Source organism: Papilio polytes, unplaced genomic scaffold (genome assembly GCF_000836215.1).
Source record: "Papilio polytes unplaced genomic scaffold, Ppol_1.0 DF823868.1, whole genome shotgun sequence".
NCBI lineage: Eukaryota > Metazoa > Arthropoda > Insecta > Lepidoptera > Papilionidae > Papilio > Papilio polytes.
Window position 1 is genome coordinate 279,219 of NW_013525336.1, and position 144,179 is coordinate 423,397.

The following is a 144,179-nucleotide window of genomic DNA, read 5'->3' on the forward strand; positions in this document are numbered from 1 at the left end:
AATGCAAATTCCAAGCTAAGGCAGTGCGGATCTAGTTGGACTACCGAACGGATTATTGAATCGGTTTCCGCACAGATAAAGACCAGCTTATAAAATTCGTTTAACCGAATAGCACTTTTCTACTGCATAAGATTTTAGAAGCTTGGTAAGCTCACATTAAAATAGATTTGAAATATTTAACTAACAACAGTAAAGATACCGAGTACCAAAGAATGTAGACGAAAACAAGAAACATTCTGGAAATGTAACTAAAGGAAATTCTTGTCCATGTTTTAAGGAATTCCGGTTCCTGATTCTTATTGTGTTTATATTTTGTTACTCTTCTGTTTTCCTAAGTACAATACGTTAGAAAATGTTGTCTAAACGAATACAATATTGTTTGTTTACACAAAACTTTGTAAAGGCATTTTAACTTGAAAATCAGTAAATTATTCTTCATACAATATAAAAAATGCAAAAGTTAGAATGTATGGTTTGTTATATACATTTTTCTAAAACGGTTTAACGGATCTTTATGAAATTTGGCAGAGTTATAGTCTAGAAGAACACATAGGCTATGTTTATTTTTATAATTTCTGCCTGTACGAAGTTGCGGGCAAAAGCTAGTATAATAAATCAAGATGAGTAAATTGTGAGAAGTTGTTTTCCGACCATGTAAGTTCGCTAGAAGTTAGTTTGTACATTGTGTTGTGAGCTATAATGCCCTCTGAGTATTCCATAAGATATAAGGTAGTTTCCAAGTCAGTAAGAATATTTCATACTTACCCTATTTGGAAATTGCAGTACTAATTCTAAAGTTTACTCGCGAATCCAGATAATAAACTACATATTTCACGAGGTTTAACCGATTTGTTTGAAGAAAAGTGCCTGTTTCTTGTTTTATTAAGGCAATAAAAGTAGCAAGGTAAAGTTATAGCAAGCGAACATAAAACGAGTCAGATTTAATTAAACGTTAACTCATGTGATTGTTTTAATTTTTGTATTTCTTTTTTATATTGAATTGTAAAAACAAAAGCGAATACATCGAATACGCGAACACTCTTGTTGAAAATGAGTGATCCCTTAAACATCTTTCTTTATTACGTCACCAATTTTGTCCATAAAAGTCCTAATCGACCTAATATAACTCTAAATTTGAGCTTGCGCACTGAACTGTCTTGAACTGTCGCACAACTGTTTGGTCTTGCTTTGATCCCTTTGAGCTTATATGGAGATGCGCACACAACTCGTTTTTTGTTTTGTGCAATGTAGTTGTGCAACTAAACAGTGGAATTGACCGCGAAACAATCGACAATCGCTTAACAATTGTGCGATAGTTTAGTCCAAGGTGCGTCCGCTCTTATTCAACGTTTGACGGCGTGTTAAATTCTTAATACAAAATATCATCGATACTTTACACTTGAGGCGTTTTATTTTCCATTCAATTGCTACAGGGTGTACATGAATCCCTCACACCAAAAGAGGTTCGTCCCAAGCCATGTACGTTCGAGTTTCGAACCCGGTACAGTCGTATGGGCAAGGTTTAACATACAATACTCTGTGGGCGTCTCTCACTAGCTCCGTGACTAGTCTTCGCCAGGGGGTACACTCGCGTCCGGTTTTTTGTTATTCATGTTGATTTTATATCTATTATTATGGTAACACATTTTTTTCTTTACATAACCGATTTTGTGGTGCAGTGTACATATATTAAATAAACGGTAGCTATTAATTTACAACTGAATAGGCTTTTATACAGCTGTCGGTTTTAATTTAATGTTTGACAAATATTTTTAAACTAACAATAATTCAACAAATATTTAAAGCTACTGGTGGTCTGCAGTAAATACAATATGCAGAAGAGTCGGGTTTTTGTTTATTAGCAAACTAGCTGTTCCCCTGCGACTTCATCCGCATAAAATTATGAAAATTGTATTTTATTGTTTACATGTCTCAAATAATTAATTGCAAATGTCAAATAACCAATTACCTTACTATGGCAATTCTGCTTTTTTGAAGTTGGCAGCAACTTATGGTCTCTCTCCCACATTAGGGTTTTTATCCAAAATATTTAGCCTTTAACCTTAATGGCGTGAAAATATATAGCCTAAAGCATGACGTATCTGTAGGGCTTTTTAGTACAAAAAGAATTATTCGAAAATATACTGTAATTGCGGACATCTTAGGAAACAAAGAAGTGTGTGTTTACGCTTTATTATAATATAGATATAGATTAGTATTAGTATAAGTAATAAGTATAGACAACAAAATTGAATTAAAATTTGAATTATAACACACAAATATAATTAAGGAAAATGAATAGGAAACGAGTTTTGATTGTGTAATTGAAACTTTATAATTTCTTTTAAGTCTCAGTTTGTCTTTACTCTAATCTATAACTGTTTAGTTAAGAAAAAAAAGTTACGTGAATTGAGTAAGCAAAAAAATTTGCAAGAAAATACGTACATCGTCATCTACATTGTATGGGAATTTGATTACAAAAATAATAAAATTTTTCCAATGTCTTCCTCACAAATGTTCGTGCTCGGTTCCAATCGCGCCAATTAGTTTAGAATAACTCTAACGTGTGTATTTTATTATCCTTATTAAATCAACGCTTGTTATTGTGTAATCTTTTGTATAATACCGTATTTGTATTGGTTTATTTATTCTCTAAGATATAACTAGTAAACTTAATATGGTAGAGTTACAATCATTGGCCAGTAAGCTGGACTTGTTAGCATTATTTGTATTCACGTTTGAACACCCTTTATGTGTTCCATATATGGCGTGGTATTAAAAACATTTGTTAAAGTGCATAGTATAGCCACTTAAGGTACCTCTTCCTTGAGCAAATGGCAAATAAACGACTAGCTTTGCTGGATTAAAGTCCCCAGTGTAATTCTCAACATTGTATATTCAAAGGAATTTGTAGACGCCGTAGGAAGTGACAATTAATTTGAATCCTTTGGAAATGTTAATTGGAATTGTTGATTTTATCTAAGATAAAAATAATTAATGTTATTTTGATGAAAGTTTTTGTTTATAATTTTGTAATGCATACGAGTATATCATATTAATTTTAAATAGATGAAATTGTTTTATACATCTCGGTATCTGTAGAATTTATGCCACAAAATATTATGTATATATTTTATTAAATTTTAATGCCGAGATCGGGCCTGTGATGGACGAGGCAATATAGGCCAATCCAATATGCATTTATCCCAATTATATTGTGCAGTCCGACTGTTGGATTATTAAATTATACTTAATTTAAAACTCGAGCACTGGCTTGTTGACGCTTTGTACGAAAGGAGAGTAAATGGGTTTAATTTATTTTATTCAGATTGTTAATTTTTTGCCTAATAAGTCCGTCTGTTGCAGTTTGCTGAACAGTATTTAAAATTAATAAAAAAATGTTTTCTTTTTGTTTTTTTAGGTTACATATCTTTTAAATGTATTCTAAAGAACAGTACATTTTAAAAAGCAAGAAAACCTTCCTTGTAAATATATCGTAAGTCGTTTAAGAAATCATAAAGTAGAACGATTCAAACGTATCAAAAAAGTAAACCATTCCCATCAGAGACGAAGGAATTACATTTCAATGGGTTTTTCTTAAATAAATACTGTTTACAAACATTTGTATACATTTGCTTATCTCGCTTATCCCATGCAAAGCCTTCCATTTAGAGCTTCATACAATCGGTAGTCACTTAAATGCTTATAAAATACGGCAAATGATACGTAGGCGTTGCGGGGATATAAAAATCGGATTAACGTCTTTCCTGATATAATCCATGTTAAAGAAACATGTTTCTCCGCATTTTATATGGGATTAGAATTACTTTACATATTGAAATGAAAACTCGCCGTCAAATTATAGAATTGAGAGTGTAAATATTTTAGTTGTTAATGTCTTAATGTTTTGATGATTGAATGGATAATAAAGAGGTTATGAAATGATTTACCAACATAGAAAGATATATCGTAAAAGCTGAGTCCGATACAAAAGTTCATAGTATTTTTAAATTTTCACTGACAAAAATTTTAGAAGTAATAAAATATGATTATCAGTTTTTATTAAAACAGATTGGTTTGAAATTACCACATTATATCCAGCGTTAGTTCAGCCGCTAACATAATTAACATATCCACTGTTTCATCTTAACTGGTTTCCACTTTTGAATTTTCTATTAGTGTTTACAAAGGCAGAGTCAATACGATGTGGTAGCCAGAAATTTTAATATCACATGCCACGTGGATACGCTCTTATTCCAATTGAATAGAGTTATTAATTGAATACCAACATGTCGATTGTGAAACATAAATCCACAAGCTTGTCTATTGTTGAGATTTGTTTACAAAATGTCTGCAGTATTGACTTTGGCGTGAGAATTGGTTTCTAACGTTCGTAACCCTGGTAGGTCCGATCGATCAAACAACTGACATACTACTGTTAAACACTTCTGGCGTCCGGATAACTATGTAAATGAATTGGTAAGCGCACTTTTATTAGGTGATACGACATATACCACTTAGAGTGCACTATTAGTGATAATTTGACAGTGCCGTATGTGTAACAATGTTGCCCATTACGGTAATTGGGTGCTGAAGCAAACACGCCCAATAACTCAATTTACATCATAGAATTATAACACATCATAATTAACGATATACTAGACACACCTATAGATTTAAAGGACAATTTTCCAAGCATTCTTCTTGATCTAGGAATCTCGAATCAGAAGAAAAAAATAGAGAAAAATATTAATAAGAAAATTTGATATGCAGGCAGGTTATTAGTTACAGAAAATATCAACGTTCCTAACTTAATCTTTACGTATTTTCGAATAGTTAGTGGCCTTCAAGAAATCATACACCTTACAGGCCACTAGCGTATCTGCGCGTTGGTCCCTTAGCATCGGGTCAAATAACATTAGTCGATCTGCTGCTCCGTTTTCATATAAAAATCCTGTATTCTGTAAAAAAACGTCACATAAAAACACCCATAGATTTAATACTGTAAGGTAATTTGTACTAGTACTGAAATTTTGAATTACAGACACGAGTGTGTAATCTAGTAAGCATAATGTCTTTACTATTATATGTAATGTGGTCTATTACTCACGTCTAGAGTGTTCAGTCTAAGAGCGGAAGCAAGGGTTAATAGGTACGGCATCGAGTTTTAATTATACCCCAAGTGGAGTTAATTATACGAAGTTACTATCCAAATTTTAATGTGTGTTTTAGTTGAAGTGACGTATGTCATGCCAACTTCCTTTATAGGTAATTAGATATTTGATAATTTTTGGATTTAATTAGTTTGGGTTTAATCACATCAAAACTTTATTAATTGTATCTCTGTATTATGGAAAAGTATTGTATTATATCTGGTTATAATTTACTTAGAATTACGTAACACTGTCATGTCCCATGTTATAAAAAGTAGCGTTTTTTTTTCTTCTAATTTGTCACTTATTTGATATACATTCAAGTATCCTATAAATTAATGCAAGCCGTGTCAGAAGCCCGATGTTGCAATCGAATGACTCGAGCAAACTGAGGTGGAACTTTTCAATACGCTTCGTGACCATGACGACTACGATTGAAAAGTGTTATGCAAAAGGGGATCATGTAAAGCTATGATAAATGTATATTACAAGCATACGTATTTCTTTTGTGTAGTTATCTGAAGGAAACCTTCAAAAATTACTCTATCTATTTCTATTACTTCTTTAAATAATTCCATACTTTGATTTTACTATAAGAGTCCTTTTTCTGAAGCACTTTAATTCTATCGAATGGATCTCTTTAGAATAGTTGTAGTCTTTTATCTTTAGGTGATACGTATTTTGCGTATAACTTTGTCCCGAAAAAAAATGACGCTTTCTTATATTTTTTAGAAGAATTACTTACTGTTAGATATTGCTTGAAAAAAGAAATAGTTAAGTTATTGCGTCCATGTTGCATAACCTCTCCATATCGAAGCTTCTGTAATACGAAACTCGTAAATCGATTCGTTTCAAACCTGCGCCTTCTGAGGAGTTCGGTCACAAAAACCCTCTTTTATTACAATTTCTCAAAATGAAATAGCAAAGTAAAACATTTTTGAAAAAATAATAAGGGATAACTATTTTAACTTTTTACAAAAAATGATTTCTGAATATTTCAATATGCAAAAATTCTTAAATTCCGATACACTTTTGTTAATCAAGAACATCTTTAGTGATTACTATAAAAACCCTAGACAAATCGACGAGGTCAGAATAAAATCTTCGTTTGGATGCGAGTTGGTTCCGTGTCATTACAACGGTCGGAGCAACGAGATTAACGAGATGAGCGTTACGAAATGGCCCAGGAATTTATATTAATTGTTGCTGCAATCGCACGCTTCTACTTAACTCATGTTACACTTGATTAGACCTATCAGGGAATAAATTCTGCGTAACTGATTTACTTATTGCTTTTAATTGTCGTCAACGGTCTTATTTGCAATGTCATGTCTACATGCAAACGTTTAAAACGATACATTGGAATGTCACTAACAAGAGATTAACGAGTCAAGGTACGTAACTATGTATTCGTCATATACTTATGTATGTAAAGTATATGTTCCTAGAGTCTTATATCCTTACAAATAAACGCGATATAAAGTTAAACGTAGGAACAAAATGAGTAAAAGAAAAAATGTACTAATATTTACTTACTAGCTGTTCCCATGCGGCTTCATCCACATGTCTTTATAAAAACTTTATTTTACTGTTTACATTTGTCAAATTCACAATTGCAAATGTCAAAATACCATAATAACCTTGCTTCCTTGATACTGGCAGCAACTAATGTTCTCTTTCCGAGATTAGGGTTTTTATCTAAAATATTTACCCCCTAAGTTTAATGGCGTTAAAATATATAGCCTAAAGCGTGTTGTAAGTGTAGGGCTTTTTATAAAAAAAATGATTATTCAAAAATATGCTGTAATTGCTGATATCGTAGGCAACAAAGAAATGTGTGTTTACGCTTTGTTATAATAGTATATATTCTTATTTTATTCCTAAGTTTAACTTTTTTTACTGCGTTATTTGTCAGTCTGTTAGAGATCGAAGTGTTTAAACCATTTGATATGCTATTTAAGTAATATTCTTTTGTTTGTTGTAATAGAACTAGAGTTATCCAGCTATATTGATGTTTTAAATTAACAACTACGAGTAAAAGACTTTGGGGAATAAAAGACTTATTATAATGTTATGACTTTATTGAAAATTATACAAAATATTCAATGAATACAGCACTTCGATAGGAAAAAATGTATATAAATTAATTAGTAACAATGCTGAAGGGTAATTAAATTATATCTAGGTATGTGAGTGCGTTATTTACAGGGAGATATACGCGTATGTGCGTCGGCGGCAGAATCAAACAAATAAACGGTTTAATAAATGTTTTTGGTAACCATAAACTCGAAATAATGACTTAATAAAATTTAAAATTTAAAAACTTAGTATTAAGTTATAAATTAATACTTTAATATCATAGGTTTTCTCTATGTGAAATATATAACTTTTAATTACATTACATTGATTATGTATGTTGAGCATTGTTTGTTCAACTGTTCATTTAAATTAAGCGTCAATAGCGTAATGGTTTAGGGTACAGACTACCGATCTTGCGGTCGAGGGTTTGTTTCACGCCATTCGACTATTGTCTTCGACCGTATCAAAGCACAAGCCTAGAGCTTATTTGGATTGGATAAAGAATATTGTTAAATTAACAAAAAAACTATTATTATTTAAAAAATATGTTTTTTTTTTAATTAATTCGATTATGCCGACCGACAAACTAAGTAATAAGATTATAAGAATGCGAGTATGTTAGTGGTAGTTATTAAGTAAACAATGTCTTATCAAGGTATAGATTAATAAATAAGATATAACAAGGGAAATGCTGTGAATTACATTTCGAAAAAAGTTAAACTTTAGCATGTTGATATTTTATTAGCTTATTTATTTTTACAGTCTCCAACGATTTGTTTAAACGTCCTTTAAATGACAATTTTTATCGTATGAAAAACAATGTTCCCAAAAGCAACAATACTTAACCTATTTTATTATTTACATGATAAATTTAATATTTTTACAGTAAAATTGGAATCGTGTGTCTTGAAACCTGGTATGAAGGATTATAAAAATAATTCTTATTAATTACCTTAATTATACAATCTATACGTATAGGTAAGAGAATGATTTCCAAGAAATTCTTAGTACGGACGTTGATGTTAAACTAAAAATCACAGCGAATCGATTACCTAACTAGCTATACAATTAAATCTATCCATTGACTTTAGTAATAACAAAGAGTGGTGTCATGTCTTACAATATTACAATTATATATTCTTAAGAAAATTCGATTAGACAATAGGATAAGATAAGTAACTGTTAGAACATTAAAATGATATTAGATTAAGAACTTTTAAATCGACCATTAAATACTAAATTTACATACATTTATAACACCGGAGTTTTTTGGAATCAGAAACATAACAGTCTAACTACATTGCTTAAATAATTTTCGTTATAATACTGTGTTAATAAATGTAAACAGTTGACTAGAGTACAGAATAAAAGGTGAGTTGACATAGACAAGGGTATTATTAATGTTTTATCCGAGTAATTGTTAAAAACTACTGACATTTATATAAATTTTATTCATTAACTTTTTCTATCGATATCCGATAGTAGGATGAACATTTCTGTAGTTCAATTTCGTTTGATAAAACGTTATACGTACAAACTTCTCCCATAAATGACGCAATATTCCTTGTACGTCATAAATATTAATTTTTGGGTAACTACACGAAAGTTTCTCGCTCTCTTCGGGACCGAAGTATGCAGGAATATCAAGGAATTTATGAGAAAATTTTCTTTACTCCCTAAAGATTCTTAGACAGGATGAGGTTTAATTTTTAATGTAATTTATTGAAATACAAATATTAGGGGATTTAGGCTTTAAATTACAGGAAAATGATAACTATAACCTAAATATAAAATTTAGATTTATCATCAACTTGAGATACAAGATAACGTATAACACTTAATCTATACAATGAGATACAAAACAATATTTACAATCATTAGCAAAAACGATTTTATAAATTATATTTACGTAGTAAAGTCGATGTACCTTTCACTTAAAGTAACGCATCACTTGATAGCACTATGTGTCCGTTCAGAGTAACGCTTCTTCGAGTTGATCGAACGTGTCACACCATCAGTCACTTTCGTACACTGTAGAGTTGGAACTCTGGCGGCGGCTGTACGGCGAAGAGAACTCTATCCTGGTATCAGGGAGCCAGGAGTACGCAGTGCGCTCCGAAGATGCACTGGAATACGAAAAAAAATACGTTAGACACATTGACAAATTCTGCGATAAATTATAGTACAGAGAAGGAATTTCATATTTGATTCCTTTGTTTTTCTTATCATACTGTGTTCTCTAGCAATTCTTAGAAGTAAGTCATAAGGAGTAACAACTATTAACCGATTGAAATTTAAAACTAAACAATGTACTTCTCTACTAGTGTAAGAAGTAAAGCTTTTTACTGAATGAATTTTAGATTTTTAGATATGTATTCTTGTAGCCATTATTGTCTATAAAATCAATTACCTTATACAATACCTAATCGATTAACGAGTTATTTTATTGCCCTATATTGCAGTTATCCCATATTGAATTAATTACAGTTCAATGGAAACTGTTAATTATTCTAATCATGATTCAAATTGATGATATAGATAGCCATAATATGTGATTATCGAAATTAAACTGATAATTAATAGCAGTTATTTCTGGTATCGAATTTAACATTGTGTCAGGTTTCAGACGGCGTTGGACAGTAAAATCGTTTTAATTATAAATTAATGTCAGTCTATTTGCAAAAGAACGTTTCGATCGAACCTTTTCTGTGTCATTCAGAATCTGATGCGAGAGGAAGTAATTAATGCATCCAGTAATTACATTCGTTTGGTACTTTAATTTAAAACTACTATTTAAATTAAATATATTTGTAAAGTTACTTTTTTACAACAAATAAACGTACAGAATAAAATACGAAATTACTATTTATTGATACTATTTTTTGTCTTATGAAAGTGTCTTTACATCACTCTTTTGAAAACAGAGATATTTATGTTTAGATATTTCGACTGACGACAAAATTTGAAGTTAAAATTAAGATTCGATTGAGTTGCGAATTTCAAGTTTCCGTTGAATAGTTACACAGCTTCAACCGAATGAGGCAACTTAGCGTCGCCTTGTTTCACGTCCAATTAAAGTTTACAGCATTCAAAGTTTAACTTTCGACATTGCTTTTGTAACGTTCATGCTTTTAATGGAAATCGAGAGCAACATTTACATATACACACGTTCTCTAACGTTCGCTACGTGGAATTAACAAAGGCCTTACGCCTAGACAAAGGTAGGTCTTTATAATAATGTTATAGTTTGTTATACTTCCCAAATATAAACCTTAGCTTAGAAGACAATGTGGCTTCCAGTCTGCCCTATTTAAATCTTGTTATTTATCAAATGATAACAATAGCATTTAAACGGTAGTTTAGAATAGAAGTTAGTTTAGCCTTTCTGTTTTCAATTACACATACCACAAATGTGGTAACTTGTATTTTTCTGTTAATGGTTGAATAATTTTGAATATTAAATAAACCTTTAAGTACATTATACTAATGTTTTTATCAGAACAACAGAAGCTAAGACATTCGCGCCCCCGAGTGCCACCTACGTGCATTTGTGTAAACACAGTCGCTGTGTAACTTTGCCTTGTCTATAGTTTGTTATTTTAGTGGGAGCTTCTTCAGAATACAGGTCAACGCTATTGACACGCCTTCTTAATGTGGAGAGGTAATGTCGAGGTATTGTTATGAGACTTCTTTTATTTTTTTATAGCCACTGTTGGAATTTATGGTGTAATTGCTTTCACAAATAATGCTTTTACGTAATAAGATAATATTGTTTGAAGTAAAGATGAAAGAAAGATTTGTTTGTATAATTGATTATTTTACGAAACGATAAGTTATGATGTTAGATAACATCGTCCGTAATTTAAGTAAAGAATAAATTATTTTCAAAGATTTAGTTTTGAGATTTTGGCGAAGAAAAGGAGTCTCATCTCTCTCAGGAGTCCATATGAATGAAAATACGAAAACAAAATTTCATAGTGTCTAAAAATGTTGATCCAGAAACATTTAGTTTGAGACTAAATAACAACAATGCTGTCTATTGATCGTCAGTATAGCATAACGTACTCGCATTGACCTCTCCCGTGGACCGCACGGGAGGTCGCTTGTGACACTATTAAAAGGAAATGAAGACGGCGTCAGAGGCGGCGCGAGCGAAATCCAATTTGAAATAAGTGCCTTCTGAATTAATCCGACCACTTTGAGCGGACCGGATGAAATTTCTGGTATTTTTCACGTCCAGCAATAAAAACGAGCCCTCGACGCGGAAAAGATGAGTAATAGCTCGCCCCGAGTTCTCACGGGCTGTAAGGAATAATAATGTTATGCTCACACGATGGAAACCTTTCTAATGTTGACGCGGGAAGCGGCAGTGAGCACGAGTTGAATAAAAAGAATTAACCGCGAACAAGCGGAATGTGTCTGCGGATGATTTAAGAACTTTTAAGTAAAACGTTTTTCGTTTGAGGGTTGAAATCATTCTAATGTTTTAAAAGTTTTTATGGATGCTTGTAACTACATGTTTCCAAAACAAACGAATCTCAATTAAAATTTGGCCCCGATGTAGAGCACAGTCTTGTAGAACACATAAGTCACTAGGTTTGTTTTTTATTCCCCGCGGTTGAAGTCACGGAAAATTGCTATAGACAAATCCACAAACTATTATTACTATTTAAGAAAGTAAAACCTATTTTACATTTAACATTAGTTACGGCAACAAGCGCGTTCCTTGCGCCATCTGGTTTAGTCGAAGTTCAAACTAGATCAGTTAGCACCCGGTCTTAACGCCTGCGTGAACATTTATGACTTTGAATTATTAAGTTACAGTTCGCTTGTGAAGTTGAATGGGATCATATTTTGTTCTTACGTTACATAACTTGTTTGCGCGTCGACTGAAGTATATAACCGCAGGCTATCTTTAAATAAATTATTTTAAACTGCAACAAACATTAATACATGAGGATATAATCTTCACATACAAAGTGAAGATAAGTTTTAATTATTGCAAAATTCATTGATTGCTTTAGTTATAACCGAAGTTTTTAGTGTTATTAATTAAAAACATATAATATTTCGTACATCGTAAGTTTAACGTGTAAGTATTCATAATTTCATTATATATTTTGCTAAAAATATTTCGTAAAAAGTAAATCGTTTTCTTTTTAATAATGTGCGGACAAAAACATTAATATTACTGAATTCGAGTATAAATAAAGATTACGTCATTGATATTATAAATGAAAACGTGAGATAGAATTTATGAATGGGAACAGTCAATAAACACTGGTTAATCGGGCCCGAATAAATTATGCACAGTCGGATTACAGTCGGTTTTGTGACATCTCTAATGTGTTATTAAATTTTAATAAACAGAGATTCAACCGAAGTAGGGCAAACTTCCTGTGTAATAAATAATAAAATAGATTATTTATGTATACATTTCTGTATATTTGCCTTTGTGAATGCGTTAGTGGCAATATAAACGTTGTTTACATAATGTTGCTATTTACGATTGTATATTAATAAGCAAGATATAGCCACCTTTGATAACGTCAGATTCATAAGTGCGAAATATTAATTCTATGAAATAGGCTTTACTTTAACAGTGTTAGAGCCCGCTTTAACATTTTCGCACGAAAGAGCCGGCTCACCCGGTGTAATACCAAGACCACATAAATGACAGGCGTGTAGTGGGAGCAATTCCGCGTTTCGACTGATGAGTGTGGTGCCGAAGGCCCGGTTTTAGTCCCTTTTTCTAAGAGGAAAGGATGAAATGGAAAACTGGATTTGTTGGTGGAGAAGACGCATAGGAAGGGAAAATGCTCTTTATGTGCGTCTCCTCAGTCGATTTAGGGTAGGCAACGCATCTGCAATTGCGGATGTCTATGGGCAGCGGTCGCTTCGCCATTTCGGTGGATTTAGGTGGCCGCTTGCTCGTTTGCCACCTTATATTATAAAAATAAGAACTTTATTGTTGTTCGTGTTTTCTTTTGTTTTACAATCTTTTTTTATTTAAATTATATTTTCCATTGAATTGTGAGCACTAGGTTACTTCTTTAAACGTGTGATTTTGTCGAAGCAATATAATGATATTATTCAATAAAGATTTCTACGTATAAAATTTACGTAATTATTTTTGTATTACATACGCACGTGTAAAGTTTCACATGTTTTAGTAATTGAGAAATCTCTTGTTACGGTTTTGCGAATCGAAGTTCCAACCCTTAAAGTCTTAACTTACTTTATCGCCCTCATTAAATTTGCATGATACCCTTGTCCCGTTAAATAGATTACGCAGAGGACAAAATGTATTTATTCATGATTCAGAACAAAATACACATTGTTTATTGCTTGAAAAGGGTACGGTAATAATTTTTATATATGAGCATAACATTGTATTTCTTCCAACACCAGTATCGATTTAAAACGTGTAAGTATTAAGTTTTAAAAATTAATAATTTTATTTCTAACTAAAAAGGCGATTTTTATCAAATTAGAACAAGACGTGTTTACCTTCTTTTGAATTATTGTTTTTAGAATTCCGTAAATAATAGTCAATGAGTAATTATTAATTTATTCTAAAAAAATAAATACAAAAGACCCAAAACTCTTTTAAAAAACTAAACCATGACATGGAATTGAATTTTTATATGCTCCTATTCTTGTATTGCATAAAACTATATAAAATCGTAAGCAGTCTACAATAGGTAGTAAGCTATAAAACAAAAGCAACCGGTCTGCGCCACTCTTCGGTGGCATAAGATGAGGCATCGAGAATTGCCTGAACAAACACTTGCAGCGGTCAAAATGGAAGCTCTGTTGTGTCAAAATGTATTCATTTGTACGTCAAACGTAATATTGACCTTAGAGAACTTGTTCCCTCGATGTAAATATTGAGACAGCGCGAGTTAGTGAGATGTAGTCATCTATTCTATGATTGCATTCCTCTAATCTTAATTTTTAAATTCCCATTAAAATATAATAAAAATGACAATAATTTAAAAGTAGTATCTACTGTAAACAACAAACAAATGCATTTTATGCCTAACTTTAGGGAGTAAATTTTTCGCATGAAATTTAAAAAAAAGCTTAAACATTCACTAGCTTTAAATTTTTATAAGCAAATTATGGTCTTCATAATTTAAGTATTATGTTGGTATTATCCCTTTTAATAATACAAGCGCCACAAAATACAAATATCGAATTGGATTTCCTTTAAAACTTTCGATTCAGTTCGTTAGGGATTAATCACGTAGCGTCACTAATCCGTAATAGCTGGATGCACTTAACGTTTTGTTTTGATACTAAATACCATTACTTTTCATTTTAAAGCCCGTAAAATTATAAATTGGTGTAAGGGCCTTTAATAAAAACTAAAATCAGAATGTTATTTTATACTTTTGTGATTAAAAAGACCGGAGATATTATATATCATCAAGCAATTATTGCACAAAAATCAACAAATCATTATTTCCTTATATTATTTTCATCCTAATAAGAATGAAAATAATATAAGGATTTGCGTGGCACGCTTGGACACAATAGTTAATTCAATTTAATTATAAAACAAAAAAATTAAAAACAGATATTACTGTTATCACAGACAATATATAATGTATTATTATTTTGCGTACCCTATTATAGATTCGATTCTCAAATAGCTTAATTATTGTTGTGTGGTTTAGGAAAGATAAGGTTATTGTACATTGGCATTCCTTCCGTAGTATTTCTGTCATCTCATTAGATAACAGATAGGTATAAATTCCATGAAGATTTAAAAACATCAACAAGGTAAGTACATTTTTCGCAACAGCAAAAACCCTATTTGAATTTTAGATGTGTGTTAAAATTCAAGTAAGCTATTTTTTAGTACTCCGTTGCACTTTCTCGCTGTAAGTTTGATAAAAAAGCCAAGAGAAACAGAAACAACGACATGAATAAGAAAGAATGGAGACAATGCATTAGTATTTGCTGTGTCGTTTTAAATACGTCGCATTCAAAGAAGTTTCCTGTTTAAACAAAACCAGTCCAGTTTCCTCATTTTTGTCCAAGATTCTGAAACAATATGAGCTTTAAATTAAAATTGGGTTATAACAAACCGAAATAGATATCACAAAAACTATATTAAAATAATAACAATCAATCTGAAATGGTTTTTATTATTGTTTCTAACGTAGATCAAAAACAAGACGGCTAATTTGACGTCTAATTAGTGATGTTAAAATTATAACGTTTTACAATAAATATCTTTTCTCGTGAATTAATAACGAACTCCTTTGGTGGTCCCGTCTATACTAATTAGCATGCTATGCTCTATACTTTCTCGTATCATGCGTTAAATGTTATACCCCATAAAACGACTCTCGGGATTTTATTACTCATCTGAATCCCACTCCAATCAATTCCACTGTTTTCTGCATTCCTAATCACAATTCGATGTTCTTTATTGACCTTATTATTTATCAGTACATCTTTAATTGACCGCTAATTAATGTTTTTGTAAAATCAAAACTCATTTTATTATATTATCTGTGTACATTTTCATTAGATTTTACGTAACAAGTCAGACTAGAGCCTACGTATGTTTCTTGAAATCCTGTAAAGTCAAAAGTTAAAGAATTAATTAGGGTTTTTACTGATAGACAGGCCAATTTATGTTTTGAATTTGGGAAGTCTGTAATAGCATATTTAAAATGGTAAGACAAAGAATAGGAAAGACATTTGAAAGTAAAAGGTCTTACTCGTAAATTGTTGTTTGAACCATATTTATCTGTCATTATTCCAAAAATTGTTTAAATAATTGTAATAACCCTCAGTACAATAGTTAGGAACAATTTGTTGGTAAAACGTTACATATTAAGTTGGTTGAGATGTTTGTTTAAGCCCTCTAATACGTTCATTGTTAGTAAACCTTGCAGTTGACGTCTGTGTGAACAGTTATTGGTAATAAAAACGTTAAAAAGAGTAATGATATGTTATTAAGCGAGGAGAAATAAATTAAATGTTCAAATAAAGTGTAATCCTCACGCGAACCCTATGCCAACGGATATAACGAGGGAGTGAAATGCATCCCAACGCCATAATGAAACAGCATGGGAACAAAATTATAAACAATTCCCGAAATCTGTATAACAGCCAATTTAGTTTATAGATAAACGGAATCTAAAATCCCCACAGTTGCTGTATCAGCCCCATGCCGGTAATTGTAATATGCAAGAACGGATACGTCGAATAGATGTGGGGATGATAAGGCTATTGTTTGGACGGAAACGATATCTATGGTAACCGAAATTTAACGCAAATTTAAAGCAAATTTTAATAACAAGAAAACTAAATGTTGTATTACGTACTACTTAACCCAATCTTGATGTATTTCGCAAAGTATACGTCTCGTCTATAGTCTTAAAAATCGTTTGATATGACTTTCTGGTCTGTTTTTTTGAATTTAAGATAATGTTCGATACATTAGTTTAACAAATATCGCTTCTATTATCTATGTATTCAAATGTAATTTCATGTAAATTTTACTATTTTATGACATCATAGTTAACAATATTGCATAAGGTAAATCAATTATTGGAATGAGTAACTTTTACATTGAATGAATGTTTTCAAGCTGATAATAACACTATTCTGTGGATTTGATTGAATCCGCAAATAGCTTCCCATGGTTACGCCTCTAGTGATGTAATGATTGTTTTAAATATATCGACAGCGTAGGTGTGGTAGAAACAAAAATCAACATAAGGTTTACCTGAAGGTGGACAAATCAAAATTAAAAAGTTGATTGACATCAGTTAAATTAAGATTCCAATGTAACCTGTCAATCTTCTTTTGTACGTTTTTCTATTTGTATTTCTTAGGTTTACTTTCTTTAAAAAGTAAAACAGTGTTAACATGAGGTTCATCGACAGTGCTGATGATCTCGCTGATAAATTAGTATTCCTTTAAATTATGTTAGTCAAAAAATTATCGATATCGATACAGATTTAATATTGATACCAGTACACAACTAGAGGGGAAATGACACAGTGCGTGATATGCGGAAATGTATTTAATGAAAGGCGAGGGGTGCGCCGCCGCCGCGTGGGTCCGCACTAGCACCCACACATGCCGAGCCATGTAAATACTGCCAGCAAATGGATGTAAGTTAAAATACCAGTATATTAAATAGCATGATTATTTAAAAAAAAAAATTATGCTACAAAAGTAGTATTAGGTGCAATGATTACTTTTTTTTGCAATTAGTATACCATAAATGCATGGCACAAAATTACCTCATAGAATGTGATTGCTGAACTATATTCTATTAAATTTTAAGTACAATACTAAATTTAACTGTATTGAAATTGTCTGGATATTACATTAATTTTTAATAAACTTGGTAAGCAACATAACGTACACATGTAGTTAATAGAAAGGTGAACACAAATAGAATGAGCATAATTTTGAAACATAAATGGTCTCGTTGCATTCTGCATGTCCCGCTGGGAGACCTCCATTCGCATACCATCTGGCGAAAGCGGTTCACAAAACTGTAGCATTATTATATTCATTTGACAATAGACGACATGGCCAATTAACGAATTTAGCAACATTTCACCCAAATAGCTTCGAGGCAAACCGATAATATGGGGCTACAACCCCAGGAGACGATGCCGGCTATTCGAACTATTCGATCGATTCGATTAACATACAACGATTTCTCTTTGTATAGTCTCATAGTAATTTTAGAATAGTAATTTGCACCGGGGCAGCCCAAGCGATTTGAGCTTACATTATTAAGTATTATTAAGTGCAGCCTGTGGCGATAATGTATGATTTTTTTAGTGTGTAAAAATATAAGATCGTCGGTTCATGATAGGTAAACAACTAGATGTGACTTCTGTTAATGCAATAAATATTTTTAAAAAGTGAGTTACAATTAAAACTTTTGGTTTGACAAAAACCTAGCAGTTCTTATTTCTTTGGTCTGAATAAGGTCTTATAAGTGGGTCAAACAATTAAAGCGGTTCTTATTTCTGAACTCAATTAAAATGTGCCGACTGTTACCACAATAAGGTCAGTGAAGGTCATTAATGATGGTTTGTATCATTATGTGATTTACTTCAGTTTGTAGAGCTTAAGATTAGTTGAAGAACTTTAGCATTAGGGCATAGTTCTCGCGACCTATTTACTAAGGTCTACGTTCATTAGAAGTTTGAAGCGAAGTCTATTGTGTCTCTTGATAAGAGTAGTTGCTTCGTACGAGTATTAAACTTTAAAAATCTCATTAACTATAGTTTATAAGTACATTTTATTTTCATAGACAGGAGCAATGGATTGGTTTACAACTGCAAAAATGGAATACACGATGAAAGTTTAAAACATTTTTTGAATTATCAAACGCTGGATTATAAGCTGGACTGGAATAATGTAAACAGGATATTAAGTCAGTTATTGCCAGTATTCGTCCAGTACTTAAAGTGATATTAAAATATTAATATTTAGTACATAACAGTGTGTATGTCTAGATAGATGACAGACGTGAGAAGTGTTCAGGGACCGAGCAAAATGAGAATGCGCAATCATTTCCTACCCCTCTACAAAGAACCAGTTCAGCGCCATAGAGGGTGAGCTAACGTTCTTTATTGCAATTTTTACTCCCAGCATTTGCCTGCTAATGGTAAGTAAAAGGCAATAAAATCTATATAACAGTAAGATATTTTCCAAGAAACTTTTCAATGTGTTTGTGACTAAAAATCTACATTTCTCTCGCACTTTTTTTTCTTCCACTCTGTTCAATTAATTCTTCTCTGCTGAATCTCAGAATATAAGTATACGGTTAATGTCCTGGTTTACCATATATCTAATATTCCAAACACGTATAGAAAAGTGACTCGTGAGAAAAATAAACATACGAAGCTATAATTAATTACAGCCCAGCCGCTACAATGCAATATAATGACCCATTTTTGGTCGTTAATAAAAAGTAATTCATAAAAAATATACGCGCCATAAGCGGTGGACTGCAACAAAATATTGTAGTGTAATAAATAATGGTACACCCCGAATTTAGCGATCGTTGCGCGGGGCACACGCTCGACTAAATTATTGTACAACCCTACGTTTAAACATGACTCTCAATTCATTGTATGACATAAACGTTAGCACCGATGATGCAATACTTATAATTTACAACCACCCCGCATGTTGAATTAAAAAATACAAAGAGACATTCGAGATTATCACATCTTTTCATGTTTAATTGTACACAATGGGTAAACAACAAAAGCTGCGTTCTGCGTGCGTTGTCGCATACGCGTTCTGAAAGATAACATCCATTCGTCGCGGCATCGATTTTGTATGCTCGGTGAAATTTAAATGATAAAAGTTTGAGGATTCCGACTCGTCGCCGGCTGCACGTGAATAAATGAAGATATATTAATCCAGTCCGGGTTAAATTGTTATTAAAACTGTGATTAATGACCGATGTTAATGGGCTACAGATTAAGGAGCGGACAACACGCGAGTAAGATCGAAATCCGGCCCGGACGCGACACAAAGGAAATTTATCTTCATCATTAGCGTGTTACTTTTTCGACTTTAAGTATATGCTTCATAACACACTTTATGATGACTTAACTACGGACATTACTCTGTTTCTTGAATAGTAATGATTTTTTTAATGAAAAAATTAAACGTTCGCATGGTCAAACGCATTTAGGGACTAGACCTGTTGCGATTTATGCTTAATGTATAGCAATAACTAGGTTTTGAACGTTGTGTAAGAATAGAAAGTATACCAATAGAGTTTGTTTTATTCCTGACGAGTCCTTCTTTCAACTTTTTAATAAATTTTCTACTATCAACAACTCCATTAGATTCAAATATTTGTCGAACATTTACTACTTGTTATAAAATACAAGTAAATTACAGGAAATGGTAAATGTAAAACGATGTATAAGAAACAAAATTTTGATTTGATATAGAATTTCCCGAACCTCGAACGCTGTAAAATTTACGATCGTGTTTACTTTACGCCGATATAAGTTTGTTTATCATAGAATCGAAGGGAACCAAACTCCCGGGGCAACGAAAGCGGATAATTCTGTTTGTATACTGACAGTCGGTTATATACGTGAAATGAAATTCTCTTTTACCGTAATGAGTTAATAATACATGGGATATTTCCTTCACTTTGTTTTCTTTAATCGTACTAACTGAATGGTAATGAAGCATATTTATAAACAAATAACCTGATCTTGGATTCAAATAGTTTTTGTTTAATGATAATATAAACATTGTAATATGTGGATGTTTTATAGGAAAAATGTATCAGGTTAATCCTTGCAGCAGAGTGAGGGTCTTATCTTAAGTATTATCCATCGAGAGCGTATGATATAGGTCACGACGCGACGAAGCCTCCACGAGACTTGTGTCTACATTACATCTTTTATATGATTACTCCTTCTCATATTTTACGTTACCTTTACTAAATCTCCAACCTGATTGAGTTAAGGGCATTTTTAAACATCTGTCTAACATCTGTTTTATTATATTATCAAAATGCTAAGAGATCCTAATCTCTACGCGTTTCACATACAAAAACTAAGTTCATGTTAGTTTTATTATAACTGAGTGCAATCGTATGAAACCAATGAAATACCAAAGTGCCTTTATTACTGTCTTTATTGTTATGCAGTATGGCATCGCAAAGGACGCCAAGTTAAAAGCGTCCGTGAACAGTCGTGACGAATGAAATTTCGATAATAAAATTAGCATAATCAATGCATCGAAGCCATTCATGAACCCTCGCGACCGCGACGCAAGCTTTCCGACTCATAACGATGTGTATCGAAGTTTACTGGCAACGTTCCACACAAGTTTACATATGTACTTAATGCACACGGAATTGAAATTAAGCATTATTTCATGCAAACGACCGACTCTAACGACAATTATTGTGATACAATCTATATGGTAGCGTGTACGACTCTTGTTGATTATTGAAACCACACTCATTTCCTACTCGCTACTGTAATTTTCGTTTTTTTTTTCAATTTAGTACCTATGTTATTAGGAAAACTAATTGTAAACAAATTTAACGACAATGAAAATAGTACGTTTTGTTTGTATGAGTCATATAATAAAATAGTTTATTCCTGCGGTTTTGTTCGAAAGAAATTATATGACTTAAATAACTACATAATACAATAAACTACATGAATCTGAAAAGCACTGAAAGGTTACGTTAGTTTTGTTCAAACTACGTTTATCTTATACTTGCTGTTGCTCACGACTTCGCCCGCGTGAAATTTAATATAGCTTATGTTACTGATAATGTAAGATACATTTAATGGTAAAAGAATCGAATCGGATCGAATCGGAATCGGCCAAGTAGTTTTTGAGTTACTTTAATACATACAAATATATAATTATTTCCTCTTTATTATATTAGTGCAGATTATTAATCCTGTGTTATTTGCAAAACGATTTCTGTGTTGATCGGATCCCGTCATACATTCACTTGTGTTGATATCAAAGTCTCTAAGCGGTATATCTGACAACGGCACGTTTAAATTCAATTACGCTGCACTTGCTCGCTTCTAAAGGAAATCTATACATCGATCATATATGATACGACTATTAATTCCCTCAAGTTGTAAAGCGACTTATTTTTACCATAATTCAGAACTTAATACTTCGTTTAGTTTTTTAAACTTTAAATAGTAAATTGAATTCGTGAGATAATTTCATTATCAAATATGATTTATTTTTAAGTTTATTGTCTAACTAGCTGTTGCTCGCGACTTCGCTTGGGTGTTTTAAAAAAAAAATTGTAGCTTATATTACTCACTGATATCGTAGGTTTCTAATGGTGAAAGAATTTTTGTAATCGGCCCAGTAGTTTTTGAGTTATTTCAATACATAAAAAATACAAATCATTCCTCTTTTTAATCTTAGTATTGAAGTAAAGATATATGAATACATGACGTCATAAAGCTATATTTAGTATACCATTTACCAATATAGGTGAAGGATGATCAATTAACATGATTGTAGCCCAATACGTTAGAACATTACTGGCTTATTTGTAATTACAGACTAATACATACATTTCCCTGTCTATGCTTGATTACTATAGATCTGAGCAATTAACTCGTACGTTGTATTGTATATATGTATCAATGTATATTTGTATACATAGAGTTGACAATCAAAGCTTTGTTGAGCCGGCTTAATTCCGGCTCATCGGTGCGAGCCCGTACTCATATATGTTGAAACTTGGCTGTTATTGTACGTGCTGCTGCCGCTACACAATGTTTCGGAATCTGTTAGTTATTTTTTATACTAATCATCTTTTAGTTATTTATTGATACATCAATAGTAACTTAAATGTAGTAATCAATGCAATGTTTTTATTATTAGACAACTTATTTAATTGATACTGTCGCTTTTAACTCAGAGCAATACTTCTCGTCAAGACTTAGGATGCGCGCCAAATCTATCCATACTTCTAGTGACATTTGACAGCTGTCAGCTAGGGACGTGACGTTTATGCCGATAACATATTTTTATATAGTTTATGCCTATAGCACGGTACTAATTTTATTCCTAACATTATGTATCTGTAAAAAATAACGTATTTGTATCTATTAATAGTGTTTTTTTTTTAGATAAATCAAAACTTTTAATACAGTTAAATAATATAAAGCATTTAACGTATTTAATACTATATATGTTTATGTATATTGTATAGACATTCTACGAGTAAGACAATTACGCTATGAGGCATCTAATACAAGTTAACCGAACTAATTAATTTATTGTGCCATAACTAGTTGTATTGGTGAGTTATGTTTAGCATTGTCGTGTCTGTTTCCATTGTTAGCTCCGCAACGACATAATAAAATTACCAGAACTATTAAACTATTTTTGTTCCTTAGATACTAATCAAAATGAAGGATCCTTTATTTTTATATAAATTATTTCAATTAAAAAATACAAAATGTGTTACTCATAGTTTAATTTATATTAGTAGCGTATGTGTTCAATGTGTGTACATAAACAGTAACTTTTAGTAGGTAGAAAGCCTAATTTACTGCATAACGATTCTTCGTAGTTGCTTGTACAAGATAATGGGGAGCAAAAGCATAAGTTCACGAGGTAACTAAACAAGCTCTTATTAGAATTTATGACAATGAACTAACTTTTGCGCGGCGAGAAGTTCGTGACGTTGCGTATAATGGAAACAAACTGAGGTTCCTTACAATTTTGATGATGATTTATGTTATTCTTGCTAAATCAAGCGTACTGTATTCAAAAACAAGATTGGAGTTTCTGTGTGTGTTATTTTTGTCGATGATAAATATGTGTGGTACAATTTTTCAGTGTAATGTTTCTGAATGCTGCTGACAGCTTTGGCACCTTTGGTATGTTAACTAGTAAAAAAAAACATGTCCGTCAATCAAAGTTTGTTGTCTAAAATGTTAACTGAAATTGGATACCAATTACTTGATTTTGTAGATAAATTTTAAATAAGCAAACTTATATTAATCTCTGATGGTTTTAGTTCGAAATATAGTTAAATATAAATGAAGGCAATATAAAAAATGTCTGTTGGAAACATGAATGTCTCTTTAATACGATACAATGAAAGTCACCCCTAACCATTAAACAATGCTCTATAAATAAACAAGAACCATAGAGAGCAGATTAACTACTAACAGTGTGGGGATGTCGTTGCTTTGTATACAGGCCATATAAAAATATTTCCATAGATATAGTTCAACTAGATGTGACATGATATCAAAACTTATAGACACGATGCGGCCAGGCGTCCATAAATCTATGTTATAGTAAACGTTGATAACGATTAACAATAGCGGAACCATAACTTGGCAATGATCCACAAGCCTTCCAGTAAAATTATAACATATGGTCTTTGGCATGCGTGTTACAACGATGCATGTTGCGTAGTTGAATATACGATACTGTGGTGCGAAGTACTTCATAGTACCATAAATCGGGGATCGTAAAGTCATCTCTGACTGCGTTGTATCACTAAAATTAACCGTTTTACGAGAGAATGAGCTACCGATAGTCATTTGTCTGTCAATTACATATGACGTATTCTGATATGAAAAAGTTCAGTATTTACTTATTACATGTGACAGAGTATAGTAGGTGATTGTAAGGCAAATTTGGCAGCGAGGATCGAAACCCACACCAGCGAAGTTCGTGATTCTGTAGTGTGCGGGTTCGAAACTTTTGATCCCCTGACATAAATCTCCATCAGAAAATAGGGAGGGACGTAACCGGCTTAAGCTTAACCGTGACTAGTGGCTCGAACGTTATTTTAAATATATTTATAATAATGATAAAATATACAGGGTAATTTCGATCTTTATTTATTTTGTAGTAAAGTGAGTTTTGACATAACAATCCATTATTTGTTCGGGCCGCGTGCGGGATACTCAAATATTGTTTCATATTTCCTCTCCGATGTCGCAGTTATTTTGGTAAATAGATTTGTATTATCGGAGTTAATAATCCTATTCCTTTAGTCGGATTATACGTTGTGAGTGCTCTAAATATGTGAAACATTATTTGTGTTAGACAGCTAAGAAAAACATAAGATTATTAAAATTATATGCACATAATCTATTTATCGAAATTATCAAATAAAAAAATATACATTTAAGCCAGCAAAGAAAGACGTAAATGGTATTAAATATTCAAGGTTATTTAGGCCTCAATATCTATTGAAATAGTCACAGTCTCCTCTTTTCTGTTGACATAGTTCTTGAGTGCATTATGAAGAATAGCACATAGCATTTTTGTAAACTTATTTATATTTAGTAACTGCTTTTGTTAACGAAATAAAAAAGAAACATTTCCATTATCTTAAGCACTGGCTTTGTTCTTCATTGTCTTCGCTTGCATTTAAACTACTAAGAATGTATGCCGGAGTTGTTATGAAGTTACAGAAGGTCATTATTGTGTATATTCGATAAACAATCTTTAAAAAATACAATGGTAAAAAAACCTTGGTCAATTTTACTTTATAATAAAATAACTAAATACGGTATTAAGGAAGAACAGGAACAATTTAAACATAAATCTAATATTATGTTTCGTACAACAAATAGAGGAAATCTGTTAATGACCACGAAAATTTCTAAATATTGTATAAAAACCTTTTGAAATACAAAATGTATATCGAAAAGAGGAATTTCCATCTCCCCATACACCCGTATCGCATCGCTCGTATCTGTGCCACAATTTTGCGTTAATCATGTCATATTAACACAATACTTTATACGTATTCCAAATGCTCTTGTGGTTTGGCATCATGGACGTGATTTTACGATAGAAAATTATGGATAAGATGCAATTATTAACTACACTATAACTAACAATTTGATTTAAAGTACATATTATTATTTTACTGCAAAAAAACATTACTTATGAATAAATTTACACTTATTCTTCAACGTAACAATTGGAACATTGTAAATAATTTTGTCATATAAGTCATGTAAAGCATATTTAAATTTATTTTGTAAAAAAAACTATTGAATTAATTGAACTTTCGCAAAGTATTCCACTCTAAACTTTCGTCAGCGCCATTCATTGTCATTCCCCTGCGGTATATTGAGTTAATGGTATCATTTGGCTGTACTTCGAACTTCCATAGACGCGTCGTCCTGTCGTTTTTTTTTTATTATTTCTGTCCATTTGACAGATATCAATGCCGCGTACATTGGCCCCAAATGTTCTATGGACAGATTGAGAAAGGCCCCATAAAACGATTTTCATGTTTCTATCCTTGGAGTGTGATTTATTATTATTTTATTTAATTATACCTACATACTTAGATTTTGACTTTATTTATAAGTGAAATATACAATAATCTCTTTCAATTAGTAATTTGTATTTAATCCATCACGTTTAAATTTAGATCTTAAATAAAAATCGCTTTTACGATTACTCTAGAGGACGACCAGAAAATTATATTCTTGGTAACGCATTTTGTACCATATAGCTTTTTTTATTATCTAAAATACAGACATTTTAAATAAGCTAATAATAAAATGATTAACAAGTCATACTTTTCTATTTTCATATTGACATCACTAGCGAATTAGATTTCCAGAAATGAAATTCTAAAATATCCTAAACTAAACATCGTATCATATCAACATTTCCATACAAAACATTATCCAAATAATATATTTCAATATCGATTAATTACACGTTAACTCGACCGTAATATAAATTAATATCTAACATGTTAATTGGGTACGGCGATATATCGGGTCGTAATTATACCGGCAACAATAGAGATACCCGACCACATAATCGCGTAGTCACATGAATATGATCGTCAAAGAGTCATGTAGATGCGATCTACCTTTAGGCAACACATTTAAACCGTACAAATTCGTAGAGTATTTGATAACATCTTTTTGTTGAACAAACAAAGGTATTACTTATGTATCATAAATTATAGAAAACAAATCTAGATACTCGATTTTTTAATTGATAAATACATATAAAAACATAAAATATAAGTTATTAAAATGTTAGTTGTTTTAATGTTTGCTTGGAAATTACAGCTACGCCTAGCTCTACGTAAGTTACGCAAAATAAGCATGATTTTCTTAAAATGCTATTATACATTTGTTTTTAGTTGTAATAGTCTATATTAAATGCGACTTAAAATGTTTAATATTTTTTGTTACCACATTCCCCAACGTCGTTCATACGGTCAGGAATTAAATAATAACCAGTGAGCGTTGAATTTTTCAATGGATTCATTAAAATTTTATTACAGTCGACAATTATCGTTAAAAGTAGCGGCGGTACTATAAAAGGCGCATTGTTCTTAATGTTGCAGCTCTATAAATTGACGCGGTATTTATTATTACACCGATTACAATAAATACAGCTCTCGCATATTGACAAAATAACGCAATAAAATGTCTTTACCTCAGCCTCATTCAATGATTGTGCGTTTAATTTGAGAAGAATTCAACCCTTGCTAAAATAATGATTTTATTGGATGTTCTAAAATAATTTTGAAACAATAAAATAATCATTAAGTAAACCATCTTAAATGTAATCCTCGAACGTTTTAAACAATAGAATAAAATCTTTTACACTTATTCAAACAATTGAAAATTGCGAGATGTTTGTTGAGGGAGGGGGGTTCTTAAATTTTCGCTCGCACAAGCGTCGCGATCTCCCGGGGTGAGCGCGACCAAATCGTATTCAAATTCCTCGATCCCGACACGAGATAAGCAAAATCACGGGCTAGGTTGAAAGGGTTAAGGAAACCTGCGGCGTGCGACCGCATAATTCCGTTTACCGTGGGGTGTCGCCGTTCATAAAGTTCACGAAGATATCGGCTTCGTAGGAAACCTCTTACATGCAAATTTTGTCATATTTCCTACTAAGTATTCGCTGGATAAAAAAGGTTAGATAGCAAATGCTAACCCTTGTACAGCTTCCATTTCTGATATAAAAATAGCGGTTTTATAAGATGTCTGCGTTTCTTCATTGTCCATGGTAACCTACGCGCATTGCGTGCGCGTTTTGTTTTTATATTGCTTAGACACATAATACGTTTCATTTATCCATCCATTTTACTAAAATGGATGCGAAGAGAAATGTAAAAATACAATGTTTTAATAATAATGTATGAAAATTCCTTATAAAATATTCTTATAAACCAATATAAGTTCCTCGAAGACCCACGTATTACAAAAGGTTATTATGCAAATATGTTACGTTGGGTGTCACAGTTTATTTCACGTACAAGGTTTTTTATCCGGGGTCCGACCGTTATTTAGGTGCCCTAATCCACGGCGCTCAAATTCAGCGGCCGGGGGGTGGAATAGGGAAAAAGTAAAGGGTGATTAAAGATAAACAAAGCTGACGTAAGGGTTGCTATGGAGTAATTTGCAACTGTATAATATGGAACGTACATCTGAAGTTGTAAATTGAAGGTAATTTTTGAATGAGATTAAAGTTTCTCTGAATATAGACTCTTGTGCGCCCAAGTCCTTAACGAAGGTCTACAAAGAAATGATTCTCAGAAAATTGTAGCTATCTTTCCGAATCGATTAAAACGATTTGCTTGATAGTTAATTGATTCGCACACATTTCGTCGAATCTGATAATGGATATTCTTTAAATGTTTTCAAAGCTACAATAAAATTCTATTTGGATATGATTCTTGAATGTAAAAAAAACAGTTTAATTATATTATAGAAATTACAGTTGCACAATAAAGCGGTCTAGCGATCTACCGATAACCTTCATTTGTGTATTTAACAAATTAATGAGGTAATTATTACACATAAATTTAGTTAACTGTTAGAAATTCATGTTTTTAGTTTAAATATGTATAGCTACTAAAGCACGCTCGTCGCAATGCGGCATTTTCAAATAATTACTGATTCCAGATAAAGTAAGGGTTAATATTAAACTTGAATACACTTCTACAGGAGCAATGAAGAGAATTACTAATGAGGATAACAGGGAAACTGACCGACATAGCATTGTAAAGCATATCTCTGTGTTCAAGCATTAAATAAACAAACGTACGCGTGTTTAAAGGACAAAGGCAGTTGAAGATGATGAATAAAAAGATGGTAAACGTGTGTTCATCACCACTTACCAACATGTGCAATAACTACAGATAAAAAAAGACGTTCATTACAATTTCCTATTGTTAAATATTTTTCATTTTGCTACGAGTACAATACAGTTATTAGTTATTAAACTACGAGCCACAATAGTCATCTAGATTTATTAACTTTTTCCAATACCAATTGCCTTGAGACTATTTATTGAAGAACATTAATAAATGCAGTTCGTAGCGCAGCTATTGAATAAATTTTAACATTCGCAAACTACCGCTTTTTGTCATTTTGTTTTCCGTGAAAATTAAAAAGGATTTCAGATTGCGTTGTTTATAGATTGTGATTGCATTTTTTGTTCATATCGAATTGTTTTTTTTCTTTTTTTAAAATAAGCTTAATCAATGAATGGGAAGATTTTATTGAAAATCGTTATAGTTAATTTTACTATTTTCTTTTAGTACCTGTTTCATCTATTCTTTTTATTTCTAGGATTTATAAGTTTGTTATATATGTTGTAATAGTATATCTAGTCACCATGGTTTAAAAATATGTGTAATGGATATTGAATTGTTATTCATCATTTCAACAGATAGGTCTGAAAATAATGGGGCAATACAGTCGTTTCATTCGTTTGTTTATTTCAACTGTCATCAGGGCCCATCCATCTAGTTTTAGTTACTATTTTTCACAGTTCAAATACTGGTCACAATAAATTTGGATACACTATGAAAAATATTGTTTTCCGTAGTGCGGAAATAGGCCAATAAAGTGCACTGACGATTGTTGCGAATAAATTTGAAAATAATGTAGATAGGGTTATTTTGTTTTTAATGACAATTAATAAAACCGACATGTATTTAAGCTGTAAATTCTATGTCTTATTCTGACAAGAGCTGGATATAAACAAGAAATGTTTTCCTAAATATGTTGCGTACTTTTCATCACGTCGAGTCGGTATATCTCAAGGGGATAAGCTCTATGAATATTTTTAGGTACACGAATTTGTGTTACAAGATCAACGAAAACTCTATAGTATTTTTTTCGCGCACAAGTACTGTTATATCGAAATTTGTTCAACAATAATGCATAACATTTCTCTAAAGGCGTAGGATTTAGTCGCGTTCCTCTGAGGTTTGTCTTTTGTTCTTGTTAAGAGAGGATTTAGTCAAGTATTAGATTTGAAGATTGGATCCTTAAGATTCCCCTTTTAGGGTGTCATTCCAGTTTGAATATTTTACATCGACAGATAGGGATTGCTTTGTCAGAAGATATTTAGTTTCATTATAGCGGATTAGACATTTCAAAGCTGTAAACATTTTTAATAGGAAAAATTTAAGGACATTTTATTCGTTGAGTACGCGTTTATAAATGATCTCAAGCAATAAAAGGAAAGATTTTTTTGAAACAAAGGCGTATTTTCTTGACATGAACCATGAAAATATTCATTTAAATACAGTGAGTTTCCTTTCGTGGCAATAATTGTATGGTTGTTGTATAGGTTAGTAAGAAATCTCACTATTTTATTGATCGCACAAATATCTTAAATAAATACTATGAAACAAATAAATTATATTTAATCTGTCTGTAGGCGTACGTCAAACTATGTTTACAAGTCATTTATGTGGTACAAGCACAAGCCGTGTCCGGTCAAATTTATATTGTTAAAAATGATTTTTTGATTGGACTTGCGGTAATGGGCGGTTGAAGGAAGTAACCAATATAGAGTTGCGACAACAAAAGTGTGATAAATAAATTTATTTTCACGAAATTAAGAGGCAAAAGAAATAGGAAATATTTATGTCTTTAATTTTAACTTTACTTTTTTCTTAAATCTAATCTAGACATAAGTAAAAAATCATGTCTGGCTCTTATCTCAATTAAACAGTATCCATTGAATCAAAGGTAGTTAAACAAAGTACCTATTAGTAGTTAATATAAAATTAGGGAAGTTAGAGTAAAATTATCTGTATAGGGACTGGAACAAGTTGCGGGCGTCAGTTTTACCGTCCAAAAATAACGTGGAGACTTTCAAAAGAAGAGTAAACAGCTATATATAAAAACAACGTCGTATTTTATTTGTAGTGAGTAGTAGCTCTATGTTATATACTGTGAGGGTGTTGGGTCATCGCTAGCAAGTAGGACGTCCCGCTGACGGTACACTTACACATGTTATTGACCCTGCCCTATTGTAGCCATATGCCAACCGAATTTCTTCAAATAAAGATCATGATTTATTTTTTTACCTAAACACATAACTTTTTTTTATTTTATATGTGATCTTTTTTTCTATTCACGTCACAGATAATTTAGAGGATACACTGATATTTTAATTTAGTTTAGTTTTTACTTATAAATGCAGATTAAACCCTCCAAAACAAAAGATTAATTTTAATATTCTACAAAAAACTCTTCATTAATGTCTTTAAAAATTATCTTCGTAACATTAAAAGAAAACATACAACGTTATAACCTAAACCTTCTACAATTGATTGCTTGTTAAAAAAACGTCCTGCCAATGCCCACTGGAACCCTTATATTATCTTCACATTACGTGTCACCATATGGTAATACAATTTATGTGATGCGTTGAATATAGACACGGCAATCACGCAAAATAACGAACAAAACAAGAACTCAAATTATTATCCCATAGACAAGGGTGGACGTGATAAAAACAGATCTTCTAACACGTAATTACGTAATTGTGCGCCTTGGCCGCCGCGCCCGAGGTAACGATGCCTCACGAATATGGGGCTAACCAGAGTAAAAAAAAACAAAATTGATGTCGATATCAAAGTATGGATACGCAAGTACGGTTTGCGATTTAAATAGTTTTTAAATCCATATTCTTCCTACGTGAACATACATTCATTTGAAAAGCATGATTTTATGATATATCGCATGTTATGTTATAAATCTCCTTTATTAAATGTTACTAAAGCTATTTACTTTTAGTTCAAAATATGAAATTTCCAAATAATTTCTAGCACCTCGTATAAATCCATTCGTATTTTTAAAAAGAGAAATAATTAAGTTAGCAAGTATAGATTTTTTTTTTCAATTTAAATTGTCTTATCCTTATAATGCAAACGGCGATTCGTATACATAGAACAGAAAGGGCCGAAAAACAAGTTTAATAAGAAGGTGGAAGTAAAATATTTTCTGTAGCGGAATTGTTAATAACTGTTAGTTGCGGTCGACCGTCTCCACTGGTCATCGATTCCCTTTTAATTTAAAGCCTGCGCAGGAAAGAGAATGCTAACAAGACGCCGACTAATAACATCTTGCATAAAAACAAATAAGCCTCAAAAAACGATATTCGATTATTTCGACGCCATATGGTAAGCGTCATATATTTTGCGTGGTTGTTAGAAAACTAAATATTTCGTATTAATTTACTGTATTGACATTTAAAAAAATGCATTACTCACTAAAACAGCGAAATTTTAAATAATCTGTGAAAAATATAACTTTTTTAACCTCAACTATCACATATGTTAAAATCGAAGAGGCTTACTTTTAAATAAAGGTATTCAAAAGATTTTTAGACTAGCTGTTGCTCCCGACTTCACCCGGGTGAAATTAAAAAAATAATAGATAGAAACAGCCCATGTTACTCACAGGTAAATTACCTTTCTAATGGTGAGAGAATTTTTGAAATCAGCCCAGTAATTTTTACGTGAATCGAATACATACAAAAAAACAATCTTTTTTCTTTATAATACTAGTATAATTATAATACTTGTAAGATAGGTAAAATTAAAGTATTAATAGTTGTCAGGTTTATTAGTTAATGTGCCTATTGAAGCGATAAGCTAAACATGAAATTATGTCGTGGTAAACATAACAGACACGGTGTAAACCATATTCGATCTAAGACTTTGAATTAGTTACGTAGTTAATATCTGATATTACTCTCCTCCATTGATGGTGAGCTTATAACCGCCATTCTAGCGTTATGCATATTAATGAGTTCGCATGTTATTAGGTGGATATGTTATACGATCTATTTAGTATGCCCTTTAGGAATGATCCTTGCTCCACTGAGCTCGAGTATGATGTGTTATTACTTAATAAATATTCATACGCTCGTATATTTCCGTATAAATTTGTTTACTTTTTTCTCTTTAGCGATCATATACCACCACAATATGAGAATCAAAATGTTTAAAAGAAAATTAAAAGGTTAGGACGAGAGTACTATAGAGGCCAGTGATTTTTATTTCTTCTGCTCTGTACTAGATGGCGGTAGTTGCCTATGAACTTAAAGTTTTACTCGATTTACAATTAAAATGTAACCATTACGGAACTGTGATATATCGGATTTATTTGTTTTTGGTACTAGTTATTAATGAAGATATTGTTTAGTACTCAAGCATGGCGCCCTTGTTAAGTTTAATAGAAGGATGAATTTATGTAAATTATTTATAAGAAACGTCATTATTGTAAAGAAATGTTTCTTAATAGCATAAACTTTAAGCATTATTTTAATCCAATGTATGAATATCTATTCACGACTTTAATTAAAAACAATCGAATACTCATAGTTAGAAGATAAAAATTGATTATTTAATCGACTAACGGTTGTCTGTTCGTGTACACTATCTAATCATATTTCTCAAGTAATTAGCCAGTCAAAACTTTTATCAAACACTTTAATGGGATAAGATCTTTTGACCTTACATTTACGTCAAAGATTATCTATTAACGGGAGTGGCGACGTTTAATTACGTTATCAAATATTACGACTTCAAAATAATGTATATTTCAACGAACTGGTGAGGAACTTGACACTGTACGAATGAAAATAGTACCATCTATTTTCAATGGCCACGGAAGAATTAAATAAATAAATGACATTGAAATTACTTTCCTTTGCAAGGTTTAATATTAAACATACAAAGGTAATAAATCGTTAAATTTCACAAAAGTGATAGTAAGAGTATAATTCTATGATTGCAGCTCTTATATTTATAGACGCAGTTTGTATAATGAAGTTTCTTTTGAACACTGTGAGATGGTTGTAAAAATATCAGGATGATTTCAAACGTTTGAGTAAAATATATCAAGAGACAGGTTTCACGAAATCTTCCAAAAACCCAACAATTTCTTAGAAATGAACGACAATTATGATAATTATCACGCCATCACAACTTTAATCTCCAAAACGGCCATAACAATAATTAAGACCGTATAAAGTGCTATCGTCACGAAACCAGTAAAGTTCAAACAAAAACACTGTCACCGTCGAGTTCTTGATTTCGATTTACGACGTCTAACCGCTGTTCGACACGAATTGTTTTCTTGCAGCCGAATATTACGAGCTTGTCATTAACACTATAGTATTAAAGTTGAAATTTAAATAACATCCATTTGTGTAACGTCCAAAAAAGTAGGCAAGTTAAAACTCGAATCAAAAAGATAAAGTATCAAATTCTCACAGGGCCATTACAGTATCAAAACGAAGACGCAGCAGCGGCTTTCCTCTAAATTTAAATGAATTATAATTATAAACAATTACAGGTTGATTTAATGAATAAAGAGAAACGATGAAAAATGCTATAGATAGAGATAGTTAATCTATCATACAGTGTGTAAGACAAGGAAGTGATATAAAGATCGCCTACGTATCTTCGGATATACGATTCGGCGAGCGATAAAAATCGCCGGTCTTATTCGTCAGTCTTTTTTTAATTACTAAGGGGTCCGACATGTGAACTGAGGTGGCAGCGGCCATTGTGTTGGAATAAATACGGCGGTTATAAATGATCGAGCTTCCGAGATAGACATTGAGAAGGACATACGATAAAATAATTCGGAAAGGAAGGGTAGAACTTTTATATTTAAATGAGTTCGGAAATTCTTTGGATACGATTCCTAAAATATTTTCTTTCAGATGTTAACTGTATAACGGTTAGTTCAGCCATTTCGTTTTATAAATTTGAATTCATTTAATATTTAATAAAACTTAATAAATACAATGGTAATATATAACTAAATTAAATGTACTTTCGTAGAAATGTTTCGTCGAGTATCATTAATAATATATCATTTTGAAATCTGCGTATACGTTCATTCCAAAAACCATACAGTGGTTTCATTTCAACGAATTATAATTTGCATAAATTAGTAAACTTTAAAACTGTATAATTTAACGATCTGAATTTAAGTTGTGGTGTATTAATAACTATGAATTCTAAATTCAGTAATTCATTGTATCGAAACCTTGTTTTACTTGAAATCGTTTGTTTGAAAAGTATGTTGAGTAATCGTTAAAAGTTATGTCTCATTGTCGCTGCTATTTGCTATATAATTTAGCACTTACGATATACCTATGGTCACTAAACTGATTAAATAATAAATAAATTTGCTATTGTTGCTGATTCAATTCTAGCAAGGGTCTGTTGTGGATGTGCAGTTTTGATGGTCTTGACACATTTAACTAAACTACAAGTCCACATTAACTATGAATATTACAAGCGACGTGTACTCTTTTTACACCATTATATTCCAATGTTATTTTGTATCTATTTTAGATCCAGATATGGTTTTATAAAAACACTAGCTATTCCCATGCGACTTCATCCGCATAAAATTATAAAAAAATAATTTTATCCAAAATATTTACCCCTAAGTTTAACGGCGTGAAAATATATATCCTAAAGCATGACGTACGTTAAGGGCTTTTTATTAAAAAAAGAGTTATTTGAAAATATGCTGTGATTGCTGACATCTTAGGCAACAAAGAAGTGTGTGTTTGCGCTTTATTATGATAGTATAGATAATTTGGTTTAATTGAACGCACTGAATAGCTAATAAGACATCAGAATCGTAACATGCTTTTAACTATTTGCATTCTACAAATCATGGTTACTTTGCAGTTTAGCAGAACATCAATAGAAAATAACAGTTACTTCATACCTTAGTGACCTTTGGAACACGGGTTTTTAATAATGTAATTAAAATTACTTGGTGTACATTTACAATACCTAACAGAGATCGAGAAGGAAAGCAGGTGGCAAGCCCATGTGAACTCTTTGCTAAAAAGTGAATTCAAAAAGCAATAGATGCTATGCCATTGTATAAAAAATTACAATAGGGAGGATATGTGACACGCTAAAGGACTCAAGCACAAATGTTTTTAAGAGAATGACAAAAATATCTGATCTCTCATTGTGACTTATTTCGAATGGCATAAGGTTTATTTTAGAAACGATTAAATGTTGAATGCTAGAAATTTTAGAGCAGCACTGAGTTATCGTGAATGACATGTTCAAAAGTGTCTCCGTTGTAGGTTTTTTTGACAATACTCTGTAATTGGTGGGTTGGGTACCTGGGTTGCCCGGCATTGTCGTCCCACAATACATCTGGTTCCATTACAATGAGACCGTGGATGAATTTTAAAGTAATTTGCTCATTGAATACATCGAAAATATAAAAAAACGCAGTGTCTTTAATTAACAATATTGACTGATTTTATTGAATTAATAAAAATGTCATATTTTTATTGTACAAGATGGTATGGATATTACCTTTCCGTTGCGGAAACGCGAGGAAATTTAGAAAAGAAAATAATGTACTAACCTATTTTCCATGTAGAGAGCCCGGAGTAGACATGAAAGAGAAAAACAGACAGTATTAGGTTAATGCTTTTCATAAAAGAAGTTTTATTGTAGTAACATGACGCACTAACAATGACGTAATATTACGTTTTCAAATCAGATAATTTTTAAAAGTTGTATTTTAACTTGTATTATATCTTCTTTATTCGTTGTTACACAATGTATACAATTTATTACAAGAACTCATAATTAAGTTGTTCCTTCTTTCGTATCACATCTTGCACTGTCTTTTGTTTCGCGTCTAAAATCCTGTTTGCTTTTTAATATCTTTTTAATTTGGTGGATTGTTGATGGCCAGTTTTTACAATAAAACTAAAACTTAAATGAATATTAAAAAATAAATAATCATTACTATATCTTTTTATTGTCCTTTTTTATGTTTTAAATAATGAAAATATTACGCAAATGCTGCGCCTAATTTACTAGCGCCATCTAATGACTGATATTAACAGACCAATCAATGTTATCGTCACCAAATTTCAAATATCCATTGATGATTTTATTAATATTGTTAAATTGTAACAAGTACAGTCTATGTTATAATCGTAAATAAATAATATAACAGTATTCGTCTTAAACTTTATGAAGATAAAGCCAGAAATAAAATCTCCAATCCATCAAAAGTAATAAATCTTGAAAAGTAAAATTCAAAGTTACTTTAAAAGTTATCAGACCGCGGCGAGTTTAAAATAACATTTCAGTCCAATAACTGAAATTTGCGAAGAACCCTTAATTCCAAACGGAGCTTTTAGTTACGACGAAATTCGTAAACCACAACATCTGGCGTATACCTTTTATCAGAGTACTCAGAGATTGCATTTGTCTACTTTCCTTGTATTTTATTGTAACAAGGTAAAATCATTCATATTTCAATAGTATTAAGGTACGTATCTCCTTGTCAAAGTAAGCGATATTTTCCGGGTAGTTTGGACGTTTCGTCACAAAATTGCGGGACTTCAATCTGTTGTCTCGTCTGTTCCGGTACTATCGAGCTGTAACAGCTATTCCGTACAGATGAGAATTGTGGGATGAAGAGGCGTAAACTCGATTTCGAGACGAAATGAAAACCCTCGAAATCACTTTAAAATTAACATTATACGCGGACAGACCGGAAAGTATGCTCGTAATTGCCTTTGATGTGGATAATAAAGGAAGAGAGGAAATTTTTTACATATTTTCTTTTAAATTAAGAAAATTAATGTCACAAGGGATTTTTCTATCAGACTTTTATACGAGCAGTTTGCTTAATCTTTTTAATGTGGATTTATCAAGTTTAGATTGAAACTTACAAAGACAAAAAGGACAGGTGAAATGGATTTGACTGAGGAGGAGACGTTTATTAGACAGAAAAGACGATTCTTAATACACATCCCTTCCTCTGTCCACTAAAAGTAGATCAAAATGCTGGGAAATAAATGAACAACCTTTTTTGCAAATGTTTTTCGCTATTTGTTGAAATAGTATGACCTATGCCTATTTGCCATCATCTCGTGTAGAAAAAATTCCTATCAGTCAAGGTATCTAGAAGATAATCCAGGAATCTTGACGCTATTAATAAAATGTTCCAACACTGTAATACCAAATAAAGTTACGTTAAGTATTTTCTGCCGGCGTCCGGATCGAATAAAAAAAGTTTTCATATTTCCCCTTTTTTCCTTTCTTATCGTTTGCAGTTTAGCTTGTCTGTGTTGAAAGTATATTTACGCGGTATATGTTTGAGGAAAATAAGCCATAATGTTTGTTATTTCCTTAACTGTATACGTTCGTACGTTTAGATTATGTTTATTTCATTGAAAGTGTTTTTTAAGATATGTTAGTTTCATAAAAAATGTGACCAACATAATTCGTTTTTACCGCCAATAGTATTCACATTATAAACAATATCTTATAACCTGTAACTTTACCAGACTAACTATACTAAATAAATTAACCAATATCGCATAGAACCTTTGCCGGGTACATTCGAAGCCAGTTACAAACCATTCAGGTTCCTACAAATACTTATACGGTTACACATTTAAACGTACGTACAGAGATAAAACAGGAGACGCTTAATAAATCAAACACATTATATTACAATCGTTCCCTGTCCTTATTGTCTCTCGTGGGGTATTATTTACCCAGACGGTTGGCACAGGCGTAAGTACGTCGTACTTCGAAGAAATACCACGAACGAAATGTCTTGGCACGCTCGAAAACACTTCAATTTCTCAGTCCTAAACAAATATGTTACCGGTGTAGTAATTGCTCGACGTATTTACAGGCTTTTATTGAATATTGCAAAGCAAATATTGTTTCTGTACGACTCACTTGTCTACTGCAGCTGTGCATTGTTACGCATTTTTTTATCTGTCTACTGGAAGTTAATTTGCCATACATTTGATCTTAATTATATTTGCTCTAAGACCCTTGCAAGGCAAAAAATTAGGGATGGTTTAAGTTTCAATGCACAAATGACATCTGTAATTCCAATACTCGGGGAAATATAAAAAAAAATGAAATTATGTCTTCGGAATTCAATTAATCGATCAGTATAGTAACTTATGAAATCAAAACTGAAGAAAGACCTCAGACCTTAAAGGTTAAATTTCGCTGTAGGCTTAAAAAAATCGAAATATAGATTAATTCTGCCGGCTAAAAAGTATACATTACTATATTAGACATTTCACCACATACTTGACTTCGATCCGCCCATAGCAACACCCACTAACAACCTAGTAGCTCCACCACCGTACAAACAAGAAAAAGATCGCGAAAACTGATATGAATAAACGGCACCTATAGTCGGCACTCTAAAGTTACAGAGCTGCTGAGAGACTACCGTGTAATTCGAGATCTTAAAGGAAGCTTAGGCGACAGCCCGTTACAGTCTAAAAAAACACTTTCAATCGAGCGAGAAAGAAATTCAATATGTTAGCGGAACGTGGATTAAATTTGCACAATCTAGTGGCTGAATCGACAGCTGCTGCCTAAATTTTAATACTTGGAACATAAACATTAAGTAAATGGTAACGAAAATACCACATACCGATGCTTTATGATTTCATTAAAACGTTCCATGTAGTTAAATTAAACAACCATCTTCCAAATATTTCCCATAAAATGAAGGAATAAAGGTTTATGGTTATAGGGATGTAAAAAGCGAAGTCCCTTAAAATAATGGAAAAATCGTAAAGATTACGTGGCTTACATAACTCACTTAAGTCTCATAATAAATCTTTACAACAACCCTAAATTCCTTTAACAAGAAATTAAAACGGGAATATTGGTCTATAATTTTTTTTTATTGTCTTATGATCGATTTTAAAGCTTCCTGTGTTCAATTTGGATACTCTCTACGATATAATTTTATTGTTTTCAATGGAAAAGCTACAAAAGAAAAAATAAAAATAAACCATTAATTTTTTTATATACAAATAGCACATTTATTTACATTAGATTTTCCATGGAAGGCAATGAGCTGCAGAGTCTGTAAGCGAGTATTAAAACTAAAAAATTACATTTCATGTTGAAAAACGTCTCCAGAGATACGTAATCCGAGACTGCTCGGACCACTAAAGAGGAAAACATTAGTTGGAGTGTGTAAACAAGTCGAGACGGAACGACAAACAATCAGCCAGTACCCGGTCTTCGATGTGTAATCGGATACAAAACGGTCGTGGTCGCTTCTCAAGAGCTCGTTGCGTCTCCAACAGTAGCGGATTTTGAAAGGAAATTGCACGGAATCACGATATTTTTTCATGATCGGGAATACATTGATAGTACGAGTATTACCTTAATTTGACGCTGTAATTATTGTTAAATAAAATAAATAAATAAAATAATAGACATATGTATTAGATATGTGATAATAAGGAATGCAAGTTCGGTTTTGATCTCCAATTCCCCATCTTCGTCAGTCGTAAGGTATGGTGGTAATGAAGCGGCGGTTGTTTTGGGATAGATTTATTATAAATTATCTGGCGGGTTACGAACCTATATACTTTAAACACGATATATAACATTTTGTAGATCTATACTAAGAATATAAAGAGGAAAGATGTATTTTTGTATTATAATATGTATTGAAATAACTCAAAAACCAGTGCTGATTTTAAAAAATCTTTTACTATTTAAAAGCTACCTTATCAGTGAGTAACATAGGCTATATTTATTTAATTTCATGAGGTCGAAGTGGTGAGATACAGCTGGTCTGTGCATGTATAGCAATTGATAATTTCATCTAACAAATGTGCTTTTTCACGTACAATTGAAACATTTTATCTTTATTTAAGGAATAAAAATGATTCAGCATTCTCTTTATAACGTCAGCTCCACTTGCTCCAAAATTGCCTGAGCTCGGGATTGAAAATGCGTTTTTATACTCATTCGCGTAGAACGTTGAATTTGTAAGGTAGGCAATCTGTAATGATGGATCACTGCGCTGACTCCTTCAATATCGAGCGAATGATTACTCAATCTGACGAGCTTCGATTTATAAGGCCACTTCATCTCGGTAACAATTTTTTTCTCACATTTAAGCCTTTTCTAATAAGTTTATACGTGTATTCATACTTTACGAGGTAACGAAGTTTTATCGTTTATTAAATCTATCGCACAGTATATTCATAGTCTGTAATATTTTTTGTTCTTTTCTCACAATATTTTTTACGGTGTTGGATATTTTAAAAAAGTTCTTTTGCCAAATAAAAAATTACGGTAGACGATTTGGTGACATTTCGAAGATCTTATCCGGGTTAAGCATCTGAACAATGATGGTTAGGAAAAAAGATTGATATGAAAAAAAAACGTTGACTAAAGGGGACAGTTTATAAACCTTTGGTGCGACAAAAAATGTTGTTAATGCCTGCGTATTCATACTAAAGGATTGGAAGTTTGTTGAATAAAAAAAGCTGAAAAGGCGGCAAAGAACGTATTTATTTAAAATGTTTAATAACAGAGCGGCTTATAAAACTAGCTCTGTGTGTAGCATTCTTTCTTTGCTTTTTGTCAATTTGATCTTTAGATATGATATCGCCCTCGGCCGTTGGGCACTCTCGTTAATGGGGTAGCTGAGCCCGCGCCCGCATTATGTGCGCGACGTACACACGCCGGCGACCCTACGTGACAAAACTTCGACCCTCCCCACATTCAAATTTCTGAAGGAGCAATTGAAATCGGAGATCGTAAAAAGAATTAGAGCGGGGCCTTTTCGAGCGCCCGTTTTGTTTTGTGAGCGCTCAAAGCGGGGCTTCCTTTGAATCTCGAACAGCCATCGATGAGGTGGGGGACAACCTTTATTGGGTTTCCCTATGACCTACCAATCGGCCCGTGCGACATCACGTAATCTAATAGCTTATTAATGAGGGGAAGCCTTCGATAGTCCCCTATTCTCTATCCTAGTGAAATTTAAAATAATGGATTCCATCTCGTTCGTTTTATTTGTTCATTGTATCGCCGTCTTGTTCCTGCGGTTCGTATCGCAAAGTGGGAAGGTCGTTCGCGCGGGTGATGGCTCCGCCCATTAAATTTATAATGCGATAAATGAGTGAAGTCGTGGCTCGTTCGAAGAACCGGCCTCGCGGATGACATGTAATGCCAGGGCACCGCGTGAAAACAAACGGCAAAAACTGCGTAAGAGTGATATACGGCCTCTCATTGCGCACCTTTGTGATCTGCGGCCGGCTAATGCTTAGTGCTAGCGATCAGCGGCTACTAAAGAGAGAAATTATTTGAATTGGCACCCACTACAATGTCACATTATAAGTAATCAGCGTTTCTTTATAAGGAACAAATCATTACTACTTTTGTTATTATTTATGTATTTGTGAAAGAAGCGGGTGAGTTTCCTCTTTCAAATCTTAAATATTCTATTCTCGTATCACCTAATCCTATCAATTTATTTGAATTTTAGTAAAACAAGAAATCTATACCAAGATATAGACACATTTTTGAGCAGTTAATACAGCCATATATTCGTAATTCTTGATTTTTTTATTTATTTTGATCGCCACAAAAGGCGCAATTAAAATTCAGAAATCTACAGATATAATAGTTACATTTCTATTTAAGTTCATCAAGTAACTTAAAAACTGTAGAAAACCTGAAAGTCTCTAACTAACCCAGTTCCAACTGTAATCGCATAAAATGAAATCGTATAAAACTTTTAAGTGCAGTTAGTTTTTGTTCCGTAATAAGCATGAAAATAGGAAATGACTTCTTATGCTCAAATGAACGCAGCGTAGCCAGTTGCAGTAAGCGTTAAATCGAAACCAGATTTGTATTTATTAAAAAAACTAATCGATTGTTTAAAACTAAAACGGAAAGACCACCCTTGAACGAGATTTTTTTTTGAGAACTTAAATGCATATGCTATTTGATTTTTTTAATTAACGTAAAATTCAAATATTAGTAATGCTAATAATTACACTTTATGTTCACTAGCTTTCGCCGGCGACTCTGTCCCATTGGAATTTAAAAAAAAACAAAAGTGAATAGCCCATGTGTTATTCCAGACTATCATTTACATCTATACCAAATTTCATAGGGATCCGTTGAGCAGTTTAGGCTACAAACTCTAGCATCCATCCATCCATCTAAACATTCTCATTTACAATATTAGTAAGGAGTAAGATTATTATAAGTACATAAGTATACACTTATTACGAGTATAATGATTTATATGTAGGTTGCAAACTATAGTCGTGTATCGCCACACATGATGTCCTGGGCGGCCTAATGGACTTGTCGTGTCTATTGGAATATGTAACAAGTAGGTGCATCATTTATCATTTTATTACTTTATCAGGGCTATAGCACAGCCATGGAATACTTAATTCCGGTAATACCTTATCGTAAGGCCGAAAATTTTGATTAATGTTAAGGCACGGCTGCTCTAGAACGAGGGAAGTTACGTCAACCGGCGATTCCGGTTCTGATTAAAATGAAAAATATTGTGCTCGTGTGATCTTTGTGATATATGACGTCGTTTACTTTATCGAAATAAAAACAAATGTCCGCACCTTAATAGTCGACTGAGAAATGTGTTATCTTAGTGTTAATGAACTTAAATTTTTCGGTTTATCAGATGAGCTGGAGTAATAAATTTATCGATTTTTATGTTTATGAGCATAACTAATGAGTTAGGTTGGTTAGTATTTACTAAAGTGTAGTTTATCATTTAATTTTTATTGGATTGAAGTATTAATGTCACTTTAGAAGCGTCGTTTTAAAATTACATTTATTTAATGGATTTTTGAAGTGTCAGTACTCTAACTTAAAAATAACGTTTACTTGCATTAGTCATTTCATATTTTACATTTATATTCAAATATTGCAAAGGTTTTGAAGGTTCTTATTTTCATAGCAACAATTTTAAGAAAATATTTCTTAGAGATAATTTAAGCGTAATTAAAGAGTATTCTATATTTAATTTCAATCAACACAAATTATGGCATCGCATCGGAATTTTCGAGAGTTTTTCGAGGAATTGTCGCAGAGCGGTTCCTTCTTCGAATCAGTAATAGACTACAACATCTCTATCTGTATTAAGTAACCATTCTTGTTACATTTACATGGTTCTAAAGACAAAAACGTCTATAGAAAACACAGTATTACAAATAAAACCACATGCAAATCGTTTTAAAACATGAATTGTTACATTTCCATAGACGAAGACGTTAAAAACCATTCCGTGTTCCATTTTTGAATATGTGAACGCATAATTTTTGAATATGGAATGAAAGTTGAGCAAACACAAAAGAAAGGTACCTGTTCCTGCGCCTACTCGCGTTCCATATGACAAATATGTTTCCATTGTCGAATGACAGCAGATATTCTTAAGAAGAAAGGTATGTTACTAAAGAAATATCGTTTTGTAGCTACTTTGTATGGGTAAGGCATATTAAGATAAATAAAAGCTTTCATGTAACATTAAAGGGTAAGTCACAGCTTTGTAAGTTTTAATTCTTATACTTCGTTCTTTACATAAGATTTTTTAACGTCTGACGTAATGTACAGTGAGATTCATAAATATGTATAAATTCACAAAACTTCATAAACTTCTAAAAAAAGCATTTTTCAAGAAAATGTATTCATTACTAGCTGTTGCTCGCGACTTCGTTCGCGTGATATTAAAAATGTAATAAAAAAAGACTATGTTACTCGCAGATAATGTAGCTTTTTAATGGTGAAGGATTTTTTTTAAATCTGCCCAGTAGTTTTTGAGTTATTTCAATACATGCAAAAATACAAAACTTTCCTTTTTATAATAACAGTACAGATGGAAGATGTCTATATATAAAGCATATAGACAAATATTGTTGCGTATTTTTTTCAAGTTTTTTATATCTAAAAACGTTTTTTAGCTGACTGTACATTAAATCTTATTACAAATGGGGTCAAGGAAACTAGTGGTAAGCGAACAATTAAAGAGGTTTTGGCCTCGTTTTGTACTTTACATTTCTCCCCGCAATTACACTGGATGGTGTTTACGACAAACGAGAGAAAGCACCTAAGAAAAATATAAGTATAAAGTTATTCTCATATGCCTCTTGAATTGCGTAAGAAGTAAGACGTAAAATGAATTCTAAAAAAGTATAACCTTGAACTCCCGACTACAACCTCTCTAAACAGATAGCAACAAAATATTCAAAAGTCAACTACTCATCTGTTTGAAATTATAAAAAAAAAGATTTTGCACAAATTTTAATGAAGACCAATGACTTCGTATTGTAATAAATTTCTCTTTTTTTAACGAATTGTTAGTGTTTTAATCTACTACGAAAATTAGATTTAGTATACTAAAGTTATAAAGAGAAAAACTTTGTTTGTTTGATTGTAATAAATAGGCTCAAAAACTACTAGGCTGATTTTAAAAATTCTTTCACCATTGGAAAGGTAATTTATATGTAAGTAACACGGGTTATATTTTTAATTTCTTTTTTATCATTAAATTTCACGCGGACGGAGTCGCAGGCAAAAGCTAACTCTGTTATATACAGATGTAGTTAGTTCAATGTTTTTGATATGAATACATTATGATTCAAAAAACACATATGTAAATAAGAAGCAGTGCATTAAAATGGAGGAGGTATTAACAATGGAAGGCAAACGTCAGTAGTTGTAATTGATTGTTATGTTTATGACCACGGCTGCCAATCACTCTGCGGAATGAAAGTAGCGTGAATTTATGTAGATTAGTAGGAAAATGAAGCTGTCATATGCCATGACTTGTTTATAGAAATAACCTCAAAGTAGCTTTGAAATAGTAGTTATTTCTGTTCAAAATTACGTCAAAATATTAAATAATTTTACTTTCGCATTTAGTTATATTGCAGAATATCGTTTTGCTGACTTTATGTCCTGAGATACGACGCCTGAGATTCAAGTTTCTGTTTACTCACGAGTTAGAAAATAAATAAATTGTAAACTTTAACAAATCATTCAAAATGCAATTTATTAATAACCTATATTTATTTATCTTAACTATTTCTTTTCTTTACTTATTCGAAATAACTCGAAAGGTGTGTTTTAGTTTGATAAATTCTCACTATTACCAGAGTTACTGGTAAGCAAATTCAATTTTCCTACTGTAAAGTAATCTTTTTCCTCACTAACACTTAAACCAATGGATAGAAACCGAAAGACACATTTAAATATTTCAGTTCTGACTTTAAGTATAAATCTTTTTTTAATGGCCAGTAATAGAAATAGGGTGGAGTTAAATACAAATGACTACGAATGAAAGAGTGGAGAGATCGCGCTTGGTGTCCATAATAGCTGTTAACTGTTTACAAAAATAGAGGCACTAACTCCTTATAATCTATGGGATCATCGTTATAGCTGGTCTTGGAATTTCGGGTTAGTTCGTGGTTCAATGTTTATCAATTCATAAAAGAAATATTTTCTGTTATTTTATAACACTCACAAATTTATTGCATTAGCATCAAAGACGTGATATCTTGAACACTAATAAAAATTCACAACCATTAAATGAGATGTTACTAACCGAATCAGTTACAGTTTGAGGTGATTAGATGCTTAGGTACATATTGTAAAAGACGGCCGAAGACTAGTTCATCTGATCAATCATAGTAAATGTTGCCATAATTCTAACCAAAATCGACACATGTCACAACAATTTAACATAAAATCGAAACAAAAATTGTTGTACCACAAAGGAAACTAGGACGAAAAATATAGGCAAGTATTCCCATACTACATACCTCACGTATTTCTTTCGTAATCGGCTATCATTTCAGCAAAGGTTCTGAATACGAAAGTACATTTATTTTTGAAGTTCTCTATCTATTATTTCAGAAGGAATGACAGTAACACGTTCGCACTGTCCTTACAAAGTATGGAACTTATTCTCTCATGATTTTATAAGCATTCGAGAGTAAGATATGGTATGGAATAGACAATGGTATAGACAATTGACAAGGGTTGAGGAGACACGGAGAAACTTCATATGTATTGAAGTGTGAGGAAATTCGTGATGCGTGAGCCGAATTTAACTTAGCTTATTTAACTTTTATAACGGCGTAGATATTACATAACACATAAGAGAAATTGAATAAAAATTGGACTGTCGAAACAACAATCCTTAGAGTAGTAAAAAGTTTTTTGGAAAAAATTTGATAGGCAGAAACACTTTCATTCATACTATAGTCGTGTGGCAAGATAAATTGTCCCTACACACAAATAAACGCGTCCGAGAGGGAAGCGAAGGCAACAAAACCTCACGTAGAGCAGCGTACGTACGTCTTAAAGGATAGGCATCGTAATTTATTATGTTCACCTCGCGCCGATCCATTGACTTTTGTGGTCGTCCAGAAAGCGTCTTTTGTCGCCGTGTCAAGAGACCTAAGCGGCCATGTAATATGAATTAATAAGCACAAAGGATCATTATAATGCGTTTATTTGTCGCCTCGAATTCTTGGGGTTTTGATTTTATTGTCAGTCGAACATCATTGTTGCAGCCTGGAACAAATTTTGTTGCATCGCGCGAGCATCGCTGGCATCGATTACAAAGATTATTGACGACCGTGAATAAATTATATACATTGCTATGTAGATAATTAAGCATTTAGTCTCATAATTTATGTAATGTAGATGTTAATGACGGGTATCTGTGTCTGTTAACATACGCGTGTTTTTATTACGCAATGGCCGATACTATGTGACTATCGAAAAAAGCAATAGAAAAACGTTAAAGATAAGTCCTAAGAGATTGACTTTTAGTGAGGGAAAAGTAAAAATTACTAATAGAATTACAACTCTGAGATGAAATGCAAAACGTATAATTGTAAATGTGTTTAAAATAATAATCGACTTTTAAGTACAGAATAAAAATGATTTATGAAACTATTTGCATCAGAGGCAATTTCAATAAAAATAGTTTCGCATCTTTTTAACATTATCCACATTTTGCAATCACGGTAATGTAGGCGACCCATTTTGCTCGGTGACAGGCCTCGCTACTTTATTTGGTTCGGTTGTCATTTGTTCATTTTAGCCGCTTCTCCCCGCGCCACCCTCATTTATATAATGTTTAATATCAGTTCAACATTGCCTGGATTATTTTAAAACTATTTCCAGCCACTACACGATTTAACGCATAGTTTGACCCAGATTTTATTGATTATGCTGCATATTTTAACGCTTTAATATCGCAATTTATTGCCTTAATATTTTTAAAACGTCAGTTTGTTTGCATCGTAATCGTGCGATATTTTCCAAGTAAAAATATTAACTGCATTTTATATCTAAATTAACATAATTAATAGGTCTTATAAAAGACGAAAGACCTCTTGCCATAGAGTCGAAGTAAATCGAACCCAATTCTTTTACAAAAAATTGCCTTAATTGGAAACTAAACTCAGGTCCGACTAGTGACTACGACAGTATGAAATATACTGCCAGTCTTTGTACAATACTAAACAGTTGGAACGCCAATAACTTTTTTCTTAGTATTGTACTGTACCACCCACAAATTCCATAATAGATTTAAGCTGCCAAACATAAAAAGCTTAAAGAAATCATGTCACAGAGTAAAATAAAAATTGATTCAATTTTATAATGTAACAAAGAACTGAAAGGGATCATGTCAAATGTCTCATCGGATTTATTATAAGATTAAGAAGTTACAATAAAACACTGAACTAAAGGAGCTAAACGTCGCATGTGTTGAAAGATAAAAATAAAGAGAATTAGGGACGTAGTTATAAGTTTTAAAGTTCATAGCTTTTTAATTTTTATTTATAGACACGCTTATATCATACTTAAGGTTTAAATTATGTGAGATAGTTCACCTTGGAAGTTACAATGCAACTTTATCATATATCCTAGTCAAAAGAAACTTCGCGTAAACACAGACGTAAAAATAATGCTGAAATACAAAAGCTACGGCGTTTGCATTCTGCGACACTTACACGTGCTAATTACAAGCATGAGTAAACGTTCACTGGCAAACGTTCACCTATCACATTTCCTTTTGTGGCAGCTACAGGCGTGCTAGATGAGAGACGGTTCGAAGGGGCTACGAAACTATTTCGTGAACTGGTATGTAAGTTTAATTCCCGTCGGTATTTAAAGTAGAATTTTAATTTACAAAAAACATTTAAACTAATACAATAAAGTGGAAAGATTTGTATTTTTGTATGAATTGATATCACGCGGATGTAGTCGTGAGTAATATATAGTATGTTTGTCAAAAAAAAATTGTATCCTGATTTGTTCAAATTTCAAATACTTCACGTACATACATAAAGTAGGTTTATATTGACAAAACTTTCGATATCTCTATTACAAGCCGATCACGTAGAAAAATAGTGGCAAGCTTTACGGCGCGATACGAAAACCTCTGAAGTAGGCTCTATAAATATTTACCGGATTTTACGTCCACTTATCCATAACAATGGCCGAAACAGTATCCTATCAGTACTAGAGCGCACGTAAAATAACTTTCATTCGATATACAGCTACTAAACAGTATTCTTGTAAACAATTTTGTTAGTAATATCGGCATTTTATTTTTAGTGCTAAGTATTGTTTAATAGTGGCTTTTGCCGTCGTCAATAGAAAAATATGTCCCTTTGTGTACATAATTTAGGCCTACAATCAACACGAGATATAGTTAATCTGCTAAAAAATTACTATATCACAAAACATTAAATATATTTGAATCAGTCGTGCCATGATACTATAAGATGTTTTGCCTTTTCTGTGCAAAATTTTTAATGGACACGTAATATTATGTTCTATTATTTCCTTCCTGATAAAATGTTTACAGAGGATATTATTATATTTGTAGATTGTGATGAATTATCTCCCTAAACAAACCCATCAAAAGGGTTTAACTCAGTAATTAGAAGGATATAGCGTATTTATTCAACCATTATGTTATTTAAATTGTAAAATTTTTACGCTTTGATAATATTCCTAAATAAACAAAAGGGAAATAAAGAAAATTATTTTAGTGGGAACATTAAACAATTTTAAAGAGTTTTAGAGCACATTTTATAGCCGATAATAAAACAGTAACACAAATATGTATTAAATTTAAATTTTACACTAAAAGTTTTTTTTCTCTACAATTAACACCATTGTTTTTGATTGAGTTCCAACCTAATTTGTTAAGTATATGCCTGTGGCAGTATATTAAAAATTGTTGTACATGCCATTGTAGACAAAGCATGTATGTATGTGACATGCTTGGCTTACTGCTACGTGATAGGGCGTGGCCCATGTTCCTATATTTGGCGATACACTGGCCAAGTCTTCAAACGCCCCGAGTCAAATCGTGTCCATTGTAAGTAAAGTATGAGATGCTAAGATCGTACTTTGAGACTGCACATTGTCATGACATTTTGCATGGTTCGTGTTGTTTTTACATTCACGACATAAGCCTTTGATTGAATTTGATTAAATTATAGTTTTAATTTGCAGCTAAAAATTACAATATTCGAAAGTTCAGTAGATTTTATCTCATTGACTTTTGACATAATATCTTCTAATATTATAAATGCAAAAGTTTAGATAGTTGGAAGGATTTTTCTTAAAGGCCTAATTTAAGTCCCTTTCTCTTTACCTTTTCTTATAAGGAGAGGATGGGAAGGGGAAGTGGATTTGAGGGTGGAAGAGATGCATAGGAAGGGACAATATCCTCTTTATATGCGTCTCCTCCTCCGTCGGATAAGGGTAGGCAACGCATCTGCAATTGCGGATGTCTATGTGCAGCGGTCGCTTCGCCATTATGGCGGATTCAGATGGCCGCTTACTCGTTTGCTACCTTAAGTTATAAAAAAAAGTCTGTAGCCTAAACGGCTAAACAGATCTCGATTAAAGACGTAGATGTAGGGGGTTGTCTGGAAGAACATATAGGCTATTCATTTTAAAAGGGTCGCGGGCGAAGGCTTGTTTGGTTATAAGTTTGAAGTCATAGTTTTAATTGATATACAAAAATCAAGTTAATCAACTGATATATGTTATGTAAACCTTCATATGAATGTAGAAGTAATCTTATTTATCTTTTATTTGATCCGTTTTTATTATAAAAGTCATGTTTACTGTAAAAGAAATTACATCCGTATCTCATAAAGTAGTCAACGAGAACAGCTGGCATGTTATTGGAATACGCAGTTGATAGTACCAATCTAAATGACAGTATACTAACGGGCCACTATGCTAACGAACCGAAATTTAATTAAAAACGTATCACACAAAGCGGCCGAAGATAACTCGAACGTGTACAACGCGGTTAAAACAGTGTCCCGGTATTACAATAAATTACACACTAATAATGTAAAGGGGAAACATTATTATTAATAATTTAAACGCGACAAAGAAATACAATTACTGAATGAATTTTAAATTAACTGTTGATTAATTCTACGGAATAGTTAATATTAAAGCATAATTAAAATGTAAAAGCGTTATCGTGTTATGTCTATTTTTAACAGTTGAATTAATAATTTACTTTGATATCTTATTTATTTTAAAAAAAATATCGCAAAATTATTTTTACACCGTCCACATAGCAGCCATTTTGATTTGCAACGGTTACGCGAACCCATTTGTTTGCATCCAGGTGTTGGTCTGACAAAACAATCGACCCTTGAACGCTCCGAGAACGAAGGGTCCATTCATAAAAATGTATAAATTCTCCAAAAAGTACGCTCGTGGAGTTACAAAAAATTTATCGTAAGAACGAATCGAGGCGGCAACGTTTCGATAACAGGGTAATATTTCATAATATTAACTATTTAGGTTCGTGAAGAATGGGTGTGTCGCCGAAATTTATAATTGATCACATTGTGTTGTTTTTATTCTTGGGAAGCTTGGGGCCAAAGTTATATTTTTTTATAGAATAAACAGTACTGAAAAACTTATATGTAGGAATCATTTTTCACATGAGTTTATGTAAATTGTTTATGTTAAACAAAGTCAAAAATTTATATGATTCGCTAACAAAAATTAGTAATCTGGATTTTCTACTACTTGAATACTTTGATAATTCTTGTTACGCTTGAAAAACAAGGCCCAAAATGTGAAGACACCTATCATAACATGGACAGTAGCGATGTACTACAATTTCATTTTTTGTAATGTTTTTATTAGCCTCAAGGAGTGTTTACAATAGCCCCAAAAGGTCGAAATCCTCGACGCTCCGTCACACTTCAATACAATAATTAGGTGTATATTTTACAATTTGCCAAAGATACCTTTTGTTATCTTTATGTTATAAGTGGATTTCATCGTGTACAATGGACCTTCCGCATCACACCGCTACCTTTAGCGTCGGTACGTGTGTGAATAATTCTATTATTTAGCGTCGCATCTGTCAGAGAGCTTTGAGTCCGTAATTTTACAGTTTAATCAGCGTTAAATGCACACAAGGAGACCGCGGTGGGTAAGAAAAAATCTGAAAGCTCGCCGCAGACGGTCGCCTCGAGAATTCCGAGTTCATAAATCATCCGGACCTCGATAATCTTTGCAATAAAATACGAGAATACTTCGGTAGGTCGATCTTGCCTATAAACATAAAGCTTCTGCAAAACATTTAGTGCCAAAGGCGATTCCTTTGGTTCCAGAATCAATTTTGCTTATTAAACAGATATAAAAAGATTGATTTTGTGGAAAGAACCTTTAAAATGAAGCCCTGGGAACAAGTATCTAGCAGTTTGACGACAAAAACAGACATTTGTTATTGAGCAAATATGTCTATTTGATCATTTAAAAGTAACATGCGTCTGCAAAACAAAGATTAATCAGTACAAACAGCAAAATTATCTATAGACCAGTTAGGGGCTGTAATGCTAATAGAAAATCATGAGACAAAATTAATTTTGTTGACATTTCAGTCTTCTACAATTATTATGATAGAGCTAGTCGCTTTTGACTTCAAAGGGATGTCAGTTCATTCATGAATCACAAGATGATGCGGTAAGACGAAAATTCGTTCGGAGACACAAAGATATGTCATCTATTAGGTCTCATTGTGCGTGTGCGGTGACCACTTAGCGTGGAGAGGAAATAATTTATTCAGAGTACTTGTGTTCTATCTTGTCTTTATTGGGTTATTTGGATAGTGCTCAGTGAATTTCGTGTATAACATTTACATATATGCAAGTGTAAGGTGGAAAGCAAATTAATAATTATGTTTCACTTGTTTTACTTTTAGTAATGAATTTATGAAATACTTTGAAATGTACACTTGTAATCTTGTAGATGTTAGTACATTACAAAATTATTTTTGTAATCTGATTCCTTTGTACTTAATTAATGTGTCAGATCCTTATTGAAACGTAGTAATTATGAACTGTAATAAATCGGAACGAAGCAATTAACGTTATATTGTACAGTAGCCGTTAATAAGTTGACTTCCCCGTAGTCGCAAAAACACCAGATGCGGGGTCGGCTTGCTATATAAGCTGCATTATTAGTTGCTCAGCAATGTTCTGTTACGTTTTTTTTATTTCTACGCTTTTGCTAACCGCGCGTACTAAAACACCATCTGTGTCGGCCACGGTCCCCAGCAGTAATACACACGGACAATGCGTTTAAACAGTTTATTCGCAGTTCAATTTTTATCTAATAACAATGTAACTTTTAATAGAATAAATGTGTTTCATTCATTGTAAAAATGAAAACGTGATTGGATTAGAGGTAGCAGTAGAGATAAACAACACAAATGTAAGTTACGTCATTAATCTGTGACGTCACCATAACGTCATACGCTTAATGACGTATGGAGTGAAAAACATAGCAACATTGATAAACACAAAACTGTAAATAGTTACTTGGATTGTTTTGTTCACATCGCTGTAGAACATCGGCAATGTGTACGTTACTGAATTTAACATAATTATAACACTTGTCTGCAGCAAGTGACGTCACCTTGTGCGTGTGTGCGTGAAAGGGGGAAGATTTATTGCAATCTCACTGACTCGCTTAGTACGGGTTCAACTTTTTGCTTCAACTCAAAGCTAAATCACTGGATGACGGAGAACTACATTAGATCAGTGTGAAGTTATAATTATAATACTAACGACTATATTAGTTCAGATATACATAATTGTACTACGTGAGTTTTTTTAACTCTTCTGCATCTAGTCTGCTGTACGGAGAAATTAATTTTATTATAATTATGAAGTAATGATATACATAAATGTTTTTAGCATGGTCAGTGTTAGCCTTAAGAACCTAAATACTAACCGGCTGTTTTATCCTATTTGAACTCTCAAAATGTTAGTAATCAAACGTTTCATCATATCATTATAGTTCAAAAATCTATTAAACTATAAAAATAGTGGGCCGACGAAATTTAAACAAGGTGTTTGAAATTTTAATTTTCTATCTTCGACATAAAACAGCCATAAATTCATCCTAATTGATTACTGTTAATTTCACAAAGAAACGACCGCCTCCAGTCTTTTAATTACATTTATGGTGGTTAAAATTTATTTTAGACCGTTCATAAATATTTCTTCACACGATTTAAGAGATAACGTATCTTATTTATTTGTGATAAAATAGAAAGAGTTGCTAACTGTACTCGAGATTAAATGGAAATTAGAACATTTTATTAAAATACAAATAAAACAAGAATTGTTTTTAGACTCTATAACATCAATGTAAAGGAACATCATTCATCATAAAAATAGCTTATTACTAGCTTTCGCTTGCGACTTCGTCCGTGTGGAATTATTGAAAAAAAATAACGTGAGTAGCCAATGTGTTCTTCCACACTATCCTCTACGTCTATGCCAAATTTAGTAGAAAACTGTCGAGCCGTTTAGGATACAAACTCCAACAAACATCCATCGATATCTTTCTAAAGTTTCGCATTTATAATATCAGTAAGATTAGATTTTTAGTAATATAATTTGATTGCTGATTCTATATTCGTAAATAATAAACAAATCGCATATCATCTGTACGTAGTATCATTAAAAAGATCATTATCACATCCATGTACGAGCTCCCAGAACTATTAATAATGAAATCAGAGATCTTAAGACTTAATTCGAACGCTTATGAGGAGTGAATTGAATTGTAACTTCTCTGTAACAGCGTAGTATCTACTAGTTCAATTACAGTCCATGACTTGTATGATGCTTTGATTTTAGATCATTGTTTTCGAACATAATCATAACGGATTTAGGATTTAATAAAATCCGTTAAATATAAATTACTTCTGGCATTAGTACGATGTTGACTAATTGTATTAAAAATCTGTAAATGTGTTCTTATAAATAATATTTGTAATGATGTTTTTGATATGACACAAGCCTAACATAAAGGTAGAACTAATATTGGTTAAGCATTTCCCAACAATAACCCCATTTCGTCTATTTCAGTTTTAAGGAAGCATTAATAAAATTGTGACATTTTTAATTTTAAACGTCATAAAAATTCGAATATCTCTTCTGTATCTCATCTCCATAAAAGAATCGTGTGTCATAAATTATGCCTGTTGACAAAATGGTTCGTAATATCCCTGCAGCGTTCTTACGTCATTTTCCAAAACTCATTTAGGAGCAAATGTTCCTTAAGCATCCTCGTTGTTTTTTAAGGGCAGGTTTTTTCAACGCATCTCCATCATCAATCTGTTCAGCTTGAATACTACTTATTTCCTTGTTACTTCTTTCGTCCTGCTCTTTAGGGTGTATACAGAGGGTAACAAATAGATAATATATTATCTATTTTGTCTTAGCCGTGACAATAATTAATGACTGGATTTAAACGCTTCCTCACGCCCGTGACATTAATATAAATAGAATGATCTTCGTTCGCTTCTTGCAGCCCCTTTGATTCTGGTATTTTTAGCTTAGCTGGCTCAACTTTTGTATAATAATTTGTTGACTGTACGCGCTGCGTTGTACTCAGTACTTTGATGTTTTGTGTTAAGAGGCGTCTGGTGATTTTCAGACTAACAGATTTAAAGCCACGCGCGGTGTTGAATTTGTCAAGTGAATCTGTTTAATTCAATCACCTGCACCAGTTTCAAACGCTAAGAATATGCTTGAGAATGAGTTTATTTTTTAATTTAAACAGAGTGTCTAATTATTTCACAAAAAAAAAAATCATAAATAAATAAATACAGAGCCTGCTCATGTCAAAATAAATATTGTTCGTCTATTTTTACTTTTAAGTGATTTTGCGAAATATTTTCTTTCCATTTGTATATATTTCAATTTAAGTTAGACTTATTTATTCTGATCAAGTACCAGTTCTCACCAAAAGTGTTAAAGTAATTCATACGCTGTATGGATTACGGAAATTAAAAATTCATTTTATTTTGCGCAATCCATATATAAGCATTCAGCATTTATAATTTCGTCGAGACCAACAAACAATACAAAATGATTTGACTGATAAATCTTACCTATTTACGCCTCAGCTCAGTTAAATTCAGAAGACATTCCCTCGGGGGATAAACACGGCAATGAGACAAATTCATTGACGTGGAGTGGGATCATAAAACAGGCGATTAATGCAAACGGCAGTCGCTTGACAAAGAAACAATACAGAAGGTTCGCGACGGCCGCTCTTGTGCGTCTAATGTGCTTTTAATAACGGACTTAACTTGAATTGATTGTTCTAAATTCTAATCAAATAGCAAGTTTAAGAAGTTGTAAGCATTTTACATAGGTTATGTATTATTTAAATATTCTAAATATTTAATACTATCATTCTTAAATGGCCTTATTAAAACATTAATTATAACTCCACTTTTGGGGGCCACTTGTAGGTCCTAGTGTTATTAGCTTCTTTGATCATTTTTACCGTTATAATAAGCCTAATTGTGGTTTACAGAAATTAAAAAAGACTTCCGTTTAAAACTTTTCTTCAAGCACCTTAATTATTCACATTGCGTCTATTGCAAGCAATTTTAAAGCCGATATGTGTCCCTGTAGACATTTTGGAAAGGAAATTTAAATTATCAATTCAGTTAATAGTCCGCTCCGGGCCCTTTAACTCGGCAGTTATGCATACTTTTAATGAATACTAAAACAGATTTGCGGCGATTTTTTCCAATGCCACAACTTTTATTATTAAATTCACGTTGAAAATATAATGTGTTGGGGATTTTTATGCGTCTGTTTACATGATATAGCTTAATTAGATAATACTTCGTTAACAATGTGACACGATATTAAAACTGAAGATTAATATTTAACTTCTTATTTCTAATTGTAATTATGGGCGATGAATTATTTTTGGATTCTGCACGCAATTTTTATAGTGGTTTTCATCATGGTGTACTTTCATAAAGCGGGGGCAGACCTTTGCTTCAACCATTGCACAACTGTTGTGCGTTTGTCAATTGTTTCGCAGCCAATTCAACTGTTTAGTTGCACAACTAAAATTCGAGAAGTGTGCGCTCATATAAGTTAATATCAATCAAAGCGAGACTATACAGTTGTGCGATAGTTTAGTGGTGTGCGTACGCTTTCATAGCTCTTGAAGAATTTCAAAACAACAAGTTATTTACGAATGTCCCAGCTTTGGAAACTCACATTTAGTTATGCATACAAACTTTATAGTCAATCGAGTATTTTAGTTACTTTGGTGTGGCTTTATCATTAAAGACGCAGTTACATATAACATTAAAAAGCCGTTCAAAGTTCATCTGCAAAAAAAAGTTTTAAAGTCGAGTTTATAAAAATATCTACGGAGTAATAAAAATATTACAGATCAAATAACTGGCGCGAACTTTGATGATTCATATAATATGTCAGAATTGAGATATCTTGTCATACAACGTTTTTCTCTCCAAACGTGTTAGACTACGTAATAAAACGTAATTCTTGTAATAGGGACACTTGGCGAGATTTTTATTGATATTCTTAGAATTGTTGCGTCGGACACAAGTGATAGTTGCACTGATTTACGGCATAATGCCTGTGGGTTCGGATCTCCCATGGATATTATTAGTGATTTTTATGGTTACATAGTAAACCTTCTTATTTAGGTGAAAGGTGAAAAGGCAAACTTTCTAGTTCTTATTAAACTTATGAATTTGAAAATGTTTAACTGAGATCCTCCTTCACGGTGAAAAAATAATGATACCATTTTTTAAAACTTTTGATACAGATCTTTTTTTAGAAAAAAAGAATAGAAAAATTCATTAATAATTATACCCTGTTAAATAAGACTTAATTTTAGTAACAAAATTTGTGAAACACATTTGCAACTACAATTTAATAAAACTTTTAATAGAGAAGTAATTGAAAACTTTCTTCGTATTTGCAAGCTCATATTAGAACGAGAGCGCTCCTATATCATAGAAAAGCTGCCTAGGCAAGCTTGTGAACAGTTAATAAATTCAAGCCTCGGGGACGTATTATGCAGCCTATGCATAACTGAACTGTCTTCGGTACGCATATATTCAGAACTGCATAATACTAGGATATTATTAAAAATGCTTACATGTTTTAGAACTGTACAATTTCATTTTTTAATATATTAATATATTTGGCCGGTCTTAACACAGTTAAAGTCTACCTGCTTATGATGAATGCAAGAATTTCCAAGCAGAGAACACAGTCTAATTTCAAACAAGCTAGTCGGGGTTATTTGTTGTGGGTAACATCAAAATTTACTACATTTAATCAAATATTAATTGCGAAAATAAAACTTACGAATCTTATACATGGCAAATAACACTCTTATCTTAAAAAGTCTGCATTTCGCTTGCTCCTCTTATTAACTACAAAATGATTTGATCTACTGATTTTGCTAAAGTTAAAAATGTAGTTGATAATTTGTCTAAATTACCACCATGGGAAAAGATTGGAACATTTGACAATGACATTGTCAAGTTTTTGCTCGGTCTTCATATCTCTACTTATCTTTCGTAATGACGTTGTGTAGTTTTTAAATTACGTGAATCTCGTGTATACGATTTAAAGATATACATAAAGGACATATTACACATGTTAAAAATAAAGCAAAATTTTATACAATGACACATACAATTTTTATGTTGTTTTCGATTTTCGAATTTCATATGTACATAATTTACCCGACGTTCTTACGGTGTAGGAAAACATCGTAATGAAACTTGTACATATCGGTGAAGAAATTAAAAGATATATGTGAAGAACCAACCCGCAGTGGGCCAGCGTAGTTGACTATGGCCTAGCCACCCTTTACTTAGTGTAGGATCCGAGCTCCTTAGTGAGGAGGTATAGTGAGCTATGATTAACTTTCATAATACATTTTTAATTTAGTATTCTGGTATAAGATTTATTGAATTCTCATATAGTTAACCCCTTTTTTCAAAGGTCTATGTTGTATTTCTATATTAAATTTGTTTTTTGCTCAACGATTCTGGGTGTATGAACAGGCTTCTTTAGTCACATAACTAGATCATTGTGAAGTTAACTGATTGTGGTACGAGATATAAAAGATCTCATCTTGTATAATAAGAAAAAACTTAACAAATTACTGCTATTCTACGTGACTATAAAAATTAAACATGTCAATTCTAATCTGCTTGTTACAAGAAATTATATTTTATCACGTAATAAGCATAATTTATTGATGCAGCTAATGATAACAGAAAATAGTAAATCCTATTAAAAAAAATTTGAGAATTTAATCATAATAAAGATTTGAGATCTCTTTGTATCAGATTATTTAATGCTGAACAAAACAAACAAACTTAAATATTGAAGAAAGAACCGGACTTTCTTACTCTTCCATACAGAGAACACACGTATCGGAAATCTAGGGTTATGGTTTATTGTTAGCTGTTCTCGTGCGGCACCATCCGCATGAAATTGTGAAAATTTTATTTTATTGTTTACATTTGTCAAATTCTCAATTGCAAATGTCAAAATACCTTACTATGGCAATCTTGCTTCCTTTATGTTGGCAGCAAGTTATGGTCTCTTTCCCACATTAGGGTTTTTATCCAAAATATTTACACCTAAGTTTAATGGCGTGATATACATGTAGTCTAAAGCTTGACGTAAGATTATCCAAAAATATGCAGGTATATATATGTGTGTGTGCAAAAGAGATATGTGTAATTGCTGACATCTTAAGCAACAAAGAAGTGTGTGTTTACGCTTTATTATAATAGTATAGATGTGAGATTTAAACAATAAAATCCTATATTGTTCTCCAAATTCACACGTTATTCGGCATTTATAAAACGAGTTAAACAATTTCTGTTGGATGTTATACATAAATTCAACGTTCAATTTACATCAACCGCATTAATATTAAAGCGAAATATAGCTTCATAACAAAATTAATTTATGATAATATTCCGTAAGCATTATAAAACGAACACTTAAAATTCTTGTTTTTGAATTTAGCTGTTATTTTTAGTTAAAAGTAAAACGGAATATTTTAATTTATTTCACATCTGTCATATAAAATTTTGAATAGATTAAATCACAACTAGAGTACAACTTATTTAATTTAATTTTTACCTATGTTTTTTTATGTGTTAACTTTGATTATATTGTGTCATTGCATATTTATTTAATAAAAAGATAATTTTAACAATCATTATTTTCTATTGATTTCACTGACCCTATAGTCGATAAAATAATCGCTCTTTACTTTACCAATATCATCGAAATTAGTGTTATTTTGAGACCGCAAAATAATAAAAAATGTATTAGTATAGATATTAATAATTAAACAAGAAATAAAATTATCGAAGCAGTGAAATCTAAAATCTAACAAGGCATAGATGCATTCTGTTTAAAACAGATAAGATGGCCGAAAAAAGCCGATCAATTCACAATAACTTCAATATTTAAAACGTCCTACATAATCGTGGTCCGAGGATAAGAGTCCTTGGACATACCATTTTGTTTCTTCAGACCGCAGAACACATTCTTCAATTATTAAATTCCACCAACCAATACATTAAAATGGAATGTGAAACAGAAACAATGGGACGCCGTAAGAAATATGAATTTATTAGAATTGAGACGTACAGTTTTGCTATAGAAAACAAAAATATTCCTACCTTATCGGACGTCGATATAATTTTAAATGGCGGTCACTTCATTATTAATTAACAAAAAGCATCGATGAATTATTAATAATGCGAACTCGATACGAAATAACGCGTAATTTATGGTTCCATTTATAGAACAAAAAGTATTTGCTTGGATCAACATTACGAGCATACCTACAAATTTGTCTCAAGAAAAAAATATATAACAACAGTAAAAGTAAAATTTATAATTAAACCAGCTTTCGGCCGCGACTCCTTTCGCGTAAAATTAAAAATAAAACTAAATAGTCTATGTGTTTTTCCAGACTATACTCTAGATCTATGCTAAATTTCATCGTGATCCGTTCAGCCGTTTAGGCTACAAACTCTAACAAACATCCATCCATCCATCTAAACTTTCGCATTTATAATATTAGTAAGAAAGTAAGAAGTAAGATAAATAAACGTAGTAGTAGTAAAAAATAATTGAATAATGACGTAAACGTTCGAAACAATCGGTAACTAAATAAAATAAAATGGACCAATGTATCGAATCATTTCCTACAAACTTGTAGAAATTTTACGTTAAGTCAGAACTTTTTGTTGAATAAGTACTTCTAATTTGAAAAACTTTCGTTTTTTGCGGTAGCGTAATCGATTAAACTGTCAATGACCGGAACTGCAAAAAGTTTATTGAATACATTTGTGTAAGAACGTTCACAATGCTTGCATTCTTAACCGCACCAAAGGAATACCACTCGAGTCGCGGCGAGTGTTGTAAAATTTCTATTACACCCTTGAATCGTAAAAATGTCACTAGACAATAAGCTATCAATCATTCTGCAGACGAGGTACCCTCCACTACTGATTCGACGTGAAAAATAATATTACCGGGCTGACCCACTTCCAGAGATTTGCATTCAGGCGGGGCTCGGGAGCAATTTATCATACTTCATGTAGCAGCAAAAAATATTGTACAGCTTTTGCGTAGGAACGCAGTCGCCCCGCGTCGCGTCGCCCGCTCTGCTCACTTTGTATCAGCTAAATAACATCGCGCGATAAAACATGCCGCCCGTTTGTCTTTTGTTTCTTGTCCAAATTCACGGAGCAGTTGAACCTAGTTTTTACGTTTACTCCCAAGTCACGTACGATGGACCACAAGATTACAATAACACTAATTTAAAAGGAACAATATGCTAATAAACTTTAAGTCTTTTTAGCATAAGGTCGACGAACTAAAATATATAAGAAATAAGGGGTTATGTATCAATCCAAAAACAAAACAAATTTATGTTTACAATAAGTTCATCTAAAATGTTATTATGTAAGTAGCAATCCTTGTCAAAGCGAAGGTCGAAGGCAATCTAAGAGACGCCAGTTTCTGAACGGTGCGCTAATTACTGCATTAACCGGAGCTCCCGCTATCACTGTTAAGGCAGGTTTCCACCGTACGTGATCGTGCAAGACAACTACGGATGGTCGCGCATCGAACACCGGTTAAACTTTACAAAGTTAGCGACACACAGCGTAATCAACAGGCGTACTTTTCGACGCTAAGACAGAAAAGTCTGTTTTTGCGGTGCGACGTACAAGTCGACCAGCAGAGTCGCACACCATGAAAGCCTGGCTTTACTTTAAATAACTTTATCAACGTGTGCTTCTTGCATAAGTAACTTTATACAAATGTTGAGTACTAAACTTACTGTAGAGAAGGAAGGAAATCTTACATTTAGGTTCATATGTGGGGAAGAATGTAAACTAATAACTAACGGGAATATTAAATAACATTGAGCTTGGAAATTTTGTTCTACAGTTTGCGTAATTGGAGTAGTAGAGTAGAATCAATTACTCGAAGCGGAGATTGAAAAGTAACAAAGGGTGACGTAATTAATATGAGAATGAAATATTACATTAGCTATTGCGTCTGCTTGAACACTCTAGAGATTTCTTAAAGACCTGAGAAAAGTTTTAATGGTCGTTAAAAGTGCATCCACAATATTCAATCGCAAACTATTCTATAGGAACACGAACTTATAAAATATTTCAATTTAAAATGCGAACAAGTCCCCGGGCCGAATGTTGATAAAAACGATTTACGCGGGAAGATTCTAAGAATATTATAAATATCCGACGTTCTTTCACGCAGTTCTATGCGCTTGGAAGATTTTCAAATAATTTATTTCCTGCAGGATATACTTTCAAATACACGAGATCGACATATAAACACGCTCAAACCAAAACTATTATTATATAATCTTTCAGAAACAGCAAAATTAACTACAAACTTTTCCTAGATTTTTTTCTTTAGAAACTTACGCTAGTTTTTTAGTTTCATCAAAATCCCAGCGGTATATTCTACTCTCTGTAAAAATGAGGTTGAAATAAATGTTCCTCGTCCAAGGCTCGTATATCATGCTCTGACATTGAGACATTTATAGTTTTTGCATATTTTATGCTACTTTTCTTGGGCATACGAAAGATACTTAAGTGACCCTTTATTTTGCCTAAAACCGACTTACAGCCTACTTACATGTTGACGTAAATGGATCAGCTTTGGCCAGACCTTTGAGAGTACGTTATGTATTAGGAAATATTTTGTTTATAGTTTCATTAAATATATTTTAATGTATATCATCATCGAAACAAAACATCGGATATAGTCTTACTCTGATACATTTATTTATTTCTGAATTGTTATTAACAATAATTTAAGTCACACAGAACTTTTGTATTTCATTTTCAACAACGTAATGTGTTTGCAAAACATTTCTAACAATAAATTAAACCGAGATGCTTCTGCGGTAATATTAACACGAAAGCTTTAGAGCCCTTAATAACAGTTTCAAATCTATTTATGTCAACGTTTCCAAGATATGAAGCTGATGATGATTATGACTTATGTAATGCAATCATATGTAACGCTTGATGCGGACATTGGCTGATGTAGGGTCAGAAAAAACATTTTTAATATTATAAAATAATTGTATATGACACAGAGAATAAGCTTTACAAATACAGATATAGAGCTGAATTTCATGCAGTGTAATAACAAATTTGTACTAGAATAGATCTAAAATCTGAAAATAAACTTCTTAATTAATAAATAAAATGATGGGAAAAATATCCAAAACACTAAATGGGAAAATAAAGTCTTAGTAGTACTCTAGTAGGCTGTTGTAATATGTGATTTATCAAGTAAATTATAACTCAATTTAGAAAGAACTAGCATTATGGTTGCTTAAATGGACAGAAAATGAATAAATCTAAGAGAATTATCTAAATTAAAAAGTCAAGGAAAAGTGTAAAATGTTATGCCAACCGTACATTGGTCGTTGATGACGATTATAATAATATACCGTAACATCCAAGACGCCATTACCACGGTCCAGTGCGCGGTGCGAGCACGGCTCGTTTGTGTCTGCGCCGTGACCTTATACACGATGCGGTACCTCCAATTGTATTCCATACTTTGTAGTTTTTTAGATTCTAGGACCTTTAAGCAAAACTATAGTAAAAAAAAACAATCATACTGTATTATAATATTATAGATGCGAAAGTTTAGATGGTTGTTTGTAAGAGTGTGTAGTGTGAACGGATTTCTATAAAATTTGGAACAGATGTTGATGATAGTGGAAGAACACATAGACTACTCATTTTTGTGTTTATTCAATTACACGCGGGTGGATTCGCGGGCGCAAACTAGTATGACGTAATATGCGCAACTGTCAAATTAGATTATTTCTTTAACATTATATTAGTATTTACAAAACCATTTGTTCATCACTGTCAGCTTCAACTACTGAAGAATTCGTAAAAATTGTCTTCCCATGCCCACCCATTGTTTTTGAATAAATATAAATATAAATGTGATTTTATACTGGCGTTTCGACAATACAAGTAAATAAAGACTCAAAAAAAAAGCAAAAAACAATCGAATGTTGAAAACAAAAAACCCTAAAGAGTTGATTACATATTTAACGTTGAATAAGTTGTATCGATCGATACGAGTCGTATTCAAACGATGACCAAAAATGTATTGGTACGTACAAATTACAGGCACAAATCTGACCAGAAGCAGCCAGATCAACAACCGAAAGCAATAATCATTATTTACTCTCGTCTCATCAGCCTTGAAAAATGCTTTATTGTCTCGACACGGCTCGTTGTCGACTTGTTACAGATAAAAGAAAAATAAAAAGAGGTCATCAAAGTCGTATTATAAACCTCAGGCAATCGCTTCACATCGGATGGATGTGGAGAAAATGATTTCACAATAATTTTATTAGACATCCAGGACTATAATTCTTTTAATTTTATCTAAATGTGATGTGATTAATCGATGGATTAAAATATTTATGGTTAAGTGATTTATTAGTGTTGACCTAAGTTTCAACTTTACACTCATGTTACGTAGTTAGTAAACGTATTTCATGAAGTTATCGAACCAAAAACACTAACGAATGGTTAAATGTCGCTGGGAAACCTGCGATTTTGAAAATTGGATACTTTGAGACAAATTTTGACGACGAATCTAAATTGATATTTACAAACCTGTAGCTACGGTTATATTAATATTCCGAGCTTTTTCTTAAGAAAGTGAAAGAAAACGAAACGGATTTTCTAAACGCACGCATCAATGGTTACATAAGTAAAGCAAATCCACGTCTTTGAACACAGAAGGGAACAGATAAGCACGGCAATAATAAAGAGAATGCCTGTTATCAAAGCAAACAGCCCAATACAGTAGGATACACAACGATCAAAATAAAATGTTACGAGTATTTTTTCAATAATTCTTCGCAACTCGCCTTCAAAACGCAATAAAAATACCCACACGAAACTGTTATTTCTTTATTGTTATTGCAATCCAGATCTCGCCTGTAGACAAAGCGAAAACCAGATAAAGTCCATAGAAAGTGTATTTCCCCGTGAACGCAATAACTTTTTAGGAGCACCATGAAAATAACTTTTACGATTGTTACGAATTAATATCTGAAAAATTGCTCGGACCCTCCTATCTTTAAGAGGCAAGCCGCCGGGATATAGTTTAAAATGACCTTTACGTTTTAGTAAAATTTTGGCACCCTATTTTACATGTTTCATTTTTCATTTAAACATTCGAAACACTATTTGCAAGATTGCAACGACATACTGAGAAAAAGGTGGCGTTTTCCCTTCTACCAAATTTCTTTTAAAAACATCGCGTACATTTAGTTTCAAATTAATTTTCAATAAATATTACAGAAGACCTCATCACAAAATAAGAGAAGCGGTAAAACCTTTTCATATTTATTTTTAATAGCTTCACTGCTTCAGAAAGGGTGCTTAATTTCTCGACCGGAATTCGACATTATTTCCCTCTGCTATTGTTTGTCTTGCGATTACCGTGGCCTAAATTGCCCGGTAAACGTTGAGTTTTTCGTTTAACTTGGCCGTTTCAGAGCGAACTTTAAGGGGTTAAGATTCTGACGCTAATCGTAAAGTGCTCACTTTTTCTTTTTAAGAAGTTAAATTTTATTGCTGTTGTCTGCCTTAGCTATTTTAGGCACAAGGTATTTTGTTTTTATATTGTTTGGGTAAGATATATTTAGGCAAAAAATGGGTTGTGTCAAGTATTTCTGGTTATCTATATTACTAACATAACTTTGAAATTTGGCATATATGTAGAATGTAGTCTGGAAGAACATATAAGCTATTTTCCTTTAATTCTACGGATTGAGTCACGGGCAAAAGCTAGTAAACCATTTGTTTATAATCTTAAAAACACATCGTTTAATATTACAAGATATTGCATATGGGATAAGAAAACTATCTGTGTGATATTTTGTAACAATTCCATGAAAATTATAATTTTTACGTAGGATATGTATGCTGAATCCGATTTACTCTGAATTTATTATTACAAAAGTTAAACTTTTCATAACTGGACACTAAATGTGTTATGATAGACTAAATTAGATTTTACGGGACCCGTGTAATGGATATTAAATTCAAATAAATCGTTCTCTATTGAAGCGAGATTGTAATTTAATAAACGACTGAACGTACACTTGTGGTGAGATGCGGCACATGAGCGTTGCTCAAAGCCATTACCCAGTGATTTAATTAAGTACCCAAGCTCGTATTTGTGCCATAATAACTCCGATATTCTTATTAAACTAATCATTTAAAGAATAAATGAACTAGAAACATTTTTACCATTATTTTAGCGAAAATTAAAAAAACTAGAAAATTTAACAAATATGTGCCATGGTTTTGATGGTAAAGCTGTTCATACATTTTATAACAAAACATTTTTACGAACTTTAGTCTGGTTCACGTCAAATCCACATATAAAGTTAACGAGATAAAAAGCCTTTCGGATAGCGTTAAAACAAAATTATTTTCAAAGTGTCGTTCGCGCAACTATTAAAATTTTAGTAACATTTATTGCGATAAATTCGAGAGCCATTATTTCGCTATTCACAGCTTTAAAGTTCATATTTTACAAATTACATAGAGTCGGTAGTTGACCCACTTTGTGATTTATTGTGCCGGCGCGCCGACGCTATTTATCAATGGCCTGATATTGGTTTGACATTGAAAGCAAACTGTGTCGTTCAGCTCTCAGCTCTTCATTTAATGACACCTAACCGGCTTAGTGACGTAATGGAACATATCTCTATATTTTCTTTAAGATAAAACTAAAGAACTTTATTCAACTGATATTAACTTTCAAAAATTACAAATCGTGTAACAAAATTAAAAGGTACTTAATTGCAGTAAAAAGTACCCATTACCAAGTAAGTTTTCATTTTTTTAAACACGATATTTATCGTGTTTAAAAAAACAGTACGTAAGTATTAATGAAGGATTGGTACAAATGTACCAATCCTTCATTAATACTTACGTTTAAAATATCTTAAGACATAAGAGCATTCTCTAGCGATAGTACATATTCTAAATAAGGTGTGAAGCAGACTATTACAGCTTAATCGCTATCGCAGACCGAACTATCGACTCAATTCTGGCTTATCAGAAATCGGCCGACTTAATTGTGGCCGAGTGCTTGTAGGCCCTTAATTAGTGAAAATATTCAAGCTCTATCAGATACATCTTTGATTTTAAATGAAATTTCATTCAATAAATAGAAAACAGTACATGTAAAATGTGCGAGAAATTTTACAAACAAACAAACGCTCATTGAACTATTGTATAGTTATTGAATGAATGATTTTTATACCGATTATTGAATAGTATAGCAGTGTATATGAGCGAACTGAGATTCGAAATTATTATCCAAAAAATATTAAAATTAATAAAAATGTAGGTTATAGCAAAAACATTTGAAGTAAATTTAAAGACCTCGAGGCCAAAGTCACTAAAAATACCGATTTACTAGAGAGAAATTCCTTCTTGCAATCACATTAAAGACAGTTTCATTATACGAAAAAGTTAATGTTGCACAGCTGCCCCGGAGCTTCCAAGATGTGTCTCAATTTTTCCTTATGAAATATGTTTTTGCCGACCGGTCCGCTCCCGAGTTTTTTCTGTTATTTTGTTTATGGTTTAATCGGCTGCTCAATCATTTAATATAGAAGAATTTATATTTCATGGAAGATATATAACAATCTTAAATTTTTAATTTAGAAATAGAAATAGATATTTAACAGCGGTAGAGCCCGCTTTAACATCTTGGCAAGAATGGGGCGGCTCGTCCGGTGTAATACCACGACCACACAGAAGACAGACGCGAAGTGGGAGCAATTCCGCGTTTCTCTTTTTTGTCCTTTTCTTATGAGGAAACAATGAGAAGCAAAAGTGGATTTGACGGTTGCGGAGACGTATAGGAAGGGGATTATTTATTTTATTTATTTATTTTTATTTATTGGTGATAACCACTCAGCATATGTGCTGATCTTCCGTGGCTTTTCAAATAGATGGCACACAAAACAAACTCATTAAAGATTAAAGGTAGACAACGCATCTGCTATTGAGGATGTCTATGAGCAGCGGTCGCTTCCCAATTTCAGCGGTTTCAGGTGACCGCTTGCTCGTTTGTCACCTTAATAATATAAAGAAAATAGTAGTCAACAAAACTAAGATCCATTTTAGTATAAACGTATGCGTAATAATGAGCGTGATTACATTAATGTGAATCTTTTATCAAAATCCATAATACAAGCCGCATAAGGGTATTGAAATTATCTAACACGGTTGATCTTTAGTTGTTCACTGAGTTGTAGCTTGTAGGCCTTTTATTCTCCGACTAGGGCGTAGGGAAAGCGAAAGGCTTAAATTTTAATTAATTTTTCACTCCACAGACTTGTTTAATAAGACCGGAGGTTTAGCTGTCGAAATACTTTACAATCCCTTTACGCAGGGAACGTTAAGATGTGTTTAATTAGTAACATGAAATTCATTTTGAATTAAACATTTATTGCACATTTCAAACGAGGATTTTGTTGTCGTTTTGTCAGGCATTTTTATATACAGAGCACAAGAAACCAATTTGTATGAACGTGTATGAAGCGAGGTGTGTCAGGACCGTGCCAAATCGAAGTCTGTGCCACTGGGGCTCAAGCGTTAGTTTTGTGGTTGTTGTAAAAATAAAATGCTTTCAGATTTATTAAAACCGACCTTTAGAAACAATTTTTCCATTGCAAAGTTATCAGTAATTTCTTAAAAAATGACCTGTAAATGTATTTCTTAGGTTGTTATGCTTTGTTATTTAAATTAATATTTTGTGACTGTGAAATGACGCCTAAACATATATCTCTTTAGGAATCTCGAAACATTTCAAAATACGAACGTATTGTTAACAAAAGTCTTCCAATTCATTTGCTTATCTATTTAAAAAGAGCGGGTTGCTTCTGTGTAGTACACATTCAAAGCCAATGGAGCTTAATGTCACAAAATGTCAGCGCCGGCTCATCCATCCACCAAAACATGTCGGGCCGCAATGAATTGAGAAAAATGTAAATATGCTCGACCATGCGAGAGGACGCGTCGAGTACCTGCGTATTTTCGATTATGTTTATTATCTTGTTACTGAGGGAACGTTTAATGCTTCTAGGTTAACTATATTTTATGCTCGGAGACTGATAAATTTTGACTTTAAATATTTTTATACTAAAATGCTTGCGTAGGTTATGTAAGTATATTTTAGCAGAAAAATGAAATTCTTACCTTTTGGCAGTAATGTTAGAAGTAATTGTTTATTAAATTATATAGCTTGAGAGACAAAAATGCTCGTCTAAATTGCAGTATTTTCTATATGTCTCACAATGAACTAGGTAGATAAATCAATTTCTACTGTTAGAATAAATCAATTTAATACTTAAAAAAGTTTACGAACGTGTACATTTAATACATGTTCGTAAACTTTTCCAAGTATTCAAAATAATTAATAATACGGATAGGAAAACCTGCAAAATGGTAATATATGTTAAAATCATAAGAAACAAACTTCGTCCGCTGCTCAAGTTTTCCGAAGTTATTTACTCACGAAGAAGGGGGCTCACTATTGAAATTCAATACGGAACTCGCGGAGCCCTTTTTTCCTCGAACAAAGTGAACTTGATGCAAAATCTTATTCCCCTGTTAGTTCGGGAACTGTATAGTTAAAGAATTAAATTACCAACCCACTTAGGATTTACAGCAAACTGTCGCAATAAAGCTTGTAATTTAGGACTTTTGTTTATCTATATGAGATGGTTCCGATTTCAACTGCTTCATATTTCATTGCATGGGTAGGAAATAAAAGTCCTCGACTGTGCGTACTTCATTGGTAATACTACAAAGGATAGTATGCGTGTAATATACAGGGTGTCTGAGTTAGTTGCCAAATGGTGCACTATAATATCGGTCGAGTTGGCTACGAAATATTGGCAGCGTTATACTGGAGCCTATATTCGAGAGGAAACATAAAACAATTCCCATGTAGAATGTATGTTATGGGAATACGAATAATATCGACGTAATATAAAGGTTATGAATCCGGTGAGTTGAAAATTAAACATCCAGATATATCTAAGAATGGCATAAAATAGCTGATGCGAGTGAAATAAAAAAAAAACAAAACTGAGTAGCCTATGTGTTCTTCCAGACTATCCTCTACATCTATATAAAATTTTATCGAAATCCGTTCAACCGTTTAGGCTACAAACTCTTACAAACATCCATCCATCCATATAACCATTCGCATTTACATTATTTGTATAATTATTTAACAGTTTCATCTAGAATTAGAAATCATGAAGACATAACTTTCATTTAGTTTTATTATTGTAATAAAGTAATAAAAATTCTTAACAGGAATTTTTCTCAGGTTGACAGCTTTGTTGAAAAATAAAGGAAATTTTCTCCTTTTAGGTCGTATTTCAATTTCTTATTGGCAAAGGAAGTTTTTATTCTATGTAGCTAAATAATAACAAGCAGCTAGCAGGCGTGTTCTATTGAATAGTGTTATACCAACAAAGATTATGACAGATTTAGGTTTCCCCTCTAAAAGTGTAATTCATTAAATTGTATAGCTCTAGGTAGAGTGTACATCTATAAAGGATAGAGAAATCTATACTAATATAATAAAGCGTAAATACATATACTTCTTGGTGTAGGATGTCAGCAATGACAGCATATTTTTGAAAAAATGTTTCTTTAATAAAGCACTACACATACGACACGCTTTAGACCATATATTTTCACGCTATTAAACTAAGGCGTAAATAAATTGGAATAAAAACCTTCATGTGGGAAAGGGACCTCAAACTTCAAGCTGCCAACTTTAAAGAAGCAAGGTTGGAATGGTTGTCATTTGTGCATTTGAATTTTGACATTTTCAATTGAAAGGTTCTTAAAAATTTCATGCGGATAAAGCCGCTAAGGAAGAGCTAGTGTAATAATAAATATCAAAACCCAACGTAGAAAAAGTCAAAACATTTTTGAAGAAATATTAACAAGCTCCGTCTTCCGAATTCCCTGGTTTGAGGTGTTAACGAGAAATACGGAGAAACATGCATCACATCGGACAGCTAATAAGTATATTATTATTATATAGACAAAATAACATTAAATGTGTCTGTGACAGAGAAATCGGAAAACGATATTCAGTAGCCGACGTAGGTGTTAAATGAACGGTTGGCTGTATTATCGACGAAATGTCAAATATCTTAAGAGAATATCAGCCAGTAAACGAAGAGCTCTGAAGTGTTTGTTGCTATATAGATAATTTGTTATGAGAGTGGATAGATGTGGAGGTCAAATAGTTGTGGCAGCATCAGTCACGTGTAAGGACGTGGGAGGTACATTAGGAAAGAAATCAAGATCGTCGCTGCAACGGAAGCCAGGTGATGCATAGCTCCCGTACGCTCTCTCAATCGCAAGATCCGAGATTACATCGCGTTCGCTTTCTAGCGCAAACTGCTCTGAAGCGTTTCTGTTAGATTTGTTTGCCCCCGCGTGATTCGTCTTCCATGTTTGCTTTCTTTCCTTTACAATAAAGTGTAGAGGATTTTCTTTTTCTCTTGTATTCGCCACACTTTATTTGCCTGGATTTGTATTAGTGTTAAATAAAGTTTAACTTAAGCTGTTACCATTTTCTTTGGTAGATAAGTTGATTCTATTATGATAAGAGAAATTGTAAGTGACTGTTTTATTTTCTTTACGAACATAAAGCACTAATACGAAAACAATTGAAGATTTATGCGAGTAGCTTTGGTGGTATGACTTTAATTACTACCATGCTCCTTAAAAATAAATTGAAAACTGTATATAAATCTCATTCTAATTCTTTAAATAATTTGATTACATAATCAAGTCGTAACATTAATTTTTAATACTCATAAGTTAGGTTGACGATCACGCACGAGCTACTATCAGATTTCCTAACAGATATTCAAAACTGTTACTGCTTCCAAGTAACAGATACATTATTAAAACATTTCTAACGCTGTACAGACACTTTATCAACACTCGTAGCACTACTAATTACTTACGACAATATTCAAGATATATTGAATACAATATTCATCCTCTGCTTGTATTAATAGACACTTCGCGTTAAGTGGTAACTTAGAAGTCTTACCGCACGATCTCCAATTAACTTAATGGCCATCAATATACGAACATTCTAATTGTTATTCCGCAAATTCTCCGATAACTTGTTTTGATGGCGTAATCATGGGAATGCCTAACTTTATTTATTTGTCGATTTATTTGGCGTCGTTTTTCCCCGAATATAAATTTTATAAATTGAATACTTGGAATTGTATTAGAATAATAATAAGAGAATTAGTCATAAAAAAAAGTGTCACTTGTAATTCATAAATAATAACATTTTATTTTTCAATTATATCGAAAAATGGTTGAAAGATTAAATTTTTAACACTCGTTATAATTTCATGCAATGAAAAATGCGTTGCCCTTTAAAATATTGGTTGAAAATATTTATTTATTAAAACATTCCCATGAAACAAAGAATTTTATAATGTTAATAAATCGATAGTCCATAGGTGTTCAGAAAAAAATAAATAAATTTTACATTTCGATTTTCTCCGTTTAAATTGTAAAGATAAAACATTTTGTGGGTTTTTACACAATCCTTTTTAAGTTGTTACAATCACGTCTACCTATAAATTTGCGAAGAAAACAAGCCTCCATAATTAACTTTTATCTCGAACAAGACATTGTAACTTTCCAAGGCGAGTCTAAAGTTTGGCTTGAAATATTTTCCCTATAGAATTCGAGTCAACTTTAGCAACGTGGAAAAGTATCGGAAAATCATGCTCTCCTGTGCCACGCGTAAACGTTCCAAACTCAATCTCCAAGTACTTTATAATCGACTAAACTCCTTTGACCTTTAACAAGTTGAATCCATCTTTGGGAGTAAAGAAAGATAAGTTTGCGAATTTTCAACTTTGTTTTCGGTACATAAATCGCAAGGGTAAACATTATTACAAATTAATGTTATTTAAATACATAAAATGAATTACATGACAAAGTTTGAAAACCCAAGCAAAGTAACATTTTTAAGGTCCGAAAAGACAAAGTAGACTCAAATTTGCAGATGTATCTTCTATCATAAGTAGTAAAGTTTCATGGGATTCTGATCATTTCACATTGAGTGAGTTGCTGCTACATGCTACTATACCATCTAAGCCCAACTTTGTATCCTTCAGACGTATACAGTTTTTTTTTCAAACATCGCAACCGTAACTCTATGTAGTGCTCGAGATAAGGCAGTAATGTCGGTCGGTGAAGAAAATACGCAACATTCTTTCTTATATCCGTACTCATTATCTTTTAACGCGCCGCAAAACTTATGTTGCTCCTACATTAAACACTATCTGCTCACTTGAACAGCATTTTCCCGGCTCAGGCGCGTCCCGGCCCCCCGATCAGATAGCAGGCCCGCACGAACCGACACTATACACTTATTTATTTACCGCACTAAGACGATTATTTACGATGTAAAGCGTGTAATAGCTCCCACTATCCTCCTATTTTACTTTTTTATAAGAACTAGCTTCCATAACATGCATCATTTGAGCTCCGGTACTGCGATTTTGAATATGAAAATATTACACCCTCAAGGCTTCGCTTGCACTGATGATTATATCTTGCGTACTTGTTTTGTTTATTGTTTAATATTCAAGAAAATTATAGCAAAGTTGTTTAATTTACTCCCAGAAATTTTCTCGTCGTCTCTATAAAGTATAACCTTCCATTCAGTACGAAATAAGGACTGTTGATTCAAGGTTAATCATAGAGCAGTGTATAAAGACTGACGCAGTAAATATTAATTAGTTTTACTTTGTGAAGAGTGTTAAATTAGTATATTTTTCTTTTTTTACTCAGTGCTTCTATGTATTTTCTTTCATAACTTATCGAAGTTCCTTTTTGTACATTTTGATGATAAAAATACACAAGTTAAGGACCCTATTTAACACTTGGCCGATAACATTTTGCTGCGAAATACATAAAAGCATACATAAAAATGAGTTCGTGCTTCAACAAAAATTTCCGAGTAAATTTTATTCTTGCAAAACGGTTTTCGGATAATATCCTCCCATTAGAGGTTCGGAAAATGTGATCTTTTGTAGGCTTTTTGCTTTATGATTCGTCTCTGAGGGGAGAAATCATTTACTAAAGTGTAAAATAATACGCACAATTGTCGTAATTACTGAAATATCTGTTTTCGCTGAACCCAGAATCGAAATACAAAAGGGTGTTTTCATATTTCACGAAATATATTACATTTAATGATGAGGTATCGATTTCAAACCTCAATGTTAAAGCAAAACAAATCATTTTCTTGGATTTCAAATTGTATGAAAACTGGAAAAATAAATTTGTTACTAATTTGTCAAGAAACGTTGTTATCTCTATCTATATCTATACTATTATAATAAAGCGTAAACACACACTTCTTTGTTGCCTAAGATGTCAGCAATTACAGCATATTTTTGGATAGCTCTTCCTTTAATAAAAAGCCCTGCACTTCCGTTACGCTTCAGGCTATATATTTTCACGCAATTATACTTAGGGGTAAATATTTTGGATAAAAACCCTAATGTGGGAAAGAGACCATAAGTCGCTGCCAACATCGAGGAATCAAGGTTGCCATGGTTTGATATCATGTCATGTCATTTTGACATTTGCAATTGATAATTTGACAAATGTAAATAATGAAAATTTTATAATTTCATGGGGATGAAGTCGCATTGTAGCAGCTAGTAAGTTATATTTGTTGAGCGGAGTTGCATTTAAATACCGCTCTGATAACCGATAAAATATATAGATGGCGCTTTCTCCAATCGAAGGGAATGTCTCATAAAATTCCCTTGTTATACCATTAAACGGGTGGCCGGCATAAAACTATTTATAACTCGGTGAAGAAAGTATTCCGTGTACTTTGAGAGCAATAAATATTAATATAGTAAACCCAAACTTTCGTTTATGACCGTTCCTTTGTATCGATATGGCGACGCTGCCCAACGAAAACTGATTTATTCTTCAAGGACGAAAGTGAAATCTAACTTATACAATTTGTCGGCAATGCTCTGTCCCATATAATAATTTACTCTTTGTTTGTCAAAATAATGTCAATGTTTACAATGACTGTTACTTCATTTTTGTTGCTTCATAAATGATCCTTAGAATACTAAAATAAACAAAAGAATATACTCTTTTGTTTTATCACCTATGAGAAAGTGACTGTCGTCTGACAAAAAAAAAATGTACCAAAATCTTACCTGCGTTTTATTGCCTTGCAAACAAACTTTGAAGTTACTGAATTACGGTATTTTGGTAGCTACCATTTCAAATCAATATCGCCGTTTTAGTGACGTAAGAAGTTAGGACAGAGTTAGGCTGGAAGATTAAATCTACAAGGAAGTTTTCCTTATTAACGTTTGTTTTCTCAGGAATCAAAATACATATATGTTTAAATCGATGTCTATACTAATATTATATAAAGGAAATATTTGTATTTTTGTATGTATTGAAAGAATTCAAAAACTACTGACCCTATTTTAAAAATTATTTTACCTATAAAATTCAACGTTATCACTGAGTAATATAGTTTTTTTTAATTCCACGCCGACGAAGTCGCGAGCAACAGCTAGTTATTACTATCCTGAAATAAGCAACCTTCTATCATTATTATTAAAAAATGTAAAACATATTAAAATCGGTCTTTGTGCTTCACTTGTGCGCAAATTGGTCCAATTCAGACGTTTCGTTTGGTGTCAAAGTAACAACTGAAATATAGAAGAAAGAGTATCGACAAAAGGAATGAAACAGTATTGGAATACTTTGTAATACTAAATTGTGAAAATAATTGGTTTCGTCAGTTTAAAGCATGATACGTATTTTTGTAAATCGAAAACTCGAAACGATTGGTACGTAGTTGAAAATATCTTTTGAACATTATAAAAAATCCAACTAAAAACATATAGCGAACTAACTAATGATTCTCTCGTAAGTGTCAAAATAAAAATACGCAAATATTGTAGGAAAAATAACAATAGAACAACATTCAAAAAAATCCTGAGAATGTTTATTATTAGATACCAAGGCTTCAGACAACATTGACGTCACATTTCACTGCTAGAAAACATAAAGCATGTTATTGTATATGTTTGTTCTCCGACTGTTGTAGTTTTGAAATTATACTCTTGTATATGAAACTTACGATGAGCCGACGACCACTGTAGCACTGATACATTTTATCAAATTGTAAAGGAAACCGACTGATAACGCCGAACGAGTTTTGCATAAACAGCGAAAATAATATAAAATTCATGTTTTATAGTGAATTAACTATTGTTTTATACAGACTTCGTTTTTCTGATTGTTACATAACTAATAGTTAAATAGAAGTTTTAAGATCCGACTTGAATTTAATAGAATTTTAATTTATCATTTTATAGGTATAATAAAATGATGATACCTGTTCTTACTTCTATACTAATAAAGTACAAAACTTTACTCCGAAATAAATCCCATTAGTTGTTCTAATGTTTGATCTTCTTACCGAGTTACAATAAAACAAAGTTGATTAGGAGCGACGCGATGTTCCGGCCATAACCTGATAGTTTACTATAAAGATACATCTCACGGCGTATGTAATGCCCCAATAAAATGTTTATTATTACTGCCAGTCGTTTTAATCACATTAGAAGCCTTCACTAGGCGTAAATCGTATACAATGAACCAAAAGCAATAAACTCCGAATACCGGATTTAATTAAGGACGAAATGCGACACGACGCTCGAAACTGGAGTAAAAGTTGAACGTATAGCCGAGTGCGATCCTAATTGCGAAATAAAAAATAAATAAATGTGAAAGAACACGGAAAAATAAAGACTAACAGAATTTCATTAAGCGTGCCTACGTCAGCAAACATTACGTTTCATACGAGGGGGCTTTGTTCAATGTGTGGCAGAGGAAACAATTCCCAATTTTCTCCCGTCTTCCCCTTTAAGCAAATCCGCACGAATTCCTAATCCTTATACGCTTGGAGTCCCGAAGGATCAAAGCGAAGACAAACAACTCTAGAAGCGTCTGATTTTTACAAATAAAACTTTTTTATTCTCAATTATTTATCCGAAAATAATTACATAAAATTGATTTAGAGATATGTAGATTTATCTCAGATCAATAGGTATAACAATTGTAGAAGAAGGAAGAAGAAGGAGAAGAACAGATGAATGTAGGTTTCATAAGACACTTATTTTTGTTTTCTAGATATAAAAATAAGGAAAACCCTCTCTGCCCTCTTAGTTTTAATACAAAGATCTCACGCGACGCAGAACATCAAATTCCTTAGTTGTAATAAAATCATAACGGATGCACAAAAACTCACAACGGTGAAATATAAAAACTCCATGCGGTGACATACCGGGATCATTCACCTCAAAGACATTTAGTAAGATGCCACATCTAGATGTAACTGAATAAATAAAATTCTCTCTGCGAATCACAGCACCATTCCCTGTGTCTTTATGTCAGACGAAGCCTCGTTTAGAAGCCACTACGATGGGTCTAACAGCTTCGCCCGCTTAATTACCATGCCTTGGTAAAATAAAAGAATCGTTCGCTTCCTTTTCCATTCTTTTTGAGAGAAATCTTTATCTATTCCTCCGCTTTCGTTTTCGAGATTGTTAAATGCGATACTGTCCTATTCTGATTCTAAAATCTACGATTTTATTGATCATTCAAATGTTAATTAATTTATTTAAGCTTATATAAATTAGTATTCTCAATGTCTTAAAATATTATATTACACGTTCATTTCCGTGTAATTGGATGTCTTTGGTGGTTTTAGTTTTTTTTTTAAATTCCGCTATCTATTAATTTAAGGTGTCAAGAACAGGCAGTTGTAATTTAAAAACACATTAGATATTTTTCTTAATATTCAAGTAATATACATAATTTGCCTGTAACAAACGACCTGTCATCTAAATCAAGCATAATAGTAGTCTCTAATTTTATGCGTTGATTTATTCAAATCGATTCCAAATAATTATTTTTGAGCATGGGCGCCATTATTTTAACCATTGTTTAAGATGGCTGTTGAAATATGGGCCGGCATGGCCGAATAAGCTGGCTGATTTATTTGTTACTGTAGGCGTTCGTTCTTCGCTTAACATTCATCGTCTACATGATAATTAAATTTGACCTCGGGCGTTACGAGAGAATACTATTGCTACGTATTTATGATCACAACGAAATTTACTTGACACATTAAAACACCAGGTGCCGAACCGTTTCTAGTGTCGGCAGTAAATATTGTTAGTGCCGGAGCCGAGCGGTAGGAAGGGATTGTTCAATTATTTGTAACTCTTTTGTTATTTAATGCCAGCTCTAAGCTGTTTCACTTTATAATCCAATCTTAATACATTCTATAGCTCCGCCTTTTGCGACAACGCTTATGCCCTTTTGCAATATCTAAACCGCATTAATATTCATTAATTGGCTTAGAATTTGTACATGAATAACCAACTAATCAATTTTACTTTTAGATTTTTTAAACAATAGACTACAAATTAAAATAGAAATACTTTTATTTTTCAATGACGCATTTAATTTTCAATATTCCGCAGTAAAACAATCATTTGTTGATTTAGTGTTCACTGGATGCTATATAAGTTTGGTCGTAGCTAACTATTGTTTCAACCACCCCTAGCTTTTAGCACTAGTTTAATCAATAGGTTATAGGGAAACGACTCATACCCTCACAGACTCGCTTTGTTATGAACAAACATGCCGTACAATGAATCAAATTATTTGGTTAATTGAATTTATTTTTCACTCTAAATTGTTCGCTACTTTATTTAATTTTAGTTCGTTTGTTTTGTTTTGTGTAACGATGAGATCGCATTTAATTAGTTTTATTGTATTTTAGAATGTAAATCATTGGAACAATTCAAATAATTTAGTAAAGATGATTAGATTAAAAATTAAATTCAAAATTTTAGTTGACTAATTTAAAAAATTATGAAAAACTCTTAATTATTTTTTTTTTAATTTAACATTAATTGCATGTTTTATTCTAATTTAAAACTAAGTATATATCTAATGATACATGACAAGACACTTATCTTACACGCAATCTGTTGTATAAATTTTAATAATAAAGTGATTAATTATTTTTTTATTGCTAGATGTGGAATTCATTGTAATGATCTTTATCTATAAACAATTTCAATGCAAATATTTACCACCTCGTCAATTTTACAAAAAAACTTTGTCGTGTCAACCTTATCTTTAATGAAAACGTGATGAAAGTAACAACCTGCATATTTGTGTAAATCTGTAAATGTAGAAGAGATTTAGGTGTGTCAAAACGATGACCAAATCGTTGATTTCTCGGACGCAGTCACTGTTCATTTTATATGATTACGGATTCGAATCGCAGGTACGAAATTTATGTTGCTATTACTTATTGTATTGTATCGTTATCGTTTGAGCGTTGACACACGAATGTGGGGCTTCCAATGTAGCGATAAGTGAACTAACTGAAGGAAGTGCAGCGCAGAACCACGCTTCCTTAGCGCATAATCAGGAGTCCATCAGGTAAGTCCTGCAAGTATCCGCTTCGGGGATCTTTTCCGAAACTTACCATTTCGTTTAAACCCGTATCCGCTATTCGATTCTAAGACAATTCTTTGAAAAGAAGAAAAACTTTTTTGTAAATTGGCAAATTTCCAAATTCCGATTTCTGTTCAGCTACTTCTGAGTTGCATTTTATAATTAGACTATTTTACGTGCATGTTAAAAAGCGATTAAAATTGATGGCGTTTTGATGGTTGCCCCCCAACGTTCATTGCTGTTAACCGACACATAAATACGTCCACGGGTCCCGTAACCGCGACAAAAACTCAAAGGGATTTAATATTACGGTGATATGTAGCCGGATACAGTGCCATTAGTATGCCGCTGTAAATTTTACAAATTAGTAGAACTATGACAAACTAAAATTAATGAGCTTTTGTCGTCGCCTGTTGAGTTTTTTTTTAATTTCATTCTGTAAATGCGCTAATGATCTAGCAGATGTCAACACTGCTACTCGAAATGACTGGTTTCTTTTCTTAATATTATTTTTGTGTTATTTTTGGAATATATTCAGGTCATTGTACTGCCGTTATAGACGAGCGCCCGTAAGCTTCAATTGTAGACGCAGAATATATGGTCACCTTATAGGCAGTGTTCGATTCGATGCCAACTCGGTGAAATTTATAGTTCTAAAATAGTCGCTGTGAACTCAGGGAGATATCGAAGTATGTGTATTTTCATACACACTATTGAAAACAGTATCATGATTTACAAATGAAGGTGTATAATTTAAGAAAATGTATACTTAAAGCATAATTAATTGTATCATATTTCATTAAACATTATCTTTATTTGAATACATTTTTAGCAATCAAATCTGCAATAGTAATTATTCTACACAGGATGTTTGTTATTAAAAATTGGATTCTGTGCACTAACATAGGGCAATGAAATTCAAAGATAATTGGTACATTCGATTATCATATAAATATCAGTTACGTAGGCTTTAACGAAACGTCTCGCACTCCTTCGGGAACGCGGCCGTCTATATTTTATCCGACTATCTCCGTCAACCCGCTGAGAAAGCTATATATCAAGTTTGATAGTCAATTATTGGCACTCAGATGTGAAATCTGCTGTCTTTGGGCTATCACAAACGTATACTCGGACCTTTGGGATAGGCCCTTACTAATATGCTATTCATAAGCTTAAGTTTATTACAAATGGAGGTCATGACGTTCTCTAGGGATGTGATTGGCGGGGTCTGATTTGATAAAGCATAAAATCCGCTTGTGTAACATTAGTACACATTTTATAAAGTTTCAATTTGATATTTTAGAGAACTCCGTTGAATTACTGCATTGAACACTGGTATTTAAAGACATAGGTATTTCAAAATAAAGTAACAATGATGTTAACTTCAGTATTGGGAAAGGGTAAAAGAGACATCTATTATTAGACCGAAGCCAAACTAAGCTTAACTCTTATGTTTGGAAACTATAACAGAAATGAACCCGCCATAATGACGGTCTGTCGGCGCGGCTATTTAATGCTCACCAAAAATTCTTAACACTGACTCCACATTCTTTACAAGGTTCAGTTGAACTAATGACATTAAAAAACAAAACAGGACAAGAAAACTTAATTGAAACTAACAGTAACATAATCTGTGCATTACTGAGAAGCGTCGGACAACATTCTTTGTATTCAAATTTAGAATGTTTATAATCCGGGACGAGGTTACATTACAACAACAAATTGGAAAATATGTTGTTGGCCAGTTGTAAATACGTAAATAAAGCTGTGTTCCCTCTAATAGAATTGTGAACAAATAGATGCGTTCGAGTGATTCTCTATTGGGACTACTAAATATTTTTCGAGAGCAACGGTGCATGTGATTAAGGGATGGGACATTACGTCGCTTTTGTCCGCGATTGTCCTTGTTTTGTGGTCTGTGGTCGACATTTTTATGTAGTTAAATATAAAATATACTTTAAATATAAGAATTAAGGTACAATTTACAGTAATATGTTTGTTATACGATTTGTATTGAGTTACGCAAACCCAATACCGTTGGCTAGACGAAAGCTGATCTTCTCAGTGACATCTCGAGAGAACGTAAAGGATTATCGAATAACAATATGCCTTTTTTTCAACGATAATGTGTATTTATATGACGGCATTCAAAGAGATCCGATGCTTTTAGATTAGGATGCTATTAAATTGCGCATGCTTCTTTTGTAGTGACATATGGCGTTTTCCAGCAGATGGCTCTTTTGTTAACTTAGCCAATGTTCAGAAGCCTGAGTAAACCTTAGACCTTTTGTAATCCCTATTAGTTTTGTTTTCAAGTAAATAACTATTAAGATAAAATTAATAGTAAATTATTATTCTATTCAATTGGAACATTTTTATATTTTCAATGAACTAGCTTTATTTTGGTAATTGACGAAATGTAAATTATTTTAAATCTGTTAGATTATTTTTTAACAACGATACATTAACAGTATTTTACGTAGTTACTTAATTAATACATGTAATGTGTGTCAAATTTTCTGTTACATCATGTTTTTATTGGAAATCTTCGTAGCAATAAAATAACAGTAATTAAATATATCTAGTTCATTATTTCATTCGCACTTATGTAAAATTTGATATTCTCAAAAATTTTAACGAACTTATAAAATTCTAACGAACGAAACTGAGTTAAAATCTAATAATCAATAGGATCGAATGGGTAGCTTGAAATTACTTGCTACAGCTAACTGCTAATTATTCACGAATTTACAAAGGACATTTAAAATCCGACCCTCGATTACTAAATTCTAAAGTTTGGCATATGCTTGCGGCCCAGTAATTACTTTTCAAACATACAAACGTTCAAAACTAAATTTTATTTCAGATAATACTATCTGCGTTTCCATCCCTTTTAAACAATAAAGTAAGTTAAATTATAAAACTAATTCCATTATCCCGTTCTCGTCCTTTCCGTGGTTATGTTCACGCCTATATAAATTATTGCCTAATCCGCCTTTAATATTTATTTACATGTGTACATGCCGTTTCTCTGTGTCTGCTTCTACCCTTCGCAGAGAATCTCACTGAGTTAGACTCTTCGAGAGATTATCAAGGAGAGTGATCGCGGACCACAGAAGGAAACGATGAGGAGAGAGAGGACTTGTATAATATGTCCAGTCAGTGAAAGAAGATATTTAATAGTGGAAATTCCAGCCTATTTTGCTGACTTATCATTGAACTTGTTTTGCGTTTAAAAGAATCTCGATCTGATTTTGTATTGTCCGTATATTTGAAATTTCAGAATTCATCGAAGTTATACCCAGAACGCATAAGTTTCTCACAGAGCGCAGAGCTTTTAATATTAAACTTACCTAATTCTTATAGGAACCATTTTGTAAAATGTTTATTAGTAGAAATTTTGTTTGCAAAGTAAGATTAGTTACCTTAATTAGTTTATGTACTAATATAAGAAGATTTAATTAAAAGACTTTACAAGGCACACTTTTACAAGTAACCAGCTGATAAATAAAATTTACTTTCAATAGAAGAATTTTGTAACTTATTATTTCAGTTCAATTTAAAATATATTCATTAACTAGTTGTCCCGTAAGGCTTCATCTACATTAAATTATGAAAATTTTATTTTATTTTTTACATTTGTCAAAATGTCAAAATGACATGACATGACAAACCTTGCCAATCTTGCGCCTTGATGTTGGCAAAACTTATGGTCTCTTTCCTGCGTAAGGGTTTTTATCCAAAATATTTACCCCCTAAGTTTAATTGCTTGAAAAAATATAGCCTAAAGCGTGTAGAGCTTTTTAATAAAAAAGTAATTATTAAAAAATATGCTATAGGTAATTGCTGACATCTTAGGCAACAAAGAAGTGTGTGTTTACGCTTTATTATATAGATTCTCAACGGATTTAAGTATATTAATAACTTCTGTTTTTAATTAATTTCATACAATAAACATTTTAGGTTAATGTTCACTAGGTAACAAATGTGATAAATACTGTTTTACTTTCGATCCAAAGTATTACAAATGTAGCTGAGTCATTTTAGTTATGGACGTGTCTATAAAACGTAAGAAACTTGATGTATAAACTACTGAAGTTCGGCTATGAATGTTAGATCAATCTACGAATAGGTATACATGTTCCCGACCGCAGCCGGAATCTCGCTCTAATCTCTCACCAATAACTTATCTATCTCAATTCATAAATAGCTGAGGAGTAAATATATAGAAATCCGATAAAATCATACGACAGACCGCCCCGCTTTCGCTGCGGGTCTCGTAAAAACAAGTTTTCCCATTATTCCTATGTTGGCCCGTCGACGTCGTTTTTGATAAGGGTGCGAATGGCAAAAATAAACGATGTTGATTTCGTTTTGATTTGTCCGCGTTCAGATAATAGCAGTTTCATGAGTTGATGAGCGGCCGCCGTCGCCGTCGCAGTCCGTCGAGCCATGCGAACTGGATATTGTGAGTTTTGTATTGATATTGTGTGGTGTGATATTTTATACGTTAAAAAGTTCCATTTAAAAGAGTGACATTTTTAAATCATTTTTAGGTTTTTAATAACTTTTGTTACATTTTTGATAAAGTGGCTTTAAAGTGATAAGAATAATTTTACTTCATTATTGTGTTAAGAAATCATAAGCAACAGAAAAAAAACTTACCTATTGAAGCTAATTTCGACTTTATAACTTTACCCCTATGATATTAAAAAAAAGAAAAATGATGGAAATAAAAGAAATAAAACAAAAGGAAATAAAATTTCAAAGTGTGTATATTTCAATTTTTCATTTGATAATATTTTCTTTCGATATTTACAGACATTTACAAACTCATGTAATCTTTATCAATAAAATATTTACAGTCTTCATAAAGTTATTGTTATTAACTCGTAGGCTAGATAAATGCATCTATACAAATAATTAAAAAAAGTTTAAAACTTTGGCATTTCATAATTTAAGCGACCCAATTATACATGTTACAAAAGATGTACTATAATATTTACAGCATTTTGTATCATACAGTCTAAAATATTATCGCAGAAAGAAGGAATCAAAAACATAAATTAAAAAAAAGTAGCAACCTAATTTACAAATAAATGCGATCTTATTATAAAATATGTACACAATAAATACAGATTATGAAACAACTTAACTTATTATCACTTTTAGTCGGACTAATACGCTTGCGCGTTGCAGTAAGAACTGGAGTTTACCTGCGTTGAAGCATACGCTACGCCCATAGCTGCGCGTGCGGCGGCAGGCGGTGCGAGTGGGGCTCGCGTGCGTGCACGCCGGCCGGCACCGCCAGAGCCTCGCCTAGCAGCGGCGGCAGCTTGCCAGGCGGTGGTGGCGGCGGCGGCGCCGGCGCTCGCCCCGCCCCCACTGGTGACACCGACGCGTAAATGTTCACAGTGGACCGATGATATTGACACTTCCTCAAGTCCGGCATCGCGAACCTTAACTTTTGCCAAAATTGTCTATCACCCCACTCTATACACGTATTAGCTTTTAAACACAGTCTAAGCTCGGGATCTATATCCCTGTTCGGGAGCTCACCGAGCAATATGATTATCAGTCTTCTTCGTCTCTCTTTCAACACCTCATGTAGGGCCGTTTTAAATTCGAACCGGCACCATTCGTTATTAATGAAATTTTTTGATAGCACTATTATGGTTCTTTTCGACGACTCGACTGCCTCTATTATTGTATCTGCGACATAGGCTGAGGCATTAAAGTCGCGATAGTGTAAACACAGCCGAAAGCTCGGATCGGTTGATTCCAGGCCGGGCGCTAACATTTGAGCAACAAACGCCTCGTCTTTAACGCTGTAACTGATGTAAGCGTCAAATAGACGGTCCTTGTCGGCTTCTTCGTCGAATGCAGTGCTTTTGTAACACATTCGGAATCCACAGTGGTAGTACACCCAGACTCGTAGCTCTCGCCGCCAATAAAATAAGCCACATATTAGGGCGGAACTCAAAACAAACACGCACAAAGATATTAGCAACAATGGAAGATAATCATTTATGACTTGATTTTCAATAATCGACGAACTTCCTCCGACGTGACTTGTGCATATGGTGGAGTTGAAATCGGCCATGAGGGGGCCTATTGTGTTGGTTACGTTATCAAATATGCACGTAATTTTATCAGCATCTTCGACTTTACCCAAATTATTTTTAAACCAATTTCTGAATTTATGTAGATAGTGACAATCACACGACCAAGCGTTGCGTGATAAACTTATTTCAACCAAATAAGGATTCATTGTGAATTGCCAAACAGCAAAGCTGTAAATTTTATTTCCCTCCAATCGCAGCACTTCCAAATGCCTCAATTCCATAAAGGTTCGATTGTCAATGTAATGTATTTTATTATCCTGCAAATGCAGCTCTCGCAAATTCTCTAGAGGCGATAGTTCGAAACCGAGTAACTCTTTTATGTTGTTCTTTTCCAAATGCAAGACCGTCAAACGTTTTAGTCCACTAAATGTATTATTGTACAAAGCATCAATGTTAGAATTGTTGGCGTACAATATTTTTAAATTTTTCCGTCCGATGAATGCATGACTTGTTAGGCCGCCAAAGTTATTACCGTCAAGGTACAATTCGGTAGCGTCCATAGGTATACTGTTAGGTATTTCTGCATACCCTGCGGCAGAACAGTCTACAATATTTGCCGACCAGGGCTGGTCATGGTAGCACGTACAGTTAGATGGGCACGTCATTTCACAGTCACAGGCATCAAAATCGCAACAATGGCACAATGTAAAACAATGAGTTTTGTATGTACATAAAAACTGAGACGATTCCGCCTCGATAAGTGGAATATAAGTCCTTTCTCGATTATACAACAATTTACAATAAATGCTTTCCAAGTCCATTACTCTAGGGTGCTGCCTAAGGTGATCGAGTTTGTTGATTCGCTGTAGCCATTCCATTGTACAATCGCACTGAAAAGGATTTCCTCCAATATAAAATTCGGGCAGGGGTCGCCCCGGATCGACCGGCGTTAGCCGAAGCGCATTGAGATCCATACTAGTTATCTGATTTGCATACAAATCGACTCTCGTTAAATTGGTTTTTCCGACGAAAGTTTGAGCTTCAACTTGCGTAATTTGATTATCATTTAGAAACAGCAGTTCGACGCTACTGGGCACGGAGTAGGCAGATATTTTCGTCATTTTATTAAAGCTCGCATCTAAAGTTTGTAAACGCAGCTCTTTATCCAGGCGGTAATTGTTACCTAATTCTTTGATATTATTACTGTGTAGGTCTAGCCACTGTAGTGCTGTTGGGATTACAGAGTAGTCAAACCATTCTATTTGGTTATCTGACACGTTTAACCACAACAAAGAAGGTATATTTACAAACAAACCTTGTATGTCTTTTAAGTGGTTCGCATCCAATCTTATAGCTTGTAAATTAGATAATGTTTCAAAGGCATTCGTGTCGATGTGTTTTAGTTTATTTCGGGCCAAATTTAAAATTTGCAGAGTTGGTAAATCCGAAAATACTTCTTTACTTATGTTTTCTATTTTGTTTCCAATTAACCGCAATCCGTAAACATTGTGTAAACCAACGAAACTATGTTCTTCCAGTGATGTTAATTGATTTTCGCCAAGATCGAGAGTTCGAAGCAGTCGCATGTTTCTTAGTGCAATCGGGACTCTCTTCAAACGATTGCCATTTAAATTCAGATCTTGTAATGAAGAGGTGTTTCGAAATGCCTCAGGATGAAGCTCTTCAAGATGATTATTATCTATTGACAGTAAAGACAGCACGTATAATCCGTTTAAGGCATAAGCATCAATGTGATTTATTTTATTATAAGATAAAATTAGCGTATGCAAATTATTCATAGGTGCAAACGTGTCTGCGGCTATACTCTCTAGCATGTTATGCTGAATATTTAAGATTTGTAAAGTGTAAAGATCTTTAAATATTTTTGGGTCCAACTTCGTTAATCTATTGTTAGACAAGTTTAACAATACCATCCTTATAAGGCCAGTAAACGTGTTCTCATTTATCCACGTACTTGTTAAATGATTGTTTGATAAATCCAAAGCTAACAATTGATCCAAGTTAGCGAAGAGACTCGGTGAAAGAACACTTATAGAATTATTTTGTAAGTATATTTCTTTTATGCCGGGACGACAATCTTTGAATAAATCTTGAGGCAGAGCAACGATTTTATTGTTGGACAGGTCGATAATTTGTAATTGTTTTAATCCAGCCAACGCTTTGTCAGCAACCATTGAAATCTCATTATCATGAATGTGTAATTCCTTTAGCCTTCGAAGAGCCACAAATCCATTTTCTGGCATCAACACAAAATGATTACTCGAAGCATCTAGGACTTCAATATCTAAAGAACATGAAGCACGTGATAAAGAAGACGCTGAAGGTGATGGTTCGTCTTGTTCACTTATCAGGGCTTGATGTATTGCACGTTCTCTGAAGCCCAAATCGCTTACATCCTGAAGGCGGTTTGCAGATACGTTCAAGTACACTAAATTTGTCAGTGGACAAAACAAATTTTCAGGGAATGACCATATATTATTAAAACTAAGGTCAAGTTTTTCCAACTGCCGAACAGCTGTAAAGCTTTCCGATGCTATCTCTAAGCTCATAGCGGCCCACTCGGTGTTTTTCGTTCGAATCGTTAAATTTCGGAGATCTCTTAGGCCGGACAGCACGCCAGGCGGCCATCGTCCAATTTTACAGTTATCCAAAACGAGTTCACGCAATTTCACTAAATGAGAAAAACTTCTGTCATCTAGGGAGCTTTTGTACATCATTTCTTCGTTGCACTCTATTCTCAATGATGTTGTGTGCTCTGAAGGGATAACACTAAAGTTAGTTGTGTCAAATTCACTATTAATCGTGCGAAGTTTACAAGTTAGCGAAACTTCGTGGGCATCATTTGGTCCTCTCAGCCACCATTGGCAATCATCAGGGGCTTCATATTTTAATGGCAGTGAACTTTGATCTGCGAAGTTGAGTCCAATAACAAACCAAAATAATACATGGCCAAAAAGCCCGTTTCTTGGAGATACTCGCTGGAGAGACATCGTGATAAAAATCAAATATCAAGAAGGAAAACAAGACACGGTAAGCTCAGTGTCATGTTTTTTCCGTCGGCATTCGTGTGATGCGTCCCCTTGCCGGATGTGTAATATCCATCAATTTAGATGTCTTATTTCGTCGTCAATTTATTAAATAGTCCTTAGTATTTTATAGCACATGATTTGTTAATTCACCACAGTTTTTATATAGTTCACGATAACGTAACCGATTTATGTCACATAACAACACATATTTTTAAAATTCTTGAATCACAACAGTTCCGATTTCAGTTCTAAATCAAAACTTGCAGATTTATAAAACTTTATTCACGTATTAAAGTTCGTCGAAGCTCGTTGTTAAAATACGTATTGATAAGCGCGTCTTTACGAAATCGTTCGACCGTTCAAAGCGTCGAGCGGCACGACCGACCCCCGACGCTGCGGCAAGTAAACTGAATGCTGGCAGAGGCATTGCAGTCGCGTAGAATACACGCTCGTCGGAGCGGCGGGAAGTGGGGTGCGGGTGAGATAGGCCGAACGACGGCGAATGTTCACGACGATTTATTACAATAAATTATTTTTTTGGAGCTTTAAAATATCCGTACCCATTCTAATCTGTGAGCTTTGAATGAACTTAGATAGATGCCCTTAGAAGCTGGGTCAGAAAATTTACAAACATATAGTAACGTTAAGAAAAGTAATCATTAAAATTAATTAATAACACACTTGTGTTTTTGTCGCATACCTGTACAGTAAAAAAATACTAGGGCAAATCAACTATGATTAACTAAATAAGAGTAAGTTAGATTCGAAGGTTTGTTATCATGTGTATTACAATTTGAAATTCTTGTGAAAGTCACCAATTTTCGTCGTTTTTAAGTTATCTATAATTATACATAGTATAACATAGAAATGTGTAAATATGATAGCTAACTAAATTTTTGTTTGAGCGTATTCGATTATTGAATAACATAATACGAACTTTGGGTAAAGATTGGAAATGAACGATGCTTTATTTTTTCAGGTTCTGGACTGTTTAAAACATCAATCTAAAAATTAAATTCATCACACAAAGAGTTCTGCATCTACATTCCGACCATAATTCACGTAACAAAACTCAAAATATAATAGGATAAAAATGAAGCTCATAAACCCATTTAAGATACATAAGATTTTTTAATATAAATCAAAAAGAATTTATCGCCAGCTGAATAACACTTTCAAATATTACAAAAGAAATCCTTACGCTCAAAGCTCAAGGAAAGTGAGATTAAAAATCAACCCTTTTAAATTTCGAATGGCAAAATTAAAATTTAGTTATGGAATAAAGGTATTAAGGTTTTAAGGTAACAGAATCGGTGAATGCTTTAACAAAGGAGGTCTGTGTTCACGCTCGACGGACCACACTGGATGTTAGACGGAAGATATCATTTTAATCCTTTTAGTTAAGTTGACTATGAAAAGATAGATGTCTTGCCGGTTTCCTTATTTTTCTTTTGTCACATTCATTCTTGACGAAAAAGTTATAGACATCTGAAATAACTTTGACTGTGAAACAGATTCTATACTTAATTATTTAATTTATTTTTCTATGCATAAAATGTGTTTTACAAGGTTACTTTATAATATCTAACATAAGACAAATTCGCGGATTATTTACAAAGTATTCCAACATCGTCGAAGAAATGACGGTCGTAAGTAATTAAGATCGCATTTTAAATATTTATGGACAGTATTTCGCTGTACTTTACTACATATAGAGTCTTACGTTATTCCAGAGAATGATACATCTACTACAAACAGACATTATGTAAAAAGCCGTTGAAATAATTACATTCCTCCGAACACTTCCCGAAAACACATGTTAACATTTTGTTGTCTTAAAAAACATCTATCAAGGAGACGAAGCGTGTTAAAGTTATTACACCGGAGTGTTTCACATCACAATCTGTCAGTCTCAAAATGAATAATGACGTATCGTTTTCGCTTATATTCGCCGTAGGGGCATCTTTTACCTACGCATCGATACGTCATCGAGAAGTGCGTAGGTTGAGACATCGATTAAAATAATCCCTGGCAATCAAATTATAATGGCTGTAAAATAATCGATTCGCAACGGACTGTGTGAAATGACTTTTACAATCTTAATTGCGTTTGATCATATAAATTTATCCTATTAAATATGTTACTGCAATTATATTCAAGATACGGATTGTTATATAAACATTTTAACAATTTAGGTTTGATCGAGATTATAAACAAAAAAGATAATTTTTAATATCTTACGCTATATAAAAATAATGAAAACCAAAAATAAGTCAGCAAAAGATTACATATAGAATGCAAAGCGGTATTTATTACCCGATTATCACAATGATCGCACATCCCAAACACTCTGTCTCATCTTTACTACTATCAAAACAACCTTAATTATATAAATGTTATAAATATATAAGTTCTTTTGTTTCATTAAAATAAGAAAATAAAAATTCAATTGTTAAAATGTTTGAATTAAGATTACCAAGACCCAAAACCAAAAGAGAAAGAAATATGTAATGCATCATTTGACCGTTATCATATTTAAAAGAGAGTCCTGAGGGAGCAACCTATAAGAACATGAAGGTTAACAACATTTATTTTAAGCTTTATGTATCTTTTGAGAGCTTTCATTTTCTTAAAAGTCTATTACAATAAAGCATACTGTCTGACCTTAACGTTAAAGGGACAATGATATCAAATACTAGTATTGAAAACCAAAACTATAAAAAAAGGCTTTTTATTTAGAATATAAAAGCAATATTACAAGTTTTTATTTTTAACAAAGAAATTTTATTTCACTCAACGGTGCTATTACTTTAATAGGACTTTTCGAAATACAATTCGAAATCTAAATGTTCTTTTACACTTATCTATACTATTATAATAAAGCGTAAACACACACTTCTTTGTTGCCTAAGATGTCAGCAATTACAGCATATTTTTGAATAATTCTATGTTTAATTAAAAGCCCTACACTTACGTTATGCTTTAGGCTATATATTTTAACGCCATTAAACTTAGGGGGTAAATATTTTTGATATAACCCTAATGTGGGATACCATAAGTTGCTGGCAACATCAAGGAAGCAAGATTGCTAACGTTTGTCATGTCATGTCATTTTGACATTTGTAATTGATAATTTGTCAAATGTAAACAATAAAATAAAGTTTTCATAATTTCTTGCGGATGAAGTCGCACGGGAATAGCTAGTTATGGAATATAGTGAGTTAACTTTATCAGGCATATAAAGTATGGATAAGATAAAACAAACGAGTTATTACGTTCAAGAGAGATATCATTTGTAATCTTTGTCTGTATTTATTTTAACCACATTAATAATTCAAACTTATTACTCTGAGTTTATTATTAACTTTAATTAGTTGTTTAATCAACATTTCAAAGATTTTGCAATAAACTTTGATACATAAATACCGAGGGACTACGAAGTTTCATTGTTAAGCTGAGGTAAAGAAAGCTCTACGATATCACTCCAATAAAACAGTTACCTTCGGATTTAAATTAAAATATGAAAAAAAGACTAAGAAAATATTATTAAGCAGCAAGCATTTTAATAGAAATAAAACAAACAATGAGTACCATTAATAAAAGCTTATTAGCGATTAAGGTAATCTTCAATTTTTAACCGAGGTTTACCTAGATAATAATACGTGACAAACGAGTGGATTACCTGTATTCGCCAAAATAGCGAAATGATTGTTACCAACAGATGTGTCCCCTCCCCCTACAAATCCAATTTTCCCATCATTACTTTGATAATTCCTTAATACATTTTTATTTCCTGTTGAACGCATAGACCTAATACGATTTGTCGCATGGGTTCTAAATCAACGAAACTGAAAAACATACATGGACAAGGTTATTTATAACCTAAAATGATAATGGTATTCTCGATAAAAAGCCCAACTTCCTACAGGAAGTTCTTAAAGTGCGAAATATTTCTTTCTTAAGGTTTTTATCGCGTCTGTGTTGACAGTCACGGCTACCAATAATATTATTTCGACCGATCAACAATGACCCACAGCCGAGAAGGGTAAACATAGCATAGAATAAGAAATTCCATTTTTCACAAAACCGACAGCGTACAAAATTATAAATTATGAATCTACGCAGGCCGCGTGATTCACTAAATTAAAATCCTTGAAATCTAATCAGACCAATTACTTATGCTTCTTTTACGTTTTCCGTCTCGCTCACGTTTGCAATAGTTTCGTATAATCTCTCTCTTAATCAGCCATATCTTTAACGTTTTATAAGCAAGATATGTGACAGGGGTTGGTCTGCAATATTTCACGTGCCCTGTCCCGAGGCACCCACGCTCAGGTAGCAAGCATTATCACTATAGGCGTTGTTCAAAAATTTAAAAAAAGGTCGTTGAAAACTATGTCCTAATGAATGGAGTAGATATTAAATTTTTTAGGGATGGAAATTATTTTGCATCTTGTTATAAACACGCAGGGCAATAATAATCACGAAAAAGGTTTTAGAAAATTTGAAAAAATGTTAAAGAAAGTAACAGTTGCAAATAATTTACAAGTCCTATAAAATGAAATAAGGGAAACTTACTTATAATACATATTTGAAGCACGGTCTATTCTTCAAATCACAAGCATAAATTAATATTAATGTTGTTATATTTTGGGGCAATCATCTTAACATTCAAAGTTCATTAAAAAAATGAGATCCGCTCCACTCACGTCTTATTCCGAATCACACGTCCAAACTATGAAACATAAAAAGCGACTCGGAGATGAACTGTTTAAAAAATAGCTGAACAAAAATATTAATCACAAAAAGATAAAAACTATTGGTTTGAATGGTCTTTCTGCGATATGCCATCTATTGTGCCAATTATGAAACAGTTCTCGTGTTTTTGTCGATTGTTTTTTTGTAGAGCGAACATCAAAGCTGGGTGGGAATTTGTAGACGGCCAGTTTCTTTTGACTGTGGCATTATATTCTAATCATCACCTTCTAGAGTTGAAATTTTTATTTTAATAAACTATAAATTCTGTCTAAGAATACTTCAAGAATAAGCCTAAGATCAAGATATTTCGAAGGATAGTTGTAATTATATTCTTTGATGTTCTCTTAATTTTTGTCGCCATTATAATAATCTCCTCCTTTATAGTGAGATATATCAAAAATCAGCGTAAAATCAAACTTTCTCTTCAAATACAATAGAAAAGTTTTCTAACTGATAGGTCTTTTTGATAAGCAATTTAAAGTCGTATAATCAAAATAATTGATACTAAGTGAATAGTTTTAAACATTCATAAATGATTTTACAGAAACAAGTGCCAATTAATTTTAAATTTCAATGGAGTTGAAACAGTGTTTAAAACTTATCATTATTAAGTTAACTTGAGCAACAGACTGAAAATTGAAGAAAAATTGATTAATTAAAAGTTTATCAAATAGAATAAAATAAAAAGCGTAAGCTTGCTATAGACGGTCTTTTCGAAAGGGACGAGGCAATTATTTAGCTTTCGATTAAAGTCGCTAATAGGCACACAAGCCTTTCAACGAGCCGCTGAATCTAAAGGTGAGTTCACACGGACTCTTGAAGGTCATTTACACGTTACGTTATGTGGTTAACCACAATATATGACGGTAATAGAAGAGTAATTTTATACACGATGTAACTACATTTTACTTTTTTAATTACATTCCTACTGTATTTATTTGATATATATATCCAGTATCATCATCACCAACTCACTATACGTCCCCACAGAGGGGCTCGGAGACTACCCTAAGTAAAGGGTGACTAGGCCATAGTCAACCACGCTGGCTCACTGCGGGTTGGTTGACTCCACACATACCTTTGAATTTCTTCGTCGATATGTGTAGGTTGCATCACGATGTTTTCCTTCACCGTAAGAACGTCGGATAAATTATGTACATATGAAAATTCGAAAAACCGAGAATCACATTGGTATTTGGCGGGATTCGAACCCAAGACCTGTAGACTTCAAGTCAAGTGCTTAAACCCCTGAGCCACAGACGTTCATAGTATTATAGACAAGTATTCGAAGATAGATTAAGTATCGAGTATCAACACATCGTGTCCAGTGAGAACAGTGAAAGTCGTCTGTCCTTGACTTTGTTTTTCAGTGCACCTTTATTTGTGTTATTGGACTTTATTTGTTTGTTTATCGAGTCGAAAAACAAGATAACAAAACATTACATATCTTAATAACTACAAAAAACATCGACATAATTTACTTTTTTTTTATTTTATTTTACTAACATATATTTGAAAACTTTGTGATATACAAAGAACATTGACAAAAACCGATTGCACAATTATTTTTCGTTTTGCCTATGGAATAAGGTAAAATTTTAAAATTCATGTATTCATCAGAAAAAATTGCACGTCGTAGGAAATCATCGAATTATTATACGCAGCCTTCGCATTCGTGTTTCTTGATTGTTTTATTTAAAATTCTGTTTCTTTCTAAACAAAAAAATTCTATGCGTTCCCGAACGAGCCTGCGCGGTCGCCTCGGCCGCCTCAAAGCAGGCAAATTATACCACTCACAGCGGGAACTCTACCTTGTTTAACGCCATATATCGAATTGTATTCGCTCACTTAACGATTTATCGAATTTTAACCGCTTCAAAGAAAACTTATTCAATATCGATTCCTGTTTGTGTTTAAAAAATATATTTAATTGTTACGAGTTATGGTTGAATCGATAAATTGAACAAGCATACATTTGTAATTTAAATTATAAGTATCACAAAAACTTTCATATTTTTATATAAATTGTAAAAAATAATCATCGTTTACAAAAGAAGATAACTTATTTTAACTTATACAACAATCACATAACTAACAAAAATAACAATTTCCTATAGTTTGATTTTGTATGCATAATATAAGTTTGTAAATTTTGCCTCAAAATGTGATTTATTGTTCGTGTTAAATAGCGAACTATTGAAGTAGTTGAACAATAAATGAACGCAATGGCTGATAGTTCCACGACAAGCCGACGCTCAGAAGTTATGGAGTGTTTGAAATTTTCAGTATGTGACATGCAAGCTATGAAAGTTCTGTAACAATTAAATACATTTAATATTGTATCAATAAAAAGTTTCCTATATTCTTCCTTTCTTTAATTCGACTAAAAAAAATGAACACTTTTTTTCTTATAATAAGGACTTTTCAGAATTAATTAGACTGAGTATATAATGTAAATAAATTATTAAGTTGATTAAAAAAAATAACTTCGAAGTTCCTATCAATTAAAAATAACGAAGCTAGTTTTAAAGTTTTCTTCTAACTTAGAACGAGTCTTTGAAACTAACGCGTAATTATTGTAAAGCATTAAGTTATTAAAAATAATTGGTGTGATAGAAGTTAAAATTTAATTAAAATAGCAACATAATAAAGTTCTCTAGACAGATCATAAATAGTTGATAATAGATGGCGCTATAAGCCTTACCTTTTATTATGTCCACTGCAAATCACTTTGGTTATAAAACGTAATATACTCGTATGTCGTCACAACTTTGTATGTTATCTGTATACAAAGAAGGTCTTTAATTAAAAGTTGATCCTACAGAGAGAGGCCGTGACTTGAGACACATCGCGTTAGAGTTGTACCTACAGCCTTATTAATGGTTAAGGCGGGCACACACCTTTGATTAAACTATCCCACAACTGCTGTGTGATTGTCGATTGTTTCGCAGCCAATTCAATGGTTTAGTTGCACAACTAAAATAGAGTATGCGAACCTTCATATAAGATTAAAGGAATCAAAGGGCGACTAAATAATTGTGCGATACTTTAATCTAAAGTCTGTTCTCGTATACTGTACTTATGATTACATTTTTTTATTTGGTATGTACAGAAATGTTTTAAACAGTATTACATTATTCCTCTTTGAAAAATCATAAGTTAGATTTATGTCAACATTTTTATTTTTTAAACATTCTACATATAAAAAATGGTGAGCAGACAATATGTTGTGCAGAGGAACAAATAAATATTAATATAGGAAACACCAACGTTGAAAAAGGCAAGAGAGACTAATGGAGGAAAATTATCTATTCCCTCGGTGTACATATTAAAAAGGGGAAGCAAAGGGTTCAATCCCTAGACAATGTTAAAGCCTCCAGGCTAAGTGGAAATGGGAAAGGATGTACCTAACAAAGGGAAGCACACCATACTTTTGATATCTAACAACAAGGAGATAGGGTAATTAAGTATTTGCTGTACATTCATTCGTACTGAAAACACAGCATTATTTTAAACTTTTATGTCTGTCTATAGGGTCTTTAATAATGTAGTTAATTATTTGTAACATTTAATTATAATTAATACTAACTACACTCAAGAGCATTGAAGGTAAGAAACTTTGTTTACTGTATAGTAAACCGCGTAAACTCAGTAACGAACGCAACCGGAGGCAACACAAACGCATTTAAATTTAAGAAAATTATATTACTATATAATTTTTTTTTAATTTACATATTAAAGCGAGATCAGCAGTTTTTTAATATAATTTTTATCAGTAAAAATAAATAAAATTATTACTTTATTTTGTATAATGTTGTCTTTTAAACACCGTTTATTTAATTAACCTAGCATTGTTAATTTACAAAATTCGTACGTTTTTTAAAGTGACCCGGATTTGGTGCTCTTGAGTGTACAAAATCATGTCATATCACAAGTACCGGTATGTAATCTATATCTAAAAAAGTCCAAAAGTAAGAAGACTTAATTAGGTATAGAGAAGACAAGTTATACGGCTACTGAGATTGATATTTCATCAATCATGGTTCGCTTGATTGATAATGCAACGTGAATTACTGATAGATCGAGCTGCCGACCGCTGGATTACCCATCTCAATTTATTTACATGTGTTTATACTTGTTGATGGCAACGGTACAAGATTTATGTTACGAGAACTAGAAATATTCCGACTCAAATTGCTAATATTTATTTAGTAAGGCTAAAAGCAATCAATATGAGAGAATAAAGCTCATGTAGCAATAGTACAATAAGAATTTTGACGTATCTTAAGAAAAAGAATGAATCTGAAAAAAAATTCTTCTTAGGCTTTTTGCTATAGTTTGTAGAAACAAAAAAATAATGAAATGAAAACATGAGGTGTTTTAATCTATTTTATTTTACTTCTAGCTAATATTATACATGCTAAAGTTTAGGTGGATGGATGTTTGTAAGATTTGCTAAACAGCTGGACGGATCACGTTGAAATTTGGCAATGAACATAGTGTGGAATAATAACACATAGGCTACATATTTGTTTCTTCATTATTTCCACGTGGACGGAGTCTAGGATGAAAGCTAGTGATACATACATACTTTTAAGATAATAAAATCCAGGTAAAATATAATATAATGCCTCCTTCAACACATTATAGATTCGTGTAGTCGATCACTGATAGCAACGCTAACGAAGCATCGAATGTGATTGAAAATCAACGTAGAGGAATGATGTCCTACACAGAAGCCATTATAAATCATATAATGACAGTGCTCTATACATCAAAATGCACGATTATTTGATAAGTCCACGCGACACGGTTACCTACATAAAAACAAACAAACTTGCTTATCTAAAATCTAATTCAATTTGATATTACAGGTTTGTTAATTCGGTTTTAAAAATATTTTTTTTAACAATCTTTGACAATAACCTTTAATGTGAGAGTTTATTCATTACTTGTTGAATAGAAATTAAATAAGCTTGTGGACTATTCAATGAGATATTAGGACAATAAGAACATCTAGATCGAAATCTTAGACGTAGTAATCTTAGACAAAGATACTGATTATTTTACGAATCGACTTTGTTAACTATAAATAAGATTTTCTAGACAATAGCTGACTTTATCTTGTTGTATGTTATAAATCCATACTAATATTATAAAGAAGAAATATTTGTATTTTTAGATATTTGTAAGTATTAAAAAAACTCAAAAACTATTTAGCCGATCTAAGCCGACTTCATTTTTAAATTTCACATAGACGTAGTCGGTCGCAGCAGCTATATGTTATAAATGAAATGTTCAAAATAAAGAAAGAAAGTAAGGCAATTCTACAACTACGTATTGACTTATGAACCGAAACAGATGTGATTGAGAACCACGAATTACTTTTACCGGACATTGATTCGATACAAATTCGATCGTTTAGTTACACCTCGTTGAGTCAAGGACTCTAAAACTCATTTCGAGTATAATAAAATAGAAAAAAACGTAACAAATTAACAGAACCCGTTCCGTAGGACCCCTAAAGAGCGGCTCTCGCTTTAAGTGAACTAATTTATATCCACCTGTATCATAAACAATATTCGAGTAAGCGATACGGGATGTTTTAGTAGCTATTAAATATTTTATAGTGAGAGATACGACACAGATTGTTCTTTAAAAACGATGTCAGCGATAAATTTAAGAACGTCACTTTACTTCATCGTAACTTTATTTCAATATTTATCCCTGAACAAATTTTCATACTTTTCCTTTAGAACAGAGCTTGTGATTTACGTAATTATAATATAGAAATATAAATTTGTCAATATTTGTGTTCTTTAATGTTTCAAGTTGAAGTTGAATTTCGCAGATTTGTACATCGTATAAAAAGTTGTGTAATTTTTAATCTTGTTGATAAATGAATATTATAAATATTATGAATGTTCAGTATTCAAATCATCCTTATAAGATGTTTCGTTTGCTAACTATTGGTATACAAATGATACATAAATTAGTTTCCTTTGGCGCCCTTGGTGTCGTTAGCGGTGGCTCACAATATTCCATTTCGTTTGTCAGTGGGGGGCTCGGCCGCTTCAATCGTCGCGACGATTAATCACATCGCGCGATGTCATCCAGCACCGACCGACAACGTGACCGACAAATTTATTATACTATCTCTTTTTTATGCATTTAACTCTATTAAACTACGACATCGATATACGCATTCTTGGTCATTATTCTAGCAAATGATTTAAAGTGCAACAGACTCCAGGTGAAACTATTTTACTTCTATCGGAAAATAAGACCTTGTGACATAAGTGAGCTAATTTTTTTATTCAAACATTAGTAGATTTTTATTAATTTACTAATATTTCCTTTAACCATTCCAACTAAGCTTTAGGCTTGTACTAGGAAATGGTTCACGACAATAGTTAAATGGTGGGATTCGAACCCTCGACCGTAAGATCGGTAGTCCTTACTCGAACCATTGGGCTATTGGCGCTTAAATTGTAATTTCATTATGCCCACAGGACCAGGACTTCGAATTATAGATCCATTTTCCACAGAATGAGTTTACGATGTGACACTTGATGCGTTTGTTAATTTCAAACCATAAATAGTACCCATGTTTCTAATTTTAAACTTTACTAGCGGTAATTTAAAAACTTTCCATCGGGTAAATAGCGAAAATATCTCAAGACCCGTAATGAAGTCTGCTGTATTATTTACTGAAGAGGTAAACAAGATAAAAACGTCCAGACTAAAGGTCCTTTGAGGAAAAACTTTTACAAGATTCTTGCCACTAGTTGTTATATTGAGGTCAACGCCTTAAGTCGCTAATGATTGAATCCTTTTGATTTAAAAATATCCACGAACAAAATATAAGCTTTAAAAAAAGTCCAATGATCTGAGTTTAAATGTGAGCAGAGACCAATAAAACCAGTGTGTAGGAACTATGAATGAATTATTTAATTACATTTTAGCTGAATTTAATAGAAGAAATTTATTTAAATTACCTGACAAGAATCAATTTATTATTCAAATATTATTCGGCAATATATCAATCAGAATTAAGAGCGACGGGCATAGCTTAAAAAGTTTGAAGTAACAGCTGATTGCAAATTTTGCAAACTGGATTGAGATAAAATTAATAGCCTCACCCGTTCCGTTCACTTGAATTGTAAATAAATTATATTGAAATTAGTACATTCAAATTATAAAAAAAAACTAATGCAACATGCTTTTCTATTAGTAAAACAACACCAAATAAATATGTAATGTCGAATTATAAAACGTCGAACTATGTTAATTATTTACGTAATCGAATTTCTTTATGTTCATTATCATTTCAATCGAAATACGAAAATGCAATACAAGTAGCGTGAATTGGATTAAAATAATGATCAAATTAAAGCTTGGCAAATTGATAATGATGTAATAATAAAAGGCGGCGTCGAATACTCTTGGAGAATTTTCAGATCATTTGTTATAATGTTGGCATCTCGCAGTGAGACGAATTCACTTGAATTATTTAGTTCTACTTGATATATTTCANTCGACAAATTAATTGTCATTCATAACTAAATTAATTATTCGTAATATCTCAAACTTTGGTTAGTTACAGTCAATCTGTAATTAAGATAGGTTATCTATATCTATACTATAGCGTAAACACACACTCTTTTTTTAATAAAAAGCCCTACACTTACGTCACGCTTTAGGCTATAAATTTTCACGCCGTTAAACATAGGCCCTAAGTTTAAACCCCTAACGTGGAAAAGAGACCATAAGTTGTTGCCAACACCAAGAAAGCAAGGTTGCTATGGTTTGACATCATGTCATATCATTTTGACATTTGCAATTGATAATTTGACAAATGTAAACAGTAAAATAAAATTTTCATAATTTCAGGCGGATGAAGCCGCACGGGAACAGCTAGTATGAATATAAACTGTAAGTCAAATAGAAAAAGCTCTCTGATTTGAAGCACAAATTAAAGATTCAATTTCATTTAAAAACTTCTTTCAAATGTTAATTAAACGTTAAGAAACTGTAGTACTGCCTTGTGATAAATGTCAACAAAGAGGTGGTCCCAACATTGTACAAACGCACGAGTCGCCACGCCGGAACATAAAAGCTCTCTTGCGTATGAACGTCTGGATCATAATGTAACTTGAGTCGTACCTAATCAAAGACGTAAAACGGGAATTTATTGTGTGCAGTGTTGCTTGGCAAGTTTATTGTGCAGTGCTGCGACGCCGGCAATTACTCAACTCTCTCGTATAAACTCGGACCTACATAGCAGTTTGTGTTTTAAACGATTTCGACGCTACTATGAAATTATACCTGAATACAATGTCGAACAGACCGGAGGAATTCGAGGAATTGTTTTGTCGAGACTTTCCCGATATTCGTTCAGTGTGATTGCATCGTCAATAAAAATTAAAATTGAGTACTTCAGATATTACTATTTTATTGCATTTAAAATCGAGTAAGTTATATACACAATTTAGTAGTAGTTGCCACTAAGATGCAGCGCTAAAAGTTTTCCCATCAACTGACATAGCTGCCACAAGATTAGAAACTAACAGCTCAAAGGGATCCGTCAAGTAATGTTAAAAGATAAAAGTTAACAGTTTTAATTTTAAAGTTTTCCGTTTCACCCGCGCCCTCAACGTTTAATTTCCGGACGAGAAGTTATCAGCGAGAACTAAGCCAGGCGTTCTAAAATGAGCAAATGTGACGCTTGGTCTTAAGTGCTGTCAACTAAAATCCAATTCCCCTATGAAATGTAAAATACCGTCGAATTTATAATAATTGCATATGACGTTTTATTCTGCTATTGGTATGAGTTGCAATAAAGACCACATGATACAAATGCATTAATACTTTAAGATTCGTACAAAAATTAAAGAGAGGCACTTAAAAACTACACATTAACTGTAAACGAACACACATTCAAAACATAATCAGCAATATCTTCCGCATGTTCTGTAACGTGTTCGTTTTTGATGTTCATAGCGGCATACGCTCTCGAGGCATCTAATAATCTTTTTAGCATATAATTACGTTCGGCTTCAAGTTTGAGGGCGGCCATTACTTCGCTTCTCTACGCCTCGAGTCACGTCAGGGCCCGACGCTTTGTTGAACCCCTGTCACTCCTCGCCTACTACATGTTTACATTCAAACATAATTAATGTGAATTACTCTTACGTTTACACACGGCTATAAGAGATGCGACTCCCAGCGGACGACTTTGTGCAAACCATCATTTTATCTAGTACACTCTCGTTGCCTTAAGTGCTTATTTGGATTTAATATTTTCCATCTAGAAAATATTTCGCATTTATTTGGTTAGACTATTTCCAGGCCTATACCTTCATCTTTCCACCAACACTGTTGTTTCTAAATCTATGAAATGTTAGGCATTAATGATTTATGCATTCTGCTATTTCACACACGACTCAACTTGAAGTTCAAATCCTCAGTCGGCTGGTAATAACCACCTTATTTAGATAAAACCTCAGGCCGTTCCGACGCCGGCAAAACGAAAAACTTTTGCTCTTTCCGAGATAGTCATTAGGAATCTCGCGTAATGTGCGATGGTCGACTGTACGTCGGTTTTCCAATCTCTCCATAACTCCACGCGTAAGAGGATTGCCTCTTCATAAGGATATCGCAACAAATTGACGGTAATTTTGTTTTTTCTTCTCACGGATACGAGTCGGGATAGATTTAAAGGCAACCTCGGCTCGGCGGTTAAGGTTCACGAGATGAGTACATCGGAGAGAAAATGATGTGCTCATTCACTTTTGCCTTCAAACCAATTATCAATTTTTAAAAAATTGAAAAAGTAAAATGCTCTTTTTCATTAAAGTCCACACCCTGACTTTACAAACATTCTATGCCTTATATTGCCTATGTTCTTTTAACGGCATTGTTACATATTTTAACAATTACAATAATCCCTGTAAGTTGTCAGCCGTTGCCTGATATAAACAAAAGAAGAAATTGAAAGTTAACATAACAATAGTCATTGAATGACTATGACAGCGACAGTGTTTTGTTTACAACCTTATACAAATAGCTGTCAATAAAACATTTTACAATGCATTTTTACTTTTGCGTCGAAAACGAAATTTTACTTCTTAGTCATAAAATAGTTTCACTTTGTAATAAATCGAGACTTTTGTGCAATACAATAAAAATAAACATGAACAAATTCCATTATAATAGAATTTGTTGTATTTAGTCCCTCATATTTCGCGGTAGGTCTCGAAAGTGAAAACGAGATATAATGATGCAAATATTTTCTGCAGGCTGTAAATATATTAAAAGCGTTGTATGTAACATGAGCTGGCAGATAATGCTGGCTCCCTTATTGCAAAGGTCTTAAATTGTAGTGCGGTTTCAATACAAGTGCCTCTGACGTTAAATTATTGTCGCTATGCAACGTAACACCGCCTATAGTTGCTGCTACACGTGCGCTTGGCTTAATGCTGGCTGGTTATCTAACGTACTAGCCTATTAAATTATTGCAGTCTAGCATGTAATAGCTAATATATTAGTGCTTTTAATTAAACTGGAACAAAGAAGTTATTGCAAAAGTAGTATTAAAAATATTGTATTTACAATATCCTGTAGATAATTTTTTAAAAGAAGATTATTTAACAGTGGTAGAGCCTGCTTTAACATCTTCGCACGAATGGGCCGGCTCGCCCGGTGTAATACCACGACCATACAGAAAACAGGCGTGAAGTGGAAGCAATTCCGCGTTTCGTCTGATGAGTATGGTACCGGAGGCCTAATTTTAGTCCCTGTCTCTTTCCACCCTTTTCTTAAGAGGAAAGGATGGGAAGGAAAAGTGGATTTGTCGGTGGAGGAGACGCATAGGAAGGGAAAATAATATATCCTGTTTATGTGCGTCTCCTCCTCCATCAGTTAAGGGTAGGCAACGCATCTGCAATTACGGATGTTAATGTGCAGCGTTCGCTTTCCATTTCGGTGGATTCAGGTGGCCGCTTGCTCGTTTGCCACCTTATATTATAAAAGAAAAATCCATTGTATTCTATTAATTCAACCACATCTTAAGTTTCGATAATCTGTTTAAGCGTCTATTGAATTCGCTAGCCCAGTTCACACATAAGATGCAAACAATTTGGATAGCAAAGGTCAAAATCCGACAGTATCATCCGCCTAGATATATTCCGTGTGGATTATAACTAATTTTCGTCATAGTTTTATTACTATCATTTTATTTCAAGCGAAAGCTGCGAACATTGCTATTATTTTTAATGATTCCAATTTAATGCCGTTGGTTAACAGAGCTTTGTTTACGAGCGCTTCATAAATAAGGTTCATTATAGGAGTGAAATAATGCTGATAGAACAAAGCCTTGCATGTAACGAAGTAAAATCGTGATTTTGAGTTTAAGTGATCTTGCAGTGCGATTTTATAAAAGTCGTTATACACACCATCTTATATATAGACTAGTTTTCGCCCTCGACTCCGTGGAATTAAAAACAAAAATGAGTAGCCTATGTGTTCTTCTAGCCTATCCACATCTAAGCCAAATGTCATCGAGATCCCTTCAGCCGTTTAGGCTACAAACTCTAACAAACATCCATGCATCTAAACTTTCGCATTTATAATATTAGTAGAAATAGTAAGATTATGTTTTTCTTAAAAGATGGCAATAATTTTTGCTCTGTCTTAAATCTTACTTCTCCTTACTCATAATATAACTGCAAAAGTTTAGTTGGATGTTTGTTAGAGTTTACAGCCTAAACTGCTGAACTGATTTCAATGAAATTTAGCGTTATTATAGAGAATCTGGAAGAATACGTGGGCTACTTTCTTTTGTTTTTCTTGATTCCACGCGGGCAGTGTCACAGGCCAAAGTTAGTGTTCTATATAAATTTAAAACATCTAAAAGAGTAGAAGATATAGATTGATACTCGATTGATATGAAACAATCGATATTCGGAATAGCGCAACCACATGCGAGTCGAATAAACGATTTAATCATTCACTTAATTACGTAATTAATGCCGGAACGCAATACACCACCGCAATTGTATAGTGCGGAATTACCGCAGAACACTACGAGCGGCGATGCAACTGAAAATGAGAATTTAAGTAGAAAAAGATTGTTAAGCCACTGCTGAGTTTTTATAATGAAATTTAAGTACAAATTACTGTTGTATGAATCCAATTAAGTAGTAACCACGATATACTGTATATTTACGTGGGAGTAAAAAAAGGTCAAATAGACAATAGGCAAAAAAAATATTTAATTATCATAAAAAAGAATAACTGGTAATCATGTACTTTCACTCAACAATTGAAATAAGACAATTTTAGGAACCCACTTTAGGCACATTTTGCCACGATTCTGGAAGACGAATTCTATTTTTGTGGTTTCCTTAGAATATAGTGTTAATTTAAAAGGGGAATAAAATTACACTCATTTACGGATAACCTTTTTTTAAATTTTCACGCGTTAAATCGTCGGAGCATATAACTGAAGCCTAATATAAAAACCTCAAGCTTTCAGTAAGCAAAGATTATATTTTTTAGAGCAGTTTAGTAGAGTCATATTAAATTTCAATCACATAGTTATTATTTTAAATGTAAAAGCTGTCAATTGCTATAATGGAATGGCAGACAAGTTCATAAATCTTTTTCAATACTCATCGAGTTTAAATCAAAACTTTTATTAATAGAAACGTCTATCACCGTCATTACTAATAAAATGTAAACAAAGTACAACATTTGTAAAAGTTTGTAAAATATTAAATTGTTACATTTTTAATAAATCACCCCACATTCAAATTTACTGGTATTATCATAATTTATTTAACGAAATGTATTATTAGAAATCTGATACTTGTTTCCAATTTAATTTAAAATTCTAATAAATAAATTCGATATCGTTAAGGGTAAATAAAATACTACTATTTAGTTTGGTTATGATTCTTTCTCAACAACCAGCCAAGAACACATAAGGATTTTGACAATGGTAAGATGTTCGCGTCCCTGTTTCATTACACCATCCCTGTGTAAATAATTGTACAGACGTCATCTGACAAAGGCGTCGCTTAAATTTCACTTATAAATTTCTAGAGATTTTAGCGAAAAAAATTGGCATTGCAAACTAAAGGACCGTGGTCAGAAATAGGCCGAAATGAATGTTGAAATGTTGCTGAACCAAGCCAAGGCCCACAAAGAACTATGGAAGAAGAACTCGTAATAATTTGTAAACTCCTAAATATTGCTAGGAAAATGGAAGAGGTACAAATCCAGACGGAACGTACGAAACAAATTACGATATCCCCTCAACAAAATAATTTGAATTAATGGAAGCGCATTCTTAGTATGGTTCGGGCGGCGCGGAGTCTTAAAACGAAGTTACAAATTAAGGCTGACATTTCAATTACATTCTTGTGCAACTATTGTCTTCGCGGGGAAGCGTCTAGAACACTTAAAGCCCTATCTCACTTTAACGTCCCATGGCTTTGAAAATAAATAGCCAAGTATTTAGTCTCGCGCAGCGATTGCCGCGTCAAAACTTGAAATTAACAAGCTTCCCGCTTTGATTAATAACGTTACGAAATAAAGGCAAATGTTTTTTTTAAACAACACGTACTAACTAGTTACGATTACGTTTACTATTGTAAAGTGATATATTTGTCACACATGGTACTATGACGTGAATTTAAAAGTTTGATAAAGGAGTTTTCACATATTGTGGTGTCTCTTAACATAGCTGCTGCGCTGCGCAGAACTCAATTTTAAATCGAACAAAATACTTCTAGAATCATCTGTCCAAACAAATAGTTTATTTCATTGCCAATCTCCAAATTCCAACTGTTATTGTTTTTGTTCAACCCTTGTCTTAAGGTGACTTTCCTGAAGGCGATGTTCAGTCACACAAAAAAGATAGCGTGTATAAAACGTTCGAGAACTAAGGCTGAACGGCGTCGTAACTCTAGCAATTAAGCCGAATTAAAAATAAAGTCGAAACAAGCGCAACTCTACAGCTGTTGATAAAGCGCCATCTCGCGGCGACCCTATCAATAACAACTGTTTAATTAAATACTTTTATACACAACTGAATAGCCGGCTCGCTAGTCTCGGCGTTTAATTTGCCTTTTTTATTCCTTTTTATATTCCTTAATTTTTTGCTTAATAGAGTTGACGGTGCGACTCCGGCGACTGCTCGCCGCTAAATGGGCGTTTGAAACAAAGAACTCCCTCGGCTCCTATGTTTGCGCCGCGAAATGGGAACGCGCTTTGTTTCACAATTCTCTAAATAAATAAAGTTCTAGAAGATAACTAAGTATACAAAGACATTAATAAAATAAAACTGTTCCACAGGCCGATGAGATACTTCAAAATATAAACTTTGAGACTAGATTCTTACAATACAGATAAATTATATTTCTTATATAAGAACAACGAAACGTAGACTTTAATATAGAAATACCATCTTAATAAATAAACACATAAATTACGATATAAATATGTCGAGAGAATTCACATAGTAAAGTCACATAAAGACCCGCTTTTATAAAGCCAAGATATTTTATCAAAGAAATGTATGCGTTTTAATTACCTATCGGATTAATTTAATTATAATTAATTTTGTCGAAGCTTATTACTGTCTAATAAATACAAATTTATCAAAGTAATTAATTAGCGTTATCATAAAATTCACATAAAAGTCACAGTATAACAATAAAATAGCTTTTAATTGTACTGAACCGTACAAAGCTATTAACTATTTGTGGTAACAAACACGTATAAGGACAGTAATGTAGGAAACGATAATGACAAAATGGGCAAAGGAAAATAGACCTTAATGTGTCCGAATTTGTTTATATTTGCATATGCAACGGTCACAAAAGAATTATGTGAACCTTTCATTAAAAGCATCGCAAGTAAAAACAAAAACCCTAAACGTTATGTCGACACAAATTCGGTTTTGAGCTTCTTTGGTTATAATAATAAAGTCTGTAATTGTTTGCATCAATTTGCCTGACCGCTGACCGAATTTAAGGACTACTCAACCCAAATTATAATTAAATTAACATTAAATTAAAACGGCTATAAATTTTGGTCAATGCGATTGAAAGGTGTAATTTGATTATAGAGTAGTGCGGAATAACAGATAAGATACGTTATAAATTATTTATACTGGTTTGTAAAGATCACATAAAATTTATCCTAAAACAAAAATATTTCTGTAAAAATTTAACTAGTTCCTAATTACCGTTACAATTTTTTTTTTATAATAATAAGGTGGCAAACGACCAAGCGGCCACTTGAATCTACCGAAATGAAAAGCGTGCGCTGCCCATAAACATCCGCAATTGCAGATGCGTTGCCTACCCTTAATTGACGGAGAAGGAGACACATATAAAGAGGACATTTCCCCTTCCTATGCGTCTCCTCCACCGTCAAATCCACTTTTCCTTCCCATCCTCCTAAGAAAAGGGTAGAAATGGAAAAGGATTAAAATTAGGCCTGCGGAACCACACTCATTAAACGAAACGCGGAATTGCTTCCACTTCACGCCTGTTTTCCGTGTGGTCATGGTATTACACCGGGCAAGCTGACACATTCGTGCGAAGATGTTAAAGCGGGCTCTACCACTGTTAATACCGTTAGTATTCTGGAAAAAGTACTGAGGATTCAAAAAAACCAAAGATTGAATCGTTAAAATCTACAGTAAATGTGATGTGTCGAAATTATCACCTTAATAAGTGTAGTAATATTTTAAAGTTCTAGTAAAATTAATGTCTTAATTACATATGCGATAATTTCTAGCAAAGGAATATAATTAACACACATATATCATAGTAAGACACGGTGCACAGAGTCGCACTGTGGTTACACTTTGCGATAACTGCTTTGGAATGATACTGTGTGTACAGTTGGAATACTGCCAGTGTATACTGCGCTAGGTCGAGTTGCTTCTTCTCACGTAATCATTTTATGAATGTTATGAGCTTCACGTGCGCAAGATACCGCGTGCAACGACCAACGTATTATTTATGCGTTTTGCGCATTCTGTTTAGAAATATGTGGATAAGATTGTAAATAAAAATATTTATTGCCTCTGTGAACTTTAAATCACTTTACGAAGAATTTGTATCGTAGCTGGCGCTAGCAATATACTGTATAAATTAAAATGATGAAGTTAGTAATTATACTTAAAAGATCTAATAAGGAGACAAAGTAGCGGGTTCTGTTCATCCAAAGTCTACATCAATTTTTTAATCTAGTCCAAAATACCATAAATCGATACAAGTTAACCTATCTGCCTTTACTAAGGTCATTTTATATAGGACAATTTTAATACATTTATTTAACGTGAAGTTAAAAGTAGAACCGCACTTTCAAGTCTTATTTACACAATACTTATCTACAATAACATCGCCGCAAAACTCGGAAACTACTTTTCATCGTAGTTTTTTAAAAGTGGCTCCTTCAGTCGCAAACATTTACGTTGAAAGAGTTTTCAACGCGATTTTGCAATTGAAATTGAGCGAATCTTGTGCGGGACGGCCGAGAAGACTTGCGATGCGTAACGTAATTGTCCATTTCAACTTATCCTTCCCGTTTGAAATATTTAAATTTCTTCTCCCTTCCTCTCAAACAGCAAAACGCTCTACGCTCTTTGTTTTGTTATTATAAAACTCTGCATCAGTTTTCTGTTTAAAAAGAAATACTGCTTTGTTATACTAAAGAGAGAAATTGTTGCTATTAAGTTTTTCTTTTCTCTAGAGTTCTTTGATGTTATATTCCCCATCTTTATATTCTGCATGAACAACCCTAGTTCTAGGAAATTAAATTATTATTTGTAGAATACATACTAGACAAACACAAATATCAGATCGACGAAGGCTTTGTTGTTGATTTTGTATAATGTATGATATCTAAGAAGGGAGAAAAGTCACCCTATAACTATGTCCAACAAACAAATAGTCCTAGCAAACTAAATACACAATTCTAATATGCAAAAGGAAAAATGTTTTGTTAAACAAATAACATTTTAACAGACTGAAGTTGGCAGATGTTCAATTCGTGTAAACATCAGTTTTGATGTTTTTAAAATGTATTTCAGACTTGAGCGAATGCTTTTTTACAAATTCGTATAAACATCACATGGGAATCTAGACATTTTAAATTTTTGAAATTCATGATAAAACTTATGCATACGAACTTATTCTGTAGAGTACATTCCAGACATTTAATCTAGTGGAAAGTAAGGGTTGGGATGACAACGAAAATTTTTATACGATTCTCTGAAGACCATCTTAAAACAAATTAAAACGAGTGTGTAGGGACGTGGCTCCGATTTAGTCTGGATCAAATAAATCCACCTACTTATGTGTTTTTAGGAATAAATGATTTTTTAAATCGATAGCAAATAGGGTTTACATTTTTCGAAGGACAGCATATCCATTTCTGTCAAAAAATATTTTTGGTAACGGTTAATTTCATATTTCATCAAAAGATCCTATTGCTGAATAGATCGGTAAAGTTTCTGTTCTAAATAACCAGGTAATAGATCCATCGTTTAACTACTATAATTAAACTCTCCACGAAATATAAACGGAGTAACGTTCACCATAATAAGTTTAAACAAGGCTCACTTTCTCTTAATCATGTTTCCCGTGCGTTTACATTAGGTTCGGGCGCACAGATAAAATTAAAGTAAGCACCGTTATAAAGTTGTTATTTTTAAAAGTAAATAAGTAGCGGCTTTAACTCGTGATGGCTGCCCTGGCTGCCGGCGTGGCAACTTTAATTTGTTTCAGTAGTTAAATTTGCGGCAACTTTAACACCGCCAATATTAAAAGTAGCTCTTTTTGACGTTTTATTTTTAGCGTAAAGACAAATGTTTGCAATTTTAAGACGTGAGAGTTTAATTAGAAATCATTTATGTATTAATTTGTGCACACTTTTAGATATCTTAAAACTTAAACTAACAAAAATATTATTAAAAGACACTTATGGGTTACTTCTTTTTTTAATGCAAATGCTTACAGCTGGGGTAATTATAACTGAGAAAGTAGGACCATACCTAAAACAACTATCAGTTAATTACTTGGATCGCTATCCAAGGTCGTCGAGTTTAATGTAGGGAAGCAGTGAAGTCCCACGAACACATATTCCGGTTAACAGATCTCCAAAATTAACAGTCCGAGACGATTAACTCGATCTTTCCGTGTGTAGTAATCCCGAGTAACATCTTAAACATAAATGATGTATATGTGAACGCCCATAGACGAAGCGGTTAATTATCGACTGACCGCACTAATGTGATAACGTCCCAAGTACGGTTTTGACGGGTTCATTGCAACGAATGCCTGGCCGTTAAAATGGAACCACAAATTAGAATACATCTCAATTAAACGTTATATAAATAATAGTATTTTTTTTAAGTAAATAAACAATGATCAAAAGAAACGATGCATGTGTGTAACATAAAAAAAATTATCAGGTGTACTTATAAAGGGAATGAAGATGTTAGAGGTTTGGTTACTTAGGATACGAAAAACGCGAAGCAAAATTCTATAACAACGATCCATGAACACAGTCACAACTATTACGAAATTCATAAATATGTTGCAGGCGATATTGTGACTTAATAAAATTTAATTATGAATCGAGAAGGAGTATCGTCTTCCTCGATACACTTTAATAAATTAAATTTAATCAAAAGTTTGTATCGTACTAAGTTCACATGCAATTTATTTTCATGTGTAACTTGTATTATCTTACATTCTTCAAAAGGCAAAGCTCAATTAGTAATCTAAGTAATTACATCCCTTGAATTTATGCCGCGCTTGAGTTAGGATGCGCCAGCGCCGGTAACAAGACAGCGTAATGATATAGCCCGGTCTTTGTCTGTGTGTTTCACCACCTGCCCAAACATTAGGGAGGGGACATCTTTGTTATTCGACATTAGATTTATCGATATCACAAAAAACGATTTTATAATTATTGTTTAATGTAACAAATATTTTATAGTGGCTATTTAGTTTATTTTTCGAATTCTAATGCATAAATTAAAAATCATACATATCTGGGAAAATGTAGCATTATTTGGACCACGAAGTAAAATAAATTAAAATCGAAAATCATTAAAATGCCATTTAAGCCATCAAAATAAGTTCAAGGGAGACACTTATATCGATATCAAAGACTTTGAAATGGACATCCCTATAATGATACCTTGTTAGCGGCTGTTAGTCATTCCTTTCCGCAGTGAGACCGCGCTAAGGAGATCGAGACTCTTAATTTGGGTTATAAAGGTGTGATTTTTGGTACCGGCAGGAAGTGTTAAATAATTATTTAAATCGGTCCCTTATCGATCGAGCTTAAGTAGGTAATTTAACCTTTAAAGGGTTAATGTTTAAGAAAAAAAAATAATCAAGATGAATATCGACACTTTATTACGAGTTTACTTCTAAATATTGTCAGGTCTTTGTAAAGATTCTATAACTTTTAGATCATTCAAGGGCACGTCTTTTATTACATTTAGCATCAAGTCAATAAAAGTTGTCGCTTTCTATATCACCTATTTATCTATTGTTAGATCTTCGCCAAGTCTGTTTATGTGACCGATAACAAAATTACTGGATCACAAACATTTCAGTTTATTGCTTTATCCTCGTTATGTGTCTACACAATCGAATAAAAAGTTCAACCAAGTTTTCGATTCACACCACAAAAACTTTAATATTTCTAGTCCTAATATAATAGATGGTATAAATAAAATTATTTGGGCTGTTATAAATTTCAGTCTACGTTTTTTTGTGCGAGCATTTATAATTCAAACTGAGTGTCAGAATATTGCCATTCCTCACCAGAAGCACGCCTTTGCCGCGTCGTGGAGTATATCGTCCTCTTTGTATCAGATTTATAGCTATTTCATGAACTTTATTTACTTTTATAGATGCTTGATACCGAAGAAGTGTGGGCTATAAATAACGCAGTGAGGAGGCCGGGACACTCTAGCGTACACAGTGAATAACATTTTCCTCTTATTATGTTTTGGATATAAATTAAGAAGATTTATGATAATTATGTCTTCTAGGTCATCTCAACCACAAACAATATCTACATACTTATTAACAATAACATTGTACAGGTATTATATCTTACTAATATTATAAATGCAAAAGTTTAGATGCATGGATCTTAGAGTTTGTAGCCTAAACAGTTAAACGGATCTCGATGAAATTTGGCACAGATGTAGAAGGTAGTCTGGGAGATATAGGCATAGGGGATAGGGGACATAGGCTTTCACTTTTTTTTTTAAATTTCACGTGAACGGAGTCGCGGACGAAAGTTAGTTGATTATAAATATGCATTGCGTTAACTTCTAAAATGTCTATCTGCTAGCCTATTTGATCTGCAAGGGCATATGAAATGCCATTATTAATTTTTTTTAAATCAATACACTTTTTTATTTCTCTTAAAACGTGTGCGGTTTGGTTTACAAAATGATTTCAGAAATTAAAAGGCTAATTAACCAACTGCCTTTCTTGGTAGTCCAATGCAGTAAAATTAATGCAAGTGGGTACAAAAGCTACTTCATTTAACTTTCTTAATTGCTGCTTTATGGCATTGCTTGACGTTGACTTGAGAGTGATTCGTAATTAATAAGGCATGGTACCGAATGCTATTGTAGGATTTATTGCTTTACAATGCATTTTGGTAGTAAATTTCTAATTAGTCCCTCACTGTATATTTCCCTTCCCTTGTTTTAGGAGCGAGCGGACAGTCCATATTTTTTGTTATAAGATAACGATATGTCCGAACATTCGGTCAAACATTGTAGGGTCAGCAAATAATGAATATTTTTCCCAAAAAATAAAAAAAAATCATAAAGTTTTTGGATTTTTTTAAATGATTCATTAAAAAAAATCTGCTGATATTTGATCGATGCTTCTTAAGAATATGAGAAATTGAAGATGCTTAACTTCCTATCCTATAAAAGTGTAAGTAGCTCCTCTTGTAATTTCTAAGTTGTTCTAAGTTGATCAAGCATCGAGCAGGCATATCAAATTGAAGAGTCTTACCAAAAAAGCTAAAATCATTATAAATGTTAAATTTTAAACGTGTACTTCTAAATTCATCAGATAAGAAGATTACAGAATTTCTACTATTTACCTATAAAATAAAATTCCTTTAAAATAATTTATTACTAACACAAGAACAAGGGGATAATTTAATTGAAGACAAAACGAAATTCTAAATTTAGTAGCAGTCGGTACACTTAAAACAATTCTAAAGATCGTCGAATTTTAACAAGCCGCTTATCGTATAATTTGGGTCGGTGTAGCTTTATTGCTAGGCAGCTGGTGCGCGAACCTCTACTCTACGTAACAATTTTCACATTTAAAAATAACCAACTATAAGAAGTGGCCGTATAGAATCGCGTTTAAACTTTATTGGGTACCCATTAATCCGACATTAACGAGCCTAAGATCGAACCGGCTCCAATACGATAGCAATTTGTAAATCTAGAGACCGGGGACCAAATAAATGTTTTGAAATAGACCCTTAATTATATTTTATTAAATGTAATACATTTTTAAACATTCAAAGACCCGATCGCTCTGTTTGGACCCGAAATGATTAATCAAGAGTAGTTTAGTCTTAATTATGAGGAAAACAACATTCCTACAATTCATTTCTAATGTTGCGGCTATATGGGATGTGAAAGTTAATTAAGGCAGCTTCGTAAACTGAGCAGTCGAATATCGTTTATGAAAAGCAATCTTATTTATTAAAATTGTTTTAGGTTTAATGTATATTTTAATGTTATTATTGCGTTGCGCATAAGTAATTGTTTTTTGCTTTAGCAAATATGTTTAATTAAATATATCACTTTTGGTTTTATTAAGTCAATGACTAACAGTCCAATATCAAAATTAATTATTTTACTTTTGAGTCGTTAAAATAAAAGTCAAAGTAAATTCTTCAACGGAAAGGGAAACATAACCCTAAGAGAATTTACGATATAAACAATCGTTCACGACAGTAAAAAGTGAAACCTAAAAGTCATATTTAGGATCCAAATTGTTCTAAACAATATGAAGTAAACAATAGTATCGCCGTATTAACCGAAACAAAACAAGTGGGCCGTAAAGTTAGTGTTGTAAACATTGTTTATAAAACAATCCTGGACAGACAAACAAGTAAAAGTTTTCGACGAAATTCTGTGCCACCCTTTTGGCTTCCTTAAATTGTTATAGCCATAATAAGCGTAGAGCGGCTATGTGACTTTTATAGGCGGCAGTTCTCTTGAGTTTCGGCAATAGCACGTTTTGTCACCGGAGCAATTACTGGCTACGGCTGTGTTACACCAGTTACACAATGAACGACTATCTCAAAGGTACTGTGTAAAATAGGAATTATATTGTATAAATAAAATACCAACACTATGTAATAGACGTAAAGAAACGAGATTTATAACAACGGAAAGAATGACGTTGATTAAAATTTATTAACAATATTTCTGGTTTTAATAAAACAGTTAACCTTTGTAACTGTCAAGAATTAAACACAAAAGCATGAAAGAAATCAATTATTTGCTTAATTCTCGTCTCTATAACAAAGCGTTCTCGAGAGGGTTTCCTCAAATCGTCTCTAAGCTGTGTTACGTGTAATTAATTACCGCCTTAGTCGAAGAATTCCTTCCGTCGTTGGCGAGACAATAAAACGCTTTCAGATTATGATATGAAACGTTGAAAGCTAATTCGAGTCGTAATAAATCTGAGACTTGTTAATTACCAGACGTCTTCGGAGGCGGTCGTAAAGGGCTTTCCCTTTTGTTTTAGGCGCAAATCGTTACTCACTTCAAAAGATGTTTCATTATTAAGTTAAGAGAACGCGTCCACGAGCGACGGCTCGGCATTGTAAACTAATTTTCGCTTCAAAACTGCAGAGTTATCTTTCCTCTTGAATGTTAAAGTGCTTATAAAAATTCTAGACTGGACCCACCGTCCTCGTCTTACTTTATTAGAGAGCTTTCAAAGGAAAATATGTCAATTTCCTTAAGGGAATTAAAAAGTTACCTGCCTTCAGATTAACGTACTAACAAGTTAAATTTTCTTCTTTAATCCAGCGCTATTAAGTATCCCTTGAATGTAAATTGCTTAATAAAAGCTTTGTACAACTTTTTAAATACATTACTTGAATTCTTTTGTAACAATTATATTTTATTTCCCTCATTAATTTGGTAGTACTAAAGTTATATTGACTTCGTTCAAAACATAATTATTTATATGAGTTGATAGATACACTCAAGTTATATAATAATGAAAAATAATAAAACACTATTTATTGACCAAAAAAATTTCAAAAGAACACAGGTTACAAATCACATTACCGAAAAACAAAATAATGACAAAAAATTCTTGGCCAAAAGGAGAAGGCTCAGCTGATGCGACCTCCAGCTTGTCACTGAAGGCCGCGCTGGTTTTCAGCCTATATTTTTAAATAGTAGGTTCTAGCTTTCGCCCTCGACTCCGTCGGCATGGAATTAAATAAACAAAATTAAAACAGCCTTTGTGTTCTTCCAGACTATGTTCGAAATCTATGCCAAATTTCATCGCGATCCGTTCTACCGTTTAGGCGTCAAACTCGAACAAACATCCACCTATCTTACTTCCGTATTGATGATATTAGTAAGAAATAAGATAATATTCAAATGTGATACATAACTACTTTACATTAGCAATAGGCGTTCACAGTAAAGTGGGGGCCGTCGCAAGTGGAGCATAACCTACGACGTTTTTGTTCTATAACGAGCCTTCAAACTACATATTATTACGGCGTCACCGTGTCAGCCCCACATCAAGTCTACATCCGCCCATATTCCGTCATTTCTTACCAACAATCTGATATCGTTTGTTTAAACTGGCTTATTTAGACAAGGTTCTAAACAATACTATTCTAACGAGCTCCGCCTGTATTTTAAGAACTTTGTTCCTATCCAGTTAACATTTATTGGATTTAAATAATGATTCTGTAATTATTTTTTGACAGATTAATACTAGTTTCAATTCTAAATATTTACTGTTTCGGACACCTGTATTATTTGTAGAAAGTAGCTTGTGAAGGCAACCGTTGATGTGCTTTTAAGTAGATATCCTTGTTTTGATTGATGATTGGTATTGTTCCTCAATTTGTTCGACGTTAGATAACTGGGTCGGTTATAAATTAGAAAGTGATCCGAATTTGTTTATCTTAATAAAGACAAATGACTCGTTGTAAACGAAATGAAATTCCGGTCCTGTATTTAATTTAACGATTTACTTTTGTTATCACGTATTTTTTTGTGTTTCCGTAAAATTATTAGCTTAGAATGTATTTGAATATTGTAATTGAGATGGATGGAATCTTTAAAATATTTCTATTCGGTCGTAAGATTTAGGGAAAATGCAATAAACCTCTAGTGTGTCGTAAATCTTGACGTGGGAGTAATCTGTCACAGTTGACTCTCGCATTTACATTTATTATCTTCTCAACATAAAGCATGAAAACACATTTTATGCAGACAATCGAACATGTACAAAAATACTTGTAATAAAACACTATCTGCATGGTTTACTAAAAGACGTGCTACCGTCTCTATTATATCGTAATCCATCATGTCATAGTCAATTTTTACTTAAGTTTGGTTACGAACACTATACATATAAGTACGTAATAATTCTTTAGTTTGTCAGAAATAAAATTGTTTATTCAATTTTAGTTATATTTTAATTTTTAACCGATTTCATAAAATGAAAAAAAAAAAACGGGAATAACTGCAAAATTAGCTGAGGTTAGAATGTTTCTTTAACACAAACTTATGGAATTATCGTAGGGCACACATGTTGTTAATTTAAATAGCTTTCAGAAATTTGATTGCAATAGCAAAGACAATGGTAATCTAAAATGCGAGGGTTAATTTCACCTTGGCAATGGACATACCGAGCTCCGTGCAGACTTCATTAAACGCTGTAACGCGTGCGGTGTACAACGCAATCCCGAAACTAATCTCTTTTGTTTGCATTTTGTACGAGCCAAATCTGAAACGTAACTGGAATCAGCCGGAAGATGGACGGAATAAGCGCACCCGTGATTGTGCTCGGATTGTAAACATTTCAGAACGAGTTATTACGGCTTTGCGCAAATCCTAACAAAGATTTCTAATGATTTGTAAAATACGTTGGTTATGTTCATACACGTTGTGAAACATGTTTTGATGCAATTTTTAAAGATAAACTGCTTGTTTTTTTTACAGTTTTGTTAACTTTATCATAATTGATGATTTTTAAGGTATAAATAACAGTTAAAATAATTAGAAGTATAGTCAAATTTATAATTTGCTCTTAGTCTTTCATTTGCGTGGATTTTATTTATAATTTATTTTTACAGTATGAAAGTTAGTTTCTGAATTGATATTCTGCAATTAAAAAGCTCTCCTAAATGCCGGTAAGACATTCTAAAAGCTTTGACAACATTTCTATTCCAAATTTATAAGAGTTGATTCAGCTAAGCCATCAATTTGCATTGTGCCGTATAGCTGACTCAAATTCCAGATTGTGTTACCAATTTATGTGACACTCTTTTTAGAATACGCTTAGGATAAAGAAATTCTATTTCCAATTATGTTAACCTTTGGTATTTGCTGAATAAAAAGAGCAGGTTTGTGAGAAAAAATGTATGATAATTTTGCAGTCTTCAACATAATGGTGTTGAATAACAAAATGTTTATTTAGGATCGGAATTTTCTAAGTAGCTTCGGAGATGTGCTTTTCTGTCCATTGAAGGTGTGATTTTGAGAGTTATTGTGGTAGGCAATAAAATTAAATAGACAAATATTTGAGTTATGACTATGAGGGAGGTGCGTGTAAGTTAATAAATTCAATTTTGTCTCCTTTTTTACTGTCTGGTCGAACGTTTCACACTAATTTTGAAATTACAAAAATAATATAACGTCTATTGTATTAAAACCATTTTCCTTATAACAATTTTTGTCACCTTAGTAGCAAAAATCACTGTTAATTTTATAAATTTACTCGATAAGTCTTTACGAAAATTATGATATTTATTAATGTTGGGAAATTATCAAAACAAAAACCTAGTGACATCATTGATTACATTTTGTTTAAATTTCTTTTATTTTCTCATAAATACAAAATAAAATTTATTTTGTATACTTCTGACAGTATAAAGTAAATTGCACCCATATGCATTGGACTGAATAAATACATGTTTACGCATTGCACGAAATAAATTATGCAAAATAAACTCCGAAATGCAGAAAAAGGATCGATTGACACTCTGTAAGCGCGGTATTTAGTTAAAAGGCTTTTGGATAATCGACGTTTGTAACAGGTGCATTGGCAACTGATTTAGGTCCTATACGAAGTGACAAGGGAATCCTTTGCACTTATAAGGTAATATGCTGTGGCCGCCATTTATCGTCCAAACACGTCAGGGCGCGCTGTTTACGCGCTACTTTAAAAGGAGAATAGTTAAACTTTTTTATTCTTTTTAGTTTTCTTCTTTTCAAAGCGGCCTGTTCGTACAAAGGATGTTTTCTTTCACCGATTAAAAATAAAACAAAAGACAATTTGTTTCGAGTTTACCGTCTTAAATGGTTTCATACAAAATATTTTTTTCGTATTGAAAAATCTAATGATTAATCTTATTATCATAGTGTTAATAAATATTTATTATTTACCACTGTAATATATTTATTACCACAAATAAAAAAAAAACTATTTTATACTAGCTTTCGCCCGCGACTCCGTCCGCGTATAATTAAAAAGAAAACTTTGCAAGGAGCCTATGCGTTATTCTAGATAATGTTCTACATATCTGCCAAATTTCATCGAGATCCGTTTAGCAGTTTAGGCTACAAACTCTAACAAATATCCATTCATGAAAACTTTCGCATATATAATATTAAGAATTAAGATTGCATTATACTAAAGTCTTGTATAGATAATGGTACAAAATGTATAAAGTGAATTTAAAATGTAGTTTATAGACAGTCAATGATTGTAAAGAATATTGTCTCGATAGTGCAAGGCGAGCCTCCCACGTTGCGACTATCTATAGATATCGCCCTCTGTCGGCTGACAATGAAACAGATGCTACTGGATGCGCCTTTCTCTTAATCTATCCATTGAATATTCATTCGGCAATCTCTATTTACTTTTTATAGTGGTTATCTAAGCTTAAAGATAACAACCACAGACATACAATCACTTAGATTTAATAATTTAATAATAAACAACCGATCTGAAGTTTTTTTTAATGTTATCTTTATTTTTATGTCGTTAATCACCCTTTTTGTATTAACATTTCGACAAATACAAACCTACTTTAAGAAGTTTACTTCTTGTTGGTTTACCAGTTTGTTTACCAACTGCAAGAAGGAGTCTAAAATCTTTTAACCTAACAAAGAAGATCCAGTGAACAATTTTCTTCGTCTCATAAATCACAAATAGTCAATACGTCGTGAGCCAAACACCTACAAACTTTTCTAAAGTAAAGAATTCCAATTAAATACATCTTGATATTGCGACAGATCATTAGGGTAGTACATGGCTTGTTAGGGCTCCTATTTATACAAAGGTGCTAACTTACAGTCATGACTTCAGGTCACTCGTACAACAATCGATCCCGTTTCTAAGGGACTCATGTTTTAATCTTCTGGTTTATGTTTAACGTATATTCCAATAATGTCTTGAATTCGGCAGAGTTAATTGGCTGCCGTTCTTTGTGCGTTATCTCACGCGGATGCAAGTATTTATTTTTGTAACATTGACGATTTTGATTTCAGTGTCATACGAACAAAAAGGATATGAGTGTTATTTAATAATATAAACAATGAAAACGAACTGATTTCTTTTTTTAATTTTCACCAAAATCACAATGAATTTTAGATAAATAATGAATCAAAAATGGTTTAGAATTATGTCACCTAATAAATTCACATTAAACTATGTTATAAAATAAAATGACTGAACAATTTCCCTATGAAACTATATGCCTTTTAATTATTTAAGAAAGCAGTGGCACTGTTCATTAATTAAACGTTCACCCTCGTTATAATCAACACCTGTTCTAGGAAAACGTTTAATAATGACGTCAACCAGCAGCTGCGAGCTTGTGGCAGAACGTCGGCAGAACGTTAGCTCCTTTCGCGGAGTCTGCAGGAAAATTAAAACTAAATTAATTGTTCGAGCTCCAGCTTAAATCAAACCGAGTGAAGTGAAGCGCTCCGAGATCTACGATGTTTTAATTGTATGAACATGCTTTAAATAATTTGACGTGCTATTGCATTCGTTATCTTATTGCCTTACTATGTAATTTGCAATTATATTATTCAGTCAAAATAGGAGCAGACTAAAGTAACTATCCTAAAACAGAAGTTAATGAGAACATTTACGTAAAGGGAACTTCTACAAAAAGAATTCCTACAAAAATTCGAGCGCGGTATTAATGGAGCTAATTATAAAATGTAATCGGAATCGATTCATTTAGTCGATTGCGCAAGCATCGAGATCTCGATTACAGACCGGCTTACCAACCACCTTATTCGACTCACTTCGCCGAATGATCGGCCGATTCTTTAATTAGTTGCTTATCAAGATCGATATTAGGTGGGAGCAATCGATCCATGGAATCTGAACTTAAAAATAATCTATTCGAATAAATCCACAATTACATACGTAATTTTTATATGATAAGAATGTAATCACGTTAATTTGTATTTAAATTTTAGTTACATGTATTTGTAGAATTCAATTGGAAATGTTAACTTCCAGATCTACGCCGGATACAAAGATTAGTTAAGAGAAATTTTGTTGGTAGCATGTTTGGATAATAAACATAAATTCCAATCGAATGTCAATATTTATTACAACAAGATGATGTAAAACTTGAAGATAGGAAACCAAATTTAATCATTATTTATCTAAGATCATTTAAAAATTTAATTTAAAAAAAAATCATATCCATCCTAGTGTTATAAATCAATTCATCTAAAGCAATAAGTATTCCTTGAACTGTTTTAAAAATGCTATAATTCTCTCAAAGATTCCAAAAAATACTAAACATTTTAAAGTTATAACATTTTATTGTATAAATTAATTGGCTTATTTACCATTCAATTAAACGGCGGGCAGTCATGTACAAGGCGGTACCTATATAAGTGGGAATTAAAAGTTACATCCCTGTTTCCAATCGAATAACACCAAGTCTCATTACCGGTGGCGAGCGATAGCATCTCGAAAACTGCGTCGTTGCTCTCGCTGTCACATCACAAAATGTCCACTGAATTGTAAAAAGACAGATAAAATCTCAAAGTTAACATCAAACCTAACGTGTTTAATGAAAAAAAAATGTAATTATTTTATGATAAGCGGTTCAGTTCACTTTCGAGGATTCAATCTAACAGAATGTTAGTTTTATGAAAAACTAGTCTAATATTTAAATATATACAAATACATTTGAATGGAGAAGTCACTTCTATTCAAATCCCAATAAAACGTATTCTTATATTAGCTATAATAATATTATAAAGATTATTATAAAGATTTGTATGTATTGTATATAACTCAAAAACTACTGGGCCGATTTAAAAAATTCTTTCACCGTTAGAAAGGTAATTTAGGCTACATTTTTTATTACATTTTAATGTCACACGAAAGAAGTCGCGAGCAAGAGCTAGTTTCTAACATTGTCGTAACGTTTACTAACGTTATGGGGAGATATTTAAAATGCTATCGTAAGTTTAGTACAAAATTACAAAATATAAAATGTCTAAACGTTCTAAATACAATAAAACTGCAGTTAAAGGTAATATCAAACAATGTCATTGTTCCTCGTAAAAAAGTTACAACCGTTTAAACAGACCGATCAATACGATCACAACCGGAGCAGTCGTAGGTCATCAAACTTTGATACTAAATTCGTAACATTAGCATACGATGCCACTTCCGTTAGTTTTAACGAAGATATCGCAGTTTTAGAATTTCATCGTCGATTGTCAAAGAGACCGACGGTCCAACCACCCAAGATCTATCTTCGCATACTAAATCCATCTCTATCAATTTTATTAAGCCTTTCTTATCTTTATTGCGTTTTAAACTTGGCCAGTGAACAGCGCTAGACATTTATTTGTCATGAATCAAGAAATTTGAATGATATACTACGTAACTGTTCATGCTTATCATAGAGGGGAAAATGGGGTTAAAACGTAAAAGTTTTAATTTGTATTTAATTAAGAAATACAATCCGAGTTTTCACTAGAGTTTTCTTTAAGCTCCTTTAGCTCGAAAGCATATTTACCTCTAATTAATGCGTCGTCAGACAGGGATTTTTCCTTCATTACAATTAATCACTGTTATTAACAAGCCAATCATATTGTCGGGATAATATATTTAGTACTAAGTGGAATTTGATACGCGAATGTTCCGGCGCAGGCGTGAAAGTCTCTCAGCGGGCGCCGGTGCAATATTTCAAACTCACCTCGTGAGCCCGCGCGGTATATCGGATTCCTTTACTGGTAATTACTGTGGATATGATTTACCCTTTTTGCTTTCTTTGCACTTGTATTGTCTTTTTACATTTATTTTGTCTTTATTTCATTTGGTAACGTAATATACCTGCCTTGTTAACTCCCTTATTTCAATTCAAACTAATTTTTAAACCTTTTTTTATAAACGTTAATTTACCAACTTAAATACTAGCTGTTTGCTCGCAACTTCGTCCACGGTGAATTAAAAAATAGTAAAACACAGAGCCTATGCTACTCACTGATAACGAAGCTTTTTAATAGTAAAATATTTTAACCCATACAAAAATTATAACTTGGATGGCTTCAAGGGCAGTGTAAATCCGTACTTACTGAACTAGCGCGTACCATCCTTCGACCACGTCTTCACTTTGGTTTAGATTGGATCGTGGTCAAGCGCTGGTTTACAAATGATAATAAAAAAAACCTTTCTTCTTTATAATATTATATTACTATAGATCAGAGACGAGTAACTTCTACCAAATCAGCTCTTATACGCTACAGTTAGTTATTGAAAGTCATTACAAAATTCCACTAGTAATAATTTAGCTAATTAGACTGTAACTCAATGAATTTATATCATAGATTCAATGTTCTATTTCAGATTTTCCGTTCATTTTTTTACTTGACTAGTAAGATTGTAAACATTCCAAGTTCAAAGTTTGATAGTAACATGTACACATAACGTCAAGCTAGATAGCGACATTCGGCTGCACATTCACTCAACAACTGCGACTCGCCTCAATCTAGCAAACTTCCTCCGCGAAACATATTAACTAAGCTTGCTCCCAAACTTAACATACGAGTACTTTGATTATAATTTAGCCTCTAATGTCACTTTAGAGATAAATTACACTTAGGTATTTAATGTAAAAAAAAAACATAAATCAGCGAGATAAATTGTTAGAGTACAATATGAATACATTTGATAATTAGATAGGCTTTTTACTACGGTAAACATATTAGAAACGTGATAGAAAAATAAACACCTTGTCAATTTTCATTTTGATCATTCAAATATCTTCTATAATTAAATATTATTTCCAAATAAACTCACTAAATATTAACTATGTAAATAATTTTCTAAGTAATAGATATTTCATTATTATTGTATAATGACTGGAAGGCGGACTGTATAAATTGGCAACATGAAACCATAAGCCACGAAAGCCATAACTCTACACCCCCTCATTAAAAAAGCAACTGCCTTCAGAGTATTGCATCTTGTTTATTATTCGTATGTAATAGTAGACGAAAATTGTAATGAAGGCCAAGGGATCCCAACAAGAAGATAGATAACAAGCTTTCTATGCGAACATACGGGTTAAGATACAAGTGGTAGCGGTGAAGACAGCTTTCGATCAAGATTTTTAATATAGATAATGTACAATTGTTGTAAAACAGATAAGTTAGAGATTTGTATGACTTTGATGATAAAAATTAAATAAAACACGTTTTTATTCGAGCCAGTTTTTATAAAAACGGAAAATTCTAATTTATAAATTGCGTATATATTTTGAAATGCGATTTGCATTATACTTAAGATGAATATAAATAAATTATATTACATCTGCAGCAACTTTTTAAATGAATACAAGTACTATTTTACGAAATCGCTTTATCTTATCACTTAAAGTTTATCATAAACTTAGTGTAGAGTTGAATTATGCCCACATTCGGTTCGTGTGCTCCGCATACGTTGTACTGTTCCTGACCTCAACGACTCATCAACAAACGCTAATCCCACGGGATCAGAACTTTGAAGGGTTATAATACTTACATGTGCCAAAAATGTTCAAAATTAATTTAAACTAGACATGTACTTGGATAATTTATTGGTATAATCTCATAAACATATTCTGAATTAAACATTTCTATTAGTCTGTGGTAAACGCGCCAAGCTAGCAATGTGTAAAGTAAGGAGGTTTCTGATTTCTTAATGCTGTGTATTATGTAAAAAATAGCAAGATATTATTACTCTAACTTAAACTAACTTTAAAAATTAATTTTACGCGTACATTGTATATTCTAGTGAATTTACAAATGTTATTAAAATTATTTTGAGATTTTGAGCAGGCCGGACTATTGACATAACGCACAACTGTAGTGCGATTGTCGATTGTTTCGTAGCCCATTCAACTGTTTAGTTGCACAACTAAAAATATAGTAGTGTGATAGTTTAGTCAAAGGTTTGCGCGCGCACTTAAGGAAGAAATAATTTTACATTTTCAAATTAATACGATTAAAACTAATTCAATTTCAAGTTGTACGTTATGAAATATGAATAAATTTCCCCATACATCATTTAGCCGATCGGTTGGAACGTGATATAATCCGTTAGTATTTTAACAACAAAATACGGACGTCGACAATTGTTCGTGAATTGTATTGTAACAAACGTTCTATGTCGGGACCGAAACGAGGTTAAAAGCGAGCGAGGAACAATGTTTTGTGAACATGTCGATCAAATGTCAATTCAACACGTGGAGGTAAGAAAATGTATCGACAAGAATAAGGTGTTATTTGAATATGTAATGCGTTAGTTCCATTGTTTTACTATAATATTTTTATATGGATTTCGTTCTTGAATTTTATTGGAAATTCCTTTTCTTAATTTTGTCAATTACAGTTTATTTGTAGTTATTATATTAATGTTTTCTTTAAAACGCCTAGTTCTATATTTAATTTTTAAAAGAAAAAAATAAACATCTTAATCCACTCTACATACTACTGTAAAGTTAGTTTTTAATTCATATTTTCATCATCGAAAATTATTTTTTTTAAATTCACACCGAAAAAAAATGTGAAACAAGATTTAATTTTGCATATTACGTTTTTGTAACTCCACGGTCACACGTCAATCTTTGTGAAGAGTTAACGAGCAGGCGCTCTGTGAACTTAATAAATTATCTTAGTCGCCTACAGCGCGTTTCCTAAGGAAACACGAGATAACATAAAATTACTTCAAAAGTAACCCATTTCGAAACGAGGTTTCAAAACCAAGGTCTGCGTCACTCTCTGAGGGAAAACATGTGACGTACTCCCATAGTTAAAGTCAGCGATAAAACCGGATTGCGTTTTGTAATTTACTATTGTAAATTCTGTAAGCTGCCATTGATTTACTGTTCAGATAAAAACTATACAATTTTACTGTATTTGATTTGAAATCTTTAATTTTACTCCCAAATGTAACATGGAAATATGTAACAAGGGCGTACGTAAATGCAAGACTTAAAAAATAAGGTATGGCAGTCAAAAGGTTGTATTCAAAAAGTTCCCAAGCCCTTTAGTATCAATCATGTAGGTCCCCATTACAATATTTCTACGTGCATCGTTGCAAGTTGGTGCCGTACGTTTTGAAGCTCGTCGGATAAACATCGCGTCGTGAGCGAATGTGGCTGTTAACACGTAACGAGGTGTGGAGTATAAGCCCACCAGTCATGATCATGTCTTAGCCAGTTATTCGCCGACCACTGACCTCCGAACCAGCGGAAAAATGACGTAAAACATTAAAAGCAATTATGAAACTGACGATTATGTGTAAAGAGAATAAGATCCAATTTCGCTTGTCTTTTAAATTATTTACAGCAGTTTTATGTTTAAAGGCGGTAGACGTCGGCACAAGCGATAATTTGTATGCTTCATTGTAGTATTATCTGTACGTGTTCTACGTATAACAAGTGTAAAAGAAGAAATACCAGTGTATAAATAAGGAAATAAGAGGGAATAAGTTTTAAAGTTGCGTTCTGAAGCGAAGATAAAAATCGCTCTGTAATTATATAGGTTGTAAAACAAACTCGTTGATAATTTTAGGTTGCTTGCGTTTGTATTGTTTTACAAAAATATAACACTGTTCACATTGTTTTATTAATACTGTCTGACTTTTTGCTTGGACTCTAATTATACACGGCTGTCCGTTTTAGTGTTGCAACCTTAAGAGCATAACTTGTCTACTCGACTGCTAACCTAAAGTTATGTTAACAATTATCTTTTCAACTGTATCCGTTTCAATCAAGCAATTTTAAGCTAAAATTAAATGAATTTCGGTACGCTGTACATTAAGGACTATTTAGTATCTAACCAAACAACAGTAAAGTGGGAACAAACCGCATCGTTTACCGGTGTCCTATCCAGTAACTCAGACTCCAGATTATGCACTGCGAAATGTTTTAAGTGACTGTTAAATTAAGCTTCATTGTTCACTTTATTATTTAAGTTACAAAGAGGATTTTCGTTGCAGGTTTAACATTACTGCACAAGGTAAACCACTGAATTGGATATTTCATTAGGTATCGTGTTAATTAAATGTTACGAATACTATTTAGGTTCTTGGAATTATAAAAATGGACTTTCTTTCCCTGGGCCGATTGATAGGTAGGCCGAACCGCCTAACGGGACACACTAGTTGTATGTACATACATCTATACTAATCTTATAAAGAGGAACGATTTGTATTTGAGCATGTATTTTTGAAATAACTTAAAAAAACTACTAGGCCGATTTTAAAAATTCTTTTACCATTAGAAAGGTAATTTATCTGTAAGTAACATATGCTATGTTTTTTTTTTAAATTGTTGAATTTCACGCGGACGAGGTTACAAGCAACAGCTAGCATCTTATATTATGTAATATATACTCATAGAAATATTGAAAAAATTAACTGTAGCTCTTTATTTTTTAATCATAATTACAAAATTTAGTGAAGACGTCTACTTAATTAACTATGTATTAAAATAAATTATTATTCTTTAATTTATGTGTGTTTTTAATTTATTTCAAAAAGGTAAGTTACTCATGTAAGTGTAAGTAAATACAATTAAATTTTAATCTCTCGTCCGGTGGTCTCTGGGTAAATACGTTAAGCGATAACTTAAGCTATTAATTAACTAAGTTATCTAACCAAAAGCTTCCAAGTTATCTTTAATATTTTTACATAGTTTAAACATTATCTCAAACTATTTTTTCAATTGCCTTTAATGATTCGAGATTTTTATCTAATTGTAATTTAATCCATTTGTTTTAATGTTAAATTAGTTTTTATACTATAGCTTATCAAAATAAATATACCTTTTATCAGTAAGATTGGAATATTAACTGATTTTTAGTTGTCTAATAATAGTCGGGGAATAATGATTACTTGAATTTAAAATTCGTTAAACTGTACATTTAAAAATGTATTAATTGCTCGTTTTTCTTTACTTTCTACTACTTCTATTAAGTGCTTCACAATTTCACAGACTTTCATGTTACACTTTGTACTATCTAGACTTGACGCTGCCTACTCTAGGTAATAAAATAAATCTCCATATTACGGACAGGTAATGTACTTATTTTTTACGATAACTTCTATTTTCAGTAGGGATTGTTATACAAGAATAGAGTATTAAGTAATGCTCTAGTGAACGAACAATATTCATGCTAGGAGTTAATGAAACCACCTCTTAACATGCAGTGTCGTGGCCAGTTGTGAATAGACTCCCCAGAGATACGGCAGCAGTAATAGCTACTTAGGTAATGGAAAAGTGAATTTGCTATGCAGTACACTGTGTTTAGGGGTAGATTAACGCCATAAGTCGGTTATAGAATATAAATGGACGATTTTATTTAAAACTAGCTTTCGCCCGCGACTTCGTCCGCGTGGAATTAAAAACAAAAAACAAAAATGAGTAGCCTGTGTTCTTCCAGACTATCCTCCACATCTATACCAAAATTCATCAAAATCCGTTCAGCCTCTTAGGCTACAAACTCTAACAAACATCCATCCATCTATTCATCCATCCATCTAAACTTTCGCATTTATAATATTAGTAAGAAGTAAGATAGGATCATTTGATAATAGCATGCATTTTTTTCTAGGTTATCTAAATTCAAAATTAGGTTCTATTTCTTGTATTTGATGGTTTTTAATGATAAAGTTCCCAGAATATAAAACAATGTCTGAGTTTTTAGTCCACTTCCTAGTTTCGTAAACTCGTTTTTATAACCGGCAGCGATGTCTATGGTCATTTAATTTCCATAAAAATGCATTACAACACGAACGAATTATAACTAACGAGCGATTCAATCAAAAGCAATGATGCTCGTCGAAAACGCATCATCAATTCTATAGGAATAAACAAAAAAAGAACTAGCCCGAGAGTGGTAACGATTGATTACATAGGAATTCAATCTCGATGGAATGAGTAACCGCGTTGGCCCTTTTCATTCATTAATTAATCCGAAATGCGTGGAACTCACAAAATAATAGTCTCTTAAACCGATTACTCACGTGGAAGCGTCAATCGCACTTGTACAGATGTCAATTAACCTCGTATTGCGAACACGAATACGTTAAACGGCGGTTCGATTGTTTCACACATTTGAATTCACTGATAGTTTTAATTAGTAACACACGGTTCGCACTTCGATCACAATACAATATGAATGGTGTTTGTTTGTACAGTCTGATAATTTTCAATTTCAATCACTTTTAAATTCACGTACCGTGCAAACGCCTATTTAGGCATTATATTATCACTACATTTTACACTTAATTCCGTGCGGTATTTGAAAAAAAATGCATCAAAATCAATATAACCTATGTCACTGTGTATTAATGTAGCTTTCCAATGACCATGTATATTTTAAAAAGGATTCAATAGTTTTTAATTTTTTTAGTTTTATACAAAAATACAAAATAAAATCATTCTTGTTTAATAACATAAGCTTAATTTATTCTCATTATTAATAATCTTCCTATAATGTAGGTACCCAGAAATAATTATGTTGACACCCTGTAAATATTGTAGAATTAGTATCAGACGGGTTATGCGTCTTAGTCAACTTTTATTTCGTGCACACACTTTCATTATAACGATTGTTGGAAATTTCAAATTTACGTAGATACAAAGACATGATCGGTACAGATGAGTTAAAATTAGCATCGAATAAATTCATTAAAATCAAATCGATGGAGTAAACAATAGTGTCCTCGATGCTACAAAATCACTTCGCTTTTGATCAACAGAATATCTCGTGAGTTCGTCTCTCGCAATCAAACCTCGTACTTTACTAATTGTCTTTCCGATTGCACCTCTGCAATTAACCACATCAAGCGCACCGCTACCCGGACGGAATTGCCAATCAGTTAATGACTGTACATAGATGTATATCCGTAATATTGTTTAACACTCAACTTGTTTGAAGCGCGCACACATTGGACTAAACTATCGCACAACTGTTTAGTCTTGCTTTGATCAAGTGCGCACACTACTCGATTTTGTGTAAATAAACAGTTCAATTGGCTGCGAAGCAGTCGACAATCGCACAAATGTTGTGCGATAATTTAGTCAAAGGTGTGCGCCCGATTCAAGCGTGACTATTTGACATATACGCTCTGGAATTGTTATGTCTGTGGTGCCCCATCAAAGTTACTCTAGTACTTGACTGAAAAAAATCAATATAAATTAAATATTCATTGTATTACCCTAAAAATATAGTCAGACACTGTTTAGTTAAACACCTATTTTAATCCTAGCCGATGATTAATGTTATGGAATGTCAACGTGATTATGTCTTAAAATAAATATGTATCACCACATTGCTTTTGAAATATGCACTTTATTATCTATTGCTCTAGGTCGTATTTTGTTTGTCTGTCCATAATTGTTTTAATTTACGTGGTTTATCAAAATATCCGTGCCAGTATTAGAAAAGGTTGACATTAAGCTAAAATGTATTTGAAACACTCTCATTTTTTTATGGCAAGGCATTCAGTTCTTAAGAAGTTAATATTATCGATAAATACAGCAAAATTTCTACAAAAGCGGTAAATATTTTACTTAAAATAGAGAAGTTCCCGTGTATGATTATTAAAGGACTAAGTTTGTGTTATAAACTGTAAAGTTAGATGCTTCAAAGTTTAGCGCAGTGCGTTAATACCCGTTAAACGGCCAGTCTTCACCTCGTAAACGTTTGTCCGCTTAGAACTTCGATAATTATAAAGTTCGCAGACCATTTGTAGTACGTCCGCCGGCCGCTAATTAGACCACAGACAAAAAATAATTAATTCCCACTACTACGGGAGAACACCGCACGCTCTTTGCCCTATCGACGTCATATTAACTAAAAAAAAATATCATAACTCGTGTCAAATTAATGCAAATTTAGTAACACTGTAAATATACTAGTTGCTACTCCCGATTTTGTCTGCATGAAATTAAAAATGTAGCCTCTGTTCCTCACTGATTACGTATCCTTAATGGTGAAAGAATTTTTGTAATCAGCCCAGTGAATCGAATACGTACGAAAATACAATTTTTTCCTCTTTATAACATTAGTATACTCGTAAGTTGCTTTTGATTTTTTATACGCGGTAGTACAGTTGCCCCAATAAGGCGTTGTTACTATATCTAATTCTGAGATGGATACCATCTCTACGAAACGAGACGCTCAGTTTTGACAATTTCAACTAAATAGTTCAATTGACAGTTAAAATGTTACCTACACATAAACAGTTTCAACTGAACAGTTTGACTCTTCAGTTAAAACACAATAAAATATGACTTTTTAATGGTTCAAATCTAAAATTCATTTATAACATCATGCGGTAAGGTATTTCAATTAAAAGAAGAATGGAAGTTTTCAATGTGGGTAGACGGGAAATCATTAAAGGTTCTCATTAGTCCATTTACCGAAGTGCATGCGGTTTATTTTGCGAGGGAAAAACAAGCTAAATGTTCTCCGTAACGAAGCTCTAGTCCAGTCCAAGGAATAATTATGTTGATTTAGCAAAACAGCTTTTTTACTTAATGCAATAATGAATTAGGTATATATTACCATATACATGAGGAATATAATCTGAAACGTTTAGATATTTAAAATTTGTCGAAAACAATCATGTCGCCAGCTCATGGCCTGAGGAGGCAACCAATAACCAAGGGGGGTAGTAGAAAATATTCTTTTTTTATTCCAAAGAGAATGTTTATCGACATAGGTATCCAAACTCCAGCACATACATCCAAACTTAACATTTAGTGAGATATCAGAATTTTCGAGTCTCTAGTCCCTCTGACGGCGCTCATAAAGTTAAGTTATTGAAGCGTTTACAAGTCTCAAGAAATGTAGTACACAATGAAAGCTGTGTGCGTGTATTGTTATAGATGGGAAGCGAGTGGAACAGACTGGAAAGGAATGGTCTGCGGACTGTCCGCACGGTGTAGGGTTACATGGCAGCGAACGGTGAGAGGTTTCATGAGAGATTAAGAAATTATGGATAAGGTATATACGTTTTTAAATAGACACCTTATTAAGTAACTACATTGGTTATTCTTTTTTAAAATAGCAACATCGCCCTGATATTCTATTTAAAATACCGATGGATCATTTGTTTATTTAATTACTTTTTAACATAAGCCTAGCAATATTTCTAATAGAAAAGTAAAATAAATACTTGAAAGTTATTTTTAGTTTTCATCAAAAAATTTAAGGCATCTCGCATTAAATTTTTGCTGTGATATCTGTGCTGTTATTAACGTAATCATCCAGTATTTTTGTTTTAATATTTAATGCAATAATATTCAATATTATTTTGTTGTGCAATGTAAAATCTATGGAAGTCGCACGCAAGTGTAATCTTATAGGTGCGGAGATGCAGAGCCACAGTGGCGGTCAGGGCGAGCTCAAGTCGAGCCGGACTTCATTCAAACTCACTGACTCTGGAATTTGGTGACGTAACATGACTCATGATCGAATTCTGTGTAATTAAATTATACAGAGAGTTATTTAGGCAGAGAAGTCATTGATAAGCCCTTATAAAAACATTTTTTCAAGAAAAATCACATCAAATACTATTTTTATATTTTTTAATTGTGAGTGTACACACCAGGCTACTTAATGACTGTAGTAGAATACTGAAATTAATCTTACTTACACTTACAATTCAATGTAAGATGCTGAAACATATTTAAATGTCGTTTCAGTAATCGGATATTGCTTCTTGTTTGTTAAATGTATTTTTTCCATTAGAAAACTTTACAGTTATGTTTGATAATGCTGGTGAGATACCATTTATCAGTAAATGTGCTTAAAACATCTTTACCATTTATTAGGAATAAGCGGAGAATATTCTGAATGGTAATCTATTCATAGTTTCCTTAATGTAAGCGGGGATTAGTAAGCCAGTAGGATTATGACAATTATTAACATTTCGCCATTGAATTTCCATCTGTGTCGAACTATCCAGCCGAACTCTATTAGCGTATTCCGAATCAAATTAATTGCTGATTCAAATACATTTGGTATAATTAGAGGATGAGATTCTAACAGCTCCTTGTGATTATTGATAATATTCCCTTTGATTCAATTAATCAATACATTTGTATGTATTTACACGTTGCTCTATACTAATATTATAAAGAGAAAATATTTGTATTTTTGTATCTATTAAACTCAAAAACTATTGGGCCGATTTCAATAATTCTTTCATCATTAAAAAGCTATGTTATCAGTGAGCAATATAGGCTATAATTTTTAAAATTATGCAGATGAAGTCGCGAGCAACAGCTAGTATATAGTTAAACGAAGACTTGGACAGATATGTAAATACTCTCGTATTTTTAACGTTTATAATTGATGTTTACAAACTACAAATTATTACCGAAACCTATAAAAATACGCATTGAATATGTAAAAATATTTAGTAACATTATAACTAAATTATTTCTTTGATTAATTACATTACCTTTTCTTAGTGAAATTCAAAATAACACGAATTTTAAGAATGAAGTTACTGTTTTGTAATTAACTTGAACTTTCAGCTTCTTCAGAGGTTACAAGATATTTGCCTCGAATTTAATTATTCAACACGTGCTCAACGCCTGCCGGCCTTAAAACAAAGCCATACAATTAACATAATTTTGTTAGCAAATTTCGTTAAAATGACTAGTCTAGAAATTTGAAACATTTAAGACGTGCAGAATTTACATTAACACAACAACATACACTACAAAATTATCTGGAAAATATTTGTAAATAGAACTGAAATTATATGTAAAATATTGCGAAATACGTTTAAACTGGACTAAGTAAGCACGATTAGCTAAATTATAACACTTTCATAATGATATTAAAAAAAAAGATCATCAGTGCTAAAGGAATTTCCCTTAATTCAATTGACTATATAGTCCCTAACAAGCCAAAATCAACACTGAAAAATCACTAAAAAAAACAAAAGGATATAAAACCATGCACGAGAGGAATTTAATCATAATTTGATGTTCTTAATACAAATACTAATCCAAGATATCACGACAAAAGTCATCTAGGATCAAGAATATCATTACGTTATGTACATTTTCACCGTATACGAAATAAAGGGGGAGGTTTATTTTCACGAAATGCTACTAACCAGGGATAGAGTATGAAAACAAAAACACAACTAACTAAGCATTTCATTACAAAAGGCTTAATTTCAAAAAGCTCGAGCTTGAAAGAGGATTTACATTTTTTAGCCTCCGGAGAAAACAGGGTGGACTTAGGAGTACAAATTCAGTATTTATAAGATTCTGGGATATTCACAATTATCTTTTTATAAGGTTTTTTATGGGAACATTTCTAGGAATAAGTCTGATGAACTTTGTTATTTCAGTATTTAGACAGTTCATTCCATTCCACGATATTTATAATGCTAGAATAATATTATTACGGAGATACAAAGAAAAAGCTAATATTCTTAAATTAGAATGTGACATCGTGTAACAGTTTTAAATTTGAAATAAAATTATTACTTCGTTATTTAAGCTGAAATTAACACTGTTAATGTTGCTGACTAAAAAGTTATAAACAAAAATATGTATAAATCACACTTTTTGAAGCCAGTAAATATTGAAATTTAAAAGTCTCTAACGAATTGCGGCAAATCAACATTGAAAATATGAAATTTGAAATTCAAACTATATTAAAATTCAAAATGCCGCAGCAAAAGTATGCACGAGTTAGTCGGGGGCCAAGAAGGATGGACGGTCGCGTAAGTAAGCCGGGCTGATTTTATACGACATTAAATTCCAATTGGGGACTTACCCTTAAGTGGAGTATGCTCTGGAATATTAGCAATGTGGGCAGCAATGCCAAAGGTTGCATAAAATTTCCACCCGTTACGGAATAATTGGACTAATGACATATTTTTCTGAGCTTAGATAACTATGTTTTTTTATATCTGGTTTGAAAACCACTCGTACTCACGACTTTTAAATGACAAGGAAATTTTAAATTGCTTTGTAATATTTTTTTCAGCAAGAGGAATTAACTGCTTCTTCTATTGAGTCAAGAATTATCGCTAAGTGACTAAATCAGATCATTAGTATATTTTATAGATGGAAAGCCTAGTAAGGTGACATATAGATGGTCCTTAAAACGTACCAAATTTTACATAACCTTCTTCAGATATTGTAAGGAATTCAAGATTTTATTTAAATTTTCATGTATTAAAGTAAATTATTATAACACAATGAAACACATAATAGCTTTCATGTCCGCTATACAATAAACGATTATGAGCATGCTTGCTAAAGTATTCCAAGATTGTACAAGTTTTAAAATTAAGTGGATTACTCCACATCTAAAAGAGAATACTTGTAAACTTTCTCCGTTCTCGATTCTTGCCTTGGAAAAACAATAAATCGTTCAAGGAGAACAAATAACTCGACTTTACAAAATTAGCTCAAACTTAATTGTTGAAAACAGAATAGAATTTGTAATTAACAAAGGAGTTGGTAGAGGACTTTTATTTTAAGATCGAATGTTAAGCAACAATGCATTTAATTATCTTGTTTAGAGTTAAATTGGAAATACTAGAATTTGATTGTAAGTCGTTTTGACAAGACTTAAATGAAATTCAATTGACACACCAAATGTTTTAAACTGAAATAACTTAAACAGCGATCCTCAACGTTTTATGAATTCTACAGGTCTTGTACGAATTCAAGGAATATTATTTTGTAATTTGATAAAAATGTATAAAAACCATTACATGTTATTTTTTAAGTGGGTTGCACTTTAACATCATATAAATATTATAAATACCAAAGTAACGATGGATGGATGGATGTTTGTTAGCGTTTGTAGCCTAAACAGCTGAACGAAACTCCATGAAATTTGGCACAGGTTTAGAGCATTATCTGGTAGAACACATTACTTTTTATCCCGGGATTAGTTACGGTTCCCCTGGGATTCATTAATTTAGTTTTTTAATGTTTACTCGATCAGTCTGCAACGGTTCAACAGATCTTATTTAAGTTTGGCACAGATATAAAACAAAGTCTGGAATATACATGGGATAAGGTTCATCCCCGAGAAATGTCCGGTTCCCGAGGGATACGTAGCTTTTTGTTCACGCGGACGAAGTTGCGGACAACAGCTAGTTTTAATATATTAATAAAAAATGTTGCAAATACTTATTCTTTTACATGTCTTTCAGACTTAAAAAAGAATAAATTTCCAATGTCAACATGACGTACTAGTGTAAACAACAAAATGATAAGTTTATTTTACACGTTTAATATAACAAATATTCTTTTTTTACTTTTACAATTTTACTATGTTAAATGTAACCCAAAAGGACCAGAAGAGGAATGGGTTTTATTAACAAAACCTCAGAAAGATCGAACAAATACAGTACACAGTCCACCTTTGCCCAGGACATTTGCTCCTGTTTACGATGAAATTAGCAATGTGAAATTTGATAATCTGTTTCCATCAGACCCTTTGCTTTATGACCATGCCACAGAATTTACTACCAAACCTGGTCACCGGTCTATTTTTAATACATTCTCTTCGGATACTACATTAAAAGGAGATCAAATCAAATATGCTGATGTAATACAATGCTTGTGGTGTTTTACGGACAGAGGTTTTATGTCAGATGAAAGTTGTTATAGCGGTAAAACGTAAGTATCAAACAATATTTGGTTATAACCTATAAGTCCTAGGGTAAGATTCTATTTATTGACTACAAAAACATTAAACAAATATATAGAGTAGACATATGGAACTCCATTTATTGTTTAAAAATAAACTAAACTGTGTTACAAAATTAAACATAAACATTTAAACTTTATTTAATTAAATGAAGGTTTTATGTAAAATGTTTCAAGAGAAATGTCAACTATGCCACCTCTATATGTTTTTGAAGCTCTTTATTATTTTTCTTACTTGTGTTTTTACGCTTTTCTTGTGTTTAAATCATTATTATTTTTTTCTTAAGACCAGCAAAATTAAGATGTTCGTCAAATGAAATATGCTACACAGAGCTACATCCACAGTATATAAGACGAGGGTGTTTTAAACCGAATAAAATGAATAAAACGTTCGTATGCAACTGCCCGCTTTGTAATGATAAAACTGTGTACCAATCAGTGTATTATGAATATAAAAGAATATCTGATTGGGACTACCATAACAAGAGAATTCAAATACCAATAGCGGGAATCCAATTGACATGTAAAACTTGTGAAACAAGAGGCCGTAATGCCCTTATTGATGATAAATGCAGGTTTGGCACTATGTAAGTAATTTTGTAAATGTTTGCAATACAAAATAATGATTATTCCCAACTATCACCACACTCTGTCCCCACGTGGAGACAGATGAGAGTAAAATGTTTCATCCGTACCACCTTTTAGTTCCTATCACCAATAAGGTGACAGATGAAACCGTTATGAAATAAAATAAATTTCAACCGTTCCCTCGAGCAAAAGGTGTGACGGATGAAACTCTTCATTCTTATCTGTCTCCATGTGGGGACAGAGCGGGGTGACGATTGGGAATAATCCCAAAATAATCAGTAAGCGCGAAGGTTTTTTTTATTACATCTGTTTTTTATCTTATTTTTACACAGTATTAGTTTAAAGTTCATTTATAAATTAATCCTAGAATATAGGTTTAAAATCTAGGATGTTACTACACGTTGCAGCTTTTTACATGCAGTTATTATGTAAAGTATAGTTTTCTAAAGAAGAACTGTTATCTTGTAATTATATGTAATTAATAATATCAAGCGATGCTACTCTGCAATCTAACTAATATCAGAAATGCGTAAGTTAAGATGGATGGGTGTAAGTCTGCTAGATTTTGTCGCATGTTGCTGGACAAATCTCGATGAAAATTGGCATTGATGTAGAGCATAGTCTGAAACAAAACATAGACTACTCTAAATCTACGCTGACAGAATGGCGGGGAATGCTAGTCAAATAATATGTTGGCTTATCTATGATATTCACTGTAGTCTTATTTTTCTAGAGATGATTACGTGGTTTGTGGACGCAATCAGGTGTGCTATGTCAACCATGACGAAGAAACTGACTTTGTTACAAGAGGATGTACAAACACACCAGCTTATAATTCCATGTTTTACTTGTGTAACAATTCACTGTGTAACTCTAAACCATTTAACATCCCTAAAATACGTTCAGAAAAATTATTGCTGAATGAAATGTCCCATAACCGTTCCCATAGTAAGAGTACGGGTGTCGCAATAAACCTTACGGTATTTAAGATTTTAATAATCCTGAAAGCAGTATTTACTATCGTGAAACTTTACTTGTCATTGGCTTAGAATTATATTTCTGAAAATGACATTTTTTGATATTACGTCTACTGTCACAATGTAACAATTTTCTAAAACAATGAGAAGAATTGTGATAAATTTGCTTTTTATAATCAATATCGCAAAATGCATTGAAAAGCAGACGCCGAAAGTTAAAAACCTATTGCCTAATTTTCGCCGACAAGTTGAAGAAATCCCTGAAGAATTTACAACAGAGAAAAGCGAGGATGACGCAAATGTAAATTTAGTTGCTTTCCTTGTTAAAAATGCTAAAGAAATATTTGGTGAGACTGAAGAAAACACTGACGTTGTAACTAGAGCTTCAAGAACTGAAAGCACGACATTTCAACAAGAAACAACATCGCTCAAAGATAGACGAACACTACCAGCAGATCGAACATTTTCTGACGAGAATACATTTCTCGAAGAGAGACCAACACTCGAAGAAAGAACAATAGTAAAAGACAAAATAATCGAAGAAAAATCTTGCCCTAAAGAGAGCCTCTATCCCATAGCAAATGCATTTACTGAAGAGGTGTCATCTACAGATGAAGAAACATTTAATAAAGAAGAAACGTTACCTGAAGTGACGTCATCTCTACCGTTTTCCCAAAAAACGTTATTCGCCGCAAAACCATCTGAAAATCTGTTAAGAAATATAACTAACACGATAACTGATTACACTACTGTGTGGTCACCATCTCGTACAAACCTATTTGGTACTGTTTCATCCACGACTACAACGAACATCCCTATGTCTGTCTCTAGTCCTTCTACATTCGATTTGGAAAATACAACAACGCCGTCGTACAAATTACCCACAAGAACCACTGGTATTCAGTACACAATAAATGTTGAATCAATCAAAAGTGACTTATTAAACATAACCAATGTACAATTTATAGAGAAAGGTAAAAAAGAACCAATTACGCTTACGAGAAAACATGACCACATGCTCGATGATGTTTCCGTTTATAACGTGCCAGTTTCTGCAAAAGAAATGGGATCCTTAAAACGATCTTGCATAGTATGTAATAATATTCAAATGCACGAATGCAATGAACCTAAAAATAAAATGTTAGTATATCATTATCTAATACTTTTTCTTGTGTTTAGATTAATCGGAAGAATAAATATGTAGTTATTTAAATTTTTAAACTTCACTTCATACCTGATAATAAATTTTACATAAATATGTATCAGAACTGAACTAATTTTTAATTAAAACTGTGTATCAAAACCAATATGCCTTTTGACGAACATTATTTTTCTGTCAACAGGCTTCCAAACATGCGTTGTGAAAATGAAGACGATTTATGTTATACACAACAAACTCCTTTTGGCTTAGTAGATCGAGGATGTTTCAACGTTTATCAAAATGTATCAACATACGTGTGTTCCTGCAACCTTTGCAATTACATTCCAATTTCAGATATGCCTTACAAATTTTCTAAGAGGAAGGATTGGCTTGATAATATCGTAGATTTATCAAGAACAAGGAATTTTCGCTCGTCTATTTTTAAAAATATGTCGTGCTTAAGTTGTGAAGTTAATTCTACGTCATCTTCTGTATCTTTGGAACAAGCTAACTGTTTAGAAGGTAATATGTAAGTATAAATCAATACTTATTTCAATAGAAATAATTCTTATAAGGATACTAAATTGTAAGGCACTTAATGTTTTTTATATAAAAAATACAATTTGTAGTACTATTGCTATGGCTTTATATGAGAAGAGAGTGTACAGGAGAAAGGATCATAAAAGCAACAAATTGCTTAGAGTTTATTGATAATTCATGTATATCTATCACTACAGAAGTACCATCGATTTTAAGAGTATGCGTTTAGAAGTCCCTGAGTCGAAATTAATGAAATGCTGGCCAAAGAACAATTTATGATTTGTTTCAGTAGCATATTATCCAAAGTACAATGTGCTGATGATGAAATCTGTGGCGTAAAGGCTCTCAAGAACAAAGGTTACGTGTGGCGTGGTTGTCTTAAGAGCCCTCTTTACAACTACTGGTGGTCATTATGTGATAGTGATTTATGTAACACTGATAATATTCTGTCTTTATACGATGAGATTAAATAGTCTAATTTTGAATGAAATTAGAGATTTTTTTATTAAAATATTCTAATTTGAATTTATAATTTCGTCTAAAATGTTAAGTCAAATTTGTAGGCAGCAAGCGATTTTTCAAATCACGTTGAAGTCTAAGAAAGACTGTCATAGAGAAAACTTCTAGCGGAACAATGTCTTTTAGATAAGACTACGAAAAAAACGGAAACTTATTGTTATTGTTATTACTCGGCTCAGAAACGATTACGGTCTAGAGATAGTATATCTCTACATTGATCTCAAACCTGTAGATTACAATCTTAACATTCAAACACTCTATAAAGCTTTTGTAAATAAATGTAAAATTAAAAATATCATTTTTTTTAAATTTCGAATACAGGGTAAAAAACAAACAAACTAGCTTCCGTCAGCCAAGAAAAAAAAACAAATAAGTAGCCGATGTGATCTTCCAGACTATTCTCTACATCTATGCCAAATTTTATCGAGATCCGTTCTGCCGTTTAGGCGGCAAAGTCTAACATTCATCTTTCCCATTTATAATATTAGTAAGAGGTAAGAATATTTGACAATACTGAAGTTGTATTCATCGAATAGGGAAACAAAGGTCTACCTAATTTGTAAAAAAGTTTCAACCATTTTGCGATTTTCACCATGAGTTGGAAATTATGATTTACAAAAATGGAACCTAAATACGTAACATCTATTTTAATCTTCTCTCAAAGATAGATAATATCTAGATATAGATAGGCTTTAAGCGGCAAAGACCAACGTAGCTAACTGGAACCTAATTAAATTACACGGTCGAAGAATATGTCCCTTTGAAGGATTTCATTGGGGGAAACGCCTTGTGAGCGAACGGATCGACTCGCTGATCTGGAATACCCAATACAAATAGTAATACTGCATTTTAGAATTCATTGCACAAATTCTTAGCTAAGAACATCTCGAGGAAATATTTTTGACTAAAAGGTTAAAATATACTGTACCTAATGATAATGTAAAACTATTTTTGCAGTTTATTATTATATCTCATCATCTTCTTTCTCATTATCCTACTCTCGTAAGGTCGGCGCAACAGGTTTTTGACCTCTACGTATCTCTGTAATACATCATCTCGGTTATCACTCCCTTCTTGATCATATCTCCTTTCACATAATCCATCAATTTCTTCCTAGGTCTACCTCTACCGGTGTCTCTCCACACTCATAACTGACGTTCTCCTTGTTACGTGCGATTCGTCCCTTCTCATAACATGCCTCATTTATTGTTATACCAGCTATTGCCCGCGACTGCGTCCGCGTGTAATTAAAAAACCAAAAGTGAGTAGTCTATGTGTTCTTCCAGGCTATCCTCTATGCCAAATTTCATCGAGATCCGATCAGCCGGTTGGGCTACAAAAACTAACAAACATCCATCCATCCATCTAAACTTTCGCATTTATAATATTAATTGAATATGATTTATCATTTAATTTTTTAAAACGTTTTTCTGAGTTTGGTTTTTGGGCACTATTTAAGTGAACTTACCAATAACCATAAGTATT

The 144,179-nt window shown here is 32.6% G+C and overlaps 2 protein-coding genes across 3 annotated transcripts; one reads left to right on the plus strand and one right to left on the minus strand.

The window, feature by feature from the left end:
- Positions 1–9,059: 9,059 nt before the first annotated feature.
- Positions 9,060–90,030, minus strand: LOC106103153 (protein toll). Its single transcript, XM_013282827.1, has 2 exons — positions 85,729–90,030; positions 9,060–9,358 (listed from the first exon to the last, which is right to left on the minus strand). The coding sequence occupies exon 1, from the start codon at positions 89,586–89,588 to the stop codon at positions 85,746–85,748; it is 3,843 nt and encodes a 1,280-aa protein (XP_013138281.1). The 5' UTR covers positions 89,589–90,030; the 3' UTR covers positions 9,060–9,358; positions 85,729–85,745.
- Positions 90,031–138,459: 48,429 nt separating this feature from the next.
- LOC106103154 lies at positions 138,460–142,665 on the plus strand. 2 transcript variants are annotated; one of them, XM_013282828.1, is made up of 5 exons: positions 138,460–138,899; positions 139,217–139,516; positions 140,251–141,634; positions 141,838–142,164; positions 142,465–142,665. In XM_013282828.1, exons 3-5 carry the CDS (start codon positions 140,637–140,639, stop codon positions 142,646–142,648), a joined length of 1,509 nt encoding a protein of 502 aa, XP_013138282.1. In that variant the 5' UTR covers positions 138,460–138,899; positions 139,217–139,516; positions 140,251–140,636; the 3' UTR covers positions 142,649–142,665. The 2 variants fall into 2 exon arrangements, with proteins under 2 accessions (XP_013138282.1, XP_013138283.1); XM_013282829.1 differs by having other exon boundaries at positions 139,222–139,516.
- The last annotated feature ends 1,514 nt before the right edge of the window (positions 142,666–144,179 follow it).

Excerpts from the sequence above, each read along its gene's own strand:
- LOC106103153 (XM_013282827.1), bottom strand. The coding sequence starts at position 89,588 with ATGTCTCTCCAGCGAGTATCTCCAAGAAACGGGCTTTTTGGCCATGTA.
- LOC106103154 (XM_013282828.1), top strand. The coding sequence starts at position 140,637 with ATGAGAAGAATTGTGATAAATTTGCTTTTTATAATCAATATCGCAAAA. Across the intron at positions 141,635-141,837 it reads AATGAACCTAAAAATAAAAT|GCTTCCAAACATGCGTTGTG; the intron begins GTTAGTATATCA and ends TTCTGTCAACAG. Across the intron at positions 142,165-142,464 it reads AACTGTTTAGAAGGTAATAT|TAGCATATTATCCAAAGTAC; the intron begins GTAAGTATAAAT and ends GATTTGTTTCAG.